Source organism: Cheilinus undulatus, linkage group 10 (genome assembly GCF_018320785.1).
Source record: "Cheilinus undulatus linkage group 10, ASM1832078v1, whole genome shotgun sequence".
Taxonomy (NCBI): domain Eukaryota; kingdom Metazoa; phylum Chordata; class Actinopteri; order Labriformes; family Labridae; genus Cheilinus; species Cheilinus undulatus.
In genome coordinates, this window is record NC_054874.1 from 47,941,212 (window position 1) to 48,085,390 (window position 144,179).

At 41.9% G+C, this 144,179-nt stretch overlaps 4 protein-coding genes across 8 annotated transcripts; 2 read left to right on the forward strand and 2 right to left on the reverse strand.

The window, feature by feature from the left end:
- Positions 1-8,984: 8,984 nt before the first annotated feature.
- On the forward strand, positions 8,985-13,180 carry exosc3 (exosome component 3). Its single transcript, XM_041797847.1, has 4 exons — positions 8,985-9,265; positions 11,719-11,868; positions 11,958-12,109; positions 12,864-13,180. The coding sequence occupies exons 1-4, from the start codon at positions 9,041-9,043 to the stop codon at positions 13,069-13,071; spliced, it is 735 nt and encodes a 244-aa protein (XP_041653781.1). The 5' UTR covers positions 8,985-9,040; the 3' UTR covers positions 13,072-13,180.
- A 1,342-nt stretch (positions 13,181-14,522) lies between these two features.
- On the reverse strand, positions 14,523-27,267 carry LOC121516272 (polyadenylate-binding protein-interacting protein 2-like). 3 transcript variants are annotated; one of them, XM_041797472.1, is made up of 5 exons: positions 23,050-23,115; positions 22,847-22,920; positions 19,524-19,683; positions 16,517-16,708; positions 14,523-15,220 (listed from the first exon to the last, which is right to left on the reverse strand). In XM_041797472.1, the coding sequence occupies exons 3-5, from the start codon at positions 19,662-19,664 to the stop codon at positions 15,155-15,157; spliced, it is 399 nt and encodes a 132-aa protein (XP_041653406.1). In that variant the 5' UTR covers positions 19,665-19,683; positions 22,847-22,920; positions 23,050-23,115; the 3' UTR covers positions 14,523-15,154. The 3 variants fall into 3 exon arrangements, with proteins under 3 accessions (XP_041653406.1, XP_041653407.1, XP_041653405.1); XM_041797473.1 differs by lacking the exons at positions 22,847-22,920; positions 23,050-23,115 and adding an exon at positions 27,186-27,267; XM_041797471.1 differs by lacking the exon at positions 22,847-22,920 and having other exon boundaries at positions 23,050-23,172.
- Positions 27,268-27,306: 39 nt separating this feature from the next.
- On the forward strand, positions 27,307-51,094 carry matr3l1.2 (matrin 3-like 1.2). Of its 2 annotated transcripts, XM_041797469.1 has the most exons (23): positions 27,307-27,374; positions 28,212-29,107; positions 33,523-33,584; positions 33,674-33,712; positions 34,530-34,627; positions 34,775-34,821; positions 36,685-36,801; positions 37,101-37,226; positions 37,323-37,511; positions 38,195-38,319; positions 39,822-40,245; positions 42,812-43,036; positions 43,121-43,214; positions 43,308-43,324; positions 43,447-43,569; positions 44,010-44,141; positions 45,820-45,948; positions 46,031-46,161; positions 46,974-47,271; positions 48,074-48,148; positions 48,343-48,481; positions 49,422-49,537; positions 50,963-51,094. In XM_041797469.1, exons 2-23 carry the CDS (start codon positions 28,388-28,390, stop codon positions 51,017-51,019), a joined length of 3,483 nt encoding a protein of 1,160 aa, XP_041653403.1. In that variant the 5' UTR covers positions 27,307-27,374; positions 28,212-28,387; the 3' UTR covers positions 51,020-51,094. The 2 variants fall into 2 exon arrangements, with proteins under 2 accessions (XP_041653403.1, XP_041653404.1); XM_041797470.1 differs by lacking the exon at positions 48,074-48,148.
- A 103-nt stretch (positions 51,095-51,197) lies between these two features.
- LOC121516269 (zinc finger protein 638-like) lies at positions 51,198-80,964 on the reverse strand. 2 transcript variants are annotated; one of them, XM_041797468.1, is made up of 22 exons: positions 80,813-80,964; positions 76,884-78,067; positions 76,647-76,708; positions 75,898-75,936; positions 75,447-75,523; positions 75,334-75,368; positions 75,127-75,249; positions 70,953-71,078; positions 64,583-64,699; positions 62,386-62,510; positions 61,896-62,299; positions 61,046-61,133; positions 60,374-60,549; positions 60,131-60,297; positions 57,023-57,101; positions 56,855-56,880; positions 56,647-56,775; positions 55,956-56,086; positions 54,621-55,665; positions 52,546-52,645; positions 51,473-51,594; positions 51,198-51,391 (listed from the first exon to the last, which is right to left on the reverse strand). In XM_041797468.1, the coding sequence occupies exons 2-22, from the start codon at positions 78,036-78,038 to the stop codon at positions 51,359-51,361; spliced, it is 4,359 nt and encodes a 1,452-aa protein (XP_041653402.1). In that variant the 5' UTR covers positions 78,039-78,067; positions 80,813-80,964; the 3' UTR covers positions 51,198-51,358. The 2 variants fall into 2 exon arrangements, with proteins under 2 accessions (XP_041653402.1, XP_041653401.1); XM_041797467.1 differs by lacking the exon at positions 80,813-80,964 and adding an exon at positions 80,382-80,412.
- Positions 80,965-144,179: the final 63,215 nt, after the last annotated feature.

A 144,179-nucleotide genomic window follows, 5' to 3' on the forward strand; every position in this document is an offset into this window, starting at 1 on the left:
CAGAGGGAGGCTGCAATAGAACATTTAAAGGTGGTTCAAATTTTATGAGAAATATTTCAGTTTTATTTCAGCAAAGGAGAAACGGAGCAGTAGAGTCCAGCTCTGTAACCACCTGTGAAAGTGTTTCTGCTTCAATAAAACCACAGAAGAAGAGTTCAGACCAGAGAGACCGCATGGACAAACATCTCCACTGCTGTTTTTATGGACGCTTTAACCATCGGGCATGGGGCCCGGGCTCTGGGGGGCCTCACAGAGGCTCCGGGGGGCCTCTCAACTATGAGATACATGTCTGAAATACTCTCTATGATTAAAATGCTTATTTTTGTGTAGATTAGGGGCCAAGAGTGAACAAAACAGCATCAAATACATTTAGATTTAACACCAAGTCCCTGTGGAGGAACCCTGGCCCCTCAAAAAGGCCTAAAAGGTCTTCAAGTCAAGATAATGGTGGTTATGGGGACCCTATAGACAGACTGGAACAATGAACTGGTGGATTACCCAGTCACCTTTTGAGCCCAAACAGGGAAGGCCTGATCCTCTTTAGTCACAGCATAGACCAGATTGTCTTTGGGGCCTCAGAGTAAGGACCCCTTCATCTGAGGGGGCAGAACAGGAGAGTCCTGATCACCTTTGGGGCCCAGACACAAAGTTCCTAGCAACTGTGAGGAGACCCCAGTTAGCCCAGTTTCCTCTGTGGTCCCTGGCCCTCTGTGGTCCCTGACTCTCTGTGGTCCCTGGTCCTCTGTGGTCCCTGGCCCTCTGTGGTCCCTGGCCCTCTGTGGTCCCTGACTCTCTCTGGTCCCTGGCTCACAGTGGTCCCTGGTCCTTTGTGGTCCCTGACTCTCTGTGGTCCCTGGTCCTCTCTGGTCCCTGGCCCTCTATGGACTCTGGTCCTCTCTGGTCCCTGGCCCTCTGTGGTCCCTGGCCCTCTCTGGTCCCCGGCCCTCTATGGACTCTGGTCCTCTCTGGTCCCTGACTCTCTGTGGTCCCTGGCCCTCTCTGGTCCCCAGCCCTCTATGGACTCTGGTCCTCTCTGGTCTTTGGCCCTCTGTGGTCCCTGACTCTCTGTGGTCTCTGGCCCTCTCTAGTCCCTGGCCCTCTCTGGTCCCCGGCCCTCTCTGGTCCCTGGCCCTCTCTGGTCCCCGGCCCTCTGTGGTCCCTGGCCCTCTCTGGTCCCCAGCCCTCTATGGACTCTGGTCCTCTCTGGTCCCTGGCCCTCTATGGACTCTGGTCCTCTCTGGTCCCTGGCCCTCTGTGGTCCCTGACTCTCTGTGGTCTCTGGCCCTCTCTGGTCCCTGGCCCTCTGTGGTCTCTGGCCCTCTGTGGTCCCTGGCCCTCTGTGGTCTTTGGCCCTCTGTGGTCACTTGCCCTCTGTGGTCTCTGGCCCTTTCTGATCCCTGTTCCTCTATGGTCCCTGGCCCTCTCTGTGGTCTCTGGCCCTCTCTGGTCCCTGGCCCTCTCTGGTCCCTGGCCCTCTGTGGTCCCTGACTCTCTGTGGTCCCTGGCCCTCTCTGTGGTCCCTGGCCCTCTGTGGTCTCTGGTCCTCTCTGGTCCCTGGCCCTCTGTGGTCCCTGGCCCTCTGTGGTCCCTGACTCTCTGTGGTCCCTGGCCCTCTGTGGTCCCTGGCTCTCTGTGGTCCCTGGCCCTCTCTGGTCCCCGGCCCTCTGTGGTCCCTGGCCCTCTCTGGTCCCCAGCCCTCTATGGACTCTGGTCCTCTCTGGTCCCTGGCCCTCTGTGGTCCCTGACTCTCTGTGGTCTCTGGCCCTCTGTGGTCCCTGACTCTCTGTGGTCTCTGGCTCTCTGTGGTCCCTGGCCCTCTGTGGTCTCTGGTCCTCTCTGGTCCCTGGCCCTCTGTGGTCTCTGGCCCTCTGTGGTCCCTGACTCTTTCTGGTCCCTGGCCCTCTGTGGTCCCTGGCCCTCTGTGGTCCCTGACTCTCTGTGGTCCCTGGCCCTCTGTGGTCCCTGGCCCTCTGTGGTCCCTGACTCTCTGTGGTCTCTGGCTCTCTGTGGTCCCTGACTCTCTGTGGTCTCTGGCCCTCTGTGGTCCCTGGCCCTCTGTGGTCCCTGACTCTCTGTGGTCTCTGGCTCTCTGTGGTCCCTGGCCCTCTCTTTGGTCCCTGGCCCTCTCTGTGGTCTCTGGCCCTCTGTGGTCCCTGACTCTCTGTGGTCTCTGGCCCTCTGTGGTCCCTGGCCCTCTGTGGTCCCTGACTCTCTGTGGTCTCTGGCTCTCTGTGGTCCCTGGCCCTCTGTGGTCTCTGGTCCTCTCTGGTCCCTGGCCCTCTGTGGTCTCCGGCCCTCTGTGGTCCCTGACTCTTTCTGGTCCCTGGCCCTCTGTGGTCCCTGACTCTCTGTGGTCCCTGGCCCTCTGTGGTCCCTGGCTCTCTGTGGTCCCTGGCCCTCTCTGGTCCCCGGCCCTCTGTGGTCCCTGACTCTCTGTGGTCCCTGGCCCTCTGTGGTCCCTGGCTCTCTGTGGTCCCTGGCCCTCTCTGGTCCCCAGCCCTCTATGGACTCTGGTCCTCTCTGGTCCCTGGCCCTCTGTGGTCCCTGACTCTCTGTGGTCTCTGGCCCTCTGTGGTCCCTGGCCCTCTGTGGTCCCTGACTCTCTGTGGTCTCTGGCTCTCTGTGGTCCCTGGCCCTCTGTGGTCCCTGGCTCTCTCTGACCCCTGGCCCTCTCTGGTCCCTGGCCCTCTGTGGTCTATGGCTCTCTGTGGTCTCTTGGTCTCTGTGGTCCCTGGCCCTCTCTTTGGTCCCTGGCCCTCTCTGTGGTCTCTGGCCCTCTGTGGTCCCTGACTCTCTGTGGTCCCTGGCCCTCTCTGGTCTCTGGCTCTCTGTGGTCCCTGGCCCTCTGTGGTCCCTGGCCCTCTCTGTGGTCTCTGGCCCTCTCTGGTCCCTGGCCCTCTGAGGTCTCTGGCCCTCTCTGACCCCTGGCCCTCTCTGGTCCCTGGCCCTCTGTGGTCTATGGCTCTCTGTGGTCTCTTGGTCTCTGTGGTCCCTGGCCCTCTCTTTGGTCCCTGGCCCTCTCTGTGGTCTCTGGCCCTCTGTGGTCCCTGACTCTCTGTGGTCCCTGGCCCTCTCTGGTCCCTGGCCCTCTGTGGTCTCTGGCCCTCTGTGGTCCCTGGCCCTCTCTGTGGTCCCCGGCCCTCTGTGGTCCCTGGCCCTCTCTGGTCCCCAGCCCTCTATGGACTCTGGTCCTCTCTGGTCCCTGGCCCTCTGTGGTCCCTGACTCTCTGTGGTCTCTGGCCCTCTGTGGTCCCTGGCCCTCTGTGGTTCCTGACTCTCTGTGGTCTCTGGCTCTCTCTGGTCCCTGGCCCTCTTTGGTCCCTGACTCTCTGTGGTCCCTGGCCCTCTTTGGTCCCTGGCCCTCTGTGGTCTCTGGCCCTCTGTGGTCCCTGGCCCTCTCTGTGGTCCCCGGCCCTCTGTGGTCCCTGGCCCTCTGTGGTCCCTGACTCTCTGTGGTCCCTGGCCCTCTGTGGTCCCTAGCCCTCTCTGGTCCCTGGCCCTCTCTGGTCCCTAGCCCTCTCTGGTCCCTGGCCCTCTCTGGTCCCTGACTCTCTGTGGTCTCTGGCCCTCTGTGGTCTCTGGCCCTCTCTGGTCCCTGGCCCTCTCTGGTCCCTGGCCCTGTCTGGTCCCTGGCCCTCTGTGGTCTCTGGCCCTCTATGGACTCTGGCCCTCTGTGGTCCCTGACTCTCTGTGGTCCCTGGCCCTCTCTGTGGTCCCTGGCCCTCTCTGGTCCCTAGCCCTCTCTGGTCCCTGGCCCTCTCTGGTCCCTGGCCCTCTGTGGTCTCTGGCCCTCTGTGGTCCCTGACTCTCTCTGGTCCCTGGCCCTCTCTGTGTTCTCTGGCCCTCTCTGTGGTCCCTGGCCCTCTCTGGTCCCTGGCCCTCTGTGGTCTTTGGCCCTCTCTGGTCCCCGGCCCTCTGTGGTCCCTGGCCCTCTGTGGTCTCTGGCTCTCTCTGGTCCCCGGCCCTCTGTGGTCTCTGGCCCTCTGTGGTCCCTGACTCTCTGTGGTCCCTGGCCCTCTGTGGTCCCTGACTCTCTCTGGTCCCTGGCCCTCTGTGGTCCCTGACTCTCTCTGGTCCCTGGCCCTCTGTGGTCCCTGGCCCTCTGTGGTCTCTGGCCCTCTCTGGTCCCTGGCCCTCTGTGGTCTCTGGCCCTCTGTGGTCTCTGGCCCTCTGTGGTCCCTGACTCTCTGTGGTCCCTGGCCCTCTCTGTGGTCCCTGGCCCTGTCTGGTCCCTGGCCCTCTCTGGTCCCCGGCCCTCTGTGGTCCCTGACTCTCTCTGGTCCCTGGCCCTCTGTGGTCCCTGACTCTCTCTGGTCCCTGGCCCTCTGTGGTCCCTGGACCTCTGTGGTCTCTGGCCCTCTGTGGTCTCTGGCCCTCTGTGGTCCCTGACTCTCTCTGGTCCCTGGCCCTCTCTGTGGTCTCTGGCCCTCTCTGTGGTCTCTGGCCCTCTCTGGTCCCTGGCCCTCTGTGGTCTTTGGCCCTCTCTGGTCCCTGGCCCTCTGTGGTCCCTGGCCCTCTGTGGTCTCTGGCTCTCTCTGGTCCCTGGCCCTCTGTGGTCTCTGGCCCTCTGTGGTCCCTGACTCTCTGTGGTCCCTGGCCCTCTGTGGTCCCTGACTCTCTGTGGTCCCTGGCCCTCTGTGGTCCCTGACTCTCTGTGGTCCCTGGCCCTCTGTGGTCCCTGGCCCTCTGTGGTCCCTGGCCCTCTGTGGTCTCTGGCCCTCTCTGGTCCCTGGCCCTCTGTGGTCTCTGGCCCTCTCTGGTCCCTGGCCCTCTGTGGTCTCTGGCCCTCTGTGGTCCCTGACTCTCTGTGGTCCCTGGCCCTCTCTGTGGTCCCTGGCCCTGTCTGGTCCCTGGCCCTCTCTGGTCCCCGGCCCTCTGTGGTCCCCGACTCTCTCTGGTCCCCGGCCCTCTGTGGTCCCTGACTCTCTCTGGTCCCTGGCCCTCTGTGGTCCCTGGCCCTCTGTGGTCTCTGGCCCTCTCTGGTCCCTGGCCCTCTGTGGTCTCTGGCCCTCTGTGGTCCCTGGCCCTCTGTGGTCCCTGGCCCTCTGTGGTCCCTGGCCCTCTGTGGTCTCTGGCCCTCTGTGGTCTCTGGCCCTCTGTGGTCTCTGGCCCTCTGTGGTCTCTGGCCCTCTGTGGTCCCTGACTCTCTCTGGTCCCTGGCCCTCTGTGGTCCCTGGCCCTCTGTGGTCCCTGACTCTCTGTGGTCCCTGACTCTCTCTGGTCCCTGGCCCTCTGTGGTCCCTGGCCCTCTGTGGTCTCTGGCCCTCTCTGGTCACTGGCCCTCTGTGGTCTCTGGCCCTCTGTGGTCTCTGGCCCTCTGTGGTCCCTGACTTTCTCTGGTCTCTGGCCCTCTCTGGTCTCTGGCCCTCTGTGGTCTCTGGCCCTCTCTGGTCCCTGGCCCTCTGTGGTCTTTGGCCCTCTCTGGTCCCTGGCCCTCTGTGGTCCCTGGCCCTCTGTGGTCTCTGGCTCTCTCTGGTCCCTGGCCCTCTGTGGTCTCTGGCCCTCTGTGGTCCCTGACTCTCTGTGGTCCCTGGCTCTCTGTGGTCCCTGACTCTCTGTGGTCCCTGGCCCTCTGTGGTCTCTGGCTCTCTCTGGTCCCTGGCCCTCTGTGGTCTCTGGCCCTCTGTGGTCCCTGACTCTCTGTGGTCCCTGGCCCTCTCTGTGGTCCCTGGCCCTGTCTGGTCCCTGGCCCTCTCTGGTCCCCGGCCCTCTGTGGTCCCCGACTCTCTCTGGTCCCCGGCCCTCTGTGGTCCCTGACTCTCTCTGGTCCCTGGCCCTCTGTGGTCCCTGGCCCTCTGTGGTCTCTGGCCCTCTCTGGTCCCTGGCCCTCTGTGGTCTCTGGCCCTCTGTGGTCCCTGACTCTCTGTGGTCCCTGGCCCTCTCTGTGGTCCCTGGCCCTCTCTGGTCCCTGGCCCTCTGTGGTCTCTGGCCCTCTGTGGTCTCTGGCCCTCTGTGGTCTCTGGCCCTCTGTGGTCCCTGACTCTCTCTGGTCCCTGGCCCTCTGTGGTCTCTGGCCCTCTGTGGTCTCTGGCCCTCTGTGGTCCCTGACTTTCTCTGGTCTCTGGCCCTCTCTGGTCTCTGGCCCTCTGTGGTCTCTGGCCCTCTCTGGTCTCTGGCCCTCTCTGGTCTCTGGCCCATTCTCGTCCTTCGTGTTCGTTCTTGTCTTTATTGAATCTGGTGCTTTATTGACCTGAACATGGAGCAGACTCTCTGGGTCCCACCGTGTCTCGCTGTCTCAGCTCCAGCTCCGTCTGTGTTTGTGCAGAGATGATGGACATCAGTAGATAATGGTGACCAGATGCTGCTGACTGGAGGACGTCCATCTGAGTGAGTGGAAGCAGAAGCAGCCCTCGGTGTCAAACATGACTGCTGTCTGTTTGGAGAAGTGAGTGAATAAAATGTTTTTATTGGATTTATTTTCAACATGTAAGAATGATATGTTCTAGGACATAAGGTTTATGTAAGTAAAGATAATTAGCCAACGTTATAGAAATGATTGAATTAGAGTTCACGTCTCTTTGCCCTTCAGAGCAGAGGGGTGTTCACTTTGAAAAGTATCCAGTTTGGTTTTATAGAGGACACATGGGGGTGGGGGGGGGGGTGGGGGGGGGGTGGGGGGGTCCACTCTGAAATGTTGGGAAAGATACCAAAAAATCTAAAATATCTGACCTGTACCTCCGACTTTCTCTCACCTTCCATCATGTGTCTGACTCTGAAGACTCATTTCTCAGAAAATTCTCACTCCAGTTTTTGAAGTACTCCATAAAAAGTACCCCAAATTTTTTCTTCAAATGCTCCCTAAATATTTCCGAGAAACTTAACATTCCCATCAAAATTTCCCCATAAGTTCCATCTGAATTCCCAAAAATTTTGAGCAGATTGTCCCAAATTTTAAAGCTAATTCCCAACAATTTACAAATTTATTCCCCAAATTTCAGGATGATGGAAAATTCCCTCCAAGAATCCAACCAAATCTCCTGAAATATCTGCAAAAATAATCCTGAAAATTTCAACGGTCACCCAATCACAAAATTCCAAGTCAAATTTGCAAAAGTTTATAAATAATTTTCCAATTTTTCCATAAAAATGCCTGGAAAAAAATCTGATATATTCCCCCAAAGATCCAAAGAAATTTCTTAAATTCCAATGAAAATGTCAACAAATCTTTAACAGAAAATTACCTTCAAAACTTTCAATAAAAATAAAAAATAGTTTCCATAAGAATACTTTAAAAAATTCCAAAGAAAATTCCCCAAAATATCTGAATCAATTCCTGAAAATTTTGTGTCAAATTCTCCGGTTTCAGTCAAAGAGCTGAACTGTAACTGATCTGACAGAGATGAACAGCAGAGATTATAATCCTGCAGTAAACTCAGGTGTGATGTGTTTTTACGGTCCTGCAGGTCTAAGGAGGCCAAAAACCTTCAAACAGGACTGGACTGTGTTTGGGTCTGTGGAACCAGAGCGCCACCTGCTGGTCACAGAGAGACATCACACAACATTAGAACAGGCAGGGGAGGATTATTAATCCTAACCTAACAAAAATGATCAGGTAATAATAAATATTAAAGCGGGTTAGTTCAATGATGGCCGGATCAAATATTTAATTTGGTTTAAATGTAAAGCTTTAATAGTCGATCATATCTTTTACTGGCTATTGATGAGCCAACATTTGGGTTAAATGCCAAATGTTTAGACCAGTGTTACTCAACCAAAGAGCCAAATTGTTAAAAAAAAATACATGTGCAAGAGCCACAATGTAAGTGGTGAAAAGTGGCAATTAAAATAAATTAAAGGAGGCAAAAAGGTCAAAAAGCTGCAAACACTGGGAGAAACGTGTTGAAAAAAGGCAAAATGTGGCAAAAATGGATGGGAAGTGACCAAAAAAGCTGGCAAAAAAATGTTTCAAAAAGTGGGCAAAAATCTGAAAAAAAGGTGGGAAAATGGATAAAAAGTGGCATTTAATTGCAAAAGGCAGCTTAAATGGGAGAGAAGTGGCAAAAAGGGGCAAAAACAAGGGGTACAGCAGCAAAAAAGGGCAGAAAGTGGCAAAAATGGCACAAAAAATGAGTTACAGGTAGCAAAAATGGTCCAGAAGTGGCAAAAAATGAGTGAACAGTAGCTAAAATGGGTAAAAAATCAGAAAAAAAAGTGGATAAATGGGAATTAATTGGAATATAACTGTAAAAGGCAGATTAATTGGTGAGAAGTGGCAAAAATGGGCGAAAAGCAGCAAACACTGAGAGAAACGTGGCAAAAATGGTCCAGAAGTGGCAAAAAATGAGTGAAAAGTGACTAAAATGGGCAAAGATCAGCAAAAATGTAGGTAAATGGGCAAAACACATCAAAAAGTGGCAAAGTGGGAAATAGGTGGCATTTAATTGCAAAAGACAGCTTAAATGGGCAAAAAAATTGTAAAAAGCTGGATAAAAGTGCCAAAAGGAAGTGCCAAAAATGGAAATAATGTTTAAAACTAAGACATAAAAGAGCCACAGGTTGAGTATCACTGGTTTAGGTCAACACATACGAGGAAATTTGCTCTAAAAACACCCGAAGCATCCCTCCAGACTATTTCAAAGTTAAAAATGTAAAAAAGAGAAAAACAGACTTAAATCTGCTCTGAAAACATGAAAATCAGAACTATTCCCATAATAAAAATGTTTAAGTTTCTTTGACAGAAATCATAATAACAGCTCTATTATAACAAATGACTAAATGCAGTTTAAAAAAAAGAATTATTTTAGTTAAATAAACTTTAAAAACTAGTAAATATTCTGTGCATTGATGCAAAAACTTTTTTATTTAATTTATCTTCTAAAATGTAAATTTTGGTGTCACTAATTATAACGGAAGATTCATACATTTCTTTATTTTTATCCAGATTTATTAGATATTTAAAGATGTCAAAGGGAGTAATGCTAATTTCCGGGTCTTCCGGTCCGTTAGGGGGCGCTGCAGGCTTGTCTTCCTGTGTGTCACGGTGATAAGGTTCCGTGTCAGAACAACATATACCCATGTGAGTGTGGCTCTGGCAGTGAAGATGCTCTCCTCATTGAAAGATAGAGTTGGAAACGTCTTATTACCGGGAGATGAGTTCATCTTTGACACCGACGACACCATCTCTCTGACGGCTCACGGTCAACCCGAGAAGGTCCTATGTGGACCCGGTCTGAGGAGGAGCGGGGACCGGGTCCTGGTTTTTAAGAGCGGGGTCCTGAGGCACAAAGAGCCCAACATGTTCTGGATCGACTCACAGCAGAAGAGGGTGAGGAACTTCAGCTTTATCTCTATAAATACAAATATAAAAATCACAATAATATTAAAGAACTAGAGAGGAGACTTGGCGCCAAATGAACAGGAAACACCAAACACTCCAGCTGGTAGTTTAATTAGCTGATTTAGTTTTATTTATATCATCATCTTTTTATGCTGTCTGTCATGCTAAAAACAACCCCAGTTCCAAAAAAGCTGGGACGCTGTGTAAATGTAAACAAAAACAATGATTGTCAAATCTCATAAACCCATATTTAATTCTCAATAGAAAATAAACGACACATCAGATGTTGCAACTGAGACTTTTGACCTTTTAATGAAAAATATTAGCTTATTCTGAATTTGATGGCTGCAACACATCTCAAAAAAGTAGGGACAGCATAACAGAAGGCTGGAAAAGTAAGTGGTACTGATGAAAAACAGCTGGAGGAGCATTTTAAATCTAAGCATGTTAATAACCAACAGGTCAGTAATAGGTCTGAACGATTTTGGAAAATAATTGAATTTTCGTTTTTTTTTCCCCCCCAATATTGAAACTGCGATTTAATATGCGATTATTCCTCAACTTTCTTTTAGTCCTAAACAAGGACTGGACAATTCATAAAAATTGTCTAACTCTGATTATTTTGACTTGTACTGAGTTGTTGCATTGAAGGTTTTTTTTGTCATTCTTATATTTAATAAGAAATACAGTACAAAAATGAATAGCATAGGATTTTTTTGTAGACTATGAATGATATGTCATGCATAACATCTGTGCTGCTGCTGCTACAAAAATAATAATGATAAAATAAAACTGGTATTTTGACCAGGGATGGGCGTTTGGAAGAAACCTGCCAACTTGAGCAACTATAATGTTAACAATTAATTAATTGATTAATTGTTATGTATGTATAAAAACATACATACATGGGCATATATATATATGTGTGTGTGTGTAACATTTCCCTATGTAACAAAAACAGGTACCTAATGAGTGTGTTTCTCAATGATTTATTTATTTTCATCCTTCGAAAGCCTAGGGCTCTTAGACATAAACAAGGCATGCTCTATTGTATTATTTATCGCGGGGATGCGCAAAAAAATATGCAACCATCCCAAAAAAATTATTCAAACCCCAAAACAACCACAACAAACAATAGTCTTAGTTAGCTGCCCTTTTTTTCACAAAATAAAGTTAGAAGGAATCCAAAGTCAATAGGCTATCATATAACAGAGAGCGGGCCTCATAAAAACAACAACAACAAAAAACAAACAAACAAACAAAAGCAAAACCCACTCACAATGTCATGACGGCAGATATTGTTGTGCAGTGCAGAGTAAGACATGTCTAGTCTCTTTATTAAACGCCAACATCAGCTCGACTAAATTCCCTGTGATCGACCTAATTCTTTATGACCAATTAATTGTTCCCATCGATTAATTTTGATTCAAATTTCAGGTCAAAGAAGTATTGCACCTTCTGAGATTTAAAAATTGCAGCAGGCCATATTGCGATTCATTCTAATTTACTAACTGCCCAGCCCTAGTCAGTAACATGACTGGGTATCAAAGGAGCATTTAAGAGAGGCAGAGTCTCTCTGAAGTAAAGACAGAGGTTCACCAATCTGTACAAATCTGTAAAAATTGTGGAACCATTTCAGTAAAATAGTGAAGACTCTGAGTCTCCCAGCACCATCTACATTCTGTAATACTATCAAAAGATTCAGGTAATCTGGAGAAATCACTGCATGGGCTCAGGAACATTCCAGAAATCATCGTCTGTCAACACAGTTGGCCATGCCATCCACCAATGACAGTTAAATCTGGATCATGGAGAGAAGAAGCCATATGTGAACAGGATCTAGAAACACTGCCGTCTTCTCTGGAACATGGACTGAGGAAACATGGAAAACTGTTCTGTGGTCAGTTGTTGAGCAGCTAGAATCCTACATCAGACAAGAATGGGGGAACACTCCTCTCCCAAAACTCCATCACAACTGGGTTCCTCACTGCACAGGTGTTTACAGACTGTTGTTAAAAGAAGAAGGGATGCTACATAATGGTAAACATGGCCCTGTCCCTACTTTTTTGAGACGTGTTGCTACCATCAAACTCAAAATGAGGTAATATTTTTCATGAAATGGTCAAAAGTCTCAGTTTCAACATCTGATGTGTTGTTTATGTTCTATTGTGAATCAAATATGGGTTTATGACATTTGACAATCATTGTTTTTGTTTACATTTTACACAGTATCCCAACTTTTTTGGAATTGCAGTTGTATTTGAACTAGTTGTTATTGAGACATAAATGAACACTGTATTTCAGCTTTAAAGTATGAGTATTTATTATTATTGCTGTATAAGTATTAGATCAAACATCCTGATCCTTAGTCATATACTCCAACGTGATTCTGGTGTTGGAGCAGTGCATGCTGGGATCTGAGTCGGTCTCTCTGTCCTTAGTACGTCCCTGTTAAAGGAGAGACCGTCATCGGCATCGTCACGGTCAAATCAGGAGACGTTTTTAAAGTGGACTTTGGAGGAAGTGAGCAGGCATCGCTGTCCTACCTGGCGTTTGAGGGAGCGACCAAGAGGAACCGCCCCAACGTTCAGGTGAGTCTGGGAGGGAACCAGTGAGGGGGCTCATTATACAACCTTGTCTCATGGTATATATTTAACCCCTCCCTTTGTTACCTGAACAGGTGGGGGACCTGGTGTTTGCCCAGTTTGTTGTAGCCAATAAGGACATGGAGCCGGAGCTGGTCTGTGTGGACAGCGTGGGGCGGGCCAACGGGATGGGGGTGTTTGGAGCGGGAGGTCTGCTGTTCACCGTTTCTCTGGGACTCGTCAGAAGGTTCGAGCGCCGTCAAACATCCTCTCTGCCACGCCCCCTCTTTAATCTGCACTAACCTGGGATGAGTGCTGGAACCAACACACGATATTAATCTCTGAACCAGCCAATAGGAAACGGGTAGAGCATTGACCAATCACATTAGCTCTGCCCATTGTTGCCGTGTTTTTCTCCAGGAGACATTTGCTTTGATCTCAGTGAGAGTCCCAACATTCTATCTCACACACACACACACACACACACGGTACAAGTCTGAGAGCTAAAAATCATCAAACTTTAACAGTAATTAAAAATCTGTCAAGGATAAAAAAAAGCAAATCCAGCATAAATATCTGAATAATCTTGTTTACTTTTTAAAGCCTTAATGACGTCTGTAGGAGGAACTGAGTTAGAGTTTTAGGGCTGGGACTGAGATGTTGTGCTTGTGATAGAATGTTGGGACTCTCTCAGTGAGATCAAAGCAAACGTCTCCTGGAGAACAGCACGGCAACAACAGGCAGAGCTAACATGATTGGTCCATCTTCTACCTGTTTCCTATTGGTTGTTTCATCAAAAGATCAGAGAGCAGAAATAAGTTTAGAGCTACAAAAACCAGAAGTCGGTTTTTTCCAAGAAGCAGATTCAGAATGTTTGAACAAAGAAAATCTAAGAAAGAGGCAGTTTAGAGCACAAAGACAGGTTTGAATGGAATGACTGAAGAAAACGATAGTGACTCCATAATGAAGCATCTAACCCCGCCCCTCTCCTCTTCCCTCAGACTGCTCGCCCCCCACAGCGCCATAGTCCAGGACCTGCAGCAGCTGTTTCCCTGTGAGCTGGTGGTGGGGATGAACGGCCGCGTGTGGGTCCGCTCCTCCAGCCATCAGCGGACGCTCATCATCGCCAACCTGCTGCAGAGCTGCGACACCATGACGGGGCAGCAGAGACAGGCGCTGTTTAAACGGGTGGCGGAGTCGGCGCGCTGACCTGAGCCATGCTGCGGAGCACGGCAGCAGTGTACAGTTCTTAATGTAAGATATTTTATATTTGGAAATATGACGTTTATGAAAAATAAAACATTAAAAAATAAACAAAACTTCCTGTGTAGGTGGGTTTGAGATGATTCTGGTGTCTCACGTTTTTAAACACAGACGGCCTCTAAACCCTCACACTGTCCCAGTATTCCTACTGAATATGATGTCACATCAGTATGAGGTTTGTTTTTACCAGCTGTTAAATTCAGTACGGATGAAGAAGAAAGCAGTGGTTCGCAGCTGGTCTGGGATCAGGACTCTTCACCAGGGGTGTAGCTAGGGATTTAGGGCCCCTGTAGCGCCACATTATGTAATAACGCCGCATTATGTAATAACCCTAACCATAGGACTTAGTGTGGGCTTCAAGGTATGCCCTACCCAACTACCTTGCCCTAACTCTAACCCCTTAGTGGCTTACAAAATGCGGCATTACTACATAATGAATTGAAAATTTATTACATTATTAATGTGGCGCTACAGCCCCTACAAAGGATATTACACAGGGCTCCCCTTAGCCGGCTAGTGAAGCAACAAATGTTTCATTTTTACAAATATATATGCATTTGGATATATTTTTTAACTATAAATTCACAATTTATGAGCAATTTTTTTTTACTATGGCTAAATCAGATATACTTGCATTATTTTGTACTGCTGGACCACACTGTTTGGACATTTTTAAGAGAGGGGCCCCCAAGAATTTTATTTTACTCTATTTGATACAAATTTCAGTCTGTTGACTGATTCATTTAGTCACTTTAGATACAATAATGACACTAATTATTCAAAAAAATTAAATAAAAACACACTTTTCATTGTAGGCATATGAAAGCCCATTTCCACCCCTTAAAAAAGACAAATATGGAAATAAGGAAATAATAAAAAAAAATAAATCCAAAGTCATAATTATAAGATTAAAATTTAAATTATGAGATAAAAAAATCATAATTAAAAGATACAAAGTCGAAATGATGAGATAAAAAGTCATTTAGCCATTATAACTTGTCATAATTTTGACTTTTTAATTCATAACCTTGACTTTGTATCTCATTATCATTACTTTTTTCCTCTAATTCTGACTTTCTATCACATAATCATAACTTTTTGATCTTGTAACTATGACCTTTTATGTCATAATTATTATTTCCCCAACAGCTCTACGGCCCACTGTTGGGCCCTGATCCACCACCAGGGATTCTCTATTTCAGGTAAACCCAGTCCATTAAACTGGTATGAAGTCTCTCCTGGTTGAACTGTATTATTCAGACTCAGCAGCCTTTAGGCAGCTGTTTCTGATTCTGTGTGAAGCTTTTTTATTTCAGAAAATACTGAATGTTCAGCTCTAGTTTTACTGTGAAATAATGTTTTAGTGATAAAGACATTAAAATGAGCACAGAGAGGAAGGTTTTCTCCATAAACATTTATTTCAAATAGATTAAGAAAAAATAGATTTTTTTACAACTTTTTAAGTTATATGACTTTTTATACAGTACTTTATGTGCATTTAGAAAAACAACAAACAAACAGCAGTTAACGAGGCAGCAGAGAGCCCACAGCTCTGACAGGCAGCACGCACCGAAACCACAAAGGATGATGGGAAAATATGGACGAGTGCAGAGAACCTAAAAACTGGATCAAACCAGTTCCAAACCGGTTCAAAATTCAGAGTAAATGTGAACACAAAGTCTTTTTTTTTTAGGTTTTTATAAAAGTGCAAATAAAAATGTCAGAGTGAGACATCAGAGCTGATTGCAACAGAGACCGGTTTGTTCTGGATCAACGTGGACAGACTCACAGACTCGCTCTCAGCTGATTTACATTCAGAGAGTCACACAGACGGACAGGTGAGTGGGTGGAGCTTTCAGTAACTATGGGAACACTGAAGTCAAACACGTGCGAGGCGAGCGCAGAACTTTGGCAACACGTCAGGCTGAAGGTCGAGTGGCGACTGGAAAATACGGCAGACATCTTCTTGATGATGTCACAGTGCGGAGTGGGGGGTGGGGGTGGGGGGGGTGGGGGGAGCCCGGCGGGGTCACATGACATGTTTCTGGATCCCTGGGATGAACTCCTTGGCGTTTGGGTTTAGACTGCTGTTCACCTGAGGGAGGAAAAAGACACAGTGAAGGATGCTGGGTAATTATTTATCCTGGTTAAACTAGCAGTTCTCAGTCTCATGTCGGTTATTTGGGGATTTATTTATATTTATTTATTATTACGACTATTATGTCTGTAGTTGTTTCCCACTCACTACATTATAGCACCATCTAGAGACAATCAAGAACAGAACGCAAGTTACTGACATTTATCAGCCATTATCCACAAATGGGGAAAACTGTAAACAGGGGTAAACCTTCCCAGGAGTGGCTGGCTCCAAGAACACATGGACGACTCATCCAGGAGGTCCCAGAAGAACCCAGAACAACATCTAAAGACCTGCAGGCCTCACTGACTCAGTTAAGGTCAGAGGTCATGATTCAACAATCAGGAAGAGACTGGGCAACAATGGCATCATGGGAGAGTTCCAAGGCCAAAACCACTGCTGACCAAAAAAGAACACAAAGGCTTGTCTCACATTTGACTAAGAACATCCTGATGATCCCCAAGACTTCTGGGAAAATATTCTGAGGACTGAGCAGACAGAAGAGGAACTTTCTGGAACCCGAACCCTCACTCCTCCACAGCTCCACCTACTTTTACTAAAGTTACCAACTATGGCGACTAGTGGGTAAAAATGGAGGGAAAAAGCCTCAACATGGAACATTCCATCCTCTGTCTTTGATGATGTCATCCTTTGAAGCCTTTAATGTTTTTTAAAGGATTACATCATCTACAAAGGATGCATTCCCTCCTTGCCTTTCGCACACAAGCAAGTCTAGACCCCCAGTTGCCATTCCAGTCTAACCAGTACCCCACAATAGAAGGAGAGTGTCCGACCATCAGTTCATGACCTCAAGCTCCAGCACTCTTGGGTTATGGAGAAGGGCGATGATCCCAAACAAACCAGCAAGTCCTCCTCTGAATGGACTAAAAACTAAACTAAGGTTCTGGAGCGGTCTAGTCAACGTCTGGACTTAAATCTGACTGAGATGCTGAGGCATGACTTTAAACAGGCCGTTCATGATGGAAAACCCTCCAATGTGGCTGAATTAGAACAATTCTGCAAAGATGAGTGGGACAACATTCCTCCACAGTGATGTGACTCACAAACTCTCCCACATACATTGTCTCATTTGCCCGTGCTTCATTTTATAGCTTTGTTTTTTTGTGTGTGTGTGTTTCTGCTCTTTTGCTGACATCAGAAAAACATTCAAAATAAAGTCTTCTGTTCTCTCTTTTACTCATTCATGTTCCTCTGTTGAGTGTGAGACAAAATTCTGACAGCCTCTGAACTCACCACGATGTCGAAGTCGGCGTCCGCGTGCACGTCTGCGTCGAGGACAAGCAGACTGATCTGATCCTGCAGCTGAGCGACGCTGTGAGCGGGGAGGTCTCTGGACGGGATGAACCACTCCCACTGCTCCTCCTCCTCCAGCAGCTCCTGAATACAGCGCTCGATAAATTCCTCCTCCCACAGCTCCTCCTCCACCTGCAGAGACACAGACGCGCCCACAGCCACAGTGAATCTGGGTCAGATCAACAACAGGACTGAGGACTTTTCTACCGTGATTCAGCAACACATTCACAGAGGAGATATGGGCGTGAACAGGATCAGTTTAACAGAAGTCAACTCAAACACGAGGGATTATAAAGTTATTTATCAATTCATATCTATCTATCACAGGCTGTGGTTGGAGGTTTCCTTTAATATTTTTGGGTGCAGACATTAAAAAATGTGAGGCTAGTTTATTTATAGAGCTCCATTTATACACCAAGTAATCAGAGAGTTTGAAGAATTCAGAACAGACCAGTTAAACCAGGACTTAGACTGGGACACACTAGACCAGCGTCAGAGGGAACATCACCTCCTTAAACATATTATTCTGTAATAACCAGTGATTTTAATGGAAAATAATGCAGTTTGAGACATTCATTAAAACATTTCTATCCTGTGTAATCTATCCGTCTGTCCTCTCTGGTTCATTCTCCTTCATTAGTTTGAACTGATCCCTGTTCAAGTGGATTGTTTTTCCTTAGTGTTCGATTTTATTTTTATTATTGTGATGGCAGCTGGATGTGTGCAGCAGTGAGAGTCCAAGACAAATTTCCCCAAGAAGACAATAACGTGAATCAGAAACCCTCCAAAATAAAAGCACATCATAGACTTGTAAGCCTTATTTTTGCCTAATTTGGCCGTAACTGATAAAAAAGTGGTTATTTTTATGCTGAATATCAATGTTTCCATCTATTTAACTCAAGGATATTCAGATTTTTGTCCTCTTATGATTTTTACCAAATCCAGGTTTTTTTGTTTTTGTTTTATTTTTTTTTTTACTTTCTATCGCTAAACGTCTAAAATATCAGACTTTATTATTTTTACTGTGTGATATAAAAAGCACAGAAAATTCGGACAGCCATGGCCATTTGTGGGTTAGGTTCCAACTGCTGACATAAGCTTCATTTCTTGATCAATTCTGGTATTTATTGATACCATGGATCGTTAGTGGGATATGTATCATGACACAGAGGTCACAGTCTGACTGATGTTAATGTTTATGGCTGATGTTAATCTCTGATAATAAACTTCCTACACAGAAGCAAGCAGCTGTTCCTAAAGCCTGATTTATGCTTCTGCATCGCGTTGATGGCGTAGGTATGCCGTCGACGCGACGCCATCATTGACCATTCAAAGTTCTGCATCGAGGGAACGCGTCGCTCTTCCATTCACTGCCATGCCGCTAGGGGGGTGTGGCTGTGTGTGGTTTCAGAGGGGTCACATCCGAATCCTTGTTTATCTGCGGGTCATGGTGACCGAGGTGAGGGGGGTGTATTTGGCGTTTAAGCTCAACGATATCAACAAACAAATTCTCTTGTTGTAAATGTTGAAGCGCAGACGACAGGAAAGACGTTTGCGGAGGTGGTCTGTACGACTACTAAGCGAGTTGAGGCTGAGAACGGGTGAACTGCCGGAAATGACGTTTTGAGCGGACCAATCACAGCCCTTGCGGTCCACATCGCGTTGTTAGGATTTTTTGGAGGTGCGCGTCGATGCAGTGGGCTACGTGTAGCTACACCGTCCATGCAACGCAGAAGCATAAATCAGGCTTTACAGTGTTGATTTTGGCAGCTATTTTTAATTTTAGTCTTTGTCTTTCAATGAAATGTCTTTTAGTTTTAGTCACACTTTAGTCATTTTTACCCTTTCTGATTTAAGTCTTGTTTTAGTTGACAAAAAATTCAAAAAATTCTAGTCTTGACTTTTAGTCCAAGCATTTATTTTCTTGCCTAAATCTGGTACCAAATCATGGTAGTGTGTTCTCTGCACTCTGCCAAACCTGGGGTCCCTGCTTTCTACAGCTGAGAGGCAGAAGAGATACTGTTGCATTGTTTTATGACAGAGTTACCCACAGTGGAGAAATATTATGATTTTGAATGTCCAACAAAAACTACATTACATTTCAGTCTAGTTTTAGACATCTTGATGAAAACTAAACTTAGTTTTTGTCAGTTTTAGTCATCACAGATCTTTTTTTGTTAGTCTAGTTTTTTTCATGGAAAAAAAAGGCTGTTGACGAACACTTTTAGTCATAGTTTTAGTTGACAAAATTAACACTGGTTCCTTATTATAAAGAATAACAGAAAAGATCAAGTTTTGACGATCACAGATTTTAAGATACTTGGTTTAATATCCTGAGATCTGAGAATAATATTAAAATATTCTATTGATGATCACTGGGCAATTAATATAATAATATTTAACTCTTTAAACCCCTCTTTTGGATCTTTTGCTGTTTTTAACACAATGGTCGTATCCTGGTTTTATTAGAAGGTTTTTGTATTTGCATGAATATCTTTCTACCTAACATCTGCTTTAAAGGTCACATATTATACAAAGTACACTTGTTCAGGATTTTCTAACAAAAATATGTTAAATCAGAGAAAATCCATTCCCCCTTCCTCCTTCCCCACCTTTCAGAAAATGTGTGCTGAAACAAGCTGTTCTCAGATTTTCCCCTCATGATGTCATGTGGGGATTTAGCCCCGCCGCCAGGTTCTGTTGGCCCTCCCTGCTAGGAAGAAAGTTCTCCCCTCTTCTCCCATTCTGTCTCGCTGGCAGCTGACAGACTCCTCACCCATAAAACCGGTCTGTTCAGTTGTAAGGTGTGCACTGTTCTACTTTTACAACCTGATATGAACTGTTTTTACTCCTGGTGACTCTCGGTTTAAAAATCTAATCTGATAACAACCCTGGCTGTGTTGGTTTAACAGTTTCTCTTTTATTCAGGTGTGCTGTGGGCGCTCACCTGTCGGTTGAACTCCTCCTCATTCTCCATCCACATGTACTCAGCGAAGGGATTGTCCTCTGAGATGTACTGGGTGCTGAGGATAACCTCGTTGCTGATGGTCATGTTGGCGTTGATGTTGTTCAGGCTCGGATCCTTCATTGCTCTCCTGTGGTAAACCCTTTAATATTCCAGAGGAGGAACACAAAGGAGATATTCAAAACTACAGCGGACTGGGACCAAAATAAAAATGTTAAACTAAAGGTAGTCACAAAACCAGAATTCTAAACTTAGATGTGATTCTAATAAAATCCAAGAGGGTCTGGCTGCAGCCCTCGAGCAAACCTCTACGCTGGGGCGTTTGGCTGGAGACCTCTACGGTGGGGCGAAACCTCTTCGCTGGGGCATGACGTACATTGCCCAAGCCTACGCTGGGGCATGCAGCGTGTTAGCTGTTGTTAGCATGACTACACCACTGTGCTTATGACACATTAGCATAGCCCGTATGCTGGGGCAAAGCCCCAGCGTATGGGTCTACGGTATTAAAACCCGACTGGTTCGGTTTAGGCATTTAAATTCGACTGGTTAGATTTAGGCATTAAAACCCGACTGGTTAGATTTAGGGTCAGCCTGTCGGCAAACGGATAGAGCTGAAATTTCGTAGCGGGTAATATACGTCACGCCCCAGCGTAGAGGTTTGCTCGAGGGCTGCAGCCAGATGCCTCTCATAAAATCAGACCATAGCGGGACGATGTATTTTACACACAATAGATTTTTAATTTGAAATGAGAACATTTAAATTAAAAAAACAAGCAGTTTCTAAAATACTGTTAAAAATAGGCAAACAAACCATGGAAAGCCGACTCTTGGCTCTTTCAGTCAGATCATTTTAAAACTCGGAATGAAAAACAGAAAACATACAGAGCAAACCGTTGTTTTCTGCTGCTCATTTTTTATTTGTCCAAAATGAATTGAAAAAAAAAAGGGTTTTATTTTTATTGTTTTTGTTTTCTGATCAAAAGAGGAAGATCAAAGAACGGAACACTGGTGATGTAACATTCTTTATTTTTTGTTTGACCCGTTGCAGATGTTGTGAAAAAAGAATGTTACATCACCAATGTTCTGCTCTTTGATTGTCCTTTTTGTGACCAGAAAACAAAAACAATGCAATAAAAGAAAAACTGTTGTAATTTTTAAAATAATTTTTGGAAAACCACAAAATAATTCGTCTGTTTTCTGTTTTTTTATTCCCAATGAAGTATGAACTCCCTGAAAGGCCAAAGGGTGTTTTTTTTCTGTTTTATTTTCCTTTCTTTAAACATGAATTGGGAAACAGTTTTATTTCTTCAGTTTGGATTTCTGATTTGAAATGAAAACTGAAAAAAATGAAAGCTGTTAAATGAACCGACTCCTTTGACCCGTTCAGGACGTTCGTATCAAACTAGGAATCTAAAAACACAAAACAAGTACAATCATTTTTTGTGGCTCATATTTTTGTTTTTCATTTTTATGTTACTGTTTTTGTGTTCTGGTAAAGACAAAAGAAAAACAAAGAACAGAGTATTGGTGATGTAACATTCTTTTTTCCAATGTGTTTGATCTGCTACAGCTGTGAAAAAACAATGTTACATCACCAAAATTCCATTGTTTGACTTCTCCTTTTTTGATTCTGTACACAAAAACAATAAAGTGAAGGGCAAATCATTTGTGTTTGTTGTAATGTTTTGTAAATTTTAAAAAGAGAAAACAAAAACAGTTTTGTTTTTTTCTTGTTTTTTTTTTTTTACTTAATCTGAACTGACAAAAAGCACAAAGAACTGTGTTTTTTCAATGTTTTTTTTGTTTCCTATTTTAAACAGGTTTTGTGAACCAGCTTACGTCTTGATTTCCGATTTCTCAATTTAAATCAAAAATCGATTAGCTGTTAAAGGCACAGACTGTATTAAAACCAGTTTTATATGACAACACAATAAAAGGAAAAGGAAAAAATCAGAAAACAGCAAACAAACTCCTACACACTGACTAAATCCCCAACAGCTTTTCTGTTTCCATTTTTAACCATAAAGAGACTGTAGAGGCGATTTGTTCTTGTCAATTAACAAACAAATTCAAAACTCAAACTGACGACCGTGCCCCGGGGATAGCAGATCTTACGCAGGATCAAAAATTTCAATGTCCTTGCAAAGATTATAACTTTAGGCGTTTATTCACAAAAGGTTTCTCACAAACAGTTGGCGTTCTACAGGTGTGTCTCTGACTCATGCCTTCCTAGTAAAAAACCATTCATCTTCCCCGGTGCACACCCATCCTATCCTACCTGCCCATAATATAGACGTCACCTTGTGCCAAACTACCAAACATATCAAAACAAAAAGCCCCAAAGAATAATTAATTACTCTATACGATAACATTAGTTGTTTTAAAATCAATCCTTAAATTCTCCCCAAAGAAATAATGAATAAAAGTAAAATTATCAAACTAACGAAATAATGTGAATAGCTCCAACAGAGACAAAATGTCTAAATTGCACTAAAACACTGACAATGTTTCTGAATAAAACACTGCTTTTATTTTAAGTGTAATCTGGACGATGTGGAGGAGTTTGTAGATTACTCTGTATTAGATGCCTATAATCTCTATGGTTGTTGCTGTGGAATCATATCAGTATTGACTGATTTAGGGAATACACAAAAACATTAGCTGGGTTTATGGAGGGAAATATTCCCAACATATTCCTACAATTCACACACAGAGAATTAGAAACGAAAACCACAATAGAACACAATGTTATTAACATCAGGGTTAACACAGACCAGAGTTTTTACATCTGATATGATTCTACTAAAATTCAAAAACACTAAAACCTGTGTCAGAACTATTGTCCAAGTTCTTTCTGCAAAAACAGCAGCAATATTTAAAGAGTTTCTCGGGATCACCAGAAAATCACCACATTTCCCACATGTTGCCAATTTTTGTGCAATTTAGAAAGGGTGCAGAAGTTTTTCTGCTATTTTTGATAGTTATAAACAATCAATTATCCATACTGGTTATACAGGATTTTCTCAATGTTGAGTGAATATCTTTCATTTTCATTATTATTATAGATAAAGTAATAGTTCCTTATTTAGACTAATTATGTCAGACAGATAATCCTGTGGTCTGAACTGTTGGTATAAACACCTTTAATAACAGTATTAGGCCTGATACTTCCTACCAACATGAAGGTAAACTACTCCGACAACCAGTCCGGTCTCATCTTCTATCTTGTTTAAAAACATATCTAAATATATTTATTTATAACTCCACCTATAGCCCAGTCTTAAGGACCCAGAGGACATACTGACCCTCAGGCAGAGAACAGTTGGTCCGTTATGTCAACGTTCAGGGTCGCCGTGATGGCCGCTCTCTATCGCTGACTCTGACATTTTCACCACAAACAAAGCGAAATAACCGACAGATACCGACTCAAAAACATGAAGACATGCATTTAAAACGATTTAGATCAAGTCAGAGTATAAAACTGTGTGTTTTAGATGCTCTGAAATACCTTCAAACCCGACGTTTACAACGGTTCAGGACCCAACGGACAACTCTGTGTCGAACTCTCCTGGAACAGTAATGGCCGCCGCGCGCTGCCTCTGTTTGTTTACATCGCCTACGTCACTCCGTGCTCGCCTCTGATTGGATAGATCGCTACACCGCCTTCACGCGGCGCATGACCCAGTTAAACTAAACGGGGGTGGAAGGTGGGGAAGTAGGATTCTCCTTACCCTCCTTTACTCTGGTGTTTGAGGCCACAGACAGGAATGTGTGTGCTGTGGTCCCTCTGGCCCCAGGTAAAGTCAATATCCGGACATGTAGGTTATTTCTGAGTCACTCTTAAAAAATAAGAATGTTTAGGGTATTGAAAAGAATAAATGCCTCGAGACTCACGGAATTATTTACATTTATCAAAGCTTCCTAATTTTTGTTTTCATGTTTTTATTCTAAGAGATATTCCTGTATTAGTCCCATAAGTGGAAATTCCAAATTTACAGCAGCAAGAGTGTTGTGAACAAAGCCACATAGTTTTGTCTCCATGTTGGCACGAGTCAGACCTTAACATTTCATAAGTGGTTATGAAGAATATCCATGCATCACACTCCACTTTGTAAAACAAGCTAACAAGTTTCAGGAGTGAGAAAAGTGGAAGAAAATTAAGAATATCCTCTGGTGGGACACTCCTGGTGCCTTGTCATCCTTTGTGCAACCTCCTCCCTTGTTACTTGTCCATCTTAACAGGAGCGACAGAGAGAAAATAGGAACAGGGTGACTGGGGATAAACCTGGGGAGCTGCAGCGCATCACTTGCAGAGTGTCAGGATGCTAAAAGGAAACTCTGTAACCAAACTGATGTAGCTGGCACTTGCTCACATTGCATGCAGTTGGGACATGTTGCTACACATGCTAAAGAGGCTGTTTTGCAAGGACAATCAAGACAGCTTGATTTTTGGTGTGCCTTGGGCAAAAAAAGTTTGAAAACCATTGTTCTAGAGCAGGGGTGTCAAACTCAATCACAGCAGGGGTCAAATTCTGAATTTGGGTCCAACCTGAGGGCCGAGCAGGGGCAACATTTACCATAAACTGTCATAAACCAGCAATGAATTATGGGGGAAAAAACCTTAGCACTGATGATAAATGATTTTGACATTGAAAGAGGTCAAAATGATAAGTTTAAAGGCTCATAATCTGAGATAAAAATTCAAACTTATTACTTAAAAGGTTCAAAACATGGCATTTAAAGTCAAAATTTTGTTTTTAAAGGAAAATGTATGAGATGAAAAGTTGAAATCATTATTTTTAGGAGTCAAAATATGAGATAAATTCAAAATAATTGTTTTAAAATATCAAAGTGTGAGATAAAAGTTTAAATTTTTTAATTTAAAGGTCCAAATATTGCTTAAAATTGAGGATCTAAAAGGTCAGATTATGAGATAAAAGTCAAAGTAAGGAGCTAAAAGGTCAAAAAGTGAGAAAAAAATCATAATCATGAGTTTTAAAGGTCCAAATATTACTTAAATAATTAAAATTGAGGATCTAAAAGGTAAAAACATACCGTAAAAAGTCAAAATGTGAATTTAAAAGGTCAACATATGAAATAAAAAGTCAAAACCATGACTCTGAGGTGCAAAATTAAGAATATGAAATAAGAACATAAATGTATCTGAGTTTTTATCTAATTATTTTAACGTTTTACTTAACAGGGACATTCTAGATCATCATTGTTCAGTTTACATTTTTAAACTGGAGGAAATCTGCGAATTTCAAACCAGTGGGCTAGTTAAAATAAAAATATGATATGAGCTTTTGGGCCGGGTGTAACTCTACCACGGGCCGGATTTGGCCCCCGGGCCTTGAGTTTGACACCCCTGTTCTGGTGAATAAAATATGTGTTTATGAGACGCTTTATTGTACTTTATTGTTAACTGTCGTTCAGCATTAAATTAAATAAATGGAGGTTAAATAAAGTTATTAAAAAAATAGTCTGAAGTTGATCTGCCACTTCTATCTGTGGCTAAAGATAAGAATAGTGACACTGTTATGTTGGTTGATGAGTATATTAATGTGTGAAATCCTATTTAAAGATCTTCACTGATGGTTCTAGAGGCCCAGAGAGGGGTAAGGCGGGTTTTGGGGAGTATGACTCAGTTAGAAATAAGAATGTGTCGCAGAGTTAGTAGTGGTACTTCTGTATTTACGGCTGAATTGTTGGCTGTTCTCTGGATAGAAGAAGTCAAACCAGAAAAAGTAGTTGTTTATCAGACTCAGCTGCAGCTTTGATGTCCTTAAAACAAAGCAGAGTCGGCTTGGCCTGATCTTGTTAAAGAATTTTTATTGTCCTTGTTTAGAACAGAGAAGATAAACTGTGAAGTTCTACTGCTCTGGGTTCCAGGCCATTCTGGGGTTACGGCTAATGAAATTACTGAAATTACTCTGCTAAGTCAGAGTTAAAGCAAACTCCTACATGTTCAGGTACGGTTTGGTAAAACAGAATACAGAAGTAAAATCACAGAGGAGCTTGAGCGGGAGTGGCAAGAACCTTAGGAAAAGGAAAAAAGAGGGAGATATTATTTTAGTATTCAACGTTCAGATAGGAAATTATTAAGTTTTTCTGAAAACTGTGAGGATATTGTGAAGTTAACCAGGTTGAGGCGGGATACTGTAGGTCAGGGGTCATCAAGAACATTCACACAAGGGCCAGATTTAGTCCCGACAGAAACTTTGGGGGCCGGACTTTCAAATACACAAAATTAAATCAATATTTTGGGTTTGATTGAAATATTATTGTATTAATATTTGTATTTTCTTTCAAAATGCAGGACATTTTTAAGAATTACCAGTGAGATCTATCAGTGACATCTATCCCTATTATCTCTAATGCAGCAGGCCACAAGGAGCCTGACGACAGAATTAGCTGGACCCCTGAAAATCCCAGAGAATAGGCCCTCTACAATTGTGATGTAGTGCTAGTATTAACTCATTTTTGACACTTTTAACCCTTTTTTTGCCTCTTTAACCGAATCTTTGCAAGATTTTAACCCCTTTTAAAACCAATTTCTTGCATGTTTTATCCACTTTGTGCCAATTTTATCAATTTTTGCCACTTTTCTTCTATTTTTGCCGCTTTTTAACCATTTTAATTACTTTTTAAAAACAATTTTTGCAACTTTAAAACCAATTTTTGCCACTTTAAACACATTTTTGCTACTTTTTGCCTCTATAACACAATTTTTGCCATTCTTTAACCCATTTAAACTACTCTTCCTGCATGTTTTATCCCCTTTCGTGCCACTTTTTTTTTAAATCCTTTTTTCCAATTTTCTTCTATTTCTGCCACTTTTAACCCTTTTTGTTATATAATTTCAACATTTTTGCAACTTAAAAACCACTTTTAACAGATTTTGATAGTTTTTGCCTCTTTAACCCAATTTTTACCGTTCTTTTACCCATTTTAACCAGTTGTCATGCTTGTTTTATCCCCTTTGTGTCATTCTTATCCATTTTGCCACTGTTCTTCTATTTTTTGCCACTTTTTAACCCATTTTCATTACTTTTTATACTATTTTTTGTCATTTGTGTCCATATTTTATACTCTTTGCCCCTTTTTCTCTTTTACCAATCCTTGCAACATTTTAACCTTTTTTCACCACGTTTTCTGTCAATTCTTGTCCCATTTTGCCACTTATCACCCATTTTTGCCACATTTAAACATCTTTTCACCACTTTATCTGGTCATTTTTGCAACACTTCTACCAACCTTAACTCTTATTTAAATATCTACTAAATATGACAGTAAATTTCAGTAGAAACAGATCAAATGTGACGTCCTTCTCAAAATATTTCAGTATTAATTTGTTTGTGGGGTGGATTCACAGCTGCAGGCATTTAAAGCCAAGGGAAACTCTTAAAACCACAATCTTCTTTTCCTCCTTTTCTGACTCTAATGATCCTCTGGGGGCCAGACAGGCACCTTTGGGGGGCCAGGTTATTCACAAACAATTGGGAAACATCCCAGTGGGCTGTGTGCTTGTGGCAGCCCTGAAACACTCAGTGAGTGTAGAAAAAAGCACAAGAAGGGACAAACACAAGGTTTAAAAATTACCAGACATGGAAATTTCCTGCCGATCAGTTAGTTTCTACATACCGCAGGAATATACTCAAGAAAAGTCTGGTTCCCCTGTCATCCACAGGATAGTAATACGCCGGAAGTAGTAAAGAAGAAGGACATCTTGCGGGAAAACAATCCAAACATCGCGATACTTCAGCAGCTATTCGCTGCCTCTTGCAGTCGCAGGCCCTGCTGTTGAGCAGCCACGCAGTTGGAAAAACTCAGGTAAGAGTTTTAATTTAAGGTGAATATACTCCAGAATTATCTTTTGTAGCTGATATATAAGTTCTGACCGGTTAAACGCATCTGTGGTTCTAGTTTTTATTTCAGAAAGCGGAAATTAAGCTCTAAACGACGTTAGCATTAGCTTTAGCATGTGTGAGCAGACTGTTCTCTATGATGTTAGCTGGGAATGCTAAAGTTAGAGCTGGTCTCTAATATCAAGCACGGAGTTACTGTGGTAGTTGTGTTTACGTTAAGGTTAGTATTGATCTGTGGCTCTGAAATGATTTATCAATGACTATTGGAAGCTGTGAGCTAGCTCCGTTAGCATCACAGTGATCTTAGCCTCCATTTAAATCTGTGGTTTAGACACAGAGCTGATTTACATCTGTACACAAATTAGAGAGGGTTACACGGTTTTTGTACCACTGCTAACCTCTGTATTTACATCTAAACTGAAGGCCAGATCATGTTCTGGTCAGTCATCCCTCCTCCTTTATAATAACCAGATCTAGACTGTTCTCCATCAGGCTTTTCTACCTGTGATAGAGCTTTATGTAGGTAATCTCATCTCTCTGGCTCTCCTTCGGTCCTCAGAGCGCCTCTCTGCCCTCATTGTTCATTTTCTCCTCCTTGTCTGAGGTGAACTGTGACCCTGAGGGGCCTTCTCTGTCTCCTATATTCTTTAATTTCCTTCATGTCCCTGTAATCACAGCATACCTCTGTTCAGGTGACTCAATCTCAGTGGTTATCCCTCCGTTTGCTGCACATGCTCAGTGCCTCTCCTTGTCTGCTCATGTCTCATTAGAGGCGTATGTCTGCCTCATTGTGTTTCAACAGAAATCAGACGTTCTCCAGAGAAGAGGAGCTCACCTGTTCACTTCGTCTATTCTTTAACCCAGACTTAAACAGACATTTACCTTTAAAACAGACATTTTTCTGCTTGTTTTGTCTTCATCTTGACTCGTCTGCACTGAAACGTCCAAATCCAGAGAGTGTTGTCTCTTACTGACGGCATGTCTCAGAAGCCGCAGTCCGACGGTGGTCAGAAACACTTTGCGGTGGGTCGGGGGCTCCTGGCCGCTGCAGAGACCTTGAACTTCAACATGAATGAACAGCGACCCGCCCGTCAGGCGGGGGGCATGGCCTCAGGGATGGGGGTGGGTGGCGGTGCCATGGAGGGCAACAACGGCAGCGCCCAGATGTCCCGGCTTGGCAGTGGCAACAATCTTGGCAGCACCATGAAGCTCTTTGCGAGTTTAGGGCTGTCGCCCTCTGACCTGGACGCTCTCGCTGAGATCCCTGAAGAGGACATCAGTGTGGAGACGCTGCCGCACATCCTCAGGCAGCTCAAGAGTCGCAAAGGAGATGTGGGGAAGCGTAGACCGGTGTCCTCCATGTCTTCCGAGGTTGGGTATCAAGAAGGAAGAGACAGCTGGGCTCCTTCTCTGAGTCAGACTAACTTTGGGTACAGTTCCCTGCAGGATGCCGCTCCAAGCTATGGTATGAATTACAGCGGGGCCAGTGGTGGGAGCAGGGAGAGGCTGTTCTCTGAGCTCTCCCAGCGCGATTCCTACGGCGGCCTCGGCATGGGCACGCCCTCCTCTGACCCCCTCTTTATGCCGCGGAGGATCGGCCCCCCGCCTCACAGAAAAGTCCAAGACTTCTTGGGAGTCATGCCCCCCACTTTCCCCCATGTGTGCTCTCTTTGTGACTTTGACGTTCGCACCATCATGGTGAGTACCATCCAGCCTCCTTCCTCTCTTCTTCTCGGACTAACGGTTAAAGTTTCTGCTCAGGCACCTGTGCTCAGCTTGGTTATCATCTCGGAGGTCTGCTTCACATAATTTCTTGTTTTAATCACCTTACAGCATGTTCTTGAGTTTCGGACATATGAAACTCTGCAGTAGTAAAGAGTCAGATTCTTCAGCCATCATCAGTTGTAGTCGACCCTGAAATAAGCTCTTGTTGTTACCTGCTCTCCATGTCAGCTTCCTCCAGGTAGATAATCTACGGTGCTGCGAGGAAGTATCTGCCCCCTTCCTTATTCCTTTTATTCACATCTGTCATGCTTAAATGTTTCAGGTCATTGAACTAATTTTCATATTAGACAGAGAAAACCCGAGTAAATACTAAAGTCAGTGTTTAAATGATGATTTCATTCATTAAGGGATAAATCATCCACACCTACCTGGTCCTATGTGGAAAACTTATGGCTACCTAAACCATTAACTGGTTGTTCCATCCTTGGCAGCAACAGCTGCAAAAAAGTGTTTGTGATAACTGTCAGTGAGTCTTTCACATCACTGTGGAGGATTGTTGTCCCATTCTTCTCTGCAGAATTGTTTTAATCCAGCCATATTGGAAGGTTTTCCAGCGTGAATGGCCTATTTAAGGTCATGCAACAGGATCCCAATCAGATTTGAGTCCAGACTTTCACTAGACCCCTCCAAAACCCTCATTTAGTTTTGTAGTTTGCTGGCGTGCTGGTCAGTCCTCAGACTATTTTCCTGGAAGTCTTGGGGATCATCAGGATGTTTTTAGTCAAATGTGAGACGAGTCTTTGTGTTCTTTTTGGTCAGCAGTGGTTTTGGCCTTGGAACTCTCCCATGATGCCATAGTTGCTCAGTCTCTTTCTGATTGTTGAATCATGACCTCTGACCTTAACTGAGTCAGTGAGGCCTGCAGGTCTTTAGATGTTCTTTGTTCTTTTGGGACCTCCTGAATGAGTTGTCCATGCGCTCTTGGAGTCATGTTGGTAGGCCGGCCACTCCTGGGAAGGTTCACCACTGTTCACAGTTTTCCCCATTTGTGGATAATGGCTCTTAGCATGGTTAACTGGAGTCCCAAAGCCTTAGAAATGCCTTTGCAACCTTTCAGACCAATATTGCATTTACTCAGTTTTTCTTTGTCTAATATTTAAATTAGTCTCATGATCTAAAACATTCAAGTGTGACAGATCTACACAGAAATTAGAAATCAGGAAGGGGGAATGAACTTTCTCACTGCTTTGTAACTTCATGATGAAGATCGACCCCACTCACCTGTGCTGCATTTCAGGACAATGTTTTTTTTTTCCATGAGAATTAGTACCAACTAACCTGACTCACCCCGGACCAATCAGAATCCCTTAACATGATGACATCACAGATTCTCTTTTTATACTCCTGAACCTCAGATTTAGCTGTCAACCAGCTGGTCCAAACTTTGAAGGCCTTTTTACAGATAAATAACTTCATAATTGCCTCTCTTCATGATTCCAATATGGAAAAATAACATACATGTAATCTAAATATTAAAACGGTTGCATATCTGGCTTTGATTGTGATGTCCCAAAAACTGGATGTTCATCAGACTTGACCATCTCTCCCTAAACCCCTCTATAATCAAAAGATGATGATGATGCATCTCTCATTATCATTATAATAGTACTACCTATAATACTGGGCTCTTTGGGACTGTAAAGGTGCATTTCCACTTAGTCATCTGGTTTGGTTCAGTACGGTCTGGTGCTGTAAACTCTGATCTTCCTTGTGTTTCCACTTGGTAGAACCGTTTTTTATTAGTTTAACCAGGATTATTCCCACTGAGGTACCAAAGCATGTTTTATTAGGGTCTTGTCCAAGACATAAGAAGGACATGAGAAGCTCCACACATGTGACAAATAAAGACTACATCAGCCAACCAATCAGCAGCTTTCAGCAGAAAATCATGCACATACACTGGTCAAATGTTTCTTAACTCTGGTTTTAAAATATCCCAAATAGGGCTGAACTATTTGCAAAATAATCTAATTGTGATTTTCTTCCCCAATATTGCCATTGTGATTTTTTATGTAACTGTTATTATGTTCCTCATCTTGTGTAGTTTTTTTAACAAATTACAACAAAAAAATCTAGAGTTTACTTGCCAGAGAAAAGCTCCCTGTGTTAGTCAAGTGGCATGCTTTGACTTTCTAGCTAGGAACCTCTGTATGGATAGATACTTTTATAAGAATGTGTATTAAAAACAGTGAAATTACTTCAGTAACAATTATCCATAGTAGCATGAATTTCAATATGAGGATGCAGCTATATGCTATAAAGGAGGTGGCTGGGGCGGAGGTATGATTTCTGTGAACTAAGTTTCATCAATACCAGATGAATGAACTAGAGCAGAACGATAAAAAATATCACATTGGAATTATTTTTGCATTTATTGAAAATTTTTTACCCATTGCTTTATTGAAGGATCATATTTTTTTGTCACTTTTTTGATGAAGAAAAACATACATAAAACAAGAAAAGGAGGATTTTGTAAATTAATCCAAAAAGAGGAACACCTGTTTGCATAATGTGCATAAAATCTCTCCTGCTGCAAACATTGATGAATTAAACTGGTATTTTGACACGTTTCAAGTTAAAGAAACAGGCTATTGCAACTTCTGCGATTTTTAAATTGCAGCAGGCCATATTGCGATGTAATCTAATTTGCAATTGATAGCCCAGCTCTACTCCCAAACTAATGTCAAGTTGAAGATGACCCTGTAGGTCTGATCAAGATGATGTAGCAAAAACGTTAAAAACTCCTTTATCAGAGACAGGACCACTTTAAGGAACTTCATATAGGGCTGAACAATTTGAGAAATTTTTTTATCCCCAATATTGCGATTGCGATTTAATATGCAATTATTTTTAGTTTCCTCATCTTATGTATTATTCAACAAACTTAAGCAATAAATCATTCTGTATTATAACCAATACAATATTAGATAAATTACACTAGGGTGACAGATTAAAAAAAAAAACATCTAATTGGGATTTTGGCTCATAAAGCAAATTTTACATCGATTGGTATACTGAAGGGATAATAATTTTTTTTATGCTATTCTCATTTTGGTTAAGAAAATCATATGCATGATCAGGAAAAGTTGGGTTTTGGTAAACTATTTAGAAAATAGTTGTGTTTGTATGCACAATGTGTAGAGCATGAAATCTCTGCTGCAAAAACTTGTATCAAAGTGGTATTTTGACACATTTCAGTATAAAAAAGAGATGCTGCACTGTCTGCGATTTGAAAATTACGGCAGGTCATATTGTGATTTAATCTCATTTGCAATTAATTGCCCAGCCCTAATTTCATACATGATAAATCCATGAGAACTGAGATACTGAAAGCTTTAAGAGTCCATAGCCAGCAGAAATAATAAAGTAGATCATGTAATACAGCTTTAGAAAGAAAGATTTATGATCCATCCTTCTGACGCACTAGGAAGACCAAACCAACTTTCTTAGTCCAAACAATGATGGGGTCAAAAACCCAGAGCAGCAAGACAGCATGGCACACTGAGTCCAACATTTCAGAGAGGATGATGGAGAATGCTAAGGATATCACCATGATTAGTTACAGACAAACTGTTTAAAAGTTTCATCCTTGCATCAAAACAAAAACTGTGTACATTCTTAATAGAAATAGTGAATAAAATCCTAGTATGTTCTTTGGAGTCAGTGGATTTTATGATGCTGTTTAAGATCTTTGTAGCTGTTGACTGGGGTTAGTGGGATACTGCTGGGATATTTTCTCATTCCCTCCAAAGTTTGCAGTGTTGCAGTGCTATGTGCTGACATCTACAAAACAAAAGCATCATCTGAATTAATTAAAATGGAGGGAATATTTACACATTGTGTGTTTGTCCACTATTACCACGGTCACAGAGGGAATGATGGTTCTTTTGATCAATCAGCTGATTGCATTGTGTCTAACACCCTGTTTCATACAGGTATGCTCCAACAGGAGAGGGTAAAAAAGTAGGACAGTAAAGATCAGTTATTTTGGGACCATTCCTGACTTTACTGTACTGTACCAAACTGAACCAGCCTGCTTAGTAACGACGCACCATCCGTCCCATCTCAGCTGGTAAAGACAGATTATTCACCAGCAGACAGTATATTTAATTTTTACTGCATTACCCCCAGGAACTTCAGGAAACACCTCACAGAGAAACGGAATGCTGTGCTTCATTCTATTTCTTACACCATCCTGTGTCATATGGACTTAATGACCCTGAGACCTGGCTTTTGTGTTGACCAAACCACCCTCAGGCTTTACATTTAGGTGAAATATTCCTAAAAATGGCTCAGACAGGTTGTGTAGTAACTCTCTGACTGTGTAGGAGTGGAACCAGCACACTGACGGACTTCGACATGCTGAGAACAGACGTCTGCTGCTCGACATGTAAGTCACTCAGACACGCAGTGATACTGCTGGTGTTTTACTGATGTTTGGAGCTTTAATCATGGTAAATGTTTTTTTTTTCTGTCTAGGTATCCGGACTGGGATCCTGGTATGCCATCCAGCAGAGGGTAAGAATATCCCACACTGACCTCAGGCTGGAATATTCTAGTTTTAGATCTGATTAGATGGAGCTAACAGTAGTGAATTGTGCTCACATGGAGCTATTCCTGTGACAGAATCTTCATTTAAAAGGAAAAAAATTGTATTTTTAAACCTGAACCCTGTTTTTGTAATATTTGTAACTGCCAAATTCCACATACTCTGTGTCCACAGTGTGTACACTCTGAGCAGATCATTCCCTTTTCAGTCAATCTTTGTAGTTTCACCATCCTGTCAATTTCAAAATAAAACACCATGTACAACCTGCTTATCATTTATTCAACAATGAACCAACATTACATCAAAAGAAGAGGCAAGTGAACAGCGGGTCAGCCCCCGACAGGCAAAGAAACGTGCTGTTTTTGTCTTTATTCCTGTGTGATCATGTGATCCATCTGCTCTGTACTGAGCTGCTTGCCACTTCAGGAATGGACCCAGTGGGCAAGGTAGCACACCATCAATCAGAACTGAGTGAGTGGAACGCTGCAGACATGGACTGTGTGGAAATGTGTGGGTAACAGACTTCCAGAGTCGTAGGATTATTAGGATGTCTGCTGCAGCAGTGAAACAGGCAGGAATGCCCACAACATGGGCTTTAATGGATCAGAGGTTGTCCATGAACAAAAAAATCACCCTCCTCTTTAAAGAAGCGCCATGTTCGAAGGGATCCTTGCTCTAACATTGTCACACCTGTAGAATAATCATCAGATATCATCAGCTGTTTAGTGTGAAGTTAGAGAACAAAGCTGTTTGATAACCAACTAATCCTGTGTCTTTTCTTCTCAGTGGTGGTCTTCTGGAGACCCCGAACCTGGCTCCAGGACTGCTGGGACCCGCCCCCATGTCATCAGCCAAAGCAGCAGGAGGGATGTCCTCCAGCTGGGGTAGGACACAAGGATTGTATTATTTCCTCTGTGCTCAGAATGAACTGATCTGACTTCTCTGTAGGAGAAAATCATTTCTAACATGTAGCTTGTCTAACTTACCTTTGGAACGGTTGAGTTAACATTGTGTTGGTGTTTTTTTGTCAGGAGGCGGTGCAGGTCTGTCAGGGAAGAACCAGCTGGGACAAACTACGGTCAGTCTGTGCTCTTCAGTCATTAATACAACCAACCAATCTTATAAACATATGGTTACAACCCTCAGTTATTAGATTAGTGCCAACTATGCCTACTGTTTAGACAACAGAAGTCCTAAACATCCCCACCTTTACCAACATTCCATCCTTGCCTTTGAAATTGGTGTCTCTCTTTTTAATTTAGAAAACATTCCATTCTTGCCTTGTTAGATGATGTCATCTGTTAAAGTTGTAAAACATTGTTTCTTTCCCTTTGGAGATGATACCATCTTTTAAAGTTTATAAAACATTCCATCCTGGCCACTGACGATGGTTTCATCTATTAAAGTTTATAAAATCTTTAAACCAAACTTTTTAAGGATTAGAAAACATTCCATCACTGACATATAAAATACATACAAGATGCCACTCATCAAAGTTTATAAAACATTCCATCCTTCTGTTTGAGTATGTCATTCTACATTTATAAAACATTCTATCCTTGCATATGAAAACATTGCCATACTTTAGAGTTAATAAAACATTCCATCCTTGCCTTTGAAGATGTCACCCTTTCAGGCCTATAAAATATTCCACCCTTGACTTTGAATGTCATCCTTTAAAGTTTATAAAACATTCCATCCCTGCCTTCCAAAGATGATGTCACTCTATAAAGTTAAACTTTCTATCCTTGCCTTTGAGGACATTGTCATCCTTTAACAATAGTGCATTCCAACATTGAAGACAAAATAATCTTTTAAAGCTTACAAAATATTCCATCCTTGCCTTTAAAGACGATGTTACCTTTTAAAAATTTTTAAAACATTCATCATGGCCTATAAAAATGTCATCTTAAGTTTATCAAAAAATCCATCCCTGCCTTTGAGGATGATGTCATCTCAAGTCTATTAAACAATCCATCCCTGCATTTGAAGATGATGTCATCTTAAGTCTATTAAACAATCCATCCTTGCATTTGAAGATGATGTCATCCAAAGTTTATCAGACATTTTATCATTGCCTCTGAAAGTGATGTCATCTGAAGTTTAGCAGACATTCCACCTCTGACTTTGAGGATGATGTCATATAAAGTTGATTAAACATTCCATCCTTGCCTTTGGGGATGATGTCATATAAAGTTGATAAAATATTCCATCCTTGTCTTTGGGGATGTCATATAAAACTGATAAGCATTCCATCCTCACTTTTGGGAATGATGTCATCTACATTTGTAAGACACTCCATCCTTGCCTTTGAAGATGTCGTCTAAAGTTTATAAGACATTCCATACTTGCCTTTGAAGAAGATGTCATCTAAATTTTTTTAAGACGTTCCATCCTTGTCATTGAGGATGACGTCATATAAAGCTGTTAGCATTCCATCCTTGCCTTTGAAGATGTCATCTAAAGTTCATAAGACATTCCATCCTTAGTTGAAACATGAAGTTTAGCAGTTAAAATTGCTCTTTCAAATATTAAACAATGTATGATGCACATGCGTGTAATTTTATTTATAAAAACAACTATTATGTAAGAGAAGTCTGTAAGAACAATAAATGTGATGTAGAAACTGTCTTAAATGTTTCATTCTTTATTGTTTGACCTGTTTAATTTAAAAGCATCTTAAACAGAGTCAGATCCTCCTTTTGGTCACTGAATCTGATTCTGGCACAAATAGAGTAAAAATACCTGCATGGTTAATGATTCATGTAAGCTGCAATGTTGTGGGTCGTTTGTACAAAGTGTGCATGTGTGGTGGGTGTGCTCAAAGGTCTTTTCCCACATGTTGGTTCATGTTCCTGCTGAAGCACATGGTGGACAAATAAAGGTGAAAATGCCGCTGTGATCTCTGATCAAACTAATGATGGATGTTTTCTGCCGTCAGCTGAGGAGCAGGGTCGTGGTGGTGAAGTACGACAGGAAGCCGCTCAGCACCAAGACGCTGTTCGCCTTTGCCGAGCCGTTTGGCATCATGAGGGAGCACCTGGTGCTGAAGAACAAGGTGAGAGTGACATCATCATCTATGGGTGAACAGTAGTGCTGAGTAATTAATCAGGTTTTTACTTTATGATTCAGTTAGATCTCTAATTATTAAGACAGTCACATTTTGTGATTTGAAAATCATTGTTTTTATTTACATTTTGCACAGTTTGGTACTGGGATTGTAAAACAATCGGGATGTGTCTGAAGTGTAGATTTTCTGCTTTGGTTTCACAAACATGTCATGTTCCTTATAAGAATTCCAGCCCTTTCCTTCAGAGGACCTCCGTTAACTGAGGTTAAGTTATTTTTCTCTGTTAGGCCTTCTTTGAGATGAGCAGTCACGAGGAGGCTCTGGACATGGTCAGCTACTACGAGCAGAACCCAGCGTCCCTGTACGGCAAACCACTGACCATCTACCTGTCCAAGAGGCTGTTGGTCATCGAGGTTAGCATGCCCTTCTTCACAACTCTGCTGAAGACGACGCGTTAAAACATATCAAACTGGCCCTGACTGTCTGGTTTTTTTGTGTTTGGCCCTCAGAAAGATGACCGGGCGTCAGACAGGCCGTCAGACAGACCGTCAGACAGACTGACCAGAGACATCAGAGGTTATGACAGCCAGGTGGTTTTCTTCTCCAACCTGCCCAGAGAGGAGGAGAAAAAGATGGAGCTGCTGACCATTGCTGCACGCTTCGGCATCGTGGAGAAACACCTCTTTCTAACTGACCAGGTAAAGGTGGATTTTAGACCCACATGACTCTGTCTTAACTTGTCTTGAGTTGAGTCATCATTTCAGTCAAACCACTACTTCATCTCTATCAGAATTGAAACACACATGTACCAACAATCTTTTCCTTGTGTTGTTGGCAACTTTTGGAAAAGTGGATGGAGTGGCTAGACCCTTTATTTTGATGATAATGTCATCCTTTAAAGTTTATAACATATTAAACCTTTGATGATGATGTCATGAGAGAAAAACTTTTTAGCAATATTTGAGTTTTTTTTTTTTTAATTTTGGGTGTTTCCATTACCAGTTTTTTATTGTGCTATTTAGATTTTGCACATTTCTAAGGGTAATGACTTCTGTTATCAGGTCATCTCTGATGGTGGATTGTTCATTCAGAGTATGGAGGGATGGACTAAAGTGATGTCACTGGTATCACTAATGCCAAATTCATATAGGGCCTTTTTACGACACAGCTATCCCTACACACAGTCTCTAAAAAACCCTGAATGTGTTCCTTTATATGGTGAATGTCCAGGATCCTGTCTGTGAATCAGAAATTAAACCTTGCAGTCTCAAAATGGATGTTTGAATTTTACATTTTCCCCTCCTGTAATTTAGAAAAGAAGTTAACCTATTCCAAACCATTAGAAGTTTTACTAATGGCGCCTCTGTCTGTGTTTGAGCAGGCGTTCATCCAGCTGGGGACCCCCGAGGACGCACACATGCTGGTTAAATATTACAGCCAGAACCCGCTCACCATTAAAGGACGATCCATCCGCCTCAACATCTGCACCAAGTACAAGACCCTGAAGTGAGTACATGACTATTACTTACTCCTGTAGAACCAACCCTTCAGAGCCCTTTATTCAGATATAAACCTCAGTCAGGGTCCAAGTCTGGACATTTTAGCACTAAGTATTTAAATTTGACTTTTTTTCCATGGCCACTGGTAGCAGTCCAAAGTTGCAATTCACGCTCCACCAATCACAGATGATGCGCTAAACCATATCTTTCTCAAAATGAGGTTTTTACCATTCCAATAGAGCAGTGTTACTCAACCCTGCTCAACCAAAGAGCCAAACTGTTGAAAAATACCTCTGCAAGAGCTACAATCTAAGTGGTGAAAAGTGGCAAAAATGGCTTGAAGTAGCAATAAAATAAATGAAAGATGGCAAAAATGGGGTTAAAAAGTAGAAAAAGATGAGTGTGAAGTTATAAAAAAAATGAGTTACAGGTGGCAAGAAATGGTCCAAAAGTGGCAAAAACAAGGGGAAAATATGAGTGAAAAGTGACTAAAATGGGTAAAAAGCAGTCAAGGGTGGCAAGAATGGGCAAAAAAAAAGGAAACAAGTGGTATTTAATGGCAAAAGGCAGCTTAAATGGGCAAAAAATGGTGGAAAAGGCAAAAATGGGATAAAAGTGGCTAAAAGAAGAGGCAAAAATTGGGCAAAAAGAAGGAAACTACTAGCAATTAATGGCAAAAGGTAGCTTAAATGGGCGAAAAGTGGCAAAAAAAAAATGTGAAAATGGGCAAAAATGGCAAAAAGAATAAGCAAAAATGGTGAAAAAGGAAACAAGTGTATTTTAATGGCAAAAGGTTGCTTAAATAGGCAAGAAATGGTGAAAAGGTCAAAAATGGGGAAAAAGTGGTTTTTAATGGCAAAAGGTAGCTTAAATGGGTGAAAAGTGGCAAAAATGATATAAAGGGGCAAAAAGTTTCCTTTTAAAGGTTTTCTGGGGAATAATATTTAAAATAAGACATAAAAGAGACACAAGAGAGCCACACGTTCGGTATCACTGCAATAGAGTCTCCTCAATACCCATCTGTCCTGGTTTCTCCCTCAGCTAGCTCCTGGTAAGTCCACCTTGAATATTTCTGGCATTATGACTAATAATCAGATCTAAACGTGGCAAAGACTGAGTGATGTTGTGGCTGATTAGGGACAGTAGGAATGAGGGCATGGGCATGTCCTGTCCCCCCTACCAGGTGTGAAGTCATCAAAGGCATTTCTTTAGTTACTCTTTAAACAGATTAATTATCAAAATAAAACCCTTATCTGGTAAATACTGTTAGCAGCATTTCAGTTCCTTAATGTTGCCAACCCTTTCAATGCAATTTAGACAATCTGTAGGATTCTCCTACAATTTGTGTAGATTTATTTGTTTGCAACATTTCTGAACCATCATAGAGACATCAAAGATATGTGATGTTATCAAAGGCATTTCTTAGCTGAACCTCACATTGACATGATAAATGTAGGAGTGGGGGAGTGGTTGAAGATGTTCTCTAATGCCGGATCTTGACTCCATCAGTGTGAACCGGAGGCAGGGAGGTGCAGCAGGAGACAGTCGAGGCGCAGCAGGAGATGGTCGAGGTGCAGCAGGAGACGGTCGAGGCCAGAGGAGCAGCAGACCTCACACCACCTCCTCCTCCTCTGGAACCAGGACCTCCTCCAGCTCCCTCAGGACCTCCTCATCCAAATCCTCGTCCAGCTCCAGGAGCAGAGAGGAGAGGAAGAAGAAGGAGGAGGAGGAGAACAAAACTAAGCCAGAGGAGAAACCTGCAGCAGAAGAAAAGAAAGAGGAGAAGGAGGAGGAGGAGGAGGAGGAGGTTTCTGGGGTGATGGAGGGGGAGGAAGAAGGAGGGGAGGAGCAGGTTGACAATGGAGATGCAGAGGGAGAGGAGCCGGAGGGAGCAGAGACGGTGGAGGAGACAGAGGAAGCCAAACAGGAGGAGGTGAGAAACATGAAAACTGATGTGATCAGCTGACTAACTTTAACCTAATAGGACGGTTAATTATGTTGAAATGCCGAGGCATTTCAACTTATTGTTCTTCTATAACTTTATTGTTCTTCTTCCGTATTCTTCTGTATGTTCTTTGGCACTTTTCAGTCTCCACAGTTTGTCCGATTTTCACAGTTCAACTTTTATCATGTTCAGCTTGTTCAGGAGAAGTGTGCTTGTATTTTTCACATTTCTAACCCTTTTACTTTTTACAAAATTTAACATTTTCCACATTTTTTGGCCCATTTAAAATAAATAGAGGATTTTTGCAGTTCTGCCTAAAACTGCTTCAACTTTGAGATTCTACAGATTCTGCATACTTCAACTTACACGCTTCATTTTTGTTTTAAAACGTAGACAAACTCTTCAGCAATTTAACATGTACTCAGCTTTTAGCTATCTTCTACAGTTTTTGAGATTTCACAGTTTAAGCAACACAAACTTTTGGGGTTTTACACAAAAAAGTCAGACCTTGGAGTGGGTGACATCATCAGTCAGAGTGGAGCAGCCTGCTTTTCAAACAGAAGACATCTCCGAACAAACATCTATAAAACCCACAAACTTCACTCCACAGACATAAAAAAGACATCAAAACGGAGGAAATCTTGTCCTGCTACCGTCAAACCAAGAACCAAAGCCATATCATGCACAGTTTTGGCGTGAGAGGACCAACTTTCCCAAGTATGAGGAGCTGCTGCAATGTTACAGATTTTGACACTCTGCTCATATGAGTCAGAAAGAAGCCCTTTTTTATCCTACTCTTGTAGCATGATTTTTCGCTTCCCAGACATAAAAAAACATATCACCATGTTTGTCAGCTTCTGCTGATTCTTACGATACCTTTGCTTTTCAGCTAGGTTTTACAAATACATCGTAAATTGACGTTGTTTGAGTGCATGTTCTGAGTTCTCAACATTGTTTTCTGAGCCTACATTAACAGAAACTAACAGGTGTGGCTAATTTTCTTTTATCTCAGCTGTGATGTCATATAGACATTCGTTATCAAAGTAACCTAGGAGTCCTACAGACAAATACATACACAAAGACATGCTTTAACAATCTCCATAACTTAAACATACATGTTGCTTTAATTCAGCAATTTTAAAGCTGTCATCTTCACATTTTAAACACACACACACACACACACACACACACACCTTCATACAGACACACACCTTCATACAGACACACACCTTCATACAGACACACACACACCTTCATACAGACACACACCTTCATACAGACACACACCTTCATACAGACACACACACACCTTCATACAGACACACACCTTCATACAGACACACACACACCTTCATACAGACACACACCTTCATACAGACACACACCTTCATACAGACACACACCTTCATACAGACACACACCTTCATACAGACACACACCTTCATACAGACACACACACCTTCATACAGACACACACACACCTTCATACAGACACACACACACCTTCATACAGACACACACCTTCATACAGTTCATACAGTTGTGAGTCATTCCACATTTCACTTCCTTCCAACTTTTCTTTTATGTTTCATAATGATACAGCTCTGCTAACACATTTAAGACATCTGCTACTGATTTTGCTCTTTGTAATTTTAGGCTTTTCATAAGTTTAACTGTTTCACCCGTTAATTATACCTTTGTATTTTCAGCTTTGTTTCACTGCTTTTAGCAGTTTTATTTCACATTTTCTCATTTTCTCCATCAGCCTCAGCATTTCAACGCATTTGCTGCAAGGAAATGCAGTTTCTCTAATTCAAACTGCTTTCAAACATTTTTAACGTTCTACTGCTTTTTTATGTAGATTTTTTTTAGAAGCCCTTTTCCTGCTTTTACGGATAAATATAACAGATCTATACATCAGTTTCACACAATTTGTCTCTAATTTCCTTCCTAACTTATACAAACATTTCACTCATTTCAACCACTGGTCTCACATTTTTGATACTTTTTGTCCTATTTTGCAACTTTTTATCCCATCATTGCAGGTTTTTTCCAAATCTTTGCCACATTTGAGCAATTTTTCTGACTTTTCTGGTTAATTTTTGGCAATCTTTACTCATTTTTGCCACTTTTGACCCATTTTTTTCATCTTTTCACCAATTCGTAGCACTCTTTGCCATTTTTCATCTATAACCCACTCTTTTTGCCACGTTTGGACAATTTTTACCACCTTTAGCCTAATTTTTTGTCTCCCTTCATAATTATTCAGTTCTTTTCCAGTAAAGTTGTCTGAGTTTCATCTCTTTTATTTTCTGGTATCCTGACATTTGTCCTCATCATAAACTAAACTAAACACATTAAACAAAAATGAATAAGGTAAAATATTATGTCCTTAAGTACGGCGAAGAGGAGAACAAGCTGTCCTTTGGCGTCCATGTTGGTGGGCGGTCCCTGTACCCGAATTCACAGACTATCATCTGTGTCTCACTCTAACAGCGTTCCTGAACACAGACGACTTTGAACGAGATTTTTATGTTGACCTGGTTCTCTGCAGGCTCCTGGTGGTGATGATGTCACTGATGACACACCTGGGGAAGTGGGCGGGGCTGACGGCGAGATCGAGAAGGAGGCCGAGGCGGCGGTACCAACAGAAGCAGCAGACACTGATGAAGCTGAGAACAAAGAAGAACAGGAGAACGAAGAAGAACGGGAGAACACAGGAGAACCGAGTGTGGAACCAGGAGAGAGCTCAGAGATGATGGAGGAGTCTGAAGACCTGGTACGCTTTAATTCTGAAAGTGCGGGAGAGGAAGCATACCATTTCAGCATGAAAAAAGCTGCATCTTTGTGTTCCTGTTTCTAGGATCAGGACTTCCTGGAGAACATGGAGGACTTTGTGACGCTGGACGAGCTGGCTGAGGATGAAGATGAATCTAACAGAGATTCAGATGGCATCGGTAAGTGGTTTCAACATTTCTGATCTTCCTAGAGATGAAGCTGAAGCAGAGAGATTAACAGTCATCCTCCTCTCTGTCTCTTCTCTCCTGCAGACCACTCGAGGAAGGGGGTACGTACCTAAAGATTGTCTGATGGTTTAAAGACTGTAAATGAAGTTTCCGTTAAAGAGAATCTGCAGTCAGTAATGAGCTCGTGGCTATCTGCAGTGATTTTCTCCTCTTTGTCTTTCAGGGGATGAGGGTGGTCAACATCGTGGGCTTCAGACGAGGTTATAAATTCAAGGAGGAGCTGCTCTCACTGGCCAAGCCTTTTGGAAAAGTGGTCAAATACCTGATACTGGACCTGAAACCAGAGGTACACCTGAACTTAGTGTTTCAGTTCAAATACAGGTCAAACTGCTGGTAAAACACATTTATACCAACAATCCTCCCCTCTTGTTGACTCTCCTTTGTGGGCAACTTTTGTGAAAAGTTAGAAAAAAGGCCTGTGGAAGATTATATCCGGCTCACAAGATCATATTATATTTGTGTTATAACTGGCCCTCCAGTATGAGGTCTGCAGATTTCCTGCAGTTTAAGTTGTTAAGCCATAAAAATCTGAAAAAGTAAAGTGTAAGAAAGATTTCATAAAAAGTCAAGAATGTGGAGGAAAGGAATAAATTTGAGTTTTAATTTCATATTTTTAATTTTGCATCTCAAGATTACGACTCAAACTTAAGATTTTGACTTTTCATTTCATACTTTGACTTTTTCAGCTCATAATTTTGACTTTATATGTGTTTCCTTGTTTTCCAGGCGTATCTGCAGTTTGAGACTGAAGAAGAAGCTCGAGCCATGTCCAAGTTTTATTACAACACTAATGTGAAGGTGTCTGTGTGTGGCCGCCCTGTGAGGATCAGCCACTCTATGACCTACCCGACTGTCCAGGTAATCAGCTTCACTTCCTGTTCTATGTCGCATGGTTCTAGAGAAGCTCCTCACATCTTCAACTCCTGTAGAGTCTAGATCACTCTGCTGTTCTATGTCTCACGGTTCTAGAGGAGGTCTTCTCCAGCTTCACTTCTGTAGTGTATGGATCACTCTGCTGTTCTATGTCTCACGGTTCTAGAGGAGGTCTTCTCCAGCTTCACTTCCTGTAGTGTATGGATCACTCTGCTGTTCTATGTCTCACGGTTCTAGAGGAGGTCTTCTCCAGCTTTATTTCCTGTGGTGTATGGATCACTCTGGCTGTTTTCGAATTTGCCTACTATACTAGCAGTGCGTACTGATCTGCCCAAAATGTAGTATGCAGTATGCAGTAGGCGAACAAATGCGAAAGTTGCAGTATGCCAGAAATACCCGGATGACGTACTGATTCGGGAAAACTTCACAGTATGCATCAGACCAGTCTGCTTTGCCTACTGTTACCCACAATGCAAAGTGCCGGGTCAGAGTTCATAATAGCGGAGAGCGGCAGAACTTTCATCGGAGTGACTGACGGTTACAAAAAGTGCCATTACCTTTTACCTTTACCTTTTTAACGTGTACTACAGCGAAATAAGTTGTAATAGGGTCGCTGTTGTTTTTGTTTTGCCATTAAGGCTCGTAACGGCCGGAAAGGTGCTGTCAAGTGTGTCCATTCACTGCACTATACATGCTAGGCTAAAACAACAGCTATAAAAATCCCCAAAAATCAAATAAAAATGCTTCCCAGATTTTTTCTGTACGTAAATGGATGGAAAACAATGTGTGCGTTGTTTAATATTGACCAGGGTATGACGTTCTGTATACCGGAAACTAGCTAAACCAGGCCAAGCATACTACACAATAACGTCCGACTGGCATTCATACTGCATATAACTGTTGAATGCAGTACGCAGTGCACAATACATACTGCATACTGCGTTTGGCAGGAGTACGCAGTAGGCCAATTCAAAAACAGCCTCTGATGTTCTGTGTCTCACAGTTCTAGAGGAGCTCCTCTCATCTTCAGCTCCTGTAGTGTCTGGATCCTTCTACTGTTCTGTCTTACAGTTCTAGAGGAGGTCTTCTCCAGCTTCACTTTCTGTTGTCTGGATCACTCTGCTGTTCTATGTCTTACGGTTCTAGAGGAGCTCCTCTCACCTTCAGCTCCTGTAGAGTCTGGATCACTCTGATGTTCTATGTCTCACAGTTCTAGAGGAGCTCCTCTCATCTTCAGCTCCTGTAGTGTCTGGATCCTTCTACTGTTCTGTCTTACAGTTCTAGAGGAGGTCTTCTCCAGCTTCACTTTCTGTTGTCTGGATCACTCTGATGTTCTGTGTCTCACAGTTCTAGAGGAGGTCTTCTCCAGCTTCACTTCCTGTAGAGTCTGGATCCTTCTGCTGTTCTATGTCTTACGGTTCTAGAGGAGCTCCTCTCATCTTCAGCTCCTGTAGAGTCTGGATCACTCTGATGTTCTATGTCTCACAGTTCTAGAGGAGCTCCTCTTCAGCTTTACTTCCTGTAGAGTCAGAATGGACCTTACATAGGGATGTGTTTCATGGTTATCTCTTCAGGCTAATGTATTTTCATTGTGAGTGAATGTGTATTTCCTCCTTAGGTCTGTGTTAGATTTGATGGTCTTCCTCTGTGTTTTTGTGTTCAGTGTGGCTCCAGCACAGTGGTGTACCTCGGACAGATCCCCAGTAGTAAGTACACGGATGAGGCCATTATAAAACTGGCAGAGCCGTACGGGAAAATCAAGAAGTATTTCCTGAACCGGATCAAGAAAGAGGTACAGAACCAGGACAAAAGGGAGCTCATATTTTGTATATCAATTCTTAAAGTGACCCCGTCTATCTGATGTTTCTGTTCAGTGTTTCATCGAGATGGAGAGAGCCCAGGACGCCGAGAAAATGGCTGAAGACTGCAGAGTAAATCCACTGAAGTTCAGCGGGAAACGTCTGACAGTCTACGTCAGCAGGAAGTACAAACACCTCAAATACGGGTCAGTTTCCTCTCCAATAAATCAGTCAGCCCTGGTTTAATGGCACTAATTTATAACCAACATTATCTCTGGACATTTTAACAAGGACAGGTCTGGGCCGTAGGTCCAGTGTTATTTTATAACCTTTAATCCTGTACGTAAGTTTCTAAATACCTGGTTCATCATTAAACTTTCACCTGTTACTGTACAGGTACTTAGCTAACAGCTAACTTTTCACATCATTTCTTCACCAAATGTCTTGAGATTTCATGCAAATGGATGATCATGAGGTTGTGATTGATCTTGTTACATTATTATTTATTTAAATTTTTGCAGTGATCTTGCTTTTTTAAAGTCAGCTTACCCAGACAAGCTCCTGTCAAAGTCAACGTTTTCATCTATTTAAATCAAGTTTACAAGTGTCGGAAATTGGCAAAAATGGAGGGAGAAGGTCCAACATCCCCAGCTTCACCAACATTCTGTTCTCTGCCTTTTGATGTCATCCTTTAAAATGTACAAACCATTCCATCCTTGCCTGTGAACACAAAGCCAACATTTGAAGTATTTTTTAACTTTTGACCCTTACCTTTGAAGATGATGTCATCAAAGCTGATAAAACTTATCTTAATAGTATATCAGTGTGGTGGTGACAACATGAGGGAGAAAAGCTGTTAAAGAGGCACTGCTAGCATCTAAGCTGGTGTCTAATTAGCAATTTTATCAGCAGCAGAAAAATAAATGTTACATGATTTTTGACTTAAACTGTAACTTATTCCCATATTTATATATTAAATTCTATTTAAATGATCCACTCAAACTGTTTTCTTCTTCAGGCATCGATATCCGATCTCAAAGAGAGAATCCAGCAGCTCTCCTCCGAAATCAACCAGACATTCTGAAGAACCTCCAGCTAAAAAATCGAGGGAGGAGAAGAAAGATGAGGAGAAGAAAGATGAGGAGAAAGAGATGAAGGAAGAGGAGCAGAAGGAGGAGGAGATAGAGGAGCAGAAAGCTGAGGAGGAGAAGCCAGAGGAGGGGACCCAGAGTGCTGATGTCGATGAAAAGAAGGACGAAGGCTCAGCGGAGAATGTTCCAGAGGTTTCTGATCAGGGGGAGAAGATGAGCCAGGATGTGAGTCCCAGCCACGGTTAACACTAGCTGACATTAGAGAGTAGAGACCGCTCTGAACTCCACTGTTTACTTCAGCTTTAGACCTCATGTTCTGTAAAACGTCTCTCCATCAGGTTTATTTACTAAACACTAAACCACTGTTCTGATATCATGGATGAACTTAACAGGATGAGGGAGAAAAGCAGTTAAAAGTGGCCTTCACTGTTAATAGGAGAGCAGCTGGGATCAGATCTGATGGACCTTATTTAACTGTCCGATCAGTATCAGCTGGTTCACTCTAACATGGTCAGCAGTTGTTCTCTATTATCTGATGAACCGACCAATAGGAAGCAGCCAGAGGAAGGACCAATCATGTTAGCTCTGTTGTTGCAGTGCTGTTCTCCAGGAGCATTGATGTCACATACACACACACTCTCTGGCTCTCAGACTTTTAACGTGTGTGTATGTGATAGAATGTTGGGACTACGTTAGTGTGATCAGAGTAAACGTCTCCTGGAGAACAAGGTAGCTAACAGCCAGCAGAATATAATAAACATATATGGTATCCATGGTAACAGATAATCCTGTTCTGACTTTACATAGATTTCTGCATCTTTGAAAACTGTTGGAAATATTCATACATTTCTGTCACATGTGGGTGTTTTTAAAAACTGTCATAAATCACATCCATCTATCATGTTTCAATGGTTCAGACTGATGTTCTGTTAAAAACCTGCAGCTCTGTAATGATTGATGAACATGATTAACTGATTATGATTATGAGGTGATGAAGACTATGGCTGTGTGCTCCTCTGGGCTGCAGGAGGAGCAGGAGGAGGAGATTTCCACCAATCAGAATGGAGAAACAGAGGCTCCTCTACAGAACGAGTCTTCGTTGGTGTGTTTCAGATCAAATATTACCTTAAAAACTGAAATTATTGGATCTATTAAAGTTCTGATGGTGGCGGGAACATCAAGCATTTAGACGATCCAGAGGAGAGCATGAACGTCTGAATATTCATCACCCATCCATCATTCATCCATGTGTTTGAGAGTAAAACTAAAGTCTGACCCGGTTTAATTTGCTCTCAGCTGCAGGAGAACAAACAGGAAGCTCTGGAGGACGACATGGAGACGTCCACCAATGAGAACGGAGAGACTGAGGCTGCTCAAAACAAATCCAGTGTGGCTACTCTCCCGCTGCCCCCCCATGACCCAGAGACCCCCATCGGTGAGAAAACACAACAGTTAGTGGTTTAAGAGCTGCTTAGTCTGATTTTTGATTTCCACGGTCTGGTATGAGGGTGGAGGTTACCATGGAAACGTCATTCTTGTTAAACCAGATAACAGTTGGACTGATTAGGCCGACTGAAATAGTTCAAATAAAGCCCAGAGACTCTCGATACTACCAGACCGGTTTAGACCATCTGACTGTAGTTAACTTACTCAGATCAGTGCTTCTCAACCTGTGGGTCGGGGACCCCTACTGGGCCCCAGAGGGGATTTACTATAACTAACAATCATGGAGATGAATATTAAAGCATTTTGGTGATGTTACAGAAGCCTGATTAAAACTAAATTATAGTAAATTCTTCTAAAACTCTGAGTAACACTAATGTGTCTGTCATTTACCTTTATCAGAAATGTAAATGTATGAGTCTCATGGTTGTCAGGGGTTTTTGATGGCCTTAAAAGAATTAAAGGTCTTAAATCAAGCCGCAGCGTCCTACAGATTCTGGAAAGGCTGATTTAGACCAAAGCATACTTAATGAGCTTTTATTTTGAAGGATTTGGTTTTTAAACTCCCATATCAGGTCCAGACTGCTCTATTTTTTTATTTTCTATTTTCGTTACATTTCTGTCATGATTAAAAAACCTAAAGATTTTGGTTGTGATTAACCCTTAAGGAGGTGATTGTGAATCCTAATCACCGCTGATGGATTAAATCATAATCCCAGTATAGTTTAATCTCAGTCACTCATTATCGTCAGTTAGAGCAGATCTGTTACACACTAATGATGATGAAGGTGATTTTAGACTTCCTCTGTGATTAAAGAGGATCTGATGTTCATGATGACTGCATCACTCTTCAGGTTGTTTAGAGCACCAGGGTTCTAACGGCCGATGTTTAGTTCCAGTTCTCCGCCATTAAACTGTTTGTGTCCATGCAGGTGTGGAGCACGTGAAGATGGGTTATTACTGCCGTGTCTGTTTCCTGTTTTACTCCAATGAAGACTCAGCCAAGAAGACGCACTGCAGCACCAAATCACACTACGACAAGCTGCAGGTGAGACACTCGACCGTACACAAAGCTCCACCCACCCATTCCACCTGACAAGGTAACAGGACACTCCCAGTCTTCCTGTTCTTGTATTGGACCTAACTGAACTGACTGAACTAATATCTGACATAGGCTGACATTTACAGCCGAAGTAGGCCCACAGTTACAGCTGAAGTATGCCCGAGAATACAGCTGACATAGGATGACATTTACAGCCGACGCAAGCCGACATATACAGCTGAAGTAGGCTGACATTTACGGTTGACGTAGGATGACATTTACAGCCGATGTAGGCCGATATTTTTAGTCGACCTAGGCCCATCGTCTAGATGGAGTCTTCCTTCATACTGCACAGTTAAGCTGCTTCCACAACAGCTAAGTATGGTCCTGATCTCTAGAGACTGTGCTTGCCACTCAATTACATTCAGAATTCTAGCTTACTGCTTATTCTTGAAATATTGCATTCACATTTGGGAGGTGTGTTTTGGGCCATTATTCTGTTGTAGGATGAAGTTGGCCCTGATAAGTCCTGTCCAGGGGGCATGGTGTTGCAAAATTCTGATATTTTTCCTTCCTCCAGGTCCCTTCTACTCTGTACAAATCTCCTGTTTTACCACCTCCTTAGCACCCCAGACCATCATGCTGCCTCCACCATGCTTGACTGAGGTTTTCTTTTTTTTTTAAGGTTTATTTTGGGCATCTTTGTGCCTTTATTTGATAGAGGAGGATAGTGGATAGAGTCAGAAACAGGGATGAGAGTCAGGGAGAGACATGCAGTAAAGGGCCTCAAGCCAGATTCGAACCTCCGCATCCGCGTACATGGGGCGCGCTGTAACCACTCGGCCACCTGCACCCCTTGACTGATGGTTTTTAACACTGTTCTTGCAGCTTTTCATTTGTTCTGTGCCTCACAAATGTTCTTCTGTTTAATCCAAAGACCTCAAACTTGAACTCATCTGTCCACACCAGCTTCTTCTGGTCTTCCAGTGTCAAATCTCTGTGTTCTGAAGCCCGTCCTGGTCTTTTCTGTTTTATTGGCCAGTCTGAGATTTGACTTTTCTTGGCAGTTCTGCCATGAAGTCCAGCAATCCTGAATTTACTTTTGATGCTGATGTTTGACGGGTACTTCTGTATTTACTGAAGCATCTCTGTCTCCTTTTTCTGTCCTTGTTAGAGCCAGTTTGTGCTGCTTTCTGGATAAAATCATTTTTGAATTGCATGAAAGTGTTTTTCTTTGGAAAAACAAGTGTGTATCTGGGCCTGTGTCTCTTTTGTGAAACCCTGTAAGTTTTTGCTCGTCCTTATTTGGTCAGAAGGTGGAAGTGTCAGTCAAATGCACATTTAATTTCCTCACATTTTGCTGAAATCTGAGAACGTGTCAGACATTTCCTGTTTTCATCCTGATGGGATGAACGTTTTTCTCTGTTTCAGAAACATCTGGAGAAGGAGCAGGCTAAAGCAGAGAAGAAGAAAGGGAAGAAGAACTGAACCAATCAGATTTAATCCTGATTTTTGTTTTTATGTGTTTAAAGGTGTGATGCTGCAGAGACGTTTCAGTCCCTGTTCAACTTTGTTTTTGATTTTTTTTTATAAAATAAAACTCTGTGAAACATTTTTTGTTGTAAATCTTTAAACTGTTTGACAGTTTTTAACAAAACAATAAAAAACAACTTTCCATCTATTAAATTAATGCTGTTGGCTTATTTCTCATTTTTACCATCCGGACAATGAGAGCAAGAACACTGAATCTTTAACAGATCACTTAAATTAACTCAATACTGAAGATAAACGGAAAACAGAACTAAAACCAGGAGTCGCATGATGCCTTCAGCTGGCCCATGGATCTTTGCCCGTCTTCTCCTGAAGAACAGAAACAGATGTTTGGTTTAGAGAAGAGAAGAAAGAATAAATGGTGGCATCGTCTGTCTCTGACGTTCCTACCTGGTACTTCCTGTAGTGCTCCAGGCTGCTGCAGTGTTTCTGTTTGGCTTCGTCCTCGTCAGCGTAGATCAGCTGACACAGATTACAGAAATAACCCACGACTGGACGCACAAACTCCGTACCTGAAAGGCAAAAAAAGAGGGAACAGTGAACACATTGCTGCTCTAATCAGGAACAAGGATCTAAGACACAGGTGTCACAATCAAGGCCTGGAGGCCAAATCAGATTTTTATTATAACTGGCCCACCAGTAAGAGGTCTGCAGATTTCCTCCAGAATAAAAATGTAAACTTCAACTTGATTAATTAAAATATGCTTGTTAAGCCATAAAAATATGAAAAATTTGTTTTATTTCATGTTTTCAACTTTGCATCTCAAGATTACATCACAAATTTATGATTTAGACTTTTCATTTCATACTTTGACCTTTTCAACTCATAATTTGGACTTTATGTCACATTTCTATCTTTTAGATTCCCCATTTTAAATTTTAAGTCATATTTTGACTTCCCAACTCCTTACTTTGGCTTTTAAATCCCATATTTTGACTTTAGTAACATGATTTTGAATTCCAGCTCATATTCTGACATTTTCAAATCCTAATTTTTGGCTTTTTAATCCCATATTTTGACCTATCAGACTCACAATTTAAAATTTTAAGTTAAACTCATGATTTCAACTTTCTCCTCATATATTTGCTCTTTCAAAACATTATTTTTCTATTTTTAATATCATGTTCTGATCTTTTGAACTAATAAATTGGAATTTCTGTCTCAGATTTGAGCCTTTAAACTTATTTTAACATTTTTAATTTCCAAATTATTTATCATCAGTGCTGTTTTTTTTTTCATATTTTATTACTGGTGAAAATGAGGTTGACCCTGTTAGGCTCTCAGGTTAGACCTGAATCCAGAATCCAGCCCCTGCTGTGATTGAGTTTGACACTAAGAGAATTTAACTCGTCAGATAACACACATTTATTTTGTATTTTCATTTAATCTGTTATTAGGTTTAATTCTGGGAAGTCTGAAATAAATTAAGGAAGCATGTCAGATATGTGCCAGATTTTCTTACCAACAGGTTTGGTGGGTTTCTGCAGCTCTGTGGCGCCACCTGCAGGCTCAGATTGTTCTTTAATTGGGACGTTAGAGTCCATCAGCTGATCAGCAGGTTTCTGAAAACAAACAGATTATTGATCTCCAGTGAGCTGACAGAAGAATAAACCAGATAAAAGTTTGAGAAATGTATGACACATTTTAATACTACAATAGTTATGACAACAGGATCTGGTTTTTTATAAAGCTGAGTTCAGTTTGACTATCTACACCGGTGATACTCAACATGTGGCTCTTTCATGACTTCATTTTAAATATTACCCCAGAAAATCTTTAAAAAAGGGACCTTTGACCTCAGAAATTAATCACATTGATCAGTTGTTTCCCAGACTTATACAGCAGGCTTTAATTGTCAAACTTAATTGTCCCATTAATCCCATTTTTGCCCTTTTCACAATGTTTTGCCACTTTTCACCCAATTAGTTTACCTTTGCCATTAAATACCACTTTTTTCCCATTATTTGCCCATTTCTGCCACTTCTTATTGCAACTTCTCCCCCATTTTTTGCCATTTTTATCCCATTTGTGTCCTTTTTCACCATTTTTTGACACTTTTTGCCCATTTAAGCTACCATTTGCCATTAAATACCACTTGTTTCCTCTTTTTTTGCCCATTTGTGCAACTTGTTTTTGCCACATTTATCCCATTTTTGCCATTTATCACATTTTTTTGCCCATTTAAGCTACCTTTTACCATTAAATACCACTTGTTTCCTCTTTTTTGCCCATTTATGCCACTCTTGACAGCTTTTTGGCCATTTTAGTGTTTTCCCTCACATTTTGCCACTTTTTGGACCATTTTTTTGCCAGCTTTTAATTATTTTTATTGCTACTTCAAGCTGTTTTTGCCACTTTTCACTACGTAGATTGTGGCTCCTGCAAAGGTGTTTTTCAACAATTTGGCTCTTCGGTTGAGCAGGTTTGAGTAACACTGATCTACACCCAGATTACTGCCAGATCTGTTGGATCCAGAGACCCCTTAAATAGAACCTGTCTGACAAAGTGAAGTGGGCTAAAAGATCTGCAAGACATCATAGAACCATCTAAAGAGGTTCAAAGACAGATGAGAAACAAAGTCACTGACATCTATCAGTCTGAAAGGGTTACAAAGACATTTCTAAGGCTTTGGGACTCCAGCCAACCTCACTGAGAGCCATTATCCACAAATGAAGAAAACTGTGGCTGGCCTACCAACATGACTCCAAGAGCGCATGAACGACTCATCCAGGAGGTCCCAGAAGAATCCAGTACAACATCTAAAGACCTGCAGGCCTCACTGTCTCAGTTAAGGTCAGAGGTCATGATTCAACAATCAGAAAGAGACTGGGCAACAATGGCATCATGGGAGAGTTCCAAGGCCAAAACCACTGCTGACCAAAAAGAACACAAAGACTCGTCTCACATTTGACTAAAAACATCCTGATGATCCCCAAGACTTCTGGGAAAATATTCTGAGGACTGACCAGACAGAAGAGGAACTTTCTGGAACCCTAACCCTCACTCCTCTACAGCTCCACCCACTTTTACTAAAGTTACCAACTATGGCGACTATTTGGTAAAAATGGAGGGAAAAGTCTCAACATGGAGCACTCTATCATCTGCCTTTGATGATTCATCCTTTGGAGCACTTTATGTTTTTAAAGAATGACATCATCTTCAGAGGATGACATCATCTTTAAAGGATGACATTCCGTTCATGCTGGAAAACCCTCCAATGTGGCTGAATTAAAACAACTCTGCAGAGAAGAGTGGGATAACATTCCTCCACAGCGATGTGAAAGACTCAAGCCAGTTATCACAAACGCTTGCTTCAGTTGCTGCTGCCAAGGATGAAACAACCAGTTACTAGGGCAACAGTGACCTGCTGACAGATATTTCACTTTTTAGGCAAGTATTTAAGAATTACGATAACACGATGATAACACTGTACATCCCTAGCAATTAATAACAGAATCAGCAGTATGGACCATTATGACGACCTTTAACCTGCTCAGACTCATGACTTGACTTTGACCTGTAGGTGTTGATTTCTACCTGGTCACGTTCTCCAGTAGAGTCTGGTGGATGTGGACTCCCAGGATCCTTCAGGGCTGATTCAGGTGAGTCCTGGACCTGTGACTGTTCTTCCCGTGGAACTTCTGCTGACTCGCCCAGAGACTCATTCTTCTTTTCTTTCTTGTCAGGCACGGAGTTGTTTTTTTGACTCCCTTTTCTCTTTATCGCCTTAGTCTGACTCGTTTCTTGTACAGAGTCTTTTCCTGGAGTCTGCTTTGAGTCTGAGTCAGACGGTTTCTCCTGTTTGGACTTGGACTCCATCTCTAGAGTCTTCTTGGAGCTTTTATCGGACCCGTTCTCTTCGATCTTTGAGTCATCTTTTGTCTTTGGCTCAATTTCCTCCATTTTTGACTTGTTCTGTTTAGTCTTTGACTTGTTTTCTTTTGTCTTGTTATTGGTTGACTCGCTCTCTGGACTCGTTCTGGACTTCTTTTCTGGACTTGTCTTCTCTGAGTACTTCTCTGCAGATCTGCTGGACTCAGACTCTTTTTCTAAACATCTCTTCGATGTTCTGGACTCCTCTTCACTCGTTTTAGATGTCGACTTGTTCTGACCTTTTGAGTCTTTCTCTTGGACCTTCTTTTCTGCCTTGTCTTCCTCTGGAGAGGACTTTTTATCTGACTTATTCTTGTCTGTCTCTGTCGTAGACTCCACTTCCTTCCTCTCATCCTCTGCAGACTTTGTGGATGCAGAGTCTTTTTCTTTGCTCTTTTTCTCGCTCCCTCGAGTTGTCCTCGTGGTCTTTTCCTTTTCTGGACTCTTCTTCTCAGAGGTTTTCTCTGCAGATTTCCTGGATGCAGGCTGTTTTTCTGACGCCTTCCTCTTTGATGTTCTGGACTCTTTCTCTTCGCTCCTTCTGGATGTTCCATCTCTCTCCAGAGTCTTCTTCGAGGACAGCTTCCTGCTTGTCTCGTCTTTGTCTGAAGGTTTCTTGCTCAGTCTCTGGCTCCGCCTGCTGCCCTGATTCCTGCTGCTCTCGTTCTTCTCCTCCTCCTCCTCAATGTCCACGTCCTCCACCATCCACCTGCAGAGACGTATATATGAGTAAACCTGAGATCTACTTCCTGTTAACCTGGCGTATGAATAATGGCTGCCTGGTAAACCCTACACTGGTTTTGCGTTTCAGCTATACCCATCCTGATACGACGTGGATGTAAGATGTAGTTTTCTGATGATCAGAAGGTGGCGTATAGCGCCATCCAAAGTCAAGTAGATTTAAAATAACAGTCATGAAGCAGTCAGACTAAACAGGAAGTTAAACAATGACTACACCAGCAGCCTAGACAGAGTTAGGAGATTCTTAAAGGCTCTGACCCTTTAGTGAGTTTGTAGTAGTTGCTAGAGATCTGGACGTGGATATTGCAGCCGTTCACACGGAGCGGTTTGGCGGTCAGACCCTCAATGGCTCTCTGGGCCTCCGAGGATGAAGACATCTCGATGAAACCCTGAAACATAGAAAAACAGGACATGAAGAACTAAAGTGCAGAAAACATCCTGAAGAAGAGATCTAACATGCTCCCTTTACACATCTAACTGTACTATCAATGCACACAGAGCTGATTATACTAGAAATAATACTAAATACGGTTTGTAGATATCTAAATATTGTATTTTATATTCTTTTTCAGTTTATTCTTATATTTAATGTTTAATTCCTGTTGGAGCAAACCAAAGTCAAACTTCTTGTTGTGTGAGCTTATTTCAACTGGCAGTAGGAATCTGCGGCATGTTAATGACAAAGTTCATCCAATGATGTCGAAACACTGAAAGTGGACAATCTAAGCAATTATGGATGGATGGATGGATGGATGATGGATGATGGATGGATGGATGGATGGATGGATGGATGTTGGATGGATGGATGATGAATAGTTGGATGGATGGATGGATGCTGGATGGATGGATGGATGATGGATGGATGGATGATGAATAGTTGGATGGATGGATGGATGAATGGTAAAGTCTGAAGACTAAAGATGATATAAGGATGAAGAAGTGTTTTTACCCCCTCACGTCCCGGGATCCTGAAGAAGCGTACCGCCTTCCCGTAGCCTTTGACCAGCCGGATGAATTCTGAGTCTGTGAAGGAACCCAGAGGAACGTTGCTGAAGTAGAGAACCCGACTGGAAGGAGACTGGAACAGAAAACGGTTTTATTAAAGAGTCTGACACAGTTTGGTAAATGTTTTCATGAATAAAATATTTATGTCTTACCTGATGGTCAGCTCTGACTTCTTCATCTGAAACAAAGAGAATTTGAAAACTGTTAAGAACTCTTGGCTTTAAAGACAAACTTAACCCTGAGAACTCTGAAGGCCTTGAATAAGGACTACACAGTGGTCTAAGACTTTTCCAGGTCTTTCCAGGCCCTCGTTGGCATACCTTGATAATCACAGTCGTCATCCCCGAGCTCATCCAGCGTGATGCAGCTGTCCAGGTCTACGGGGAAGTCTGGTTCAGACTAGAGAGGAGGGACAGGAGAGACCATTACTGATGTTATCGATCAGCTGACTGGTTAATGACAGCCTGGAGTGGGCATGTCCACCACTGATCATTCACACAAGCTAACGACGGATAAAAAGACACAAGCCTGATACGTTTTTACTCATGAAACAGGATTATTATCATTATTGATCATTTATTTAATCAGATTTAAAGATTACAGATGAACACGTACAAACACAAAATAATCCCAGATTAAAAAATAAGAATTATAATAAAAACATCTCAGAGACTACAACAGAACAAAGAAAAATCATAGAGAAACAGCTGAGAGTCTCACTGTACTTCAATCAACCCCACATATCAATAACCCAACAAATCTGAGCTATTCAGAACGTTTAAAGAAGGATTTAAAGGACGTGTAGGAAAGAAATAATCTAACAGAAACATAAGAAAATCCTACACTGTCCAAATAACACCCAAAGAGTTAGAGATATAAAGGTCCTGAGAGGTTGTTTACCATTTTTGCACAATGTAGAAAATATTTAAATATTTATGAGAGAAAAAGAGAGAGATAAATAACTGTCCAAACAGCATGAAACTGTCGTCAACTTTTGGACTGAGTGTCTTGTTCTAAAGTTGCACACAAATGTATGCAATTCAGAAAGTGCAAACTAGGGCATACATGTTAACCTGACACACCAGATGGATTTGTTCCACACATCCATCTGGAAAACCTTCAATACTAAGCGTTTGGGAAAGGGCAGAGGATTTGAAAAAAGCTTGGGGTGTGACTGGATGAACGTTCTGTCTGTCACCTCTTTACAGGCCAATCAGAGCAACAAAACACGTGACGTAGCCGCGACCAAGGTGCAGGTGAGCAGCTACCGAGGAATAACACGAACCACGGCGACTGTAGACATGCCAGTAGGGCTGGGCGATTATGGCAAAAATGAAAATCATGATTGAACTTTTTACCTCGATTTTGATTAATGAACGATTATTCCACCCTCAACCTCCAACTCTGTTTGTTCTGTAAATATTTTTATGATTTTAGAACAACTGAAAGGAACTGACAACGATCAGCAATTTGTGTTTATTCATCAAAACATTTGAAATCAAAACACACATCAGCTGAAATGAAAATGTTTTTCCTAAAAAGTCAATTTTTTTCCAAGAAAAGAAGAAGATTGAAATAATTGACACAGTGGGTTTACGTCGGTTAGAGGCCCTAAATGTTGGTTTTGATTATTTTTCGATTAATTGCCCAGCTCTACATGTCAGTACATGACTTTTGTGGTTTTTGAAAAGAAAACAACTCACTGCTGTTCTTTGTTCTTCTTTTAACGAAGAAATGTCTGATAAAACTGGCGCTTTAGCAGCATCCACACTAATCTCTTCCTCCATATTTGCACTGGCCTCTTCTTGCCGCTTGCTTACGTCACTACTTTGCCGCACCCTAAAGTACTGCCCCTTGTCACTGATTGGACCTGTCACTTTCTAACCAGGCCCAAACGGTTCAGACGGGATCTTTGCAAGATGGATTCACCTGTGAAAAATAAGGAAACTGGCGTATCCATCTGCGTTGCAAGGTTAGCATGGCTATGGTGAGCCATCAAATTTGTTTTTTTTCTCCCAAAACAAAGTTGTTTAAAGCCTGTTGTGGTTAGTCTAATGGGACAGACTTCCTGTGTTTATCAAGGGTCTGCACACATTCAGAGGGTTAGATTTTTATAAATCATAGGAAAGTCTACAGTAGAAGCTGCTGTTTAAAAACCTTTAAAGGGGCTATATGTAAGTTTTCTGCTTTCACACTTCCCATTTTTGAGTATATTTCGGTGCGCACTTAAACCCAATATAAAGATTGAGGCTCTACGTCTTCCTTGTTTGCCTGTATAAGCCTGTTGAGTCATTCATCTGTAAAAAACTCGAGCTGTATTTTCTGCAAATCTGAAAGGATGTGACATCGGGTGCTACGTAGTACGCGCACCCCTGGTTTATACCTGGCTACGGTGTGTAAAATGGAAAAAAATGGCAATGGAGAAGGCTGCTTCTGCCAGTGAATCGGCTAGTGCAACCCAAACATCCACACAAACTCGGCGTAAACATTAAGAAACCAAGATAGCTTTATCTGCTAAAGCCCGTCAAGCTAAACAAGAGCTTGACTGACACAGGGGGAAATTGAGGATAAATATTGGTGGAGCATTTGAGAAATGAAGGGAGCTTCGCTCTATGCTTCGGATAAATATTGATCCAGAGATGGCCGTCTTTCTGTAGAAAAGGTAGGGCATGACTTCTGACCTTGAAATACAATGTAGTGTTTTATGTTCTATAAAACGTATGCTAAATTACGTTAGCTTGCTTAAGAAGACAATATCCAAACAACACTAATGTCACGTTGCTCATTTAGTGTTTTATTTTGTTACTTCACTTACCTCGTCTGTATACACGGTGCCAGTAAATCACCTTGGTCTGTGTGTGTATCCCCTGATAAACCGGAGGCTCATTCATGCAAGGAATGCCCCGGTCATGGACAAGCAACACAACACCATTGTAGTTTGGAATTTGCCCTTGCAGGACTACTAAAGGAATATCTTATCTTAGTTTGCCTAATGGCTGGCGGTATCACTACACTGATTGTTTTCTAAAAGTTACATATAGCCTCTTTAAAAATATCCATGTTGAATCTGTGTGAGGAAATCCTAAGGGTTGATCCATGTCTGTGAAGGGGCCGTGGCCTCAGAGGGCCATAAACAAACGAGTCGCAATTTTGCCTCACCATAAATGTTTAAACAGCCAGAACTCAGTAGTACATTTTCAATACTGAGAAAAATAACAGTCCAGGCCTTAACACCCAGTCTAATGACCTCTCTGCTCCTTAATGATTCCTCTGATTTAGAATCTTTATCCATATTTCAGTTTAAATGTTATCTTAGGAAAATAGCTGCCAAAGCTAGATATCTGTAAATCTCTATGTTGTGTTGAAACCATAGAACCGAGACAGAAAGGCAGAAAAATCATTCAAACATAAACGTGCTGCGTCTCCACCTCGTTTTCCTCCTGCTGAGTTTCTGTTTCTCTGGTGGGCTCTGATCCCTCCTCTTCCTCCTTTAAAGGTTTCTCCTCTTCCTCTTTCTCCTCCTGCTGTCTCTCATGATCGGTCTCTTCATTCACCTCCTCGTTCTCCTCTCCTTCCTTCAACTCCACATTTTTATCTGAAAAAACATCAGGAGTTTATTAAAGCTTCTGTGTACGTTTCACCTTTACAGAAATATAAAATCTGATTTCTACCTGCGTCAGGTGAGTCTGTTCTCTCTGGAGGACATTCCTCTTTCTCAGCAGGTTCCTCCTCCTCCTCCTCCTCCTCTCCATCACTCCCAACCAGGGCCTCCATCTCCTCGTCCTGTAGATCCTCTTCGTCCTCTCCGATTACCTCCATACCCTCGATGTCGCTGTCGTCTTCAGACCTGATCAATAAACGTCACATATTTAAAGGGATACTTCAACATTTCGGCAAATTTGCCCATTGCCATAATCCCTATACAGGATATAGTTTTAAAGGTAAATGCAAAGCCGGAACTACACTCCAGACATGGCTGCTGCAGTATTTGCTTCATGTGTCGAGTATTTGCTTCATGTGTCGTAATGTTACATAATGGTGAATGTGCAGGTCACAACTTGTCCTCGAGAGCGTTTAGGAGTTGTTGGATTGTGTATTTGATGAGTTTGATTAGGGAAAGCGCGTTACCATAAGAATCCATTACAATGGCAGAGCAGCTCCTAACTCAGCAGCACCGATCTAAAAATAGCTTGCACCGACAACTAAAGGTAGCGAACCTATTAGTAAGACTACAGGAATTATGGCAATGGGCGAATTTGCCAAAATGTTCAAGTATCCCTTTAACTCTCAGACCTCAGAGCAGTAAATCCAGATCGATACGACATGAAGATGAATGAACTCACGGCTCTTCCTGGTCTGTTTGTTGGGTTTCTGCAGCCTCATGCTTTAGTTCAGTGACTGGATCTGGACCAGAGGAGGCATCCGTGAAGACTGCAGGGAGGTCAGGATTTTAGTGCGTCATTTAGAGTAAAAATAAAACTATGAGGTCAGAACATTATAACACAAATCAGACCATGAAAAGTCTAATATTAGATTTTCTGATCTCTGCTTGTTAGTTTCATGTATTTTACCTGCACTGATGATTGTGCAGTGCGGCAGGATTTGAGAGTTTATAATTCTGTAAACTGATATAACTGATATAGTTCCATCATTTCAATCCTAGAAGAGCTTTGAAACAGCTCAAACCTCTGATTATTACAGACTCATTTAACTCCTTTTTATCCTTGTGGGTCAGTGTATTTTCTGGCAGATCCAGAATAAAAGATTTTTAAAAAGTAATAACATTACATTACACATAAATTACATTACAGTAAATTGCCAGTGAATTAATAATTTACATTATTTATCATACATTCAATATAACGCATTTTTGCCTACTATAATAATACTGTAAAATTTGATGGATGGGCCACACGATTTCCTTTTCCTCAAGTATTTTATCAGATGAAGAAAACAAAATAACGTCACTTTTTTGTCCAAAAGGAAGAAATTACTCGTTTTTCTATTTTTGGTCGACAACAACGAAAAAAAGGCTATTTTTTTCGCTTTTTTCCATTTTTGGTCAAAAACGAAAAACAGATTAACAACAGTTTCTCCCCTTTTTTGAGTCTGGTTTCAACCAGGAAACGGATTTGCCAGAAAATTCACTGACCCTTGTTGATGCTGCTGTTGACTCCTGTCGTGTTTTCTTACCTGGCATCTCCGTTTCCTCTTCTTTCACCGACTTCTTCCCAGACTCAGACCTCCTCTCTCTGCTGGATTCTTCTCTAGACTCAGACCTCCTCTCTCTGCTGGATTCTTCTCTAGACTCAGACCTCCTCTCTCTGCTGGATTCTTCTCTAGACTCAGACTTTCTCTCATGAGAGGCCTTTTCTTTGGACTCAGACTTTTTCTCCTTGGTCATTTCTTTAGACCTGGACCTGATTCTGGTCCCCCCATCTCTGCTGGATTTATCCCTGGACTTTGACCTGGTAGACCTTTCTCTGGATCTGTTTCTGCCTTCGTCCCGGTCTCTGCTACTCCTGCTCTCTATCTCTTTGCTTGAACTCTTCATCCTCTCGGTCTCTTCTTCGTATTTCTTGGCAGACGGGATCCTCCTGCAGATAGAGAAGGATCATTAATAAGATTAATCAATAATCTATCGATCAGAATCAGCTGATTTATCCGGGTCTATCCTACTCACATGAGGCTGTTGTATTCTCCAGAGAAGGAGACCTGGATGAGGTCTTGGTTGATCCTCAGACGGTTGGTGGAGTAATAATCCACCAGCTTCTGAGCTTCACTCGCATCTTTCATCTCTACAAACACCTGAAAAAGAAAAACCGCTGTGTAAAAAAGGATCAATATTAAAACTGCTATGAAGATAATAAAGAAGAAAAGATGCTCCTAAAGCAGATTCTGAGTTTTCTAATGCACTCTCAGACACGTAAAGTAAAACACCTGAATCATGTGTTTGAATAAATCTGATGATTTTTATCTCAAACTGACAGAAACACATCTGACTAGTAAAACCGTCTACATCTACAGCTGCTAGATTAGAAAGACAGCTATACTCTATAATCTGAGATTAAAACGCCTGCTGTTTGTTTCATTTCGTTCGATATATTTCAGTAAATAAAGTAAAATAATAAATTATAAAATATAGAATATATATGAAACTGTGAATAAATGAAGGAATTAAATATAAAATAAAGAAAAACAAAGGATATACAAGATATAAAATATATCTTTAAAGATAAAAATAAAAATAAAACAATAAAAAAGACAAACAGATATAACTCAAATGTTTAAAATAAACAGAAATAAATAAATGGAAAAAATGTAATATCGAAACATTAAAATTTTAATTGTGATTAATCTTGAGATTTCTAAAGTTAACCACAGCCTTTTTTTATCACATCCTAAATTTCCAATATTTTGCATTTAAAACTTTTGTGTCATTTTGTATTTTTGTACTGCCTTACAGTAAAGCTAACTGACTTCTAGTTTTGATTCAGAGCTGCATTTAAAGCTAGATTAAAGATTTATACATGAATTTAACCAGTGAAAAAAGAACTTGTTATGGACTGAAAAGGAAATACATGAACCAGGGTTGTAGTACTCGAGTCTTGATTTGGAGAACACGTGACTCGACTTGAACTCGAGGATGATAAGGAGGACTCGAACCTTTTTTTCTTAAGACTATTTGATTCTGTAATATTTGTTGTTTTTGTGTGAGAAACCCCTCATAACTGACTTCAAAACAACAATAAAACACATCAACGTAGCCCATCTGGAAAGCTGGAAAGGCTTAAAAATGACGAATAATTTAATTTGGCTCTAGATTTTAGGTACTGGGAACTTGCCTCGGACTCGAGGTTTGGCGACTACAACACTGACATGAAGAGTAAAAAACGTAAATGTTTGATATCACAGGTTCAGGTTTCTGACTTTCTGAGTTTATTTTGACTATAATGAGACTAAAGGAGCAGTGCTGAACTTTTTTAATCCCTGTGTCTGCAGGGATTAACCTCAGTGTGCTGAAGGCAAAAATAAAGCTAGAGATTAAAAAAAATTAATGCACTAAATCTGGATTCTAGTTAGTCGTCGTTAATGTGATTAATATTGACAGCCCAGAAAATTTAATATTAATAGGAATAAAAATAAAAATGAATTACTGATAGAAAATGAAGTAAACAGTAATTTTAAAAGAAAAAAAAACATGATAAAATAGGACATTAATTTCACATAAATGGATATACAATTAACTAATAAATGCATAAAATCATATGAAACCACTACAAATAAATAAATAAACAGAATAAACAACTGCAAAATGTTTAAACCAGGTTAAATGGTTTCAGAACTTTCACGTTTTTAACGTCTCAGATTTACTTTGAATCCCGTGTTTCATTTCATGTGTGCTTGGTTTGCCTCATGTCCTTATATGGGCATTAAAGGGGCGTTTCTCTCAGCTAATTAGGGACAACGAGCTTCCATCCATTGAGCACATGGCGCTCATCAATGAAGGGAAACAGGTGAGAACAATTGAACAGGTTTCAGCAGCTTCATGAATGTGACTCAGACTTTTCTCAGGATCAAATTAAAGAAAAAGAAGAATTTGGTTTACAGTCCTCCTCTACTGTAGTTAAATCATTTTTGTTAGCTCCACATTTACCATCATACTTCTTATTTTATCACTGAAATGTTACCTTTGTTACTCAAAAACACATTTAAAGCATCTCTCTGAGTTAAATTTCTGTTTTATCTGGCTGTAGTTAATTTTTGGTTAATCTTCCTCTATGAAGCGTTTTCTTCTCCATCTCTGCAGGAATCTTCTCTCTAACGTTGCTCCATAAACATTCTGATCCCAACAAAATCAGCATTTAGGCTCATCTCACCTTTGAGGGCAGGAAGAGCGTGTAGAGCGGCGAGCCGAAGCGTTTGATGATGCTGATCAGATCTGATCGACCGTCCTCTCCTGATGGAGGCGGGATGAAAGTGACCACACGAGAGCTCTGAGAAGACAAAGACAGAAGCGCTACGTTACCGTTCTCTCCAGCAGAGGGCAGCAGAGAGATTAAGAGAAAGACGGGACTTTATGACATCAACATTGGTCTCTTTTAGATGGATGCCGTACACAGAAACACTTTAAAGACCAAATAAATCCACGTCGGCTCCACTGCTGTGTAGTGTTTTTAAGTGGTTGCAGTGTTCCTCTTATTGACCCCTGAACGCTTCTTTGGCTTTATTTCCAGATTCAGGGGTCAGACAGAACTTTATTGTGGATAAATGATCCATTCTAGTCCTTCAGGTACCAGCTGATGTCTCTTAAGTCCGGACTCTGCATTAACAATCTATCTTCAGACATGACCTGATATCAGAGCTCTCTGTCCCTCCTCTGATTCTAACAACAGTCCATCCATCTTTCCATGCATGCAGAGGCAAGGATGGAATATTCATAGACAAAAGATGACATCATCCTCAAAGGCACTTTTAAGGATGATATCATCTTTAAAGGCTGTAATAGTTAATCAGCTATTAAAGATGGCATTTAAAGGCAAGGATGGAATGTTTATAAAGCTAAAAATGATGACAACATTTTTAAGGAAATGATGGACAGTTTATTTAGCTAAAAATTGATAACATCTTTAAGGCAAGGATGGAATGTTTATAAAGCTGAGAATGATGACAACATCTTTAAGGCAAGGATGGAATGTTTATTTAGCTAAGAACTGATGACAACCTCTTTAAGGCAACAATGGAGAGTTTATTTAGCTAAGAATTGATGACAACATCTTTAAGGCAAGGATGGAATGTTTTTAGGCATTTAAAGGATGACATACTTTTCAAAGTCAAAAATGGAATGCTTTATAATCCTTAATGGATGACATCATAATTTTAAACCCTATTAAAGGTTTCAAAGGATGACGTCATCAAAGGCAGAGGATAGAATGTTGTTGAAGCTGGGGATGTTGGGGGGCTTTTCCTCCATTTTTTTCCCAATAGTAAGCAGTGGTTGGCTACTTTCAGAAAAGTGAGTGAAACCCTTGCCAGTTTCACCCACTTTTCCAAAGTTGCCAAGAAAGAACAGTCAACATGAGGGAAAGAATGTTAGTTTATCTGTTTTCCAATAATGATAGAGAGATGGCGCTCTGGTTAGATTGAAATGATATCTAAATTCAGGATGTCGAGTTATGAAGAAGTCATGACTAGCTGGTTCTGAGAGCTGACTCCTGTCGGAGAGGTGGTTTCTTTTTTGTAGAATGAAAAGCTGTTTTGGATCTGAAAGACTGGCTCTCCTTACTGAGCTGGGAAACAAGAAGAACAAGAACCACACTTCCCATCGCTCTGAGCGAGGCTGGACAGATGTAAATAAAGCCATGCTTTTCTATGAGAATACAGCAGATCAGATCAGCTGATGGGTGGTGTTTAAAGCCAGTATCCATCTACACAGCCAGTCCAGTCCAGATGAGGACGTCCCAGACCATGCCTGTCTATAATCCAGATGTAAAGCTGGTTTGAAACCTTCATAAAAACCTGAAGGATTATCACTTAGTTTCTTGATGGATCACAGTGAAGAGGACAGAAGGAAACTGTAAATGCAACCAAAGGAAAGGAAAGGAAAATGCAACCAATTGGCAACACTACCCAGAATGCACTGCACAACAAAGACAGCCAACAATCTGGTGTTTCTGTGTACTACATCCATCTAAAAGACACATACGTTTATCCGATACAGTCAGCATTTCTTCATATGAGGTTTCTCTTTGAACAAACATCACTGAGCTTTCTATGAATCTACTGAACCTGAACCTGGACTTATTTACAGGCTTCCTCTAGTTAAGAAGGGCTATGTGATGCTAAGCTAACAGTAATCTGACTTTACAAACACTAGCTGTGTGACAACTCATCCTCTGAGTAACCAAACTATCTGAAGAAATTACAGATGAGTCTGGAGTTTAATCTGACTGCCTGAATGTCCCAGTAAACCTGAGGTCTAAAGATTTAGCACTAAGAGAAATACGTCAACTTTATCGTCCCCTTGGGAAAACTGTCTTAGACTCAAGGGCTGCACACTTTCATTTGCCATCACAATAATAAAAAAAAAAATACAGCAAGAATGGAGGAAAGACTATTCTAAACACGGGTGTTTGTAGGATGCATGGAGGCAAGCTACTTCAGTACGTTTACATGCAGGTAGAAAAAAATACAATTACTGTTCCAGTCTGACTAAAACAGCAGTTTTAAATTGATGTGTGAATGTTAGTCTTACTGGAATCATACTTCAATGACTTTCTGGAGGACTACACTCCTAGATCATGTGATCAGAGTTTGATCTACTCACTCATTCACCTTTATCAGACCCAAATTAAACCAGATATTCAGAGCGTGCTCCAAACTCTTAGCGCCAGGCTTTGACCTGCCTTCATGTATCACGGCGCGCTTGACGACAGCGAGCGATGCCAAAAGAAAGTGTAGAGTACGTACGGAGTTGGGCTGTCAAAGGGTTTTAGTTTCAGTTTGAGTTTTTGTACTGTCTCAATGTGTAACTGACTTCCTGTTTGGATACAGACCTGCTTTTACTTTGAAAGAAAATTAGGACCTTTGGGTAGATCAAACATTATGACCTAAACTTTCTCACAGAAGAAGAACTCCACATAAGAAATAAGTGAACAGTAAAAAATTAAATGTTTGATAACTTCTGATCTGTCCAGTGATCATTTTTAGGGATGCAAGATATTGGATTTTTGCTGATATTTACAGATTAATTTTAGCTGAAACCAATATTTAAATATGTTTAACATAACCAAAAAATCAGTCCTTTGAATACAATTTAAGGTTTAAGGATTAAAAAACAAAACAAACTTTTTTTCCTGAAAACACAATTTAAAGTTTAAAGAATGAGATGAACAAAGAGAGATATCAACTTACATAGTCAGGCTGAATGATTTGGGAAAATAATTGCGATTTATTTCCCTAATATTGCAATTGTGATATGATGTGTGATTTTTTTCTTTAGTTCCTGATCTTATTTATTTATCTATTTATTTAGCAATAAACACAAGAAATAAATCATTCTATATTACAACCAACACAATATTAGATAAAACCAGGGATAAAATTTTTAGAAAAATATCTAATTGTGATGATATTAACTTGTGTTGCAAATTGGATAAGAACTGATGTATTGAAGGGGGTCATAATTTTTATTTACTTTTCTAAAAAACTGCCACTTGGATGACTGCATGATAAGTCATTTATAACATCTCTGCTGCAAAAGATGTTTTAAAATTGTTATTTTGACACAAATTTCAGGTAAAAGAAATACTGCAACTTTTGCGATTTGAAAAATGCACCAGGCCAAAGTGCAATTTAATCTAATTTTCGATTAATTGCCCAGCCCTATTACATAGGTGTGTTGGTCATATTCACAGCCAAATAAACTGGGACAAAGACAGGGGTCCGGTTAAGGATCAGAATCGAGCTGCAACTGTGATTTGATTTAGCTGTGCATGTAAACGTACTGACGGCTTTTATAAGGAAGTGACTGTAATACGCCAACAACCAGCAGATATGTGTAACACACAGAACGTTATCAAGGCCAGCATGAACTTAAGTTAGAATCAGTACAGATCATTTACATACCTGTCTAAGTGGAAAATACCAGATCGTTTCCAATCCTTCAAATCTCTTCCTGTGATGAAAATGACCAAAATTGACCTTTGGCACGAGCTTTATCAGTCACTTCTCTGATTATCACTTAACTGACGATCCTGGCATGTGTGGCGATATCGGATAAAAATATGTTAATATTCTTTATCTAAATGGAGATATACTATAAACATATACAGTGCTTATCAAATTTATTAGACCACCACCCAAAGTAAGGTTTATGCCACAGCTGCCCTAAATTAACAGCATTGGTAATTACCAAAAATAATTTTTTATGTTTCTGCAATGGTAATACACCAATATGTAGAAGCTCTTTAACCCAAATGATATTTTTAATGCTAAAATATAATTATTATTGTTATCCATGAATTTTCAAATTTACTGTTTTTTCAAAAAAAAAAATATGAAAAGATACTAAAGCACATTAATATTTCTTGATTAATATGTCAAATTATAGTTATTTACTTGCATTCCTGAACAGAAAAATTAGTTTTAGTGGCTGAATGTTATGCTTGATTCATTTCTGACTTCTCAAAGAAGCCCAGCGAGCCGGCTCAAATTTGGGTATAAAAAAGGTGAATTCAGGTTGAAATTCCTCATTCCTGTTTAAAATGGTAAAACGTGGAGAGCTCACTGAAAATGAAAGAGTCTGCATTAAAGCACTTCATGATGCTGGATGGTCTCTGAGACAAATATGACAGGTGGTCTAATACATTTTTTAAGCAGTGTATATGTGAATATTTTCTTCAAAAATTCACTATCTTTAACTGAGCATTAGGATGAACATGCAGAGCTGTGAGTGGGTATGAACCTCATACCTGATTATTGTTTTATGTTTGCCACACTTAAATGTTTCAGATCATCAAAGTAATTTTAATATTAGACAAAGATAACCTGAGTAAATTCTAAAGTCAGTTTTTAAATGATGATTTCATTTATTAAGGGATAAAACCATTCAAACTTACCTGGCCCTATGTGAAAAAGTCATTCCCCATCTGATTAAATCATGAATTTACTGTGATTAACCACATTTTTATAGTTCCCTTAGACTATCCAAACCCAGACCTGATCACTGCCAGACCTGCTGATGAATAAGGTCATTTTCACACCTGATAGTCCTGGGGATTCAGTGTGTTTTGGAACAGAAATTACAGCATTGTTGCATTTTCCTTTGGTTTGGTTCACATTCACACTGCTCTTGGTCAAACGGACCAAACTGTCTGAACACCTACAGCCTCTGCCCGTTAGGGGCGCTGTCGTCACAAACAAATGGCGACCAAGAAGAAAAGAAGGTGTAGAAGAAGACGGTGGTGAGCTGTCCAGCATGTCATTCTTTCCATGAGATGAATAAATCAGCCCTGACTACGACGTGTTGCTGTGTCACACAGACGCCAAGCGAGGTACCGACATGTATCTGATAATTAAATCACATAAATCTGTATATCATTACGCTTTATGCCACTTCCTGCCTTTGGTTCACAGGTTGGTCCACTTTGCTTTCACACCTCAAACGAACCACACCAGGGATTGTTTAGAAGTGGACCGAGACCCCCTGTTTTCAAGCGGACCAGAATCCGCTTGTTTGGTCCGCACCAGAGTTCGTGAGAGCTTTCACACCACTCCAAACAAACCAGACTATCCGGGAAAACGGACCAGAGTTTGTTTACAGCGGACCAAAAAGCTCTGGTGTGAATGCGCCCTAAATCCCTCAAATAGAACCTATCTGACAAAGTGAAGAAGGCTTAAAGATCTCCAACACATCATGGAACAACCTACAGAAGAACAGATGAGAAACAAAGTCACTAACATTTATCAGTCTGAAAGGGTTACAGAGACATTTCTAAGGCATTGGGATTCCAGCTGACCTCACTGAGAGCCATTATCCACAAATGGAGAAAACTGTGAACAGTAGTGAACCTTCCCAGGAGTGGCCAGCCTAAATCACTCTGAGAGTGCATGGTCGACTCATCCAGGAGGTCCCAGAGCAACGTGTAAAGACCTGCATCAAAATTAGTCTGATGATCTGAAACATTTAAGTGTGCCAAATATGGAAAAAAAAAAATCAATCGGGAAGGGGCAAAAATTTCTTCACAGCTCTAAGAGAGAGAGAGAAATGATTGGTAAGAGTGGAGTTTTGTTGCCTCTGAGAACAGACAGAACACTAAAGAACCTGGCTTATATTCTCCAACCAGCTAGTGACGACCTGGCAAACTGAATCTCAGGCTGCACCGTCAGCCGGCCTGATTCAAGCTGCAGCGGTCTCCTGAACGCTCTAAACGGTCATGAGAATGTTTGGCCTGACCTCGGCTTTCAGGAGCAGCAGGATGTGAACAGATAAATTACTCTGCAGTCAGAATGAGAATAAAAACACACAAACATCTAATCTACGATTAAAGAGTGTGTCTGATGTGTGCTAATGTGTGTGGTTATTGTGATATCAGTGATGATGGCACTAAAGGGTTAACTTCACCACTCTCTGACTGCAGATTTACCCACACCAGTAGCCTGCTGCTCTCTGCTGAGTTTAAATGAAGAAGAGACAAGCTGATTGGCTGTTGGTTCAGTGTGAGCTGCTGATTGGATGAATATCTCTACCTGGAGGAAGTTGAAGGTGTTTGAGAGCCTGAACTCCATCTGCTCCCCGTTCACCGTTAGAGGGTAGTTTTCGTGGAACTTCACCATGTCTCTGGCCTGATCCATGGAGCCCAGCTCCACAAACGCCTGAAGAAGTCACAACACAAACATTTTATCATTAGCCAGGTTTACAATGAAGACATCTGAGACCTGCGGGGGGGTAAAGCATCTCCACGTGTGAAGATTTCCATTTGTTCTGCAAAGCCCAACATGCCCAACTAGCACATCACACACTTCATTTACCCTTCAGCCTTTATGACATCATGAAGACATGTGATCCCATCCCAGCCTCCTTGAAGACAATTCAATTCGGAACATTTGAGAGGGAAAAAATATGGCATTCAATTGCTTCATTTCTTTTCTTAAAACTTAAATAAATCCTTCAACTTCACAACTTTTCAAACAAGAAGCAAAAAGGTACTGTATTTCTGTAGTTTGGCATGGTAAAAAACATTTATCATTCCTGTCTTCCTTTTTTAAAAAGGCCCTTTGAGAGTGCAATATTCCTTTCTGAGAATCTACACAAAAGAGCTGTTTCATGCATAATGTATTTGACCAATCATGACACAGCGTATGAGCATCAAACTCAGTGAAAGACATCAAGAGGGTTCCAGAAATATGTCGCTAAAATATCTCAATCGCCCCCTTGTGGCTGGCTTCAGTATGATCAGTGAAACTCAACATGTGGCTCTTGAACCTCATGTGGCTCTTTAATGTCTTAGGGTGTATTCACACCTGTGGCTTGTTTGCCTTGTTCTGATTCAGGGGCAAAAACGATACATTTGTATCAGTTGTCACCTGGTTTGTTTGTGTTCACACGGCAAAAGTCTCTTGCGGTCCAAAGTTGTAAACAATTGCCACGTGCGATCCAATTCGTCTCTCATTGGTCAGAAATCTTACCCAGAAGGCGGGGGAGTTTCCATATCTTCATTCATTCATTCAGGTTCTTAACCGCTTTCCTCAGGGAAAACAACAGCCATGGAGCATCAGCAGTGTGTGTAGCTTGTTTTTTTTATAGCGTTCATCTGGCTAATGTAAATCAACAAAACATGCATTTTTTGACAGTCAAGAAAATAATGTGCTGATGCACTTGTTAAAACGAAGACGTGCCGCCTCTGGGAGCCACGACTCATTTAGCTCAGATAGATCTGTTGTTCTTCCGCCTTCTCTTCTTCTTCTTCTGCTGTTGCTGATTCTTCTACTCCTTCTTCTTCTATTGTTTTAACTGAACGGTTGGCAACCGGGCGCATTACTGCCCCCATGGCTACAGTGTGTACTACAGTTATGAGTCAGTTGTGCCGGTTTCTGAGGTGGTTGTGTTCTTACTGCAAAGAATCCACTGGAATCCACTGGGGGGGGGGCCTCACTGTTTCGGAACAACTGCCCCAAACGAGCCAGGTGTGAATACACCCTTAATTACCTCCACCAAGGAGGTTATTTGATCGGCAGGGTTTGTTAGTTTTTTAGCAACATTACTCAAAAAGTTATGGATGGATTTTGATAAATTTTTCAGGAAATGTCAGAAATGGCATAAGGACGAACTGATTAGATTTTGGTAGTGATCCGGATCACCATCTGGATCCAGGAATTTTTTAAAGGATTCTTCACTATTGGGAGAAAGGGCTAATGTCGGAGGTCTGCGCTCTGCGAGTGCTTTTCTTGTTTGAAAATATTATTCTCCAGAATACTTTAAAAAAGGGAAATTCTGACCTCAGAATTTATCCATTGCAAATCACATAAATCAGTTTATACAGCAGGCTTTAATTGTCAACATTTATTTTTTTGCCTGTATATTTCCATTGCCATTATTTACAATTTCCTGCCATGTTTTTACATTTTTTGAACACTTTTAATCCATTTTTACTGCTTTAAGCCCACTTTTTGCTTCTTTTATCCTGCTTTTTAATTTCCCATTTTTCCCCTTTTTGGCCATTTTTTTCCACTTTTCTCCCCAATTAAGTTTCCATTTGACATTAAATGCCTCTTTTTCCCCGTTTTACTACTCCTTGCTGTTTTTTCATCAGTTTTACGACCCTTTTCCCATTTCAGTTACTCTTTAACTCATTTTTTGCCATGTTTTGCTGTTTGTTTGTTTTGTTTTTTTTTTTTTTTTTAACATTTTTGCCACCTGTAACTTATTTTTTGGTAACTTCTCATCCCTTTTCCCATGTTCTGCCTTTTTTGGCCCTATTTTCTCCCAGTTTTCATTTACTTTTCACCCAGTTTTATGCCATTTAAACCTACTTTGCCTATTTTTGGCCATTTATGCCACTTTTTTGTCGCTTTTTGACCATTTTCTGCCATCTTTAACTTATTTTTATTGCCATCTTTAACTTATTTTTGTTGCCACTTTAACCCCTTTTTACCACCTACATTGCCACTCTTGCAAAAGTATTTAAAACAGTTTGGCTCTTTGGTTGAGCAGGGTTAAATAATGCTGGTGTAGTTGATAAGTATATAAGAGGGGATAGTTATATTGCCTCACTGTGAAAGGTAAAAGTTCCATTCATTCTTAAGAGAAATAATATTTTTACAAGATTATGTTGATTGGACTTAATATTGATTTTAGTTCAGTTTATTTCAATATCCGGCCCCTGCAGTGCAAAAGATTCAGCCCTTATCTAAATGGAGTTGATGACTCTGTTATAAAGGCATTTCTTTAATAGTAGTAGTAGTGAGTAATTCATTAGTTTCAGTTCATTTTGAATGTTTCAGTGGCTTTACGTTTCCACTCTTTTGGTTCAGTTATAAATTGTAAAAATATGGCTGGTAACATTTCCATACCTTCATGTTGCCAATGCAATTGACCTATGGCTAAGTCCCGCCCTCAAACGCGATGAGCCAATCACGGTGCATATAGCCATTCCTATACACTCGGACATCTGCTGCCTGGACGTCCATTGAGATGCGTTGAAGAAAGTCAGTTTTTGTCCGGTATTACGAGGTTTTTTGAGCTTTTAAGTTTAAAAATGGTCAAACAGTGTTTGTGGGGTACATGCGACTCCAACACAAGGTATCCTGAGAGTCTGGGTGACAGAGTGTATTTTTTACCCGTTCCTAAGCCACATCTAAACTGAGAAAAGCGTCTTCTTTGAATAAAGTTGCGCGGTAGACCACAACATCAACTCAACGTAAATAAAACTTACAAGGATGTCTACATCTGTTCTAAGGTAAGTCAATATCATATTTGAGGCAACATATTGTCACTTTGCTGGAAAGAAATATAAAGTTATCTTTAACCTCTCTAACGTTAGCTAAAGTTAGCCTAATGTTAGCTCCTAGCTGCATTGTTCGTTGTGTCACGTTGTTTGTTGGGAGTTCATTGGCCTGTTTTGTTCTAGTTTCTATTCTTTGGTGATCATACATCATTGTTAGCTGTTGTCCAAAGGGCTCTAGTTAAACTAATGTTAACTTCTGGAACTTAACTTCATTAACTTATCTGTAATAGCCCAGATAACAAAGGTTGACAAATGTTAGGCTGAATGATTCAATATAAATACTGTAGCACCAAACTAACAGAGAGACACTCTTGGTAAAGATGGTAAAAAGGCCGTTATATTTGTCTCATATTCTGAGCCAAAAACCTTAACTTCAGTGGCACTTTGATGCTGATCCTCTATCTTGTGGTCTGAGATTGTGATGGCAACGAAATGCGGTTTATCATGTTTGCACTTGGACCTGTAAACTTTGGCTTGTAATTGAAGCTTTTTACCGACCTTCTCGACAACAAAATGATTAATATATCCCTCCAATATGTAGTTCAGACCCTTTTGATGACTTCTAGAAAATATGTGATCTTTTTGTCTCCAAAAATCATCAATGGCCTCCTGTGAAATGTCTCCTACTGTGACAACTGCAATAGCATCTGTCACTGACTGTTCATTGTTTGTCTGAGTCAGTGGAGGGGGCGTGGCTTAGCCATAGGTCTATTGTACAACTTAGACAGTGTGTAGGATCCTGCCTCTAATATTTGTTAGATTTATTCTACTTCTCTATGCTCATATATCCTGGTTCCTCCCTTCCATCTCATTAAAGCTTTCACACTCTACTCTGTTTATGAATGCTGTTATTTTCTCTAGTACTGTATTAAACACCGTTATGTCTGATGGTTGAGTGATGAACCCTGTGGACTCACTAGGGAAGGAAACATGAGGATCTTGATGATTCTTCCAAATGGTTCAGCAAGTTTCCTCAGGTAGGATTCATCCACAGAATGAGCCAGAAACTTCACACACACCACTTTACTTTTCTCTGTAGCCTGACAGAAATCAAACATCTTTATTATTAGTAGGCTAAAACAGGAAAACAACAAGCCGATGATCAGGCTGTGTGGCCATCTTACCTTCTTTGAAGGTTTTCGATTCTGCTGTGATGAGCCTGTAAGCAAAGAGAAGACATGAGCAAAAACAAATACAGGAACATCACATACGGACAGAAAAGAAGACGTTTCTTTACGAGAGCTCTGAATGGCTGTCTGGGGCTTCTCCATGGGTTTTCTGTCATCCCTCCACCTCTCTGATTGGTTGTCGGCCCTTAAAGGAAAGACAAAGACTTAATTTAGACATTAGTCTGCAATCTGTGAATGGATTTTAACCTCGATCAACAGCTCCCTTATTAGGACAAAAACTCAAAAGAGTAATGCCAACCTTTAAGGTTTATAAAGCATTCCAGCCTCTGCCTTTGATAATGTCATCCTTTAACGTTAAATGTTACAGGAATGATGTGTGGGCTGTTATGAACATAAGGAATGTTCTGTTTGATCAGATCATTGTAGACATGGTGTTAATGCATACTGGAGTGTAAATGCAGATACTAAAGTGCAGTCATAAGTGCCAACACCATTTGTTAATGAGGTATAAACGACCTCCATTTGATGTTTGTGGTGCTAGTGATGTGTAACACTGACCTGCCCACGGTCTCCAAACGACAGTCCCAGTTGGGAAACCTGGAAAAGAATCCAGACACATATGTGACAACCAGGACAGATGGTAACTAAATATAAACACTAAACTGAGAAAGGCCTGACATATTTCACTTTGTATCAAATAAGTCTTTAATATGCACAAGTTTCACTTTTTGACTTTAAATGTAGGAAAAAAAAACAACTTTTACAATGCTCTAATTCAATGAGATGCACCTGTATGTAGACTATAAAGACAAAAATATTCGGCCACCGAACCATTCTACCAACAGGACAATGACACTGTATTCAAATCCATGTACTTTAATATGGAGTTGGCCCCCTTCTGCAGCTATAACAGCCTGCACTCTTCTATGAAGGCTTTGCACAAGATGTTGGAGAGTTTCTGTGAGCACTTATGAGGCCAAGCTCTGATGTTGGACCAGTATTCCTGGTTCATAGTCTCTGTTCCAGTTCATCTCAAAGGTGCTGATGGGTTTGAGGTCAGGACTCTGTGTGAACTCATCAAACCATGCCTGTATAGTCCTTCTTTGTGCTCTGGAGCACAGTCACGATGGAATAGAGAAGGGCCTTCCCCAAACTGTTGCCACACAGTTGGAAGCATAGCATTGTCCAGAATGTCTTGGTCTGCTGAATCATTAAGTCTTCCATGAAGGATCAGCTAATTTAACCTGGTTTCCATTACATTTACAGGGAGATAAACCAGGACATAAACAGTGTTGAGTCAGTCTTACCTCTGCAGCAGGCTGAGCTGTCCGTCAGCATGATGAGGACCGTTTATATGTTTCAGCCACACCTACAAACAAACAAGCAAACAAAAACAACAAATCAAGATGCAACACTTAACTCTTTACTACCTAAAAGCTGCAGCAGCTGCAACAATCAGCAACAATCCCCTCATCCCCTCCCACCATCACCAACCAATCAGAAACAGGACAGGTGTTCCCAGAGGAGGAGGGCCTGTTAGTTACCTTCTCTGACATCACAGTGATAGCACACAGAGAGCATGAGTAGGGGTACGTTGGCGGCGTTGTTCCATGGAAATCCAGAGCGTTCTCTTTGGAGGGCATTGAGGGGCCTGGCTGGCTGCTGCTGGTGGTCTTTGAAGACGAGGTCTCAGGTCCACTGCTGCCCCCCCAGAGAGGTTTAGGACGGCTAACCGGGAGCAAAGGAGGTGGTTTGTAGTCAGCTGGTCCAGGCTGAGAGTAGCGGGAAGGATGTGTTGTTTTGTCTCGACTGGCAGAGCTGAAAGAAGGTCGATCCTGGGAGAACGCTGGACCAGTGTCTCTGCCGGTCTTACCAAAGTCCAAAGGTCCTGGTCTGTGGTTGTAGTTTTGGCTGGATGCTAGACTAGTGTTACTTCCTGGAGATCTGTGGTGGTAGTCCTGGGATGAAAACTGACGACTGTCCCGGCCTGGTTTTATAAGTTCAGGCGTCCCTGATTTGTGGTTGTAGTCTTGAAAAGAAACCGGTTTGGCATCTCGAGATGTCTTACCGTAGTCGGGTGGAGCCCGTCTGTGTTGGAGGTCAACTGTGTAGCTGGAGGATGAAGATGACAATGAAGTTGATGGTGCAAGTGCTGTTAATGCTTGCTGTGCCCTCACAGAGCTGAAGGTGATCGGGTTCCCCCAGCGGTCAAGTTCAGGAGGAGGACTGGGTTTGACTGGGTCCATCTGGTACTGGAGTGGCTGGCTGTGGGGGCGGTCCCAGTCACTGGTGGGTGGGCTGACGTGGGGTCGGCGGGTGGAGCTGGAAGGATAGGAGGAGGATGAAGGAGAAGGTGGAGGAGGATACTGTTTGACTGTCCCTCTCTTCCCTTTGATCTGATGGAGGACCTGTGGCAGAGACTCGACTGTCAATGAGTCTTCAGGCATCTCGGCCAGCAGTGCCAGGTCGCTGGTATCCAGACCGCAGCTGTTCAGGATCCTGACGGCACCATCCTGCGTCCACTGAGTGACCCTGGAGGACGAAGATGATGGGTAGGACGAGGAGTAAGACTCCTGAGGAGCTTGGTAAAAGTCATGGTCTGGAGAGGCGTGACGGCGGTCTGAAGAGGAGTAGTGTCCAGGGTCAGATCTGAGGCTGGAGTCAGGCTGGGGCCGTCTGTACGGGTAGTTGTGGGACATGGCAGAGAAGAAACGCTCGAGGCGTTTTTCTGCAGACAGAAGGTTCAGGGAAGACAGGAGATGTGAGGATGACTGGAATAAGGATGAGCCCTGTGAAACACACACTTTACCACAGTTTGTCATTTTAATCAAAATAAATAAAGCACCGTTCTCCGAAATATAAAAAAATATATGTTCACCAAAGGTCTCAAAGGAGTTTAAAAAGAACAAACTCAGACTGCAAGCAGCACTGAAGGACCCCTGCACCGCATGTCAGGATGATTGGAAACTGTGGGTGAGGCGCCGCTGCTGAGTGTTGGTAACCCATGCAGTATATGAAGTAGTACTGGGTGTCAGTAGGTGGCAGTATGACAAATCAAGACATGTGGGGCCACAGCAAGCATTTAAATGTGTAGAGGGGCAGACTCTGATCATACATGTGAGATTTGAAGCCAATCAGATGTTTCATATGAGAGTTACAGCTACTTTCTGTCAAATAGCGAGAAATTTAAATTCTCACCATCAGCAGTGAGGTGTTCTTCAATGAAACATGTCGGTGTTACAGAGAAATATTGAGGCCTAAGTTTCAAAATCCATATAGGTTCAGCACTGTAAAATGAATACAAAAATGGCCCTTGTGTGTCACTTCCTGTAGCCAGTAGGGGGCGCTTTGATGAGATGTTTGCACATGGGTATGTTCAGTGTGATACTGCTGAGTAGACAGAAAATTCTGAAGAACACAGAAAAATCAATGCAAAAGCTACTCATGGTTAGAGTCATGTAGCGCCTTATTTTGAAATGTAGGGGAGGCTGGTGGACTTCCTGTTCGTATTTTGGTATGGGTCCATGAAGTGTTTTTGCAGGTCTAGTGAATAATGCATACGCTGACCAAAAATCACCAGCTTCGGCTGAATGGCGTGCGGGGGCTGATTGTTCGAAGTGCTGTAGGAGGAAAAATATCAGAATTCACACATGCCCCGCCCTATGGTGAAAACTCCCCTTTTTAATGACTTTAGATGTCAGACTTGTCCACAATCAGCATAAGAAATCTGGAGGCAATCAGAAAAATCCCTCAGACTAGCTGGTTAAAATATGCAACCAGTAAAACGTCCCCCAAAAAAAAAGCCCAAATTTGACCTTTACCCTACTTCAACATGTGGCTCTTTTTGATGACTTGTGGCTCTTTGATCCATTTTTCATCGGTTTTAGCCACTTTTATCCTGCTTCTTTGCAATTTTCGCACATTTGAGCTGCCTTTAGCCATTAAATATCAACTTTTCCCTATTTCCCAGCTTTTTTGCCCATTTTAGTTACTTTTCAATCATTTTTTGCAGCTCATTAACATTTAAAGCCACAGACACAGAAACAGCTCTGTACTGCAATGTTTTCTCATCTTCACAGGCATGTTCTGAGGACCTCTGAGACCAATATAAACTTTTCTTAAATGGGTTAAATGTGTGACCTATAAAGTATTTTTAAGGACTGAAGTTTTAGGTCTGAAATATACTTAAATATCAGTATTAAATATCAGTATCACTACTGGGTATCGGCTCAAGTGACTGTAAATACGGCTTAATCCCCAGTGATGCACCCTATTTATAAGTAGCTGTAAACAGGACTGAAGTCAGAGATGCCTGCGGAGCTGCATGTGACGTCACATGACCTCCCTCTACAACAGGGTTCTCAACGTTGGGGTCAGGACCCCATTGGGGGTCACAAGACACTGAGGGGGGTCTCCAGATGCCTTAAAAGAACTAAGAACATTTTTTTAATTACACTGTTGCCACTTTACACCAATGTTGCCGATTTTAAAACATTTGCATCTCAAAACTCAATTTAAAACCCTTTCCAACACTTTCTTCTGCCTGCTTTTGCCATTTCTGAACCAAATCTTCCAACTCTCTGCCTATGGTTGGCTCTGTTGACACATTATTGCCACTATTAACATGTTTTACCACTTCATACGCCACATTACACAATTGGATATGCCCATTTTTGTCAGTTTATATCAATTTTCATCCCATTTCACAAAATTTCCACCTACTTTTGCTACTTAAACACCATTTCAGCCACTTTTGAATCCCCTTTACCAATTCATATGCCCACTTTTTCCCACTTCAACCCATTTTTGCCACATTTTCCTCATTTTTGGTGTTTCTTACCCATTTCTGCTACTTTTTAAATCTAATTTCACCACCTTTTCCCACCATTTTTGCCATTAGTAACCCATTTTAGCTATTTTAACATATTTTAATTCTGTTTTAAACAACATGATTTACATTTTTAAGAGGGCTACTTACCACACAAATGAATTAAAATTGACTCTTTGACCAGAGTGGTTATTATAGTGATACCACAGCTTACCTTTACAATCGACCATGATTTTGCTGGGCCACAGAAAGCTCTCCCAGTTAAACTGGACCCTCAAAGATTGATCAATAATGAGTTGATCTGGAAAGCTGTGCTCTAAAACCAGACCAGCTCTGCTATGGCTGAGGGTTAAACCGCAGGAACAGTGAAGACACCGGCGTAGACACTGAAACATTAGCGTTAATGTTTCTGTAGGCTGATAAATCAGTTAGCTCAGAGCTAATCAGTCACTTTAAACTAAAGATACTCATCTGTCTGTTAGTTTTAATGATTTTTATTATTATAATTAAACTGTAAACATTAGCGTCGCTTCTGTTTGAGTCTGTCTGACTATTAAACGGTTAAATTTCTCTGTTAGCATCATTAGCATCAGGTTAGCTCAGAGCTAACAGCTAGTAGAAAACTGTGGTTAACAGCGGGCTTACCTTAAACTGAACAGATGAACTGAATTAAAATAGTCACAGCAGAGAGCTACAAAGCTGTGGAGGTCAATATTCCGACTGTAACTTCATTAATTTCCACAGGAAACCAAAAACCGTCCTGATTAAAAAGCTAACGGACTGAACAGTCCTGAGCTTCTCTTCTTCTTCTCTGTTGTTTTGGTGATAGTAAACAAAGATGGCGGCTTACTGCCACCTGCTGGTCAAAGGTCAGAGCGAGTCTGGGCTCTAAGGGCAATGTAGCAGGGTTATGGTAATTAACTGATCAAATTAACAAATTAAAATGTCAAAATCATTTGAATTAACCTAAAACAACTTAAACAAGGGGTTGCTTAGGGGAAAGAAAACTCTCTTCTGTGTTTATAAAATTAAAAAGACAAACTGACCGTGTTTTTTTCTTTGACTGCAGCAGACTAAGGAATTGGTTATTTTCTTTAACAATATTCTTGAACTTTTGTGAACTTGAACACTGAATTATGGACTGAAACAAGACAGGTATTAAGTTTATATTCACTCGTACGGTAAGAGCATGTATTTGAAAAGCTCCCAACCCCGAGCAAACGTTAATAACTATGGACGGCTATTTGGCTGAAATGGAGGGAAAAGCCCCAACGCCTTCAGCTTCACAAACTTTCTGCCCTCTGCTTATGGTGATGCCATTCTTTAAAGCAGTGATTCTCAATGTTGGGGTCGTGAGACACTGAGAGGGGGTCTCCAGATGCCTTTAAAACACTAGGAATATTCTTAAATTTACAGTTTCCACTTTACACCAATTTTGCAAGATTTCAACCCGTTGTCATCACTTTTTTTTACCACCAATTTTGCCCATTTTAACAATTTCTGCCACTTAGAACCCATTTTTTGTCAGGTTTAAATCCTTTCCACCACCTTTTTTCTGCCTGCTTTTGCCACTTCTGCACCAAATTTTGCCACTCCCTGCCTATTGTTAGCTCTGTTGACCCATTATCGACACTATTAACTCCTCTTTACCAGTTTTTACACCACATTTCACAATTTAATATGCCCATTTTGGCCAGTTTAAGCCATTTCTGCCTATTTCTGCCTCAGCTTACCCTTTAATGCTAGTTTCTATCAATTTTTCACCCCATTTCAACAAATGTCCACCTATTTTTGCCACTTAAACCCGTTTTTGTTTTTGCTTCGTTTTGTTTTGTTTTGCCAATTTTATCAATGTTTTTTGCATTTCGAATCCCCTTTTCTGCTTCTTTTAAACTCCAATCTCACCACCTTTCCCAGCATTGTTTTCTATTATTAACCCATTTTAGCTATTTTTAAAGTACTTTAATTCTGTTTTAATCAAAAGGATTTATATTTTTAAGAAGGCTACTTACTAAAAAAATGAATTAAAAAGATATTTGTTACTTTGATAAGAGTGGTTATTATTCAGGTTAAATATAAAATACCACAGCTTAACTTTACAATAGACCATGGTTTTGCCGGCCCCCAGTTTGACTGGGCCATTTCTCGCCTAATGGGCGGCCTTGTCTCCACTTGACTATTCTACAAAGATCATGGCTGTGTTCAGCCACCTGCAGGTGCAGAGGGGTCCCTGTCTCTGACACCTTTATTTGGGGGGTCACGGGCTGAAAAAGTTGAGAACCACTGCTTTAAAGTACATGTAAAACTTGCTGACACATGTTTTCACTTTTGACCACCAGGTGGCGCTGTAGACCTTTTAATAAACAGAGATCCAGGTTAAACTGACCTTATTTAAGTTACATTAATGTTTGAAAGGTGAGCTGCTCAGAAAATTACAGAATTTCTACATTTAGGGGAAATTTAAAAACAGATGTTGAATGCTGTTTTTGTTCTAAACATTATGGGGGAATTTATTATTTATTATCTGTGAAATATGTATTTTTTATTTCCTTTTTTTTATTATTTGATCTAAATGATAACGGCTCATACCTCTCATAAAGTATTCACCCTAACTGTCACTCTGCCGATCTCCCCTCTTTTTAACTGTTACATCTTTTTAACTTGTTTTTTAACTGGTTGTTTTATCTGTTTTATACGGTGTCCTTGGATGTTTTGAAAGGTGCCCATAAATTAAATGTATTATTATTATTATTATTATTATCATTATTATTATTATTATTATTTATAAAAAAACCACAGCATCTCTGATAATGCAAATATATCACATAAGAGCTCAATCCAATGATTGCAAGATTAAAGTCTAAACTGTACAGGATAAAGCTTTGAGATGGAGGAGTGCCTTTATTTTGAACCAAAATAAAATAAAATAAAATAAACAGAATAAACCAGATGAACAGAGTCTGACAGGAGGAAGAGGAGGTGAGTCTTCCTCCCTGTCCCTGTTTTCTTCTTCTATCTCTGATTATTTCAGCTGTCCTCATCTGACACACTCTTAACTCTCCTAGTTTACTTCATTCCATAAATATTCAACAGTTATTTATCCAGTGTTATATAAATAAGCAGAACCCTTCCTAACAGAACCGTTCTTCATGGTTCTGACTGGTTCATCAGGATTTTAACAGGTTATAGAGAGGAAGGCGGCGTTAGACTGTCTCTGAGTTAAATGATTGTTTTTATGTTTGTTTATCAGATCAATAACAACACAATGTTTATAAACATTTATTATAAATATGTATAATATTAAATATTTGATAAGGGTACATAAATCAGTCCTGAACCAACATTTCTGATAATAAACCAGACTGATATAAATGTACGATTATAAATGATGTCAGACTAAGATTATTGATAATCAGGATTATAGATCGGTATGTTAAAGAGAAAACTGTTGCTGAAGTTTAAAGGAAGCTGATCAGAGCGATCAATGAGTTCTAGAGTGAGGATAAATAAGAGTTCACTTTCTCCCTCTCTGTCAGAAATGTTCACTAAATTATTGTTTCAACTATTCTGTGTAAGACCATTATTATTATCATTACTATTATTATTACTACTATTATTATTATTATTATTATTATTACTATTATTACTATTATTATTATTATTATTATTATTATTATCATTACTATTATTATTACTATTATTATTATTATTATTATTATTACTATTATTATTATTACCATCATCATCATCATTATTATTACTACTACTATTATTGTTTTTTATTATTATTAATTTTGGTATTATTTTATGTTTTCTGTCTTTCCATATTTGAAATTAAATTTATTGATTCCACCAAACCAAAGTTTATTACCCTACAAGAAGAGTGTACTAAATTTCTGAAACTGAAGTTCTAAATGAACTAAATAAATGTGCTAATTCAACAAAGTTAAAGGCTGATACTTATTTTTCTCTGTCTCTCGTCTGAGGTTCTGTTTTCACCTATCTATCTATCGATCGATCGATTGATCTATATCTATTGATCTATCTATCTATCTATCTATCTATCTATCTATCTACCGATCGATCGATCAATCTATATCTATTGATCTATCTATCTATTGCTCTATCTATTTATCTATCTATTGATCTATCGATCTATATCTATTGATCTATCTATCTATTGATCTATCTATCTATCTATCTATTGATCTATCTATCTATCTATCTATCTATTGCTCTATCTATTTATCTATCTATCTATTGATCTATCGATCTATATCTATTGATCTATCTATCTATTGATCTATCTATCTATTGCTCTATCTATTTATCTATCTATCTATTGATCTATCGATCTATATTTATTGATCTATCTATCTATCTATCGATCTATCTATCTATTGATCTATAGATCTATCGATCTATCAATCTATCGATCTGTCTGTCTAGCTATAGATACTTTATACATGTAAGATACATTATATATGTGTGTTGTACTTAAATACTATATACTATTGATAATAATTAATCATTGTTATTATCATTATTATTATTAACAATATTACGTTTGAAACTGCTGGAGTAGAATTTAAGGAAGTTTTATATCTTTGATGGCACTTGTATGTCAATGTTGGAGTGATAAATATGAGATTATCAGACCAGCAGGGGGCGCCACAGACCACATGTTTAGATTTTCTACTGATCCTGGAAAAAGAGATTTTCTTTTGAGGAATAAAAATCAGTAAATAAAAAAGTTTAATCTGAAACTGAGATAAATGGATAAATAGATTAAAACGGAATTATTTTACATTTCTAATTTAAATTTAACAAACAAACAGAAACACAAAGACGTACCTCAGCTCAACAGGGTTTGATTTGAATAAAGACAGGAAAAACATGACTTTATTTTCAGGGTTCAAACATGTTTTCAAGGCTGAATTCAAGCACTTTCAAGGTGCATTTTCAAGCTTTTTCAGCACCTTACAGCTAGAGTGAATGCTGCATTTAAACACACATTTATATATTTCACTCCCTCGTCTTTTATAAGAAATAAATTCAGCTGTAACTAACAATAAACGCAATATCCAGATTCAAATATTATAGGACTTTATTATAATTAATAATAAATTATTATTTGTAAAAACATAAAAGTGATGAGACGTGGAAAAATGAGTGAGTCCTCGGGTTCAGGCAGTGACTGGCTAAAAATCTCCTAAAGAGGAAAATGTCTTTATTTCTAATAATATTGATTATCTTATTATTATTTATGTCAGAGACTGTCTGATAATTTATTATCATTTATGTGATTATTTTATTATTATTATTATTTATATGAGAGACTGTCTAATTTTTCTATTATTACTTATGTGAGACACTTCCTTTTTATTTTTAATTATTTTTATTTATTTGAGAGACTGTCTGATTATTTAATTATTATCTATGCGATTATTTCATTATTATTTCTATAGACTAGAGACTTTTCATAATCAAAAAAAAATTCTCAAAAATCAGTGAAATATTTCCTAAATAAGAATTTCAGAAAAACTCTAAACATGTGAAAACATTTATAAAAATGCTGCACATTAGTATTATACATATACAAACATATAAATATTCACATATAAATCTGTTTTCATTGAGAGCATTAACAGAAAAATCTGACTTCCTTAGAGTCTCTGTAGAGAAACTCATCCTGATCTGGTGATCGAAGTTTCCCAGAGAGACCAAAACAATAAAATAGATAAAACATAATTATAATAAAATAGATAAAACCTAATTATAATAAAATAGATTAAAAACCATAATTATCCATCCTCTAGCAGCCATATAATAACTGTCCACATACACTCTAATGATTATCAGTGGTTAAATTAAGAAAGATCATGGAAATAATTTAGAGAAGACGTGTTGTTTTAATTCTAATAAGTCTGAATTTATTATGAGGACATTCAGATATTTAAAGCATAATTCAGATGTGTTTTGATTTCAGTTTCCTGTGCTTGTATCGCCAAAATAAAACCCGTATTAATGAAGAGGATAATTAATGTCTGTGTTAACTAGATCTACTCTGAGCCTGGCGTGTGAAATAAAAATCTACATTTAAAGATGAAATTATTCACAGATTTAAATTAAAATCCACCGAATGTTAAACGAGAGTCTAAACCTGTGCCTGTTTGTCTCTTTACTCTACAGTCAGGGATTTTTATCTGCCGTGTTCTGATGGAAATAAACAGACATAAAGAAATCTGACATTTAAGGCCGACTGTAGAAGAGAGGGGAATAACCTGATTATTTATCCATGGATCAAATTTCCCTTTGTCAGGTTTCCTGGTGAATTATTTCTCTAAGAGTAGAGCCACACGAGGATCAGAGAGTCCGCTTTACTGTCACTGATTTACAGAAACAATCACAGACGGATCAGCCCACATCAACTAGAAGGTTTTATCTCATTAGAAAAGTCAAAGTGATCCTGATAGCAGTAAGGACAGAATCGAAGACTGGGACTTTTCTAATCCTCTAAAACTAACGGCCACTCTCCTGCCTCTGTCCTCACCGTCTACAAATGTACACCGTTTTATTTCTCTTCTCCTGTTTCACTGATTCTACCCTTCTCTTATTGTTTTTATTGTCCTGTTTCCTCTTTTAACCGCTCTCATCTTCTTTAAATCTCAGTCTCAGCTCAAAGCTGCGTTCAGGTGTCGTCGGAGTTTCCCCGATGTTTGTGTAAATATGAACGTCTGGGTTCTGTTGGTTCTTTTATTCTCACAGTTCTGTCCAGGACGTCGTCGTTCTTCTTACCTTGGTCTTCTTTAAAAAAGTATTTTCATTATTTAATCTGTTAGAGTCAAAGAAGAGCCAACGCTGCTTTTTATAAGTGCTACAAACATGAGGAGGCAGAGAAGGAAACAAGGAGGCAGAGGAGGAAACAAGGATCCAGAAAAGGAAACAAAGATGGAGAAAGGAACAAGGTGGGAGATAAGGAAATAAGGAGGCAGAAAAGGAAATAAAGATGGAGAAGGGAACAAGGAGGCAGATAAGGAAACTAGGAGGCAGAGAAAGAAACAAGGATGCAGAAAAGAAAACAAGGAGGCAGCAAATAGAACAAGGGAGCAGAGAAAAAAAGAGGCAACGGAGGAAACAAGGCAGGATAGAAGGAAACAAGCAGGCAAATAAGGAAAAAAGGATCCAGAGAAGGAAACAAAGACAGTAGGAAACAAGGAGGCAGAGAAGGAAACAAGGAGGCAGAGGAGGAATTGAAGATGCAGAGGAGGAAACCAGGAGGGAGAGACGGAAACAAGGAAGCAGATGAGGAATCAAGGATGTTGAGAAGGAAACAAGGATCCAAAGAAGGAAACAAGTAGGCAGTAGATAAAACAAGGAAGCAGTAGAGAAGACAAGGAGGCAATGGAGGAAACAAAGCGGGAACGAAAGAGACAAGGAGGCAAAGAAGGAAACAAGGAAGCAGAGGAGGAATCAAGGATGCTAAGAAGAAAACAATGACACACTACAGGAAAGGTGGATTCAAGGATGCTGATGAGGAAACAAGGAGGGAGATAAGGAAAAAAGGATCCAGAGAAGGAAACAAAGACAGAGAAAGAAACAAGGATGCAGTGGAGGAAACAAAGAAGCAGATGAGGAATCCAGGATGCAGAGAAAGAAACAATGAGGCAATGGAGGAATCAAGGAAGCTGAGAAGGAAATGAGGAGGAACAGAAGGAAACAAGGTTTAAAAGAAGATCACAGGGATCCACAGAAGGAAACAACGACAGAGAATGAAACAAGGAGTCAGAGAAGGAAACAAAGACAAAAAATGTAAGGAGGCAGTAAAGGAACCAAGGAGTTAGAGAAGGGAACCATGAAGCAGAAAAGAAAAGTAGGATGCAAAGGAAGAAACCAGGATGTAGAGGAGCAAACAAAGAGGCCTACCTTCCTGTGGGGCGGTCAGTGACTGTCCTCTGGTCAATAGTCCGATCAGCAGTCTTCTCCATGGTTGTGGTTGTGTGAACTGAACCAGAGTGAGAGAACAAAGGCTCAGGAGATCTTTGCGTTCTGATTTAATTAGCTAAGGGGGGTCAAAAAGTCAAAATATGAGCTCAAATTCTCAACCAGGAGCTCAAAAAGTGAAAATATGGTATTAAAAGTCAAAGTTAGAAGTTTAAAAGGTCAAGATTTGATTTAAAATGAAAAACTGTGAATTAAAAAGTCAAACTATGAAATAAAAAGCCAAAATACTAAGTTTCAGTCATAATCGTGGGATGCAAAATGAAACTATGAAATGAAAACACAAATTAATTTCTTCCCCTTATTCCTGACTTTTTATCTAATTATTTCTACTCTCAGATTTTTACAACTTAACAAGGATTTTTTTTAAATCTTCAAGGTTAAATTTACATTTCTATACTGGAGGAAATCTGCAGACCTCATTCTGGTGAGCCGGTTCTGATTAAGATATGATAAGATCTTGCGGGCCAGGTAAAACTGCACCATGGGCCGCATTTGGACCCCGGGTCTTGGGTTTGACACCCGGGCACTAGAGTCTTATTTTTTGCAACTATTCTTGCTTCACTAAGTGCTGTAAAGTGTCCTCCTTTTTAGTGTTGTGGAAATGGACACCCTAGAATATCCTGTCTCTTCAAAAACCATCATATCCATGCAGCTCTGGGTCTCATTTTTAAATGTTGCGTACGCACAAATCAGGGCCTGAAGTTGGTGAGCGCCACTTTCCATGCAAAGTCTGTGACCTATAAAAAACAGACGTAGCGGTAAAATGTGTGCACCTGTAAGGCAACTCTGACCCATGCCTATGAACGTTTTGGAGGCAGGAGTGTTACGACACACACACAGTATATTTATGCATCTGAAGCAGTTAATTTCACTGAATTTAAACTTTATTCCATTATCATGAGCATCATCCACATCATCATGAGCAGTTTCATTTTTACGCATGCCCAGCAAGACATATTTTTCTTCCAAATGTCAAAATCTGTTAATACGTATTTATCTTTAAAAACCTGCCATACGTGTTATTATCAGACTTAGTCATTTCCCTGATGTAGGAGGTCAAACTGTAACTTCATCATTTGAGTGGAAATTCAAACACCAAGAAGCGAGAAATGCTGCAGACCACAGCGCCAGTACCTATATTTATATATCAGATTTTCGTTGATGTCTCAGTGTTTATTTATTTAATTTTATTTTTTTGAATAAATGTCACTTTGCTGCAAGACACAAAGAGAGAGGGACTTGAATGCATCTGAGGACCTCCACTTCACTACGGAAGTCGGACCAGCATCACCATATCTTGTCTTCTAAAACTGGAATTCACTTGAACTGAACCTCTTCTTTGTTGTTTTCTCCGTGCCTCACCGCCACATAAACAGAGGCTAATTTGTCACATAAGGAAACATAAGTAAATGAAAAATAGGTGAGTTTTCAGACTAACAAGCACAGTGATTACATAACATTCATTTTACTAAACCGAGTTATGATCCAAATTCAAGTATCACTTTGCACAGTCATAATATGCGACAGGAGATTGGCTGGCCATCTTTCAATACGGCAGACAAGGACTGTGCACGTTTTAGAAATAAAAAGCTCCAACGATGAGATTACATGGATTTTAATGAATCATTCAATAAATGATCTATATAAAAACAATAACTGATAGTGAAACATAAGTGTATATGCAGTGCTTATCAAATTTATTAGACCACCACCCAAAGTAAGGTTTATGCCACAGCTGCCCTAAATTAACAGCACTGGTAATTACCAAAATCATTTGTTATGTTTCTGCAATGGTTAATACACCAATATGTAGAAGCTCTTTAACCCAAATGATATTTTTAATGCCAAAATATAATTATTATTGTTATCCATGAATTTGACAATTTACTGATTTACAAAAAACTAAAACAATAGTAAAGCACATTAATATTTCTTGATGTCAAATTATAGTTATTTACTGTCATTCCTGAAGAGAAAAATGAGTTTTAGTGGTTGAATGTTGAGCTTGATCCATTTCTGACTTTTCAGAGAAGCCCAGTGAGCTGGCTCAAATTTGGGTGAATTCCGTTTGAAATTCCTCATTCCTGTTCAAAATGGTAAAACGTGGAGAGCTGACTGAAACGGAGGGAGTCCGCATTAAAGCACTTCATGATGCTGGATGGTCTCTGAGACAAATATGACAGGTGGTATAATAAATTTGTTAAGCACTGTAAATTAGTTGTGAATCATTTTTCGTGCAGACGGTGAATTTTGGCGCAAGTGGTCCGGCACAATAAATGCTGATCCGGAAATACTTCGTATACATGTGAAAAAGGCCTTGTTGTGCAAGTTATTGGCATAAAAAGCTCAAACAATCAGATTTATATATAAATATGTATATATAGATTCAAAATAAAGATATTTATACATATTTGAAACTGTAATATATATAAAATTATTTTATTTTAAATCATGGAGTACATCTTTTCATTTAAGTGAGAAAATACGAGACAGTGGATTCTGCTTTATGTTTCACTGTCAGCTATTGTTTTAACTTGGAACATTTATTAAAAATGATTCATTAAAATCCATGCCATCTCACCGTTTAAGCCTTTTATGCTGAAAACTTGCACAATCCTTGTCTACTGAATTCAATGACGTATCAGACTTGCCTTTGGTAACATGGCGGTGACACCCATGTCCGGCCAGCCAGTTTCCTGTCTCATATTATGTCTGTGCTCAGTGATATGTGAATCTGGATCATAAATCGATTCATTAAAATAAATGTAACGTTATTGCTGTGCTTGTTAACCTGAAAACTCACAAATTTTTCATGTACTCGTATTTCCTTACTTGGCGGAGTTGCCTCTATTAACATGGCGGCGATACTAGGAGAAAACAACGAAGAAGATGTTCAGTTCAAGTGACATCCGGTATTAGAAGATCAGATATGGCAGTGATTTTCTGACGTCCCGTGTGAAGTGGGGGTCCTCGGATGTATCCAGGTACTCTTTGCACACAGATGAAACTAAGACAGAGTGTTTGCTTTACACTATGCCCTCTCATCACTGAGCAAATCTTTATCACCTGCATGTATTCAACCATATAACTGAGCAAAGTGTGCAAAGACCGCTCTCACACAGTCAGAATATTCTAATAATCGGTCATAGTTCAAGCTGAGCTCACCAGAACTAAACAAAAGGAAATAAATAAAAGACTTACAACAATCAAACTTTTATCTATTTATATCTCATGTATGATCAATTAAAACTCACTTTAACAATATTCATCACAGAGAAAAGAAATCAGCGTGGATCTGTAAATAAGTAAAAACCGCAGCGATACTCGTGCACAATGGTAAAAGGTGGATTTTTTGCAGAGCAGGACGAGCACGTGCAGCAGCAATGTGGTGTCAGTCTGTTTTTGTCACCGTTCCCATAACATTTAGTCTTTTCTAGCTGTCCTTTCATTCAGAAGCACCTCAGTTTTAACCTGACAAAGCTTCAATAGGAAACGTTCGGGAAAAGGCAGAGGCTTTGAAAAAAGCTCGGAGTATGATTGGACGAACGTTCTGTCTGTCACATCTCTACGGGCCAATCAGAGCAACAAAACATATGACGAAGCAGCTACCGAGGAATAACGCAAAACATGGTGACTCTCGACATGTAAGTACTTGACTTTTTTGAAAAGAAAACAACTCACGGCTGTTCTTTGTTCTTCTTTTAACAAAGAAATGTCGTCAAGTTCTGATAAAACTGGCGCTTTAGCAGCATCCCCGCTAAGCTCTTCCGCCACGATTGCACCAGCCTCTTGCTGCTGCTTGTTTACGCCACAACTTTGCCGCGCCTGAAAGTACTGCCCCTCATCGCTGATTGGTCCTGTCACTTTCTAACCAGACCCAAATGGTTCAGACGGGAGCTTTGCAAGATGGATTCGCTGGTTAAAAACAAGGAAACGGGCGTATCCATCTGCTTTGCAAGGTTACCTCAGTTTTGGTGTCAGACAGTTTATTTTCTTCGACTCCTTTGATTTTGTGGTTCACTGGTGAAAACCTCTGATCTGCCGGCTCATTAGTAGGCATTTTCATTCATAAGGAGCTACGTTTGACCATTTAAAGGGATACTTCAACATTTTGGCAAATTCGCCCATTGCCGTAATCCCTATAGTCTTAGTAATAAGTTTGTTACCTTAAGTTTTTAGTGCAAGCTGTTTTTAGATCGGCTGCTGCCGAGTTCGGACCTGCTGTGCCAACTCAATGTAAGCAGACGGTATTTCGGCTTTCCCTCATCAAACTCATCAAATACACAATCCAACAACTCCAAAACGCTCTTGTGGACAAGTCGTGACCTGCACATTCACCACGCTATGAAATGATCATGGAACATTACGAGACGGAGATGTTTTAAAGCTAAATGCAAAGCTGGAACTACACTCCAGACATGGCTGCTGCACTGTGTCACTCCGCTCAGCGGTTTACTCAAGAAATAGTTCTGAGTATTCGCTTCATGTGTCATAATGTTACATAATTATACGTTACTATTTCATAGCGTGGTGAATGTGCAGGTCACAACTTATCCATGAGAGCGTTTTGGAGCCTGTCCTGTCATTTTCACTGCCTCTCTTCTATTTTTCTTTTTACAGCCTTTAACATTTTTTCCTCTTTTTCCCTTATTTGCAAGAGTACATAGATGAAGCCGAGGACCTCCACTTCACTCCTGAAGTCAGACGATCACCGCCATATCTCGTCTTCTTATACCGGAAGTCACTTGAACTGAAAGTCTTCTTCATTGTTTTCTTCGTGTGTCACCGCCATATTAATAGCGGCAGGTTCGCCACATAAGGAAATACACGTAGACAAAAAATACACAAGTTTTTGGATAAACAAGCACAGCGATTACATAACATTAGTTTTAATGAATTGATTTCTGATTCCGAAAACTTGCACATTCCTTGTCTACTTGTATTGAATTACGTAGTGGACCTGCCTCTGGCAACATGGCGGCGGCGTCCGGCCAGCCAGCCAATCTCCCGACACATTTTATGTCCCTGCTCAGTGATACGTAAATTTGGATCATAAATTATTCATTAAAATTAATGTTATGTAATCGCTGTTCTTGTTTATCCAAAAATTCTCATATTTTTCATTTACTAGTATTTCCTTATGTGGCGGACCTGCCTCTACTAATATCGCAGCAACACACGAAGAACGCAATGAAGAGGACGTTCACTTCAAGTGATTTCTGGTATTAGAAGACGAGATACGGCAGCACCCATTTTTTCGGCATTCCTTCCATATTTTGCCAACGTTTAAACAATTTTTGCTCCTTTTTGCCATTCATTACCACTTTAAAGCATTTTTTGCCTCTTTTTATGAATATTACCCCATTTTTCACTCGGGTTGGGTATTGTTTTGGTTTTTCCTGATACTGGTGATTAACCAATACTTTTTTATCGGTACCTTAATTGACACTTTCCAGAGAAAAGAAGTGGGTTAAAGGTCAGTGGGGGAATAAAAGCTGTTCAGCTGAGTTGTTACTTAATGACAGAAATATCTTTATGAGATGATGGCTGAACATAGGATAAGAAAATACATAAATCACACTCATCCCACAATGCATTTCTGGCCTTTTATTTGGGGTGACAGGATGGAGTGGACTTTTGTCGCTCTTCACCCATTTTTATCTCGTCTTCATACTAATATTAAACCTTTTAGCTGCTTTTCTCTCTTTTTATGAATTTTCTGCCATTTTTAAATCAATTTTCATCTCCTTTGAACCCCCCCCCCCTTTTTTTAGATAATTTTTGAGTTCTTTTCCATTAAAGTAGTCTGAAGAGAAAAGGCTAGATTACAGTAATGATGTGTTTCTTTGATAATCATTCAGGTTAAATGTTAAATATAGTTATCACAGGCATGGACGAAATTTTGATTTCAGAGGTGGGGGGGGCACAACTGGTTTGAGTACGGGGGGTATGGTCAATAGACCTCATTTACATAAAATTATACCTAATTTTTGAGTAAAAATAAGCTATAATAAGCTATAGTAAGATATAAAAATAAGATTATCATCACTATAACATTTGTCATAATGCTCAGTCTCATGACTAACATATCTTTATTCTTTCAACCTCACCTGTGAGCCTCCAGTCTCTCCTCCTCTACCTCCTCCAGTCTCTCCTCCTCTACCTCCTCCAGCCTCTCCTCCTCTACCTCCTCCAGTCTCTCCTCCTCTACCTCCTCCAGTCTCTCCTCCTCTACCTCCTCCAGTCTCTCCTCCTCTACCTCCTCCAGCCTCTCCTCCTCTACCTCCTCCATCTCCTCCAGCCTCTCCTCCTCTGCCTCCTCCAGTATCTTCTTCTGGATTTCTATTATCTGTCACCTGACAAAAAAATATTGATGGATGACATATGAACAGTGGTACAATTTGGGATACAACAATCATTGATTTTGATGGTATAGTCTGAAGAAAAAACTCAGTTTCTCAATTATTATGTCTAATTTATTCACAAACAATATGGATGTATAAAATCGCATTTGTAATCCAAGGTTTTATTTTATTTTTCCCACAAACTTTCATTGTTAGTGTTTTTAAACAGTGGCTGCCTTTCAAAACACAAATAATACATGAAAAAAATAATCAAAAAGTGTATCTCTTTGGCTTTAAATATACGCTTTTTTAAAATCTCTGTGTTGTTGAGGCTCTACAGTAATAATAATAATAATATTTTATTTGTCAGCTCTTTCAATAAAACTCAGACACTTTACAAGAATAAAACAATTACATAATATGAACATATAAAATGCAATACATACGTTTATCATAAAGTTAAATAATAGAATATAAAAAAAATATATAAGTAATACTATTACTACTACTACTACTACTACTAATAATATAATAATAATAGGAGGGGAGAGAGCCTGAGTTTCTGATGGATGAGGGGAAGGAGTTTGTGGTGTAATGTGTTCCTCTGAGTATCTTACACTTTCACTTCTAAAGAAGTCTCTTATATCCAGTTTTCTTTTTTCGACATCTTGCCACCTGGCTGAGCCTAATTAGCAAACACACATTCACATGCACGCACACACACACACCCCCCCCCCCCCCCCCCCCCAATTACGTCCCTGATCACAGGTCTACTTTATAATGGGACGTGGTTTTTCTGACCCCCCTGGAACCCTAGTCTTGCCAGGCCCCTGAAAGCTCTCTTCTGTGCCCCCTTTATTGATGGTCTTGGTTCTGCTAGAGTGTGACATCACAGAAACATGGCCGCCATGGTTAATTAGCTCCTGAGCTCACAGACCCTGACGTCCACATCACAGACTCTGAGGGCCACATCACAGACTCTGACGTCCACATCACAGACTCTGAGGGCCACATCACAGACTCTGACGTCCACATCACAGACTCTGAGGGCCACATCACAGACTCTGACGTCCACATCACAGACTCTGACGTCCACATCACAGGCTCTGACGTCCACATCACAGGCTCTGACGTCCACATCACAGACTCTGACGTCCACATCACAGACTCTGGGGGCCACATCACAGACTCTGAGGGCCACATGGCCGCCATGGTTGATTAGCTCCTCTAATAGAGTCGACCCCTCTCTCGTGTTTGTGATACTGTCCTGTGTTAGCATCAGAGCTAGCAGCTGTTAGCATCATGATTCTATCTTCAGAGAAGGTAAACATCCACTCACAGCTAAAGTTTCTGGTTTTTCATCCTGATTTAAAGCTAAATAAAAAACTTTTTCTCCAGTTTCCACTTCAGGTTGTTCTCTTCATCAGTTCAGCGAAAGTTCCCCATCAGCCCCGGGAGTGAAACTAAGGGAGGGCTGGATGTGATCGGGACCGAGCGTCAGTCAGTCAGATATGTCTGATACGGATTCAGTCGGCGGTCCGTTAAAAGTAGCGTGTCTTTAATCAGCTGACGGGTGTCCAACATGGCGTCCTGAGGGGATAATTAAGGAGCTGCTGCTGATCGTCGTATCTAACAGCACTTTACTGAGTCACATTCTGCTGCGACAGGGGGTCAGCTGGGACTTCTTCTTCTGCAGGTTTTAAAGGAAAAATCCCCCAAACAGGAGCCACTCTGGGTTTTAATCCTCTTTGATGAGGAGAAGAATAACCCGACGTGTCCCTCCGTCAGACAGCCACAGATGATAAATGGATGTTTCTGCATTATGCATGGCTGTTTTGTTGGGACCGTGTTCATCTGAGCACTTAGTCTTTAAAAACCTGATGAGCCCCTCCTTCAGCTTTCTGCCCCATTTCCCTGCAGCTCTCTCTCTCTCTCCTCATCTGCAGGAGCATTAAAGTTTAAACTCTCTGTTTGTCTGAGATCACTTTGTTTTGTCACTAAAGTGGAAGAGCAAAAGACAAACAGGCTGAGTGAAATTACGGTAAAAAATTCATCAGGAAATTCAGATTCATGTTAACAATTTAGAAATGACAAACGCAGCTTAAGAGGCTCCATCTGATCCCAAAGACCAGTATGTTTATGACACAAAGAAGAGGAATCAGCTGATTGGCCCTTTACTAATATTTATTTCAAATAAAATCATCAACTTTGAGGTGTTATGATGAGATAAAGACATGATAACAGTGTTTCTGCCCCTGCGAAAAATCCCTTACCTGGTTGTGTGATCGCTGTGGTGCAGGAGTATGTGGAAATCTACAGGAACACATTTACAGTCACTAAAACTATGTGACCCTAAATCACAGACTGAGGGCCACTTCACAGACTCTGAGGGCCACATCACTGACTGAGGGCCACATCACAGACTCTGAGGGCCACATCACAGGCCCTGAGGGCCACATCACACTCTGAAGGCCACATCACAGATGTTGAGGGCCACTTCACAGACTCTGAGGGCCACATCATGGACTCTGAGGGCCACTTCACAGACTGTGAGGGCCACATCACAGACTCTGAGGGCCACATCACAGACTCTAAGGGCCACATCACAGACTGTGAGGGCCACATCACAGACTCTAAGGGCCACATCACAGACTCTGAGGGCCACATCACAGACTCTGAGGGCCACATCACAGGCTGAGGGCCACATCACAGACTCTGAGGGCCACATCACAGACTCTGAGGGCCACATCACACTCTGAAGGCCACATCACAGACGTTGAGGGCCACTTCACAGACTCTGAGGGCCACATCATGGACTCTGAGGGCCACTTCACAGACTCTGAGGGTCACATCACAGGCTCTGAGGCCCACAACACACTCTGAAGGTCACATCAATGACTGAGGGCCACTTCACAGGTTCTGAGGGCCTCATCTCAGACTTTGAGGACCACATCACAGACTCTGAGGGCCACATCACACTCTGAAGGCCACATCACAGACGTTGAGGGCCACTTCACAGACTCTGAGGGCCACATCATGGACTCTGAGGGCCACTTCACAGACTCTGAGGGTCACATCATGGACTCTGAGGGCCACTTCACAGGCTCTGAGGCCCACAACACACTCTGAAGGCCACATCACAGACGTTGAGGGCCACTTCACAGACTCTGAGGGTCACATCATGGACTCTGAGGGCCACTTCACAGGCTCTGAGGCCCACAACACACTCTGAAGGTCACATCAATGACTGAGGGCCACTTCACAGACTCTGACGGCCACATCACAGGCCCTGAGGGCCACATCACACTCTGAAGGCCACATCACAGATGTTGAGGGCCACTTCACAGACTCTGAGGGCCACATCACAGACTCTGAGGGTCACATCACAGGCCCTGAGGGCCACATCACAGACTCTGAGGGCCACATCACAGGCTGAGGGCCACATCACAGACTCTGAGGGTCACATCACAGACTCTGAGGGTCACATCACAGACTCTAAGGGCCACATCACAGACTCTGAGGGTCACATCACAGACTCTAAGGGCTACATCACAGACTCTGAGGGCCACATCACAGACTGTGAGGGCCACATCACAGACTCTGAAGGCCACATCACAGACGTTGAGGGCCACTTCACAGACTCTGAGGGCCACATCATGGACTCTGAGGGCCACATCACACTCTGAAGGCCACATCACAGACTCTGAGGGCCACATCACAGACTCTGAGGGCCACATCACACTCTGAAGGCCACATCACAGACGTTGAGGGCCACTTCACAGACTCTGAGGGTCACATCACAGGCTCTGAGGCCCACAACACACTCTGAAGGTCACATCAATGACTGAGGGCCACTTCACAGACTCTGAGGGCCACATCACAGGTTCTGAGGGCCTCATCTCAGACTTTGAGGACCACATCACAGACTCTGAGGGCCACAGACTCTCTTTCTCTGTCAGGGTTGATTTTCTGAATGTCCTACTGTCTCTGAACTCCTCATGTCCATTGTATTAGTCATCATAATGTTGATCTCTCTTCCTTCTTCCTCCAATCTCTTTACACACAGACACAGTCAGACCCTCCATCACTTGTCTGTGGCCTCCTTTATGGCCGTGACCCTCAGGTTTGGCCCCTCTGCTGAAGCCTGATGGGTCCCAGAGGGAGAATAGAACATAACAGTTGTTCTGAAAGCGGCTCTGTCATTTAAATTGCTAATTATGATGGAACAAATAAATAAAACATGACCTTAGCGTGTTTTATCTCCTACTGTAAAAACTTTGGACCACAGTAAATCTCCTCCAGTCGGCTGTCAGTGTCAGACCCCACTGATGACTAGCCTGTTGCCGGGTAGATGCTGCTGTGACTCTGTAAATGTCCCGAGAGTTTACAATAAATCTCAGCAAGCAACATCGCCGACTAAAAGGTGTCTGACCATGATGTTGGATCCTCGCCGTGCTGACTGGTGAACTTTGAGGATAAAGACAAGAATCCTAAACTGATGTATGAAGGATGGAGAAATGAGGAGTACATATTTGTACATGGATATTATTATTGATCAGGGTCCTGTGAGGTCAGAGGTCAGATCAGCCTGACTGCCGGTCCTCATGGGTCATGAATGATGGAGGACAGAGAGAGAGTCTGACGGCGTCTTCAGAGTTGATCATCGTCTCCTGGATGGAGAAACAAGAAGCTGTGAAGGTGATCCATGTTGTTTCTGATCTTCATCAGCAAAGTCAATTATCAGAGCCGTGACGTCTGCTCTTCATCACAACCACACAAAACACGCTAAGCCGCCGTGAAAAGAGCTCGCCTTCATCCTGTTTGCAGCGTGACACGCAGCGGGACGCCTCCTCCTCGTCTTCCTCCTCCTCCTCCTCCTCTTCATGCAGGGATTCAGACTCTCAGACTCAGATGAAGATGAATAAATAAAGACATCAGTGTGTAGGGACAGTAAACCCTAAACTTATTGAACCCTGTAGAAAAAGCAGCTCCATGCTCTCGTTGATGTTTAAAAACTCAGTTTGTCTCTAGGAAAAAACAAACCGTGTCAATAACAGATCAATAACATGGCAACTAAAACAGAAGCTGTAGACTAGTGAAAATCAACTTGAGGCCCGGGGACCACATCAGGCCCCCTGCGTCTTCCCATCCGGCCTCCAGAACATTATCAAATTTAAACATTGAGTTTTGGGAATCTTTTTTTTTTTTTTTTAACACTCCCTACAGCTATTAAAGTGACTCTAAAACAGCTGAGACTGAAACAGTTTAATCAGGAATGGCTTTGTTTCCTCCATTTTCAGAAATCCTTCTGTAAGCCATTATTAGGAAATATAGTCCAGATTAAACACGTATTTATCAGTCCATTCTTTCTTGATAAAAACTGTGGAAACAGGTGTTTTGGGGGTGCAATTTTCCTGCCTGAGTTTTTTCACTTGCCACTACACAGCATATCAGTATTTAACCCAGTAATAGACAACAAGACAGCCACGAAAATATTTAACTGAAATATCTCAGTTGTCCCTCAGAGGCTGGCTGTGATAGGGACTGATCTCAATGTTAGAGCCGAAAAATTACATAGCATTTAAAAGAAAATAGAAATATTTAAACAACACCATCTGCAACGGCAAGGATGGAATGTTTTAAAAGCTTTGATAACACCATCTTCAACGGCAAGGATGGAATGTTTTACAAGCTTTGATAACACCATCTTTAACGGCAAGGATGGAATGTTTTACAAGCTTTGATAACACCATCTTTAACGGCAAGGATTGAATGTTTTACAAGCTTTGGTGACACCATCTTTAATGGCAAGGATTGAAAGTTTTACAAGCTTTGGTGACACCATCTTTAACGGCAAGGATGGAATGATTTACAAGCTTTGATAACACCATCTTCAACGATAAGGATGGAATGTTTTACAAGCTTTGATTACACCATCTTCAACGGCAAGGATGAATGTTTTACAAGCTTTGATTACACCATCTTTAAAGGCAAGGGTTGAATGTTTTACAATCTTTGATGAAATCAGCTTTCGAAACTATTGAAAACTTTAAGGATGACATCATTTAAATTTCCTACTTTCCTGTTTAATTTCCTGGTAGTCTAAAGGGAGATAACCAAAGTTACTGGAAAAAATGTCCACAGAGAACTCCCAACTGTTTAGTTAAAACCCTCAAACCTGGAAGGATGGACCATCTTCAATGGCAAGGATGAAATGTTTTACAACCTTTGATGACATTATCTTTAACAGCAAGGATGGCATGTTTTACAAGCTTTGATTGCATCATCTGAAAGGGCAAGGTTTGAATGTTCTTTTTAAGCTTTCATAATATCTTAAAGAAAAGATGGAATGTTAAATGAGCCAAGACATCAATTTTAAGGGCAAGGATTGGATGTTTTAAAAGCTTTGATGACATCATCTTTAAGTGCAAGGTTTGAATGTTTTTTTTAAGCTTTGATAATCATCTTTAAAGGGCAAGTATGGAAACTTTTCACTTTGAGACCAACTTTAAAGGCAAGGATGGAATGTTTTACAAGCTACGATGACATCATCTTTGAGGGCAAGGATGAAAATTTTTATAATCTTTGATGACATCAGCTTTCTAAAATCTATTGAAGAATTAAAGGATGACATCATTTAAATTCCCTACTTCCCCGATTAATTCCTGGAAGTCCAAAGGGAGATTACCAACGTTTCTGGGAAAACGCCACAGAGAACTCCCAACTGTTTAGTTAAAACCCTCAAACCTGGAAGGATTGAATGTCTCAAGCTTGAATGGATGACATCATCAAAGGATAGAATGTTAGTGAAGCTGGGGATGTTGGGGGCTGGCTCAAATCCAGTAATATAAATAACACTGCACAGCCTCATTATGACTGAGAGGCTAAAATATCTGCTGGTGTCAGATCAGACTTTTTGTCAGTGTTGATGTTCTTTTTTAAGCTCGGTCCACGTTGAGTTTTGCGTTAATTTTCTTTAGAAGAAAATCAACACTGGGCGATAAAACACTTTTCAGCCCAGTCTTGCTTTATTATCTCCAGCAGTACATCAGCTCAGTCTGAGCCCTGTGCTTCAGAATAATGTGTTTTTTAATGGAGGATTCTGCAGAAGACTCTGCCTTTCCTACCTTCTCTGCCCTTTTTTTGTCAAGACTAAAAACCTTCTTTTGTGTTTGTCTGATCCAGGAGGGAGGAACCAGTAGCCAGAGGTGCGCTGAGATAAACCCTCCTCTGTCTCTGTAAAGTTACTCTATTTTGGTCAAACTTTGGTAAATTTCCCTCAAACAAAGAAAAGAAAGGAGATAAATGAGTAAAGAGGGCCACTCTCCTCCATGCAGGATCCATGTGGCGCTCTGATCTAATATTGATGACCCTCCTCGTCTCCTGACGACCTCCGTTTGGTCGTCTCATGTTTTATCAAATATTCACGAAGCTCTGCGTCCCTTCCCCCTCAGATCCCATAATGCATCTGTAATGTTGTGTCAGGTGAGGCATGATGGGAGAGCAGATGATGGAGTGAAGCTCCTGGAGGAGAGGAGGAGGATCATTTCTGATCACAGGCTTCCTTCCTCTCCTTTTTCTGGAAAGTTGTAAAAGTTTGTGAAAGTGGCGGGGGCCCCGGAGCCGAGCCCTGAGGAACGCCGAGCCGGGTTTATCTTTCTCTCTCAAATTCAAATGAACTCTGTTCTCTCTTTGTCTCTCCATTTTCAAGGTTTATCTCTCACTATTCCTGATGTGGCTCTGCACCTTTAGGTTTTAAAGCTGAACCCCACAGAGTCCTTTACTCAGGTGTAGACCTCTATTCAGTAGTCCTGCTGATCAGTCAGGATCCAGATCTGCACATTTTAACACAATCTAGTTAAATTCTTTGACACCCATTTTATCAACCATTAACTTCACTGGTAGCTGAAACTAGAGCTGGCCCTCTAGGATTATGGGAACTGTAGTGCTGTTGATGGCAACCAAGAATCAATCATGTTTTAAGAATTTAGTAGATAATACTCAAACGTATGTCTTCTACATGATCACATATCTCTGACATACATTTGTTCTGATTTAATTCTCGTTTGCTGATAAACAACCAATACATTTGCTCTCATAGGCAGTGCTGGATTAGACAAGGAAAGGCAAGATCAGCCAATTAGGGACACTAGAGGATTGTGGGTAATGTAGTGCTGTTTCCCCAGGTCGAATACATGAGAAGCAGTAGCTGTTTCTCAAAGTCCAGGATCCTTCCTCTCTCCTCTCCTCATCTCTCTGCCTCCTGTAGTTTTCTTATTTATCACCATTACTAATACCTCTCACCTCACTCCCCCTCTCCCCCCTCTGAGCCTCACCTCCTCCTTCCTTCACCTGTTCCTTCCTCCTCCCTCCCTCCCTCCCCTCATTAACGGCAAGCCCTGATGGATGTCGAGGGCCAGGCCCAAATCACCCTCAGCATCGTTCTCGCCCCTGTTGCTCCGAGCAGGAAACCCCTCACCTCTCAGTGGGGGTGGCAGTCGAAGTGGCCGTTTGGTTCCCGCTGGGGCCACCCCGCCATCTGCCACCGCCTTCGCCTCCCCTGCAGCAGCTCGCCACAGCCATAACCACCAGCAGAGACCAGTGATCCCGACACAGCTGGAACACGGAGGTGATGATGAGAAGAAGACCTGCTGCATTCAGGGTCTGCAGGGAAAATCAGGCTTTAGAGTTTCCTGTAAGAAAAAGTCCAGGGCCAGAGCACAGACCTCAGAGAGAGGAGCCTTCTGAAACTGAAGATATTTAATATTTCTGTTCAGATTTCCTAATATTGGGGGTTTAACATGCCTCAAAACTAACCAAACTGTCCAGAAAGTTTTCCCCGAATAGAAATTTACATATTTTGGTGGTTTTGTGCAAGTCCATTGTAAAAGAGCCCTGCCAGGGCCATAGATATAAGTCAGGGGACTGGGTAGGACGTTCATGCACGAGAATTGGAACACATATGTATCATGATTAGGCGAACAAAAAAAGTCTCTTCGGACCATCCTCTAAAATGAACAGAAAACTAGCTTCATAAGGTCAAAGGTCAAATTGTGGTGTATTTCACTGATTGGCAGGTTGCACATTTTAACGAACTCCTCCAAAGGGTTTTATCTAATTGACTCCACAGTTTTTTTTTATCTCCTTCTAGATGATGATGAGATTTAAAGTTGTGCAAACTGTGTGTTTTCATTAAAGGGCGGGGCCAGGGTCGGGGCCCAAACTTGGACTACTTTTAATGTTTTTTTTTCTTGCAGTGTTCCAGGAACAATGATCCCACATTACTCCACAGTGCTTTAGCCAATCATCACTAAACTTCACAGGGAGGCTCACACATCAAGGCTGATATCTTCATGGGTTCTGTGCAAGGCCATCTCACAGGGGCCCTGACGGGGCCCCAGAAATCCGTCAGGGGGTCTGGAAAGAGCTGCATGGATTAAAATAGGTTTTACATTTTATTGAACTCCTTCAAGGGATTTTATCTGATTGACTCCAGAATCTTTTGGTTCATTCAAGACAAGATAAGGATCTTAACTTATGCAAACTGTGAGTTTTCACCATAGGGCGGGGCCACCATTGGAGTCAAAGCTGGGACTCTTTGTAAATGCATTTTTTACAGTATCTAATCACACATATCTCCACAGTGCTAATGCCAACCATCGCCAAACATAACAGGGAGGCTTACACATCAAGGCTGAATGCCTTGATGGGCTAAAATCCTTCATTTCATCACAGCACCCCCTGTGACAAAAAATACAAAAATCCCTTTAAGATTTATGATTTGCCCTCAGAAAAAAAAATTCCAACACTCAACCCTTTGCAGACAAAATTACCTTGACTTATAATCTTTGGTCTGCTGGTGCATCATGACTTCACCTTTAAAAAGCCTCCTTTACCTTTACATAAAAAAGGAAGTGAAGCATTCCTATTGAAATTTCTAAATAATGCTTTTCAGACACTGTTAAATTACTTTAACCTGTTTACTTTAACTTTTGTAAACATTACTCTGTGTTCTTCTGAATTTCCTGCCAACGGTGCAGGTAGCTGGGTTTCCATTACAGTTTTTCACAAAATAAAAGCGATATTTCTTAAATTTCGATTAAGTACAATTGTGCTTTGAATGTGTTTCCATCGAAGAGTTTTGGGCATAGGCCTTGCAATTCTTGTAAAATCTCAGCTCGCGTGAATCTGCTGCAGGGAAGCTTGACTCTCATAACCTGTTGCGTGTTGGTACGGTTTTGGTTACATCTACAGTGGTTGCCTTTGTAATTTTGAACAAAAGACGAAGGCAACAGATGATGTTGAGAAAAGTCTTGTCTCTTCTTCTGTCTACACATACCGCGCCATGTTGTCTCAGAGTGACTGGTCACGTGACACTGTACGTCACGTCCCGAGACTTTTTAATGCAGAAAAAGTGTTTCTATTGCACTTTTGCAATATATTTCTATATCAAAACACCTGAAAAACCTCCTCATGTAAGTGTAAAAACTTTTTAGCGATATTTTAGTTTTTTATTTTAAATTCAGGTGTTTCCATTACCAGCTTTTTATTGCGCTATTTTGATTTTGCGCATTTCCAAGTGTAATGGAAACCCACTTACTTACAAACATCTCATCAAAGCGCCCCCTACTGGCAACGGGAAGTGACACAAGAAGCCAATTTGTTTCTTCTTCTTACTCTGTAGAACCAATCAAGGTCTTGTATTAAAAGAAAACCTCAGCAGCATCACAACATATCTCCAAAACACCTTAACCTTGCAAAGCAGATGGATACGCCCATTTCCTTGTTTTTCACTGGCGAATCCATCTTGTTAAGTTCCCATCTGAACCGTTTGGGCCCGGTTAGAAAGTGACAGGTCCAATCAGCAACGAGGGGCAGTACTTTAGGGTGCGGCAGAGTCGTGATGTAAACAAGCAGCAGCAAGAGCTAGTGCAGTTTTGGAGGAAGAGATGAGCGTGGATGCTGCTAAAGCGCCCGTTTTATCAGAACTTGACGACATTTCTTTGTTAAAAGAAGAACAAAGAACAGCAGTGAGTTGTTTTCTTTTCAAAAACTCGAGTACTTACATGTCTATAGTTGCCATTTTTCACGTAATTCCTCTGGAGCTGCTCATGTGCTCCTTTTCTCTATCTTGCCATATAACAGGTAGTTGGTGTGAAGGATCAGATTTGCTTCAAATCTCACGTGTGATCAAAGTCTGCCTCTCACATTTAGACATTAATTACATGGGTTCCTGTAGCGCCACCTACTGTTGGGAGCCAGTAACACCTTTAATGTAAAATGTCCAAATTGTATCTTATTTTTACATAATAAATATCAGTCACATTAAACACACACCCCTTGCTCCTACTGCCACCTACTGCTGATGGCCAGTACTACCTCATATATAAATTACAGTCTGCTCATTATTTGACAGTCCTGGGACGATCCAAAGGTTCTCTCTCCAGAGCTGCAGAATATTAGGAGTGTTCAAAGTGTTGGGGGTTGTTTTTGATCTGGTTTTGTTGTCAGCCATGTTGAATGTCATGTATGTTCTCTGTCAGTGTGGTGAAGCTTCCATTGTTGTTGAATCTTGAGTGTCTCGTGTTTCCAGCGTTTCCAGCCGGAGTCTTGTGGCTCTTAAAGCAGCATCTCATCTCATCGACTTTCTGCTGCTGCTGATGCTCCTGATGATGATGATGATGATGCAGATGACCACACAGTCATTATCATTCACTGCACTCCCACAATCCTCTGCTCCAACTCCAATTACCGTGTGATTGTATGCTTGGCATGGAAAACATAATTAACAACCTGCGTCTCTGCCAACCCGAGCCGCCAACTGGCTGTTTGTGTAGACGTCGATCTGAACGCAGGAACGCAAACACAACAGCAGCACAAGCGGCGCCGTGTTTTTAGGTTCAGAGGCAGAGCGCCCGCTCCACGCTCCCGCGAGGACGCCACAACTCGCCGTAATGGCGGCGGCGGCTCTGCGCTCTTCTCTCTGATGGACTGCGGGCTGCTGAGGGAGGACGCTTTGTGGTGTGGACAAGAGGAATTATGGGAGAGCACGCCAAGAATGGCCCAGGGGGACGTCTCTTTAAAAACAGCCAGTGAAGAATATCTGTGTATCAGAAACATAAATGTGCTTGTTAAAGGCTGTTAGAGAGCGCGGCAGCAGCGGGCAGAGACACCAACACGCCAACATATGTGTGCTCTGATATCATGAACCCAGCATCAGCGCCGAGAATCACAGAAATAGAAACGCTTCAGCACGTCTGACTAAAAACAAACTATTCAAACATGTGGAACTTTATTTAAACACTCAAAGTTTCTGATTCCACAAGAGAAATGGAATGTTGTTGTCATAATATTCTGACTTTTATGTTGTGTTCGATTCAGGAGCCAGAGTAGATGATATTTAGTACAACTTCACTCCCAAAAAAGTTGGGACGCAGTGTAAGAGTAAAAACAGAAGTTAATGATTGTCACATCAAATAAACAACATAGCAGGTGTTGAAACTGAGGCAACATGTCTCAAAGAAGTAGGGACAGGGCCATGTTTGCCATTGTGTAGCCTCCCCTCCTCTTTTAACAACAATCTGTAAACGCCGGGGAAGTGAGGAGACCAGCTGAAGGAGTTTAGGGAGAAGAATTTTGTCTCATTCTTGTCCGATGTGGGATTCTAGCTGCTCACCAGTTCTGGGTCTTCTCTATTTCGTGATGCTCCGAATGTTTTCTGTTGGTGAAAGGTCTGGACTGCTAGCAGACTAGTCCAGTACCCGGATTCTTCTCCTGTGAAGCCATGCTATTTTGATGGATGTGGTATGTGGTTTAGCATCATCTTGCTGAAATAGTCAAGGCCTTCCCTGACGTTGTCTGGATGGGAGCATATGTTGCTCTAAAAGCTCTCTCTACTTTCCAGCATTGATAGTTCCTTTCCAGATGTTAGAGCTGCCCACACCATAGGCACTAATGCAACCCCATATCATCAGAGATGCAGGCTTTAGACCTGAGCCAGGAGAACAAGCTGGATGCTCCCTCTTCTCTTTAGTCCACAGGACACGGCGTCTGTGGTTTTCTCTGACCACAGAACAGTTTTCCATGTCTCCTCAGTCCATGTTAAATGAGCTTTGGTCCAGAGAAGACGGCGGTGTTTCTGGATCCTGTTCATATATGGCTTCTTCTCTCCATGATCCAGCTTTAACTGTCATTTGTGGATGGCACAGTGACAATGATTTCTGGAATGTTCCTGAGCCCATGCAGTGATTTCATGCCTGTTTTTTAATGCAGTGGCCCCTGAGGGCCCCTTCTGCCCCCAGGATTTCTCCAGATTCTCTGAATCTGTTGATGATATTATGGACTGTAGATGGTGGGAGACTCAAAGTCTTTACTATTTTATGTTGAGGAACATTTTTCTGAAATTGTTTCACCATTTTTAGACTCAGTTTTCCAAACATTGGTGAATCTTTGCCCATCTTTACCTCTGAGAGACTCTGCCTCTCTAAAATGCTCCTTTTATACCCAGTCATGTGACTTACGTGTTTACAATTAACCTAATCAGTGTCAACATGCTCCTCCAGCTATTTTTTATTGGTACCCAGTGGCGGCTGGTGGTAATGTTTTTAGGGGCTATTCAACATCCATCAAAGGTCTAGCAAATACTTTGTTTTGATTAAAGTAAAAACAGTAAAAAAACACATCAAAACTCTAAAGTTAAACTCCAACCATTTATTCATCAATAAATAACACGGGTAAACAACATTTGTTTTTATGGTTGCCAACACAACCATGTAAGTGCAAACCGAAGTGCATGACATTTTGATGGTCACACAGGACAGTAAAGGCCCATTTATACTCCCTTTACATACGAAAATGTATACGTCATTCTGAAGTGATGTTACCGTCACTGCTCACACACTTCCATGTGTCCTTTATGTTGGCATGGATGTTAACCAATACATCCAACCGGGGGGGCAGCGCCCTCTATTGGCCAGCCACCACCATTGGTACCACTTACTTTTCCAACCTTTTGTTGCCCTTTCAAGACGTGTTGCTGCCATGACATTAAAAATGAGCAAATATTTTTCATAAAACAGTAAAATGTCTCAGTTTCAACCTCTAATATGTTGTTTATGTTCTATTGTGAATCATGAGATTTGACAATGATCGATTTTGTTTACATTTTACACAACGTCCCAGCTTTTTTGGATTTGGGTTGGTAAATATCACAGGAATAGTCCTTTTTAGATGAATATAGACCATAGCTCTCCACCTCCATGTGAGAACATGAACATGTTTGTTTAAAAGTGTCAGAAACATGAGGACAGCCTCAGAGAGACTCGTCTTTATCCATCATTGAAAGCAGAGAACGACCAGGAAGCAGCGTCTGAGATGATCCTGTAGACTCAGCAGAAACAGGCTTTTATTTATCGGGTGGCAGCGAGTGGCTGCTGCTTATTTACAGCAGATTGTTTCTCCAGATGTTTAACAGGGAGAGGAATCCCCAAACGTCCTCAGAGTCGTCTCTTTGTCCAGATGGAAGTCATTCTTTATAAAGCTCCATAATCCTCGGTGTCTCTCTGTGAGGAAGCTGAAGTGAAGCGTCTCCTCCTCCTCCTCCTCCTCCTCCTCGTGTCTCTGATCTTCTCCAGTCATGTCGACATGTTTCACTAAAATCTGAAACAGCTAAAAGCTTCAACTGCTGTAAATAAGAAATGATATGAAACCTGGCAGTGGTTAGACCAGAGCAGAGACGCTGATGATGATCAGAAACGCTGTTAGCAGGTCAGTGGAGTTTAAGCTGAACAGGTTTACAATTTACAACCAGAAATAAGAAATCAGGACACAAGCTGCAGTTCAGATTTCATCCAGAAAACAAAAAACAATCCATGTTTGTTCACTTTTTTCATGTTTTGTTTCATGTTTTTCATTTTCTGTTTGCATTTTTTTTCTCTGTGTTTTGTTTCTCCCACTTCTTGTTTGAGTTTCTTTTGGGGGGGGGGGTTGTTTCCAGCTTCTTGTTTTCTGTTTCGAATTTTCCTTTTTTTTTTTTATTGTTTTTGTTTCAAATTTCATGATTTTTTTTCAGTTTATTTTTTGTCATTTTCAGTTTCTTGTTTTTTATTTCTTTATTTTTTGTTTCAAGTCTCATGTTTTTGTTTTCAGTTTCTATTTTTTGTTTCCATTTTCTAGTGTTTTATTTTCATTTTTTAAATGTTGTTTCCAGTTTCTTGTTTTGTTTTTAATTTCTTGTTTTTTTTTTCATTTTTCAATTTTTTGTTTCCATTTTCAAGTTTTTTTTATATTTTCATGTTTTTTCAAGTTTCTTTTATGTTTTTAATTTCTTGGGTTTTTTTGTTTTCTATTTTTCTTTTTGTTTTAACATTCAAGTTTTTTTGTTTCCAGTTTCCGGTTTTTATGTTTTCACTTTCTTGGTTTTGTTTTCAGTTTCTTGTTTTTTTTTTTTTGTTTTTTTTTTCTAATTGTTTGTTTCCACTTTCAAGCTTTATTTCTGGTTACAGTTTTCTGTTTTTCTTTTTTTTAGATTTTCGTTTTACATTTTTCAATTTTTTGTTTTATGATTTTTTGTTGCCTTTTCAAGTGTTTTGGTTTTTGTTTCTTATTTTTTGCTTTCAGTTTCCTTTATTTTTTTCTTATTTTGTTTATTTTTTTCCAGTTTCCTATTTTTTTTATTTTTTTCTGGTTTTGTTTTGTTTCTTGTTTTATGTTTTCTTTTTTTTGTTTCCTTTTTGTTTTTGTTTCCAGTTTCTTGTTTTTTTTTTTTTTTTTTTTTTTGGTTTATTGTTTTCTGTTTCTTATTTTTTGATTTGGATTTCTTGCTTTTGGTTTTCTTTTTCTTGTTTCCCACATCTTGTCCTTCGTTTCCATGTCTGATATTTTACTCTCTTTTTCTACAGAGGTTAGAGGACGCCATAAATGAAGAGAAGTTAATCTTGGAGGTGGAAAACAAGAAGATTTTATTGGACACTAGACTTGGGCTGTTAATGAATGAGCTGATTGAAAGAGCCGACTCTTTTTGCCCACAATGGAATTTGAATCATGTTTTTTTCCGGTGTGTGTGTGTTTCTTAATGGGACTTCTGAATCCAATCTGTGGGACCTGCTATTCTGCAAACATCTAACATAACATCAACCTAGAAACAGAAGAGGGGGGGCCCTGAGGCAGGTCGACATCCTCCTGATGAGCAGCTACAACACGCTGGTTTATCGTCACATCAGCCACAGCCCTGATGATGTATTAGTCACATCCTTCTTCAAAGACAGATTTAGGAAGTGTAGGCCGGTGGGATTCATGGTCATCCTCCAATCACTTTTATACAGCGACATCTGCACAGAAGTTACCTTCAGACAGCGACTCTTAGAACAGTTTAGTGTTAAAGAACCAAAGAAGAAGACAGCTGGAAAGACTGATGGCCCCCAATAAACCCATTCAGAGGTTTCATAAAAAGGCCAGAGAATAGCCCCTGATAAACTCAGAGAATGGCCCCTGATAATCCAGAGAATGACCCCTGATAAACTCAGAGAATGGCCCCTGATGAACCAAGAGAATAGGCCCCTGATAGGCTCACAGAATGGCCCCTAATAAATCCAGAGAATGGCCGGTGATAAACCGAGAGAATGGCCCCTAACAGACTCACAGAATGGCCCCTGGTAAACCCAGAGAATGGCCCCTGATAAACCCAGAGAATGGCCCCTAGAAAACCCAGAGAATGGCCCCTGATAAACCCAGAGAATGGCCCCTAGTAAACCCAGAGAATGGCCCCTGTTAAACCCAAAGAATGGGCCCCCGGAAACACCAAGAGAATGGGCCCTGGTAAACCCAGAGAATGGTCCCTAGAAAAGCCAGAGAATGGCCCCTGATAAACCCAGAGAATGGCCCCTAGAAAACCCAGAGAATGGCCCCTGATAAACCCAGAGAATGACCCCTGATAAACTCAGAGAATGGCTGGTGATAAACCGAGAGAATGGCCCCTAACAGACTCACAGAATGGCCCCTGGTAAACCCAGAGAATGGGCCCCCGGAAACACCAAGAGAATGGGCCCTGGTAAACCCAGAGAATGGCCCCTGATAAACCCAGAGAATGGCCCCTAGAAAACCCAGAGAATGGCCCCTGATAAACCCAGAGAATGGCCCCTGTTAAACCCAGAGAATGGCCCCTGTTAAACCCAGAGAATGGCCCCTAGAAAACCCAGAGAATGGCCCCTAGTAAACCCAGAGAATGGCCCCTGTTAAACCCAAAGAATGGGCCCCCGGAAACACCAAGAGAATGGGCCCTGGTAAACCCAGAGAATGGTCCCTAGAAAACCCAGAGAATGGCCCCTGATAAACCCAGAGAATGGCCCCTAGAAAACCCAGAGAATGGCCCCTGAAAAAAACAGAGAATGGCCCCCCAGGAAACTCAGAGAATGGCCCCTGATAAACCCAGAGACTGGGTCCAGATTCTAAGAGTGTTATTGTGATTTTCTTATACATCTGCTGCCAGACTTTAATTGAAGTTTAAATTTCCGGCGTGGATGGCGTTTCCTGAAGTACACGCCCACTGATCTATTGTTTTAAAGCGCTCGTCTGTTCAAAAACAAGATCAACTTTGATTTCATATTTGTGTTTAAAAGAAAAAATTAAAGAGGAACAAAAAAGTTGAGCGCTCATAACAAAGAGATTTCATAATATTCCCCGAGCTTTTATTGGAAAAACATCCACCTCTGAAGTCCAAGTTTCCTGAGAGACTTCCCCGAACCCGAGCAGATTTTGAAACTGAACTACAATGAAAACGCTTTGTTCTCCGTCTTTGTACGGCTGCTGCTCGCCATCAGTGTGGGCGAGAGGGAGAAAAATAACAACACCTCCCAAAAAAAAGGAAATGGCAGATTGATGAAAAGCCAAACTAGTCCCCGGACGCCGCGCTCTTCTTCTGCACAATATTAAAAACTCCCACACGTTTCAGGAGGAGGGCAGAATTAGCCTTGCCGGGACGCGCTGTAAGAGCCGTAATGACTCATTTGTTTCATCCTGATGGATGGCGCTCCGGAATGAAGAGGACCTCGTTTAAGGAACGCCGCAGACGACGATGAAAGGCGGCGGGCGAAGGACAACTCCACGATCACGGCGAAGGTCTTCTGCTCGCGGCTTCAAAGCAACTTGGACGGCCGGGGTCGCTCGGAGGAGTGGGGAGGGGAACATGAAATCCTCTAAACAGGCAGCCAACACTCCGACTCTTTGAAGGAGGGCAGGTGGTGCTGATGAATATTCAGGCGGGGAGCCGGCTGCCAAACTAACCGCCTGTTTGCTTTCTGTCACCTTCCAACTTCTGATAGATTTGTTTTTTTAGTCCGTCCCGTGTGACAGGGATCAGCCCGTCTGATCAGAGAGCAGTAAGAGAGAGAAATACATGGGTCCAGGTGATGAACAGGTAAGACAGGCCAGGTACAGGTCACCTGGAGGCTAACTACGGGTCCTCAGAGGTCAAACATGTATCTGTAAATCTAATCATGAATCCTGAATCTATTTAGTGGAAAATTAAACTAGAGTACAGATAGAAGGAAGAAATTCTCTCTTTGGAGCTTCACGGCTGAATCCATTTACTTACACCTATCAGGCTAAACAAGCCCAGACCTTCTCCTTTGACCTTTGACCTTTAAAATCTTCAGTGATCCTCATAGGAGGACTTTGGTTCTTACAACAGGAGGGAAAAGAAGGAATTAGTAACATTTAGGAAATACTGAAGTAAAGAAAAAGAAAAACCTTTAAAAGTTAAACACAGAAGAGGAAAGAGGAGACTGTTTTTTTTTTTTTGAGATCCAAATTTTTATCCCAACTCTGAAAAAAATTAGAAAGATGACTTTTTCAGATTTCTAAATTTAATTAAATAATTCTCTGAGATAAAAAGTCAGAATCTTGAGATCACTGACGGCATTCTGGGATTAAAGTCAGATTAGAATCAGTGAGATTAAAACCAGAATTTTTTAAGGAGATTAAGGTCTGCTGATGTAGCTGAAAGGGAAAATTCTTTCAAAGAATTGTCAAAGGAGTATTCATTTTTACATATAAGGCAAAGATGGACAAAGTTAGGTAAATGACAGACAAAGCTGGTTGAAAGTGCAGAAATTATTTAAAGGGATACTTCAACATTTTGGCAAATTCACCCATTGCAATAATCCCTATGGTCTTAGTACTAGGTTTGATTCCTTTAGTCGTCGGTGCAAGCTGTTTTTAGATCTGGGGGCTGATATATCAGCTGCTCAGCTAACGCAATGGAGACCCACGGTATTTCTGGCTTTCCCTCATCAAACTCATCAAATACACAATCCAACAACTCCAAAGCGCTCTTGTGGACGAGTTGTGACCTGCACATTCACCACGCTATGAAATAATCATGGAACAGTACGAGACAGAGATGTTTTAGAGCGAAATGCAAAGACGGAACTACACTCCAGACATGGCTGCTGGGCGGAGTGATTTCAAAAACACACGTTTAGTGCTGGTACTTCCGACAACAAAACTTGAGTAGCCGTTTCTGCTACGTCCAGTCGATGATACTCCAGGTGAAACCAGTGAGTAACTACGACACTGCCTGAGGTGTGCACTGTGTCACTCCGCCCAATGGTTTACTCAGAAAGTAGCTCTGAGTATTTGCTTCATGTGTCGTAATGTTACATAATTATACGTTATTATTTCATAGCATGGTGAATGTGCAGGTCACAACTTGTCCACGAGAGTGTTTTGGAGTTGTTGGATTGTGTATTTGATGAGTTTGATGAGGGAAAGCCGGAAATACCATAGGTCTCCATCGCTTTAGCTGAGTAGCTGGCGTATCAGTCCCCCCAGTTCTAGAAGTAGCTTGCACTGACAACTAAAGGAAACAAACCAATTACTAAGACTATATGGATTTTTGCAATGGGCAAATTTGCCAAAATGTTGAAGTATCCCTTTAAATTTTGCAAAAAAGTTAAAAAAAAAAAAAAAAGTGGTGAAAAGTGGCACATAAGCATCAAAAATGGGTTAAACATTGTAAAAAAAAAGACTAAAATAATGTGTAAAAAGGTGTCAGAAATTGGTTGAATGTGGTTATTATGGCCAAAAATCTGCAAAATAAGGTTCAAGGTAGAAAAAATGTTTTTAAAGTTTTTAAAGTTGTAAAAAAGTGGCACATTGTGGCTAAAAATGGATTAAACATGACAAAACAGGTTAAATGTGTTAAAAGGTAAGTGTTTTTCATTGTAGTGGGATATTTTCAGGGTAATTCGCCTTGACTTGAGTCCTTAACGTTAAAATGTCTCACCTTTGTGGTGGTGAAGAATCCTGATGTGATAAAACTAACCCCTGGGTGAAAACAGGATCACTAGAGAAGTTAAAGTGAAAGAAAAGACTGAAGTGTTTAGTCATTTTGTGGATGTAAAGCCTAGTGAAGCTCGTGAATCAGCTGAGCTTGTCCTGTATTTATATTCCGTTCTCTGATAAAGACTTTAAACTAAAGAACGTGTCGGACAGACGCCTTCAAACATCCTCGTCCACATCAGTCTGCTGTTTTCTTCTCCAGGTTCCTTTCTCCTCCGTTAAATCACTCCCTGGAGCTTCCCGTGGCTCCTCAGAGATCCTCTCTGCTTTCCACGTTCCCCTCATCGTCCGTGGAGCGTTGGAAAGACCAGCTGCTGCTGCTGCAGGACCGCCGAGTGCTCTGAGCACAGCAGGCCACCGTACCCTCGCCATCTGTGAGGAGAGAGGTGATCGCTGCTGCTTTCAAATCCTGCTCAGATTGAATATGAATCTTCTATACATCTCTGCACTGGATTATCAGCATGCTCCTTTATTTACAATCGGCTTTATTTAAAGAAGTGGAGTTTAGATGTGACGAGTCTGTGAGTACATTAAGGCTGCATAGAAGGGATTTAAGCCACAGTCCTGGGCCAGATAGGCTGCTCTTTTTAATGAGGCAGCCATGATCAGGGCAGGACTGGGATGGCAATGTGGTTCTGGCATTTTTAACCGTCCTCTCATAATGGGTTAAATACGATGAAACTGGGGACGCCATTGCTTTGTCCCCTCAGAGGAAAGAGCATGGAGTCATTCAGAGCTCATTTTGACGTTTTAGGATCCTGACTCTTTTAGTTTGGACTCAGATTTTTCTTCAAACTTTCTTTCTTTCTTCAAATGGGCCCCTAGTTTTTAGATTTACTTTGTTTCTCTGTGGCGTACGAAACTTTCTCTGCTCTAACCAGTTTCTTCTGATGAACCAGCCAATAGGAAACAGGTAGAGGATGGACCAATCACGTCAGCTCTGCCTGTTGTTGCTTTGCTGTTGTTTCCTTTGATCTCACTAAAGCCCCATCCACACGGAGATGAAAACGATATATTGCCATTGCGTTTTGAAAAAGTTTTCCATAATGACAGAATCGTTTCAGGAACCACAGAAAACGCTGTAGTGCATATGCCAAGCCTGTACGTGGCGCTGTAACGCTGCCATGGAAATGTACCAAAGGAGAAGAAGAAGATCACAGAAAACTGACACAAACTTTCTTCTAGTTGCCCTTCTGGTTTTTCTCTGCGTTGGATTTAAGAACATATGGTGTATGCGTTTGGCGGTGGTGGTAAAGGAGCATCAGATTTTGCTGTAAAAGCCATAACAAGCTCAGTAGCTTCTGCAGCACAAACACAACCCTGTAGTCCGCCATTAATATTTTGGTTGGACTCACGCAGGTGCCTTAAGTGAGCTACGCTGTGTGTGACATAATCATTTCAAGAATGATGCGGGTAGCCGTCCACACGAAACAGTAGTTGTTTACACATTTATGCACGCTGGGACCCGTTTTCAAAAAGTATAGTTTACAGTCACCCGAAACGCCATTTCCATGTGGATGAAACGCCAAACCAACATAAAACTTTTGCGTATACTCCTGAATTCGTTTCCGTTTGGACGGGGCATAAGAGAGTTCCAACATTCTATCACACACACATCATCTCAGCCCACATCCTTGCTCTATAACTCCACCTCCGTTCCTCCTACAGACGTCACTCAGGCTTTAAAAAGTAAACAAAATATTCAGCTGTTTATCCTGGATTCACTTTTTTTCTATCTTTGATTTTTAATAATTACTGTTAAAGTTTGATGATGATTTTTGGCTCTCAGACTTTACCTTGTGTGTGTGTGTGTGTGATAGAATGTTAGGACTCTCTCAGTGAGATCAAAGCAAATGTCTCCTGGGGAACAGCATAGCAACAGTGGGCAGAGAGAACGTGATTGGTCCATCCTACCTGTTTTCTATTGGTCGGTTTATCAAATACACAACAGCAGAAACACGATAAGAGCCTGCAAAGAAAGTTTCGTACATAAAAAGAAAGTTATTTTTCAAAGAAATCTGCCCTGAAATTTGTTACATTTCCAACTCAATAGAATGTAAATGTTGACAATAATTAAAAGAAACAGAAGCAAATTCACTGAAATAATGTTGATAAAGAAAATTTGGATTTAAATATTCCACAAAAAGCTAATATCCTTTAGTTAACATTTTATGGTGTTTTTACTGATCGATCAGTTAGGAGTCATTTAACTAAACCACACCTGTAGCTCCGCCTCTTTCTCCTCTAATGCTACACCTGAAGCTCTGCCTCTTTCTTCTCTACTACCACACCTGTGGCTCTGCCTATTTCTCCTCTAATGCCACACCTGAAGTTCTGCCTCTTTCTCCTCAATATCAAACCTGTAGCTCCGCCTCTTTCTCCTCTAACGCCACACCTGTAGCTCCGCCTCTTTCTTCTCTAATGCCACACCAGTAGCTCCACCTCTTTCTCCTCTTATACCACACCTGTAGTTCCGCCTCTTTCTCCTCTGATGCTACACCTTAAGCTCTGCCTCTTTCTCCTCTAATATCAAACCTGTAGCTCCGCCTCTTTCTCCTCTAACGCCACACCTGTAGCTCCGCCTCTTTCTTCTCTAATGCCACACCAGTAGCTCCACCTATTTCTCATTTTGCACCACACCTGTAGCTCCCCCTTTCTCCTCTAATGCCACAGCTGTAGCTCCGCCTCTTTCTCCTCTAATGATGCTGATTGGTCCATTCTCTGACCAGGATTTTTTTTTTGTTCATTCTAACTTTAATCTGAAGAACCTGAAAGACCAAGGCCAGGTGTTTTCCATGTTTGTTTTTGTGTTTTCAAACAAGAAGTAAAAAAATCAGCTGGTTTACTGATGTCATTTCAAAATAAAACTGACCTAGGATGATCCTTTGGATTTGTGAGGTCAAGTCAGGCACATGTTAAAGGGACAGGCGGTTCTCCTCAGACATATATCCTCGACCCGTTTTTTGGGTCTGGAACCACAGGCTGAGACCCGCTGAATCTCAGAGCTGACTGTTGAGTCAGACTCATCCTGATGTGGCGGGCGCTGAGCGTTAGTATTTGTGGTTTGTGGTTGGCGTGTTAACGTGTCTGAGCAGAATCACTCAGACTGACATGTTTATGGCGAAGCTGACGGCGTGAGCAGCATGTGGACAGCTTTACACGGATCACATGACCTCCTCCGCTCTGTCTGCTCCGGTTCTATCAAACTAAATGTGACAGTGCTCGTTTTTTAAGGCTCTAAATCCTGATGTCACTTCCTGCAGCTGAGTCTGGATCTGATTCGAGCAGAGTGGTCAGACTCAAAGACTCATTTCTGCTTCTGCTCTGAATATGTAAAAAAAAATTATTTTACTATAAAGAGCATTTTACTGTGAACTACTCTCAAAAATGAGTCTAGGCTTTAGTGATAGTTAAGCTTTATTTTGTGGTAAAGTTGAGCTTAATTCAATCAAATTTTATATAATCATTATAGCTAAACAAAATATATGCTTCAGATAATAAAAAATGAGTTAACTTAACATACCTTTGAGTGATGTGTAACTAAATTACATTCAATTAAATGTTACTCAATAATAATAACTAAAGCCAATGTAAATGTTCTCTGCATAAACTTAGTTAAAACAGTTTGATTAATCACTCAATGATCAGGTTTGCTCTAACTTTCCCCAAAAGGTGTCTGTGCTCAGGTGTGATAGCTCAGGTAACGTCCCAACTCGGCTGATGCAGTGAAACCACTTATAAATAAAGTTTTGAAGTCAGTGTCCACGTTTGATTGTAAAAGACAATGTTTCAGTAATCATGTCATCTTGTTTGAAACTATTATGCTTCATTACTTATTTTATACTTTAATCTTAAACTGAGATCCCCAAGCTCAGCCCAGACTTTTCAGGTGCCGGTCGGCAGCAGGTCCATTAAGTCAGGTACTTTTTTTTGCTTGATTTTATTTTTTTATTCAACTTTTATTTAACCAGGAGAAAAAAACTCATTGAGATTAAAAATCTCTTTTTCAGGAGTGTCCTGGCTATGATAGGCAGCAGCACAGTCTAATAATACAGTTACAGAAGACTGATGACCTATGACCCCCACAGTGGTGTAGGGTTAGAGCTGTTGCCTCCCAACAAGAACGTTCTGGGTTCGCTGTAACCTTGCAAATAATAGTAATAACTAGAAAAGCACTCAGAGAGCGCAGACCTCCGTCATTGGCCCTATCTGCCAACAGTGAAGAATCCTTTAAAAAATTCCTGGATCCAGACAGTGATCCGGATCACTCCAAAATCTAATTCGCCAATTACTCCCTCCCTGGTGGGGTGGAAACACGGTGAGGCAAAGCATTGGTTTCACTATGTGTGGACTGTCATGGTGGAAGCATTGCCTGCCGGTGCCAACAGGTGCACTGACAGTTTCACCTATGGTCTCACCAGACGACTGGAAGTCATGTTAGAGGGTGAATATTCCTCTGTTCCTCCCAGCATTGTGAGTATTCTCGCTACAATTCGCTGTCTTTCTCTCAGTTATGCTCTGACTCGTCTCCTCGACTGGGCGTGCGTCTTTCAAACTCTGTGAACTCCAAAACTTGGCATAGAAACACACCCAAAAATGCTGCTGGGATTGCAGTTACTCATGTCTGCCATCTCCTGGTGTAAAGTGGTAACAGCGCAGACCTCCACCATTAGCCCTATCACCCAATAGTACAGAATCCTTCAAACAATTCCTGGATCCAGACGGTGATCCAGATCAGTCCCAAAATCTAATCACTTCATCCTTCTGCCATTTATGACATTTCCTGAAAATTTCATCAAAATCGGTCCACAACTTTTCGAGTTATGTTGCTCACAAACAAACAAACAAACCCTGCCGATAACATAACCTCCTTGGCGGAGGTAATAATTTACTTTTAACACAATTATTCATATATTTAACATTTTCATATCTTTCATACATGTTTTATTTTCTTGTGTGCTACTTGTTTCTTTTATGCTACTTTGATCCCATTTTGCCTCTACTTTTATCCCCTTTTACACATATTTGAAAGTTTTTGCTTATTTTTTCCCCTTTGTTTCCACTCTTAACCAATTTTTACCACTTGTTGCCTATTTTGCCCCTTCTGTTATTCACTTAGACCCATGTTTGCAAGTTTATGCCCTTAGTTTGTTTACAGTTTTAAAAAACTGTTTAAAAGATGTAAAATCATGGATGGAGTTAAATTTCGTACATTTAAATGAAAAGAAAACTGAAATAATAGTTTTTAGAGAATCTGAACTCCTGAATGGTGTTGACAGTGTTCTTGGTCCGTTAGCCTCCTACTGTCGCCCTTTTGTTCGTAACCTTGGTGTCATCTTTGACAGCTGCTTCAAATTTGACCATCAGATTAGTTCAGTGGTTAAGACCAGCTTCTTTCAGCTGAGACTGTTGGGGAAGGCCAAGTCCTACCTTCCTCCAAATGACTTCAAGAGGGTAATCCACATGTTGATCACCTCTCGTTTAGACTATTGTAATTCTTTGTATGTTGGTCTGGACCAGTCATCTTTCGCTTGCAGTTAGTCCAAAACGCGGCCGCGCGGCTTCTGACTGGCAAGAGACTGTGGTGTTTATTTTGTATTGAATATTTTACTTTGTGGTACTTCCGGTTTCCGGAGCTGGTTGCTGGCTGCTAACTTGACTCTGTTTCTCCTGAGGCGTTCACCCTGCCCCCCTGGTGCTGTGGAGAGGCACACCTGCAGCGAATCCTCTAATCACACCTGCTATTTAAGACTGGCTGCAGCTCTCTACAGCGCCTGAGTCTTGTCTACATTACCTCACGGTAAACGTCGTCTCCGGGCTCCTTCTCGTGATCCTTCAGAGAAGTTCTTTGTGCTTTTGATGATTCCAGTGATCTCTAGTGTTTGCATTTTGTGTACATTGTCGCTAACGTGCCTCTCCTCCTTTTTTCCAGTGCCTCCTGCTCAATTCACCACAGCCAGCTCCAGCACTCCCTCACTCCCTCCTGGACTCTTGGAATCCCCTTCCCTGGTGCACTTATCCTCACAATAAAACTGTTAAAACTGCTTCCGTCTCCGCACCTGAGTTCAACCCTTACACAAAACATCACAGAAGACTCAGGCCAGAAATGGACTCAGCGGAATCGGACACCCTCAAAACAGCCATCACCCACCAAGGACAACGCCTAGGACATCACGAGTCCATGTTAAAAGGTATCATGCAATCTCTTCAGACTCTCAACACCCAGGTCTCCACCATATCCGAGCAGTTACTCTCAGCCACTCAGCCTCACCACCCCACTCCTGAGCCTCCACCTGTCAGTGTTCAGCCACCCTCAGTAGATCCCTCACCTTCTCCTCCCCTCCCCCACTATAGAGAGCCTCATGTACCTCACCCTGATTTCTTCTCAGGAGAAATAGGTAGCGCTAGTGGGTGTTTGTTAAGATGTTCCCTTGTGTTTGACCAGCAGCCCCTGAGTTACCCCACGGACAGGGCCAAGATAGCTTTTGTAATTAATTTGTTACGTGGGAAAGCCTCCCGCTGGGCCACTTCTGTTTGGGAGAGAGAATCCCCAGTGTTAGCTTCTTACTCGTTATTTTCTAGTGAACTATGTCGGATTTTTGATCATCCCCTCCAGGGCCAAGAAGCAGCCAAAGCGTTTATTTTCCCTCTACCAAGGTAACCAATCAGTAGCTGATTTCTCCATTGATTTTCGTATTGTAGCCTCTGAGAGCGGGTGGGGGGAGACCGAGCTCAAAGGGGTTTTTCTTAAGAGTCTTTCTAGTGAGCTTAAGGATGAACTCGCTTCCCGGGATGAACCTGACTCCCTTGAGGGTTTAATTTCACTAGCCATTCGCATTGACAACCGTTTGAGAGAAAGACGCAGAGAGGAGTCAGCAAAGGCCCTCCAGCTCCGTCCGTAGCTCCCCCCTCTGGTCAGTCTGCTCTTCAGTCTCCTGAACACACTAGGTCTTCCCGTGACTTTTCCCCCACTCCTGTTGATGAACCCATGCAGTTAGGCCGCACCCGACTAACCCCCAGTGAGCGCCAAAGACGCTTTAACCTTAGACTGTGTATCTACTGTGGTCAGACAGGTCACTTTCTCGCTACTTGTCCCCAGGCGCCAAAAGACAGGGCTCACCCGTGAGCAGGGCACTCGGGTGAGCCAGACCTCTTCCTCCTCTAGCCCTCCCCTGCGCATAGCCGTTCCGCTAGTGTCCTCTGGGGCGCGATTCCGTGCCCATTAGTGCGCTTGTTGACTCGGGCTGGCGACAACTTTATTCAGGACACGTTAGCTCAACAGCTCCAACTCCCCTTGAACCCGACTCCTAAGAACGTCACGGCCTTAGACGGCAGGTTGCTTGCTAAGGTTACTCACCGGACAGCCCCCATAACCCTCATTATCTCGGGTAATCACAGTGAAAAAATTCAGCTGTTTGTTATTCCGTCCCCTCACGCTCCCGTTGTTTTAGGTCTCCCCTGGCTCCAATTACATAATCCTCAGATCAATTGGAAAACCACTACCATAACCAATTGGAGCGTACACTGCCACTCTCACTGCTTGCGTTCAGCCAATCCACCGGTCAGTCGTCCTTCCGTCACTCCCACTCCTCCTGATTTATCCAATGTCCCTCAGGAATACCATGATTTAGCCCCGGTCTTCAGCAAGGACCTAGCCGTCTCTCTCCCTCCTCACCGTCCCTATGACTGTGCGATCGATTTGCTCCCTGGCGTCCCTGCCCAGTAGTCGCCTATACAACCTCTCCGCCCCGGAGAGGGAGGCCATGGAGACTTACATCCATGATTCGTTAGCCACAGGTCTCATCCGTCCCTCCTCGTCTCCTCTAGGAGCTGGTTTCTTTTTTGTCAAAAAGAAAGACTCCACACTCCGCCCCTGTATCGATTTCAGAGGACTTAATGACATCACGGTAAAAAACAAATACTCACTTCCCCTCATTGACCCCTCTTTCGAGCCTCTCTGTTCAGCCCAGGTCTTCTCCAAGCTAGATTTAAGAAATGCCTATCACCTCATCAGAGTTAAAGAGGGAGACGAATGGAAAACAGCCTTTAAGACCCCTATTGGCCACTTGAATACCAGGTCATGCCTTTTGGTCTCACTAACGCCCCTGCAGTTTTTCAGGCTCTCATTAATGATGTGCTCAGGGACATGCTCAATCGCTTCGTGTTCGTATATCTTGATGATATACTTATCTTCTCCAGGTCACTCCAGGAACACCAGCAACATGTTCGTTTAGTCCTCCAGAGGCTACTAGAGAACAGACTTTATGTCAAACCCGAGAAATGTGAGTTTCACACCCCATCAGTCAGTTTTCTAGGTTTTATCATTGCCCAGGGCCAATTACAACCCGATCCTGCTAAGATCAGAGCAGTCACTGATTGGCCGTCCCAGGTAACCGTAAGGAACTCCAGCGATTTCTAGGCTTCATGAAACTTTATAGAAGGTTCATTGAGATTACAGTAGGGTGGCTGCTCCCCTCACTAGGCTCACCTCCCCTAGTTCCCCCTACCGGTGGTCACCTGAGGCTGCTGAGGCATTCACCAGGCTCAAGACTCTGTTCACGTCAGCTCCCGTCCTCAAGCACCCTGACTCCTCCCTCCAATTCGTGGTGGAGGTGGCCTCGGAGACCGGAGCCGGGGCTGTTCTGTCGCAAAGAGACCCCGTTACGAAGAAGCTTCACCCTTGTGCCTTCTTCTCTCGTCGTTTGTCCCCGTCGGAGAGCAATTACGACGTGGGAAACCGAGAGCTGCTGGCTGTGGTGTGGGCACTACAAGAATGGAGGCACTGGCTGGAGGGCACGCGACAGCCCTTCATCATTTGGACTGACCACAAGAACCTCGCCTATCTGCGCACGGCGCGCAGACTCAACTCCCGTCAAGCCCGGTGGGCTCTTTTTCTCAGTCGTTTCCACTTCACCCTCTCCTACAGGCCAGGCTCCAGAAACACTAAACCTGATGCCCTTTCTCGATTGGACTCCCCTTCTCGTGAGAGTGTTGAGCCGGACCTGATTCTTCCCCCCTCCTGTATCGTCGGTGCTGCCACATGGGACATCATCCAGGCAGTCAAAGACGCCCAGAAAGCCCAACCGGACCCCGGAACTGGACCCCAGACCGGCTCTTCGTCCCGGACTCAGCTCGCTCTCCAGTGCTCCATTGGGCTCACGCATCAAAACTCACCTGCCACCCCGGTTTCCAGAGGACCCTCGGGTTCCTACAGCAGAGTTTCTGGTGGCCGGGCATGACCAGAGACACCCGTGAATCGTGGCTGCTTGCTCCACCTGTGCCAGAGGAAAATCCTCTCATCAACCCCTGCTGGCCTTCTGCGCCCCCTGTCCACTCCTGGTCGTCCCTGGTCGCACATAGCCTTGGACTTCGTCACACCGGTCTCCCACCTTCTGAGGGAAACACAGTCATCCTGACTATAGTGGACCGGTTCTCCAAAGCGCCCATTACGTCCCTCTCCCCAAGCTCCTCTGCCTTGGAGACGGCTCACCTGTTGGTCCTCCATGTCTTCCGTATCCATGGAATTCCTAGCGACCTCGTGTCGGACCGCGGACCCCAGTTTGTATCACGTGTATGGAAAGAGTTCTGCAAGGAGCTGGGGGCCACAGTCAGCCTATCCTCGGGGTACCACCCACAGAGCAACGGCCAGACTGAAAGGGCCAATCAGAGTCTGGAGGCGGCCTTACGTTGTGTTGCTGCCCATCATCCCTCTACCTGGAGCTCTCACCTCCCCTGGATTGAATATGCCCACAACTCTCTCACCTGCGCTGCTACCGGCATGTCTCCGTTCATGTGTTGCCTCGGGTATCAACCCCCCCTGTTTCCCGAACAGGAGATCTCGGTCTCCGTCCCTTCCGTGCAGCACCATCTCCAGCGCGTCAGAGAGGTGTGGCGGACAGCCAAGGCGGCACTCTCGCGCACGGCCGAGCGCAATAAAAGACTGGCTGACGCCCACCGCACTCCTGCCCCGGAATATCTCCCTGGCCAGAAGGTCTGGCTCTCCTCCAGAGATCTACCCCTCGAGACAGAATCCAAGAAATTGACCCCCCGCTACGTTGGACCTTTTGAGATCACCAAAATCATCAACCCCTCGGCAGTACAGCTCAAACTTCCTGAATCCATGAAGATCCCTCCCACCTTTCATGTGTCACTACTCGCCGGTCTCCTCCAGTGATCTGAGCCCTCCTACCGCCGCCTCCTCCCCCCCGGATCATCGATGACCATCCCGCCTTCACCGTTTCCAAGATCCTGGACGTTAGACCTCGAGGCCGGGGTTACCAGTTTCTGGTAGATTGGGAGGGGTACGGCCCGGAGGAGCGCTCCTGGATTTCCAGAAAACTAATTTTAGACGACAACCTTCTTCGGGATTTCTACAAGGCGCACCCGGACAAGCCTGGCAGGACGCCAGGAGGCGTCCGTTGAGAGGGGGGTACTGTGGTGTTTATTTTGTATTGAATATTTTACTTTGTGGTACTTCCGGTTTCCGGAGCTGGTTGCTGGCTGCTAACTTGACTCTGTTTCTCCTGAGGCGTTCACCCTGCCCCCCTGGTGCTGTGGAGAGGCACACCTGCAGCGAATCCTCTAATCACACCTGCTATTTAAGACTGGCTGCAGCTCTCTACAGCGCCTGAGTCTTGTCTACATTACCTCACGGTAAACGTCGTCTCCGGGCTCCTTCTCGTGATCCTTCAGAGAAGTTCTTTGTGCTTTTGATGATTCCAGTGATCTCTAGTGTTTGCATTTTGTGTACATTGTCGCTAACGTGCCTCTCCTCCTTTTTTCCAGTGCCTCCTGCTCAATTCACCACAGCCAGCTCCAGCACTCCCTCACTCCCTCCTGGACTCTTGGAATCCCCTTCCCTGGTGCACTTATCCTCACAATAAAACTGTTAAAACTGCTTCCGTCTCCGCACCTGAGTTCAACCCTTACACAAAACATCACAGAGACGCCAAGACCACATCACACCGCTGCTAGCTTCTCTCCACTGGCTTCCTGTTAGTTTCAGGATAGAGTTGAAAATGTTGTTGCTTGTTTTTAAAGCATTGCATGGATTGGCACCATCATATCTGTCTGAGTTGTTGCACCAACATGCTCCGGTCAGAGCGCTGAGGTCAACACACCAGATGCTTCTTTATGTTCCTAAATGCAGTCTTAAAAACCAGAGGTGAGAGGGCGTTTGCTGTGGAACAGTTTACCTCTGAACATTAGAACTGCTCAGTCTATAGAAAATTTTAAATCTTTGCTGAAAACTCACATATTTGCACTGGCTTTTAATACTCCTTGAACTTGAAATTTTGATACATATTCTCTTTGATATTGCTAGATCATTATGTGTTTTTTGTCAGTCATTCATTGTGCTTTTACTGTTTTGTCAAAACCTGTAAAGCACTTGGTCAACTAAGGCCGGCCACACACTACAGGATTTTAAGCCCAATTTGGGGCAAGATTTGCCTCCCTCGACGATCGTGGGGGCGTATCCTGAGAGGAGCCTCGTCGTAAACGACTGTTTGCCTGAGTAGTCTGCATGTGTGTGGTGTCAACACGATTGTTTTACTGCTCCAAATCACGCCGTAGCCTCCAAAATCCTGGATCATAAATATCAAACGTGTTTCATATTTACGGTTCTAGGTCGTAGTGCCGCTGATGAAGTACCCACAACAACCAATGAGAGCGAGTAGACCGGGTAGCATCACAGCCAGATCATACGCACTTTCACCGCTCACAGCCATAAACACAACTTTAACTTAATTTCAGACATGATTTCATCCCGAATCTTTCCCTTGTTTAATGATTTTTTGCTTCGCTTGTAACGCATGCCAGGACAGCCTGTTGTGGAGAGACAGCAAGACGGTATCGACAGACATCCGTGTTTTTTTTTTTTTTTCTGAAGTCACATGATCACCGAGGTCGTAGGAAGGTTGGCAGGTGTGTGGTCTCCAGTGATCTGACAGTCTGGCTGAGTCATAGAGTGTGGGTTCAGAGGATTAAAGATGAAAAATCTTTGGAAGCTCTCCTGATGTCTGTGGTCTCTCACGGTTTAAAAGTTGTTTCAGATATAAACGTCATCTAGTGTGGCACCGGTGGTCGAGTGGTTTGGGCGTGCGCCGTGTGCACGGTTGACCCGGGTTCAAGTCCAGCCCGTGGCACTGTTTCCTGCATGTCTCTTCCCTGTTTCTGACTCTATCCACTGTCCTATCCAATAAAGGTAAAAAGGCCAAAAATAAATCTTAAAAAAAAAAAAAAAATTGTGTAGTGTGTGGCCGGCCTTAGGTTGTTTTTTGTGCTATAAAAATAAACTTTGACTTGACTTGACTTATATTCTCTTTTTTGCTACTCTTAACTAACCTTGCAAAGCAGGTGAATACACCTGTTTCCTTGTTTTTCACTGGTCAATCCATCTTGCAAAGCTCCCGTCTGAACCATGTGGGCCCGGTTAGAAAGTGACAGGACCCATCAGCGACAAGGGGCAGTACTTTCAGGCACAGCAGAGTCATGACATAAACAAGCATCAGCAAGAGCTGGTGCAGTTATGGAGGAAGAGATTAGCGTGGATGCTGCTGAAGGGGCAGTTTTAGCAGAACTTGATGACATTGATCCGTTAAAAGAAGAACAAAAAACAGCAGTGAGTTGTTTTCTTTTCAAAAACGACAAAAGTCGAGTACTTATATGTCCATAGTCGTTATGTTTCGCATTATTCCTCAGTAGCTGCGCAGCTTGATAGCGGCTACGTCATGTGTTTTGTTGCTCTGATTGGCCCGTAGAGATGTGACGGACAGCACAATCACCCAATCACACGCCGAGTTTTTTTTCAAAGCCTCTGCCTTTTCTAAAATGTTTCCAATTGAAGCTTTCCCAGAAGGATGTGTGAAACAAATCCATCTGGCTTGTCAGGTTAACTTTTAACAATTTTTTCCAAATTTTGTCAGTTGTTGCTTTTTATGCTTCTTTGAACCCATTTTTGCCTCTCTCTCTTTAACACATATTTGAAGGTTTTTGCTCATTTATTTCCTCATTTTTGCCACTTTTAACCTTTTCTTGCCACTTTTTGTGTAAAAAATTCAGGTGTAAGGTAGAATATGGTCATCACAGATTATCTTTTACATCCGACCATGATTATGCTGACCTCCAAGAGCCCCTGAAAACGTCCCCCTTTATCGCCCCTTATGCATGGCCTTGCTGGGAGTTCTCTGTCATACAGCCTCAGCTTTATCTGAGCTAAAACACATGTCTCTATTAAAACAAAAAGCCAGAGTGAAACTTTGCATGATAGAATGGATGTTTTTTGTCTCCTGAGTTCTCTGCATGAGTTTTATCTAACAACAAGCTCCACCATTCATCAACCCTCCCAGCACCTGTCTGCTGAGCTCAGGCTACCAGAGCTGAGTAAGTCTGTTTACTGACATAGTAATTAGACTTTCTCGTGTCTTTTTAACGTGCTGAGTGTGAAATCAAAGTTTAAAAAGTTGGCAGCATGCATGTTATTCACTGGACTCCCAGTTTATGTCAACATGTAACTGAAACCCCAGTAAACCCAGCACAGAGCCAGTCTAAGATTTACTATTTCCTCTGCAGGGAGAGGGGGCTGATGGGAAATGTGGTTCTGATTTGTAGAAACATGAGTGCTGACAATAAAGTGCTGTTCTGAACTCCACGGGTCCACTCAGGACAGCGAGCTTGTCTGTGACGGTGAGAGGAGAAGTGATTCTGACGCGTTTCCACATGTTCGCTGCTGCTTTCTGATAAATGGATCTTCAGCTGTCAGAGCGCCGTCCCGCTGCAGCTGTGAACGCTTAATGATGTCACGCAGGACGCCGTCTATCTGCCCGCCATCTCTGCCACCGCCTCCACATGACTCCAGCCTCAGTGCTGCAGGAACATCTGCAGGGAGGTGCAGGGATGATAATCTGACGGATCCTGCAGAAGGTGGACGGGATTTAATCTGGTTTGACCCTCCAGAGAGTCGTTTATGAAATCTTTCTGCAGTATATCATCTAAAAATGTTGAGACATGCTGGAGAAAAGCCGTCATTTTATTCATGAAAACATGTTTCATTCTGTCTGCTGGAGCAACAGGAAACATGGCTGATAGAGGGGAGTGGACTGGCTAAGAGTTGATGTGAGAAATGTCCACTACAACAGCAGAGGAACACGATTTAGTACCTTACTTAAAAATCTCAGCTCATACAGATTTAGAGGGATGGGCAGAGAGGATGTCACTGAGATTATTCACATAAAAGCAAACCATTTAAAGCGTGTTTAATAGTGGGTTAAAAACAGAAGTCCAGTTTTACTACAACAGCATGTAGACTTGAGTACATGTACTCTCAGAAACCTCCAGAATAAAAGCGTCAGTCTAAGAATAAAAACCTCTCTGATGATCAATCATCTGCCTTCACCTCCAGCTGAATCCTGTAGATAAATCAGGAATCATCTGGTCATCATCACAGCTCCGTCTCTGTTAATAGAGATGAAACCGAGCAGGCGGATCCACTGGATCAGAACAGGATCAGAAGGAGATCTGCATGACCACGACGTCCGACGTCTCAGTGGGTTTAAGATGCTTGTTAATTAAATGTCTCTGCACCAACATCTGTCGTCTCTGGAGTCTCTGCTCACTGCTGCGATTCAACATTTATACAGGAGTCCTTACAGCAGCCATGTTTTTAATGATGAAGCATATGGAATAGAGCCGAGCAGAAGGGGAGGAAGAGGAGGAGGAGGAAGAAGATGATGGAGGCTGTGACGCTCTCAGCTGTGACTCCAAACCAAAAAAAAAAAAAAAAAGATTTAACAAGCTTTATAGTGAAAAACAGCCTCCTCTACATACAAGGTCTAATATTCATATTTATATATGAACGCAGAATAAAATCCAGATCAGCACCAACAAAACTCAAGCGAAAAGCTTCAAACCTAATCCTCCAAAAGAGTCCCACATTATAATTCCTCTGACCTCAGAACAGTTTTCCTCTGACCACAGAACAGTTTTCCTCTGACCACAGAACAGTTTTCCTCTGACCACAGAACAGTTTTCCTCTGACCTCAGAACAGTTTTCATCTGACAAATGAACAGTTTTTCTCCGACCAGAGAACAGCCTTGGGTACCATGGTAACAGGCTCAGATATTGATGTTTATCTGTAGAGTATCAAAACTCTAAAAGTCCTTTCATTGGTGATTTCAACCTTCTTAATCACCAGAATCCAATCCAGAATCTGGAGAACCCTGGACCAGTCATACCGCTACCAGCCATATAAATTACGCCACCAGAGAATCGTGACAGGAAGTAGTCGGTGTTGTGTCCACAGTGGTCAAGGTGCAGGACGACTTCTGTGTCTGAGCGTTGTGTTGGTGTGGAGATCGATCCTCCTGAATTTCTAAGAACAAGTGAACTCACTCCTGTTCGTCCTACATCTGTGATCCTGCAGGAGACGCCTGCAGAGATTCTTCCTCCCACCTTGGCTGGCCCACATCTCTCCGTGTGAGAGACTTCCTGTGGTCTCATTATGTTTGCCCCGTTTCCCTCCAGCGAACATCAGATGTAACAAAACCAGAGGACAAAATAAGAGCATTACTTTTTAAAGACGTGTCCTGAAGACGGGAGACGGTGATGCACGCTGACAGCGGCTGCTAATTGGAGTAAATTAATTTACCTCGGGCGCCGATGTTCGCACAAAGCGACGCTCGCCGCGTGAATAAGTGATGATCGGCAGCGCCCGTATAAGCCCCGACTTTTTGAATCATTTAACGCCGCAATCTGCTAATTAGCAGGGAGAAAAGCCAGCTTTCAGCCACAATTAAGACAGGCCTGTGTCAGTCAGGGAGCGCTTCATTTATTCATCCTCAGAGCAGATGCTGAGTGCAGCGGGGGCTTGGATGGAGAGATGGAGCAATGGAGAGGGAGAGCTGAGGGATCTGAAGGGCCTGGATCAGGAGAAGGGGGGGCAGTTGGCGTGTGGCTGTTGAAGAAGTTTTCCGCCCCCCCCCCCCCAGCTCCACCTCTCCCCTTTTTCTTCTTCTTGTGTTTGTGAGCTCCTCTGAGGAGACGAGCAGCGAGGAGGGCCCGCCACCAACCAAAACAAAGCACAACAAAAGACCCAATATGGGGGGGGGGGGGGTTAGCGCTGCAGCTTCTCCAGGCAGAGACAGAGGGATCCTGTTTCACACGCAGAGTGTTAAGCAGTTGTACAGCCCAAGGTCAAACACGGCCCCGCAGGTTCCCCGGGTCATAACGCCACCCTGCCCCCAACTCAACCCCCCACCCCACCTCAACCTCCACTCAGCAGCAGCTCCGCCTGGCACTGATTCAACTGAGCATGCTCCTGGAAAACCTGAGTTTGAATTGTAAAATCCCAGCATCCCTGGCTGAGTGATGGACCATAAAGCTCTTTGTTTTCATCAGACAGAGACAAATAATGATCTAAAGCTCCTTTACAACAACCATAGGACCAAAGATCAGTTAGGCCCCTGATAAACCCAGAGAACGGCCCCTGATAAACCCAGAGAATGGCCCCTGATAAACCCAGAGAACTGGCCCCTGATAAACCCAGAGAACTGGCCCCCAATAAACCCAGAGAATGGCCCCTGATAAACCCAGAGAATGGCCCCTGATAAACCCAGAGAACGGCCCCTGATAAACGCAGAGAACGGCCCCTGATAAACCCAGAGAACGGCCCCAGATAAAACCAGAGAAAGGCCCCTGATAAACCCAGATACCTGCCACTGATAAACCCCGAGAACTGGCCCCAATTAAACCCAGAGAATGGCCCCTGATAAACCCAGAGAACGGCCCCTGATAAACCCAGAGAACGGCCCCTGATAAACGCAGAGAACGGCCCCTGATAAACGCAGAGAACGGCCCCTGATAAACCCAGAGAACGGCCCCTGATAAACCCAGAGAACGGCCCCTGATAAACCCAGAGAACGGCCCCTGATAAACGCAGAGAACGGCCCCTGATAAACCCAGAGAACGGCCCCTGATAAACCCAGAGAATGGCCCCTGATAAACCCAGAGAACTGGCCCCTGATAAACCCAGAGAACGGCCCCTGATAAACCCAGAGAACTGGCCCCTGATAAACCCAGAGAACGGCCCCTGATAAACCCAGAGAACGGCCCCTGATAAACCCAGAGAACTGGCCCCTGATAAACCCAGAGAACGGCCCCTGATAAACCCAGAGAACTGGCCCCTGATAAACCCAGAGAACGGCCCCTGATAAACCCAGAGAACGGCCCCTGATAAACCCAGAGAACGGCCCCTGATAAACCCAGAGAACGGCCCCTGATAAACCCAGAGAACGGCCCCTGATAAACCCAGAGAACGGCCCCTGATAAACCCAGAGAACGGCCCCTGATAAACCCAGAGAACGGCCCCTGATAAACCCAGAGAACGGCCCCTGATAAACCCAGAGAACGGCCCCTGATAAACCCAGAGAACGGCCCCTGATAAACCCAGAGAACGGCCCCTGATAAACCCAGAGAACGGCCCCTGATAAACCCAGAGAACGGCCCCTGATAAACCCAGAGAACGGCCCCTGATAAACCCAGAGAACGGCCCCTGATAAACCCAGAGAACGGCCCCTACTGTGATTCATTGATGATTTCCAGTCATGTGTTGGGTTGTTGCCTTTGTTAAGCGTCTGAAGGTATTTTTGGGTTCTGATGTTGGTATTATTTCATTGTGTTTCTTCTAGATTCATTTCAAACACTTTCAGCCCATTCTTTTCCACTTTTTTTTAGTAAGTTTAACCTATTTTTAAAACAATTTTATTACATGTTTTTGCATATCTTTGTCCATTCCCACTTCCTTCATGGCCGATTTTTAACCAATTTCCCCAGCTATTGTGTTGCTACTTTTATCCCATTTTCACCACTTTTGGCCCATTTTTATCTTTGAATCAAATTTTCCCAGTTTTAACCAACTTTTACCACATTTATTGCAACTTTTATTCCCACATTTTGCCATTTAAACCCACTTTAAGCCACTTTTTGAATCAGTATTGCCCTTTTTACCTGTTTTCACATTGTTCCCCTCTTCCAACCCTCCTTTGTCACTAGAAACTCATTTTTAGCACATTTTGCCATTTTGTATCAATATTTGCCACAGTTTTATCATTTTTAACCCTTTGAGTCTCTTGTTTGCCACTTTTGACCAAGTTCGGCCACTGTTAATCAACTTTTATGTCTTTTTTTTCAGCTTTTCAATGATTTTTGTGTCATTTCACAGTCAGTCATTTTTGCTAAACATTGTGTCAATTCGTTCCTGTTTATTTTCCTAAATTCTAACATTACTTTCTTCATGAGCACATCCACGTTGTTAACAATATAAAGGTAATTCTGTTTGAAGAGAAGGGGTTTACATTACGAACAATGTTAGATAATACTCCAGCAATGAAAAAAAAAAACGCATTTGTTACTTTGATCACATTGGAGTTTAACCTCAAAATATTCTCACTCATGAAGCAATAAAATCATGGAATCATTTTGAAATGAACGAGAAGTCAACCTTTAAAAGGGGAACTAATCCACTCATGTCATTCTCCTGTGAACTAAGCTGATCAGGACTGGAGGGCGCTCCAGACTCGTCCGGAGTGAGAGGTCGCTCTCCTTCAGTCAGAGAAACCTTTGGACTGTGGGTCGTGGTGCAGACAATGTATGTGGAAATTAAGGGTTAACCTTTCTGAAGCTGGTGAGATAGTTTTACATGAGCACTAGAACGCATGAATCTCTGACTGTGGTCCCGGTCTCTTTAGAACTGAAGAATCCAGGAGGAGAGGAGTCTTCAACAACCTGAACCAGGTCCAGCTGGCCCCCTTAACAAATTTAAGAATACTTTGTGACCATTATAGCCGTGTTTCCATCAGTGGGTCCAGTTTGATTCAGTTCGGTTTGGTATGGTTTGGTACGCTAAACCCCCAAATAGTTTGTGTTTCCACAGACAACCGTGCTCTCACTTGGTGTGCGGGGCTGTAAAAGCATGTGTGTGAAGTCACAGACAGCGCGACTCAGCTGTTCCAGCTGCAGAGTTATAGAAAGGATGAGTGACGGGAATCAGTCGGGAATAAGCAGTAAACAGCTTTATTTCAGCTGAAAATGCTTTTCAGAAAAATAACTACATTTTAGTGATGTTAACCGCTGTCAGTGCAGATCCTCAGCTGATGAATGCGTGCACAGAGACGGTTTGAGTCATAATGCTACGTTAATATGCGAATATATCTAGTCTAGAACAGTTTATACGACAAAATATGAAAGTTTAGAGCTGTACTGTGAGAATTTGCCACATTAAAAATAAAGTAAAAGTTCAGCTGGTGTTAAAATCAAGCTAGACTAAGTCATAAATCCGGGGTGTGCTGATCTCATTTTAAAATAGTCTGCAGCCTGAAGTTTTACGAGCCCGTTCAACAACCACAGAGCGATGTTTTCACAGGTTATCTAACGTAAGACGTAGATTAATAACTAGTTACAGATGAGAATGAACTGTTCTAAGGCTTTGTAGTCACAAAACTTCAGCATTAATTTAGTTTCTCATCCATCACAGATGGATCAGGCTGATGTGAGCCTTTGGGCTCTGCTTTGTGTTCTTAAAAGCATCCAGATAAACGTCAGGAAACTTGATTTGTGGCCAGATACCAGTATCCACAGACTAGGGAACAGTTTGGATCTCCGTTGAGTCCAAATATTTCCCACTTAGGCAGATATTAGTCCATTTTTCTCCCGTTTTCGCTCACTTCTTACAGCGCAGACTTCCGTGTTTGAAGCCTGGAGGTGAGCAGCTGAGTCACGCACTGACGTGACATCAGTGCAGCCCCTATTGTTGTGTGTGTAGCTCCACCTTTTTGGTACGGTTAGGTAAGATTGGCACCCCTATGGAAGGGTGCCGATAAGTGGGATGGTACGGGTCGGTTTTTTGGGACCCTTTCTCTATGGAAATGCCAAAAACAGCGTGCCATACCGAACCGAACTGAGCCAGACCGCTCGGTGGAAACGACCTATATGTAGACAGACCTTCCTTCCAATAAAGAAAAGTGGCACATGAAGCTGATTTTAATTATTTAATGCTATCTTCTAATGTAATTTTCAGTCTCATATGAAGACTAACATTTATATTTAAATATCTGGTATTGATGGAGGCTGTAAACTCAGAAACTCTGTGACAAGCACGCTGCTGTGAATAAACCTGTCTGTTCTGACATAAATCTCTGTGTGGGTACAGTAGATCACAGCGGGATCTCCTCCCAACATCTCCTCTCTCTCATTACGACACGGAGCGCCGTCTTCTCAGCGACCCGGTCAATTTATTCACGCTCAGGCCCGGGGAGTCCTGCCCCGGACATCCGGCGGCGCTCAGCCCGGTGACGGTGAGAGAGCGGCGGGTCGGCGGTGATGAATATGCTAAAACAGGAAGCTCCGAGGATTTATGAGCCACACAGAGCGATGGATGTTTGCATGAGAGGAAGACGATTATGCAGAGAGAGAGAGGCGAATCAACACGGCCGTTTACTGATGGATATTTATCTGGACATGCTGAGGAAATACTCTGATGTGAGACTACTAATACTTTAGAGTCAAATGCGTTTAATTTTCAGTAAAAATACTAATACTGTTCTGTAGAAAGACTTTACTGTTTTAATACTCTACTGAAATAGATTTGTAAAAATGCAATATCATAAATTGTCTTTTTCCACTTTAGAGAGGTCTAAAACTTTAGATTTTACTTTAACAGAGACATAACTTAATGTTTAAAAATCTAGACAGTTAGGATCATATGTACATCCAAATTTACTCTCAGAGGTTTAAACTTGTACTTTAGTTCTAAAAATGGGGCCAAGCATGGATAAAACAGAGTTAATGTAGAGTTCCAAAAAAGTCCCTGTGGAGGAGCCCTGGCCCCAACATCAAGGTCCAAGCCCCTAAAACAAAAAAAACTTCATATCAAGAGAATGATAAGGACACATATTGTTCTTTGCCTAAGGGCCTCCAAATTACTGAAACTGGGCAGGATCTGGACTGGTCTGCATGCAAAAGGCAAGAAATGTTGGCTTAAATTTTTTGCTTTTGATGACATCATCTTCAAAGCCAGAGGATGGAATGTTGTCTCTGATATTTTGATTTTTGCCTTTCATGATGTAATCTTCAAAGACAGAGAATGGAATGTTGTTTTCAATATTTTTGTTTTTGCTTTTGTTGACATCACCTTCAAAGCCAGAGGATTGAATGTTGTTTTTGTTATTTTGATTTTTTTTTTGCCTTTGATGATGTCATCTTCAAAGACAGGGAGGCAGGCGTCAAGGGCTTCAAGTATTGTCTAAGCCTCTACAGTTGGTGAAGCTGGGGATTTTGGGCCTTGTTCCCTCTGTTGCTGACAAATGGTCTGTTATAATTGGCAAGTATTGGTAAAGTTTTTATGGAACTGTGGAAAGCCCACTCAGCATGAGGGAAAGATTGTTGTTATGTGTTCTTATAATGATGGAGTTATAGTTGCTGATGTTTGAAATAATTTATCTGTTTTAACTTTAAGAAGGCCCAGAGCTCTGCATAAGCACCGGTGTTTGAGTTCTGATATTTATCCCAGAGCTGATGAAGGGCTATTCGCTCCAGAATATTAGTTTCAATCACTTAAGCTAATTCAATGGAGAAGGGCTTAACATTGTTTTTGACCAAGGTCTCCGAATGACTGCCAGCTCGACTGGCCTGTGTGCAAGGATGGAATGTTTATAAGCTTTGATGACATCATCTTTAAAGGACAGAGGGGAATGTTTTATAAGTTTTGACAACATCATCTTCTAAGACAGAGGATGGAATGTTGTCTTTGATATTTTGATTTTTGCCTTTGATGACATCATCTTGAAAGACAGAGGCTGGAATGATGGTGAAGCTGGGGGTGTTGGGGCCATAGTTGGCAACCTTTGTAAAAGTGGATGGAAAAAGAATTCTTGATTGTTTGTAGCTAAATGGTGAAGGTCCTCATATTGGTCTTTGCCTGGGGACTCCAAAATACTAAGCTGGCCTGACTATAAGCAGGTTTATGGACTTGTATTTGTAGAAACTGTTTGCTCATTCGATTTACTATAAAAGCTTCTGATTATTTTAATCTGTGGAATGTTTTGCGTATAAAATCTCCTTTTTACAAACTAAATGTTATAAAAATGTGAAAAGTTTCCATGCAGCCAGCTGAAACACCAATTAAAGCTGTTTTTCCTTCTCTAAAGACCCAGTATTGATATAAATCTATATATTGTACACATCTATACATTCCAGCAGTGCGTACGTGTCTGTTTCTGTCCTTCCTGGACGGCTCTCACTCAGCTTGGCAGCGTCGCCGATGAACCCCCCCCCCCCCTCCGAAATTAAAAAAATAAAACCCCTGGTGCTGCCTTCAGAGGCTGAAGTCTTTCACTTTGATCTGAAAGTCTTTGCAGCCTCATTGACTGTAATGAGATCTGGAGAATCCGTGAGGACGGCGGGGATTTGACACCGAGCCGAAAAACTCCGGCCGGGGAATCGGCGGCGGGCACAAACAAAATCGAAAGAGGAGAAAGAGGAGGAGGAAGATCTCAGATGGCTTGGCAAGCGCTTTGCCATCTCCCCTCCCTCCCCCCTCCTCCATCCCGACATTAATTTCCCCAACGTCTGAGATTCCAGGGTAGGTGGGGGGAGGGGGGGGGGCGGTTGGCACAGAGGCTGCTGGATGTTTCTCTTTGCAGCGGCGTCCCCTGACGAGGAGGCGGCGTTTCTGTAATCTCACCAGCTGACTGCCGTCCAGTCCATTAATCAGTCAGTCAGAGGGGGGAGGCAGGGGGGAGGAGATGTCCGCCGGCTCTGGGTCAAGGAGACGATGTCGGTGTCACTTCACTGAAACAGAAACATTTACTCTGTTGTTGTTAGGTCCCTGAATGCACCGCAGAGTCTCTGCTGACCAGAGTCATCAACCAATCACAAGTCTGAACCACCCCACCAATCAGGAGAGAGTTTATCAAGGGTTAAGATGGCAGCAGGAGTTCAGAGGTGTTTCCCCGTCATAACTTACACTGGATCTGACATCATAACCGGAGAGTCTACCCACAATGCATTACTGCAGAGGGGCAGTGGGGATAGCCTTTGGAACAGAGAGCCTTGGAGGCTAAAATGTTATGCTAGAATGTTTCATATGCTAGATGACATTATCTATAAAGGCAGAGAATGGAATGTTTAATAAGCTTCGATGACATCATCTTTTAAGGCATAGAACAGAATGTTTAATTAGCTTTGATGACATCATCTTTGCAGGCAGAGAATGGAATGTTTAATTAGCTTTGATGACATCATCTTTACAGGCAGAGAATGGAATGTTTAATTAGCTTCGATGACATCATCTTTTAAGGCATAGAACAGAATGTTTAATTAGCTTTGATGACATCATCTTTGCAGGCAGAGAATGGAATGTTTAATTAACTTTGATGACATCATCCTTTAGGGAGACAACAGAATGTTTAATAAGCTTAGACAACATCTTTAAAGGCAGAGAGTGGAATGTTTAATACAGTTTGATGACATCATCTTTACAGGCAGAGAATGGAATGTTTAATTAGCTTTGATGACATCATCTTTACAGGCAGAGAATGGAATGTTTAATTAGCTTTGATGACATCATCTTTAAGGCTTAGAGTGGAAGATTTAAAGAGCTTAGAAGACATCACCCTTAAAGGCAGAGAATGGAATGTTTAATTAGCTTTGATGACATCATCCTTTAAGGAAGACAACAGAATGTTTAATAAGCTTAGACACATCTTTAAAAGCAGAGAGTGGAATGTTTAATACAATCTGATGACATCATCTTTACAGGCAGAGAATGGAATGTTTAGTAAGCTTTGATGACATCATCTTTACAGGCAGAGAACGGAATGTTTATAAGCCTAGATGACATCATCTTGAAAATAAGAGAATGGAATGTTTTATATCTTTTAGAACAGTGGTTTCGCCCACTGTTCTAAAAGTTGCCAACAAAGGAGGGTCTATATAAGGGAAAGATTGCTGGTGTATGTATGGTTGAAGCTGCAGATGCTTTTGAATGCAACACCCTGGCAACAGCAAGCTCATAGGAAAGAGCTCATCTTTTGCATTGCTATCCCAGCATTCCCATCTCACTGAGGGGTCCTGATTTTGTCATTATAGGAGAAAATTAGGAAAGTAAGCCTGGTGGGTCATGACTTTCTGTTAGATTTAAGATCCATGTCCTTTAGTTTTATTTTCAGCTTTTGTGACGTCAAACATTCATGAAGCCGCTCCTCTGTGAGTAGAAACAGCATCCTGCTGCAGTACACTGTGGAGAGGTTGATGTCTGGGTTGCCTCCTACGTGTTTCTGCCAGTTTGGTGTACTGAAAAAAGTAGTACTAAGTAGCACTAACTGATAAAACAGAGGATTATTGCTGTTAGACGCTCCACTGTAACAGTGAACAGACTTCATTAAATACTGTGATTAAATTAGACTGGCTGGTGTTTCCTACACGATTTTAGGAGACCATGATGGGAGGGTCTGAGGGCATCCCTCCAGGAGAAAGAAGTGTACATAATGAGGGTAAATGCATCAGTCTGTGCACTTTGAGACCAAAATAAAGAAGAAAAATCTATGAAAAACTCTGTTTTCTTTCAGTTCTCTTAAGTAGCTAAACTAGAAATTTAAATTCTATTGGCTAACTCTAACTTAATCTGTTCCTGGTCTGCCTCCTGATAAAGACTTTGGACGATACCACAAAACCTGTTAGCTTGTTAACCTAAATAAAACAAAAATGTATTAAACGCTTGATAAGCCCACTTCCATAAAAGCTGGGTCACTGTGTAAAATGTAAATAAAAACAGAAGTCAATGCTTGTTAAATCTCCATATTTGATTCAAAATAGAACATAAACAACATATTAGATATTAAACTGAGACATTTTATGAAAAATATTGGCTCATTTTGAATTTGATGGCAGCAACATATCTCAAAAAAGTAGGGATGGGGCAACAAAAGGTTGGAAAAGTAAGTGGTATTAATGCTCTTTTAACATGGACTGAGGTAGGGGTGTAACAGTCCACAAAAATTTCTGTTTGGTACGTATCTCGGTTTTGAAGTCACGGTTTGGTACGTTTTTGGTACGGTGATTGAAGCGGATAAATAAAATTTAATTTTAGTTTTTTAAATAAATTTGTAATAAAATAAATAAGCTGAATAAATTACTTTTAAATTATAAATTATAAATAATGCTGCGACCTCCCTCCAAAAGTTCTTCAATGATTAAAAATATTAATAAATAAATACATTTTAGAAGAACTAGGTTATTTTCATTGATATATATTGGCATATTTATACCCATTCTCTAAATGCTTAAATTTCCCAGCTAACTTGAATGTATCATCACACAACCGCAAGATAGCTTGTTAAGTATGCAAATTAGCCTTTTTTTTTTGCCGATTTCAACACGGAGTTCAGCACTGGACTACTTTTTTAACCAATGGGACCTGCTACAAAGTTTGGAAGAAGTTTTCACAGCCCATCTTGGAGGATAAAGAGGTTAAAGCCGTGTGAAATCTGAGGATACCTGTGACACAGCTGCAGAGTCCCTCTCTCACTCCTCCGAGGCTGATAGTTGAAGGTGAAGTTAATATGATTCACAGAGCCAGAGCACCGTCGCTATACGGGTGATTTAAATGAAGCCGGTGGCTCTTCTAACTCCACACGCGCCATCACTCTTCTTTGTTTGTTTTTGTAACTGCTCCTTCTTCTGTAATGACGGTTGCTGGCAGCTTTTAGGCTCATTGCCGCCACCTGGATTGAAGTGAGAACTCGACTTTTTTTAAATACTTAGACGTATTCGTTGTATTACTGCGTGCACCAAACCGTGACGGCCGTACTGTGACGGTACGGGACGAATACAAATACCGTTACACCCCTAGATTGAGGAGACATGGAAAACTGTTCTGTGGTCAGAGGAAACCACAGACGCTGTGTCCTGTGGACTAAAGAGGAGAGGGAGCATCCAGCTTGTTCTCCTGGCTCAGGTCTAAAGCCTGCATCTCTGATGGTATGGGGTTGCATTAGTGCCTATGACATGGGCAGCTCTAACATCTGCAAAGGCATTATCAGTGCTGGAAAGTAGAGAGAGCTTTAAGAGCAACATATGCTCCTATCCAGACAACGTCTCTGTCAGGGAAGGTTTTGACTGTTTCAGCAAGACCATGCTAAACCACATACCACATCCATCACAACAGCATGGCTTCACAGGAGGAGAGTCCGGGTCCTGAACTGGTCTGCCAGCAGTCCAGAGCTTTCACCAATAGAAAACGTTTGGAGCTGTCAAGAATGGGACAACATTCCTCTCCCATCAGCTGGTCTCCTCACTTCCCAGATGTTTACAGACTGTTGTTAACAGAAGAGGGGAAGCTACACAAGAACATGGCCCTGTCCCTATTTTTTTGGAATTGGGGTTGTAAAATCTTGTCACTCTGTCTTTGGCGCAGAGAAAGTTGTCAGCCTTCTTCAGGTGTGACCTTTGACCTGTTCCTTTAGAAACCGCCTTTTTCGAATGAATATTTATGTGTATTTCTAAGCAGTGATCCCATTGGTCCTCAGACCCTGCAGGTGTTCTGAAGAACATTCCTGAACATTTGTCTAAATATTCATGCTCCTGATCCTCTGTGCAGGTGTTTGCCAGTAAATAAAGTTTCTATTGACCTCCAACATTCATCCTGTGACCTCTCAGAGGTGCCCCGGGCCGTGGGTTGAGCACCGGTGCTGTAAAGTGGAGAGAGACGGATTCAGGTGGGGAGCGTGGTTTAATTAAAACAGTGTATGAGTAGGAGAGGTCATTAGCACAGAACAGATGGGGCCCCGGCTCCTTATTGTTTACAGCTCGGCTCTTTGCGACGCCGCTCCCCTAAACCAGCGGCGCCACATCTCCCTACAGCCGATGGCGTGACACAGGACGCCACAGAGCTCTGTGCCGCTTTGTTTCGTAGTGTTCAACATCTGCACGACCAGCATACAGCTTTAAACCACCTTTATTTACTTTAAATCTCCACCGTGGTAAACGCCCGCTCTGATGATGGTGTGGAGGAAGTGTGACGGTTGTGCGGGCAGTGGTGGGGTCAGGTCTCTGCACTCACTGTTCACCTGTGCTGCGTTCAGGCGCCGCAGGATAACAAGGATGCAGCAGAAAAACACCTGAGGTGAATATTTAAGAGGTCAGAGCTGGAGTCAACTGGCCCGTTTCCTCCTCTGATGAGCTTCACGTGGACGCAGCGCCCCCTCCTCCTCCTCCTACATGCTCTCCTCCACATCCATCTTTAATGTAAAAACCTCCAACAGAACAATGGCCCCTCCCTCGGCGACGGCCCTGCTCGCTAATAATTAGCCGGGGGTCATCATTTTTTGATAAAGGCGAGCAGCAGAGAGACGGAGACAGACAGAGGGACACATTTCATTTGCATCATCACATGTTAATGCTCCTCTCCTGCCGGCGCAGGTCAGCGCGGCACCGGGATCGTTGGCGAGGTAATTAGCTCGAATCCCCGTCGCATCGTCTGAAATATTGAAGATGGCGGGCCGAGCGGCTGCAGAGAACAGGATGTAAAAGAGAGAGAGAGGTGGTGAATCAGTCCCTGCAGCAGCAGCAGCAGAGTTTCTCTGCAGATAGAGCTCCGGCTTTGTTTGTCTGTTTGTTGGTGAGAGTTTGGATGCCTCCAGGTTTCTCTGCAGCTCCATCTGAATCACAGTTTACACTCTAAAGTGTTCAAACTTATTTTAAAGGAAACCAGAGAAGAAGAGGAAGAGGGGAGTCCACTCTGCAGACGTTAGAATCAGAGGAGTTTAAAACCCTGAAAGACTGTGAGACGGCAGATTGCAGAAGCATCAGCCAGGCTGCAGACAGTGGACATGAGAATGCATGCAGAGCTCACATCTTTATAAATGCATATGCAGAATCTACATTTAACACCGTTTATTGCCTTAAGCACACTCCAGGTAAGGCCTAACGTTGAGCTAAAACAGTTAAGACCCAGTCGACGACACCTCAGCACTGCCAGCAACGTTCAGCCTACCTGTCCATATTTGCTGTGCAGGTATTTCCTCCTACTCTGGAAAAGAGGGTCCTAAAGGCTTTCCCTGATGCTGCAGCTCATCCAATGTCTGCAGCATCAGGAGTACTCCCCCTAATCAGATCTTCTATTCATAGGTGTTCACATGTGATGTAGTTTAAAGGCCTAGTGATGCAAACCCCTATGCAGACTTTAGTCAGTCTTTGTGTCCTCGGTCCTCACTAGACTCTAATGACAATGGATACTGACTGATGGTATCATTAAATTTTTTTTAATGCATAAAAACAAAAAGAGGATGTTGAAGTTGGTTCCCGCGTTCAAAGAAGGAGCCAGCTTTTAGATCCAGCCTGTCCATGGTTTACACATCACCACTGCCCCTGTCTCGTCATCTTGACTTGAGTTTTCATTTCAAATTGACCAGAACTTCATCTCGCTATCATTATTATAACACAGATAGACCTACATTCTTATAAAACATTCCAACCTTGCTTTTAAAAATGATGTCATCCTTTAAAGCCTACAAAACATTCCATCTTTGCCTCTGACGCTGATGTCATCCTTCAAAGTTGATAAGACATTCCATCCTTGCCCTTAAAAATGTCATCCTTCAAAACTGATAAAACTTTAATAACAATGGTGTCCTTCAAAGTTCATTAAACATTCCATCCTTGCCTCTGACAATGATGTTATCCTACAGTTGATAAACCATTCCATCCTTGCCCTTGACGACCATCTCATCTCATCTTTCAAAGTTGATAAAAGATTCCATCCTTGCCCCTGACGACCAAGTCATCCTTCAAAGTTGATAAAACTTTTCACCCTTGCCTCTGACGAAAATGTCACCCTTTAAAGCCTATAAAACATTCCATCCTTGCCTTTGAAAATGATATTATCCTTCAACTTTTCATCCTTGCTCTTGATGACCATGTCATCCTTTAAAGTTCATAAAACTTTTCATCCTTGCCTCTGACGAAGATGTCATCCTTCAAAGTTGATTACATTTCATCCCTGCCATTGAAAATGTCATCCTTTAAAGCCTAAAGAACTTTTCACCCTTGCGTCGGTTGAAAAAGATGTCATCCTTTAAAGCCTATAAAACATTCCATCATTGCCTTTGGAAATGATGTCATCTTGAAAGTTCATTAAACATTTCATCCTTGCCTTTGAAAATGATGTAAACCATTAAAGCCTATAAAACATTTCATCCTTGCCTTTAAAAAAATGTTATCCTTTAAAGTCTATAAAACATTCCATCCTTTGCCTTTGAAAATGTCATCGTTGAAT

What these genes read in the sequence shown, in the direction of transcription:
- exosc3 (XM_041797847.1), top strand. Translation starts at nt 9,041, where the DNA reads ATGCTCTCCTCATTGAAAGATAGAGTTGGAAACGTCTTATTACCGGGA. An exon ending in TCGACTCACAGCAGAAGAGG is followed by an intron (nt 9,266 to 11,718) that starts GTGAGGAACTTC and finishes CTCTGTCCTTAG; the next exon opens with TACGTCCCTGTTAAAGGAGA. An exon ending in GGAACCGCCCCAACGTTCAG is followed by an intron (nt 11,869 to 11,957) that starts GTGAGTCTGGGA and finishes TTACCTGAACAG; the next exon opens with GTGGGGGACCTGGTGTTTGC.
- LOC121516272 (XM_041797473.1), bottom strand. Translation starts at nt 19,664, where the DNA reads ATGAAGGATCCGAGCCTGAACAACATCAACGCCAACATGACCATCAGC. An exon ending in AGGAGGAGTTCAACCGACAG is followed by an intron (nt 16,709 to 19,523) that starts GTGAGCGCCCAC and finishes GTGTCTCTGCAG; the next exon opens with GTGGAGGAGGAGCTGTGGGA. An exon ending in ACGCCGACTTCGACATCGTG is followed by an intron (nt 15,221 to 16,516) that starts GTGAGTTCAGAG and finishes TTCCTCCCTCAG; the next exon opens with GTGAACAGCAGTCTAAACCC.
- matr3l1.2 (XM_041797469.1), top strand. Translation starts at nt 28,388, where the DNA reads ATGTCTCAGAAGCCGCAGTCCGACGGTGGTCAGAAACACTTTGCGGTG. An exon ending in AGACGTCTGCTGCTCGACAT is followed by an intron (nt 33,585 to 33,673) that starts GTAAGTCACTCA and finishes TTTTCTGTCTAG; the next exon opens with GTATCCGGACTGGGATCCTG. An exon ending in TGGAGGAGTCTGAAGACCTG is followed by an intron (nt 43,037 to 43,120) that starts GTACGCTTTAAT and finishes TCCTGTTTCTAG; the next exon opens with GATCAGGACTTCCTGGAGAA.
- LOC121516269 (XM_041797467.1), bottom strand. An exon ending in GGAGAATACAACAGCCTCAT is followed by an intron (nt 62,300 to 62,385) that starts GTGAGTAGGATA and finishes CTCTATCTGCAG; the next exon opens with GAGGATCCCGTCTGCCAAGA. An exon ending in CAAACAGACCAGGAAGAGCC is followed by an intron (nt 60,550 to 61,045) that starts GTGAGTTCATTC and finishes TTTATTGATCAG; the next exon opens with GTCTGAAGACGACAGCGACA.